The following is a 129,991-nucleotide window of genomic DNA, read 5'->3' on the forward strand; positions in this document are numbered from 1 at the left end:
TCTTTAAAAAATAGATTTTTATGATTGTAAACAAACAAGAAATAGTTTTAGATTTTCTTCAAGAAAATCTATTTTCTTTTAAAAAAAAAAATCATTTTCTTTAAATCTCAAACAAACAGGCCCCGAAACATTTGTGCAGATTTCTTAGCCAAGCTTGAAGCCTCTTCAGATTCCGATCACGCATCTCCTCTAAAAGGGTTATTTAATATTCTCCGGAGCGGCACGGCTGAAACGTTCTTCCTTAGAGAATAGTCATGTTTCTTTTCTCCTTTTGCTTTTCTTTTAATAAAGTAGTAAAAATGGGTACTAAAATAGGAAAATGTTAAACTGTGTCCCGGGCTATGTAGCATGGGTACTCCTAAAATGGTGAAGTACCCGTATCGGGTACGTATCAGTATCGCAGTACCGGATACTCCATGGTACTCGTGTGGTACGGACCGATTCCGTATCCATTTTTATTTGGTTGATTTATGATGATGAATATGGAAAAAAACATATTGGTTGTTGAAAAATCTCTTAAAATATTATAATTTTTTATTATATTTTAATTATCTCTCATTTTTTATGAAAATAGTTGAGACAGTGGACAAAAAAAAATTAAATCTTCAAAGCATGATGATAATAATTCACTTAAAAATAAATTTTTTAATATTTTATATTAACGTACCCATACCTTAAATTTTCTAAAAATGTTGTACCGCGTACCGGTACCGTATCCGTACATGGGCAACATAAGTCCTGAGACACTAGTTAAACAAATAAATAAAGAAATTTTTTCATCAAATTTGTGCATTCAATATATTAAAAGTGAAAAAATTATCATATCAACATTAATTTTATCTTTTATTTTTATTTTTAATATGCTTAATAATATACGTTAAAAAATGAAACCGTAGACACAAAAATGAAATGTGCGGCTGTAATGCAAGTGGAGGAGATTTACACAGATCTCATCCTGTCCTCTTTAACGATACCAAATGAACTAGTGAAGATAGTTAATAAGTGTAACAAAAATTCTTTTAAATAAAATGGTACTACTATGATATTATGTCTGGTCACTGCTGTGACAATGTCTTTTGAAACGTAAATAAGCTTTGTCAGAAACCTCTGACACCTCTTTACTGCTTTTTTCCTTCTCTCTCTCTCTCTCTCTCTACTCACTTCTCTGCTGTTTCTCACTTCTGAGCTAAGCTCAACCTTTTCAGCTCAGACCTCCTTTTTCTTGATCAAATATTTCTAGGAAAATAAAAAGCTCATTTTACTGTTCACAATGGAAGCTAAACCTCTTCAAATTGTTCCCTCTTCACACAACACCACAACTGGTTTCATTCCACTCTCTTCACTTTTTACTCATCACATGTTTTTGTTCAAACTTTTTTTTTATGAACTATAGGTTTTGTGTATTTTTTATATAGGAGGTGGACCCCAGAAGAAGATTGATGAAGGTGAAAATGTTGTTGTAGTTAAGGAAGAGAAAGAAGAAAGCCCTTTGATCACACAAGTTCAAAGGCGTGAACTTGACCATCAAGTTTTCATCTTTAATCACTTTGCTTATAACCTTCCTCTTCCTTATTACCTTTTGCAATTTCCAAGTAATATGTCAGGTTTGTAAAAATTTAAATTATATTCTCAATTGTTTATGCTTTTTCAGTTTTTCAGAGAGTATGTTTTGAGATTGCATTCATAAGTTTATATACTCCCTCCCCGTCTCAAAAAGATTGTTTTTAAGGTTGTTTCACACATATTAAGAAATGTAACCATGTTGTTAAAAAAAAATTATCCCTATTAGGGGTACAATTGGAAAGTATTACGTTGAAAAGTGAGAATGACAATTATTTTGAGACAAAAATTATTTTGGGACGGAGGGAGTATAAGTTATTAAACATAAGGAGTAAAGGTGGGATGAATAGATCAACTAGTTTGAGCTGAGGGTTAAAGGAATTAAGGGTTCAGGGTTCAAGTCCTGGAGGAAGGTGAAAAATTCTAACATTAACAATTAATTACTAACTTTGGCCATTTAGTGAATTTGAACTTGTTGGGGGAGTTCTAGAGAGCGTCGGGAGAAACAATGGGCTAAATGGCTAATGCTCCAGACCACAAGAGAGAGACATCACCTCTCTTATATATCCAACATTCTTCCCATTCATAGTCGATGTGAGACTTAACCACTCACTTGATTTGTGTTAAAATAACATAGCTCCTTAATCTATAACTTGTATGATTAAGATTATTTTATTTGATAGTGACCATTCATTCAATTGTGTTTTATGATTAAGTTACAAGTATTTTTTCAACTGATATGATCTGATAGATCACATGATATGCCTCTTTTTTGCGTTTGTTTTATTGTATTAAGCTTGTTAGTTTTGACTAAATGAATATACAAAATATGTATATATGACATAAATACATATTTAACCTTAAATTAGCCAATAAATGAATATAGATGTTTATATGTGTATAGGTACATTTTAACCTTAAAAGTTTGGTTATTAGAGGGAGAGGTAAAATCTTGATTGATTCTTTTCTTGGAATGATTTTCATATTTCTTTTGGTATTCATTATGGGCTAATTTTGTTTTGCATTGTCCGCGGAAAATGCCCAAAAAATTTACTAGTAAATTTAATTAGTGTAATAGCTCATTTCAAATATTTTGATGCTGAAAACGTCTCTTGTTTATGAAATTGTAACATGTAAGATAATAGAGGTTCTTTTTTCCCTTTTTTGGGTTCATTTCTTTCTATTGCAGAGTTCGGCCGTCTAGGTTCTCATCATGTGACTATGGTGGATACAGAACCACATAGGTGTAAAAGAACCGATGGAAAGAAATGGAGGTGTGGTAAGAACACAGTACCTAATCAGAAGTACTGCGAACGCCACATGCATAGGGGTCGAAATCGTTCAAGAAAGCTTGTGGAAACATCTCAAATTAACTCTCCAAATTTGAGAACAAAGCCTAGTATTGGTGACAAGTCACATGCAAAACTAGTCCCTAACATTGAATCTGCTGTTTCAAATCCAAACCCTTTTGTCATTCAACACAGTGACACATTCTCATACACCCCATCGAGGAGCTTCTGTATTGTAAATACAACTTCTGCTTGTGATCGTTCGAGAAAAGTCATAGGTTCTGATGTCTCTGTGGTGACTGCTCCTTGCTCCGTTCTTGCCTCTGCAGTTGCACCTAAGATAACCACTTTCAGCAGCATGATGGCATCACATACTTCAGATGACCGAAGTCGTCTTAATGCATGCAAGCAAGATGAGCAGATTAAGATGTCTATCAACGACAACATGAGTATTAAAAGTGGTACGAAAGGAAGCAATTCATGTGAAATTAATAGCATCTCTACTGGAATAGGCATCTCCCCAAAGAGTGTTCTTCAAGGTAAATATTGGTGGCATTGCAACAAATTTCGTTTTTTTTTCTTTTCCTTCATGGGATTAGATGATTGCATAGGTGTGTTATATTGTACACAACATGTGAGTTTGTGTATCATAGACAAGCCGTCCGTAAATAGGCTGGTCTTGCATTGGGGTAGCCAAGGGTGATGTCATTTGAGGGTCAAGGAGAGAGTCGGCAGTGATTACGAAAATTGGATGATTGTCGGCTTAATGGTCGGCCTTCCATGTTCAGTTCTTGAAATCACCAAATAAAGGACTAAACATGGATGAAATTATGATGGGAAAGTTTAATCCTTCCAATCCCTAGACTAGTATATCCCATTTCAGAAGAAAAAAACTTACCTGTCTCTTATTATAAGCTCCTTTTATCATTTTCATATATATTAAGAAAAGTAAGAAGTATATTTAATGTGTTTATTTTGTGCATCTCTTATTTGCATGTCAAAATTGTTTTCAAAAGGGAGCTTATAGTTAGAGACAGATAATATTAGTTTGTGTCTCTTATTTATTTGCATGCGAATATTATATCATTAACTATGAGGGTAAACTTTTTGCTGTCATTCCAGTTTCTGGTTGCAATTATTCATACCTCAATGACAGAAACAGTATACCAATAGAAACTGAACCGGGCAGATGCCGAAGAACAGATGGTAAGAATTGGCGATGCAAGAGTGCGGTTCTTCCTGGTCAGAAATATTGTGCAACACATATGCATAGAGGTGCGAAAAGGCGTTGTATAAACCATGAACCTCCTCCTCCTCCTGCTGCTGCCGCTGTTGTCGATACTACTACAACTACTACTATTGGTTCTTCTGTTACCATTGCTTTGGTGCCTTATCCTTCAGTCAAAACCTCAACAGACATTCAGAAAGCGTATTGTCAAATCCCAAACACAAAGCTTTCAATGTCGGTTCCAGACAGTGCACCTTTTGTCGAATGCAACGAGAAAAATGGTGGCAACAGTGACACGGAAACTAGTACCACCATCACCGACACCATCAATGACTATCTTTCTTTCTAAGTAGTTGTTTAATTTCTTGAAACATGTTTCTGTGTTTATATATGAACATGTTAACCTATCAGAAAACTGAGATCAGTTTTGTGTCTAGTGAACAATGGTCTTTGTCTATGTCTTCATTATGAATAGATTAATTAAATTTAAATTTTCTATATTGCAGCTTGTTTTCACATGTTTTTTTTTTTTTTTTTTAACAATGTAAAGTGTTGCTGTGTTTTTGGTTTTTTTTTCTTCCTTCTTAGATTTAACTAATCCTCTTAACAATATATAGATTTTTATAGCCTATAGGCCATGCATGTGAAATAATCATGGATTCATAGTACTTAATTAAGAGATAAATTATTGGCATTTAGTCAAACATAACAGCATTTTTGTCTTTGATCAATTTAACTCTCAAATTAACAATTGGAATTAATCTTTTATCTTTATAAGTAATAGGAGGTTGGAGACCACCTTTAGAAGTGTATAACTTTCATTGAGTATATGAAATGTAATTTTAACAAAAGGCAAAACATTTTTAGCTTAGAAGTGAAAGTTGAAAATCTTACCATACCACAAGTTACATAGTTTAAATATCTTAGATCCATAGTACAAAACGACAGAGAAATAAATAAGAGATGTAAACAATCAAATTCAAGCAGGAACATAAGACATTATATGTGATACGAAAGTACCCCTCTAGTTGAAGGAATATTTTATCGGACAATTGTAAGACTGACGCGACGATGTTGTCCAATAATGACATTTCTAATAACAAATGATTGGTTCTATGTTGAGACTAATGAAAGTCAGTAACTTAACAAGTTACTGCAATACTATCCTTTAGTTAGTTAGTATTCAGTTAGTGATTAGTTTGTAGTTGGTTAGTAGTTTGTTACACATTCATAACTGAATGTTAGTTAGCTATTAGTTGGTTCATCTTGTATATATAGTTAACTCATTCTCATTGTAAAAACTAAGTGTGTAATAATAAAATTTTTCTGGTTCATGCTCACAATGAGCTTAACCGTTTCCTTCATCTTCTTGTTCAAGCTTCTTCTAGTGTTACAATGGTGTATCAATCACAGTTTTCACATGGTATCAGACCTCAAATTGAGGTATGCCATTGTTAATCATTGATTCAGGTTACACACTCCTTCAATTTCGTTTCTTTCGCTGCAATTTTTCCCAATTCTGCTTCTTGTTTCTGTTTTCCCCAAATTCAAGTTTGTACCCTTGAATTTCTCATTCTTTTTCCTCGATCTTGCATTGTTTTTCCATCATGTCTGTGGATAGCAATGTTGGTGCCTTCAATGGCGCAAGTTCATCCAATTCTCAGAATAAGGGTTATCAAAATGATACTCTTAACCCTTATTTCTTGCATCCGAATGAAAATCCTAATCTTGCTCTGGTTACACCTCTTCTCTCTGGCCCCAATTATCATTCCTGGTCTCGTGCTATGACTATGGCGCTTCGATCCAAGAACAAAATGCACTTCATCAATGGAACGCTTCCAAGACCAGATGATGATGATCGTGATTCTTTGGCATGGGATAGGTGCAACACTATGCTTTTATCTTGGCTCAATAATTCTGTTAGCCCAGAAATTTCTCAGAGTATTCTATGGTTGGATTCAGCTTCAGAGATATGGCAAGAACTCAAAGAAAGATTCTATCAAGGTGATGTTTTTCGTATCTCTGATTTACAAGATGAAATTTCATCTCTTAAGCAAGGTGATAGTACTATTTCTACTTACTATACCTCATTGAAAAAATTATGGCAAGAACTTGATAATTTTCGTCCAATTCCTGATTCACATTGTGTTCATAACTGTGTTCATGGATGTGCTGCTATTGCTAAGATGAAATCCTATAAAGAGAGTGACCAAGTGATTAGATTTTTGAAAGGTTTAAATGAGCAATATCATGTTGTCCGTTCCCAAATTATGTTGATGGATCCACTTCCAACTATAGGTAAAGTTTACTCCTTGCTTGTTCAACAAGAGAGGCAGTTAGCTACCCCTGTAGATGAATCTAAGTTGCTAGCAGTTTCTGGTAATAATCACTATGCTGGTAGGGGTCATTCCACTCGTGGTAGAGGCACTAGGGGTGGTAGATCTTATGGTAATGGTGGACGTGGTAAAGGGAACAAACTCTGCTCACACGGTGGTCAAACTAATCACGTTGTTGACAATTGTTGGATAAAGTATGGATATCCACCTCATATGCAGCATCTCCAACATGATAGGGCTATCAACAACTGTGCTAATGTTGATGATGATGATGATGATGAAACTCCAACTGCCAATTGTGAAGATGGTAATAATGATCATAAAACTGGTAAATTCTCCTTTACTGCAGCTCAGCACAAGGCATTACTAGCACTTCTTCAAGGCTCCACTTCAATGCCTTCTCATAGCATAAACCATGTAACCACCAATACAGGTATCTTATGCACCATTCCCTTATCCAATAACTCTGATCAATTTATCTTAGATACTGGTGCAACAGACCACATTTGCTTTGATCTTAAATATTTTCAATGTTTGAAACAAATTCCTCCTATAAACCTCAAACTACCAAATGGAACCCTTGTGAATACTTGCCTTGCTGGTACAATCATGTTTGATCATCAGTTATACTTAACTGATGTGCTTTATTTTCCAAATTTTACTTTCAATCTTATATCTGTCCCAAAATTAACCAAAAATTTGCACTGTTCTTTGATGTTTAATGATAATAAATGTGTGATACAGGAGAGTTCATCAAGGAGGATGATTGGTGTAGCTGATTTGCTTAATGGCCTCTATATTCTCACAACACCCAAAGTTAGTCTAGGTCATATTCCAAATACTTCATGTATCAATAATATCAATAAAATCACTGATGTACATAGTTTAGAGTCACACAAGAATAGTGATTGTAATGTGTGGCACAAAAGGTTTGGTCATGCTTCAAATGACAAATTGATTGAATTGAATAAAAAATTTCCTTTTGTTAAAATTTCCAATTCTTCTGTTCCCTGTGATGCTTGTTTCTTTGCAAAACAAAAGAGGCTTCCCTTTACACTAAGCTCCACTAAATCTGCTTCTAACTTTGACCTAGTTCACATGGATATATGGGGACCATTAGCTATCCCTTCCATGCTTGGATTCAAATATTTTCTTACTGTTGTTGATGATAGAAGCAGATTTACATGGATTTATCTAATGAAAGTGAAATCAGAAGCCTCAACTCACATTAAATCTTTCTATGCTATGGTGAAAACTCAATTTAACTGCAATATCAAATGTATCAGAACAGACAATGGGACTGAATTTTTGCTTAAAGATTTTTACAATGAAAATGGAATCATTCATCAATGTTCTTGTGTTGCTACTCCACAGCAAAATGGCATTGTGGAGAGAAAACATCAACACATTTTAGGCACTGCTAGAGCCCTTTTGTTTCAATCTCATTTACCTAAAATTTTTTGGGCTCATGCAGTTGGTCATTCTGTACATATCATAAATAGATTACCTACTCCTTTTTTATCTCAGAAATCTCCTTATCAAATGCTTTATAACTGTTTACCTGATATTAATAATCTTAAAGTTTTTGGTTGTCTAGCTTATGCTACTACTCTTCAAACTAATAGACATAAACTAGATTCTAGATCAAGGAAATGTGTCTCTCTTGGCCTCAAAACCGGTGTCAAAGGACACATTCTCTTTGATTTACAATCTAGAGAGGTTTTCATTTCTAGGGATGTAGTGTTCTTTGAACACATCTTTCCTTTTTATACTAAAAATCAACACCAAATTGATCAAACTAATTCTGCTACACAGTCACCTATTCTTTATGATGACTTAGATATGCTATTCACTAATCATTCTACTCATCATTCATCTTCACCTTCACTTCCTCTCTTACAAACAGCTACTCCACATTCACCAACATCCATTCCATCTACTCATAGTCCAGATGATCATTCATCTCCACCTTCACCAACCCATGATCATCATTCACCCTGTGATCCTGTCATTGAGACAGATGTCATGATACCTACTTCTACAAATACTCCTCTCACTACCAGTTCCAATAGTTTACCCATCATAGCACCACCTTCCATTAACCCTGTCAGAAAGTCAGATAGAGTCAAACACCCTCCATCATATCTTCAAGATTACCACACCAAAATCCTGGGGAATATAAGTCATTCTGCATCTGATTCTACACATCCATCATCTTCCCAATGTAAGTTTCCTATATCTTCATTTATATCATATGATCATCTATCTCCTGCACACAAACACTATGCACTTAACATATCCACCCTCACTGAACCATCATCATATGAGGAGGCAATGTGTGATGAGAATTGGAAAAGTGCTGTTAATGTTGAACTAACTGCTTTATTGAAGAATAATACCTGGGATATGGTCAAATTACCACCTCATAAGAAAGCTATTGGATGTAAGTGGGTGTTCAAATTGAAACTACATGCTGATGGAACTGTTGAGAGACATAAAGCTAGACTAGTAGCAAAAGGGTTCACTCAAACTGAAGGTATTGATTACATAGATACATTCAGCCCAGTTGTCAAAATGACCACTGTAAGAACCTTCATGGCTATAGCTGCTTCTCAAAATTGGCCTCTATTTCAACTTGATGTTAATACAGCTTTCTTACATGGAGATCTTAATGAGGAAGTTTACATGAAACCTCCTCCTGGGTTGCCCCTTGCTCATCCTGACTTAGTATGCAAGTTACAAAGATCTCTTTATGGATTAAAACAAGCAAGCAGACAGTGGAATGTTAAACTCACTGAGACATTGCTTTCATCAGGTTATATCCAATCCAAAGCTGACTATTCTCTCTTCACTAAGAACACATCAACTGGATTCACTGCTATACTTGTATATGTTGATGATTTGGTCTTAGGGGGAACAGACATCGATGAAATTCATCAGTTGAAAGCTCTTCTAGATACAAAATTCAGCATTAAGGATTTGGGTTCTCTCAAATACTTTTTAGGATTTGAAGTTGCAAGATCCAAAACAGGTATTTCACTATGTCAGAGAAAATATACCTTGGATCTTCTTCAAGATTCTGGCCTACTTGGTACCAAACCAACCCCCACTCCTATGCAACCTCACCTTCAATTGCAAAAATCTTCTGGTAATGCTATCTCTGATCCCACTACATACAGAAGATTAATTGGAAGATTGTTGTACCTGACACACTCTAGGCCTGAGATATCCTATGCTGTAAGCAAACTTAGTCAGTTCCTTGATTCACCTACAGATGCTCATATGCTAGCTGGTCTACATGTTCTCAAATATTTGAAGAACAACCCTGGTCAAGGTTTATTCTTCAGTTCATCATCATCACTTGCTCTCAAAGGTTATTCTGACTCTGATTGGGGTGCATGCCCTGATACGAGAAGATCAACTACTGGTTTTTGTTTCTTTCTTGGCACTTCTATCATTAGCTGGAAAAGCAAAAAGCAAACTGTTGTATCAAGGTCTAGCTCTGAAGCAGAGTATAGAGCATTAGCTCAAGCAGCTTGTGAAGGACAATGGCTTCTATATCTACTGCAGGACTTTCAAATACCTCATGATTCTCCAATTATACTATATTGTGACAACAAATCAGCTCTTCACATTGCTGCCAACCCAGTCTTTCATGAAAGGACTAAACATATAGAAATTGACTGTCATGTGGTTCGAGACAAAGTCCAAGCCAACATTATTCACTTGCTACCTGTATCATCAAAAGAGCAGATAGCAGACATTTTCACTAAATCACTACATCCAGGTCCATTCCACACACTTCTAAGCAAGCTTGGAACCATTGACATTCATTCCAGCTTGAGGGGGACTGTTGAGACTAATGAAAGTCAGTAACTTAACAAGTTACTGCAATACTATCCTTTAGTTAGTTAGTATTCAGTTAGTGATTAGTTTGTAGTTGGTTAGTAGTTTGTTACACATTCATAACTGAATGTTAGTTAGCTATTAGTTGGTTCATCTTGTATATATAGTTAACTCATTCTCATTGTAAAAACTAAGTGTGTAATAATAAAATTTTTCTGGTTCATGCTCACAATGAGCTTAACCGTTTCCTTCATCTTCTTGTTCAAGCTTCTTCTAGTGTTAGAAACATGTTTCATGGAAAAATTCCAACTAGTCTATCAACTTGCTCTAACATGAAAGTGTTGAATTTGAACCATAACGATATAACAGGAAGCATTCCTTATCATATTGGTGAGATTGTTAATCTTGATTTAATTGATTTGAGTCATAACTTAATAAGTGGCAAAGTACCTTATCAACTTGGGAATGTGAAATACACAACAGTCAATGGACCTATTCCAAGTTCATTGTTGAGGAAGATTACCTTGTCCTATAATTCTCTAGAGGGTGAGATTCCTAGTCTTCAAGATTCTGTCACGCCGAATGCATTTATTGGAAATGAGTTTTTATGCAACCAAGGCTATTCTGATACTACTTGTTACTCCTCACCTACAAAAGGTAGACTTAGGACTCATATTTATAGCCTTGTTCACCCCTCTCATATTTAGGACTCATAATTATTGTTCCATACCCAAAGCACATACATGGAAGCTCATTCAGAATATTTTAATTTTTTGTATAGGAACTGGTGTCTATGGTAGTGTCTACAAAGCAAAACTACCTAGTGGTAGAGTAGTGGCATTGAAGAAACTCCACAATTTAGAAGCTAATGAAGCATTGATTCGAAGGATTTTTAAGAATGAGGTGAGAATGTTGACAAAGATAAGACACAGAAGTATTTTGAAGCTATATGGTTTTTGTTTGCACAATAGATGCATGCTTTTGGTTTTGGAATACATGGAAAAGGGAAGTTTGGATTGTGTTCTACACAATGATGTTGAAGCAGTGGAGTTGGATTGGAGTGAGAGGGTTGACATTGTCAAAGGAATTGCACATAGGTTATCATACCTTCATTATGATTTGTAAGCCAGCAATCATTCATAGAGATGTGACAACCAAAAATGTTCTGTTGAACTCAGAAATGGAAGCTTATCTTTCTGACTTCGGCATAGCGAGACTTCAAAATTCTAGTTCGTTGAATCAAACAGTACTTGCAGGAACTTATGGATATCTTGCACCAGGTAAGCTTTTTTCTATTCAAGTTGTTCGAAATTCTGCCTTAATTGTAGGCCTCCCCCTATCGACTTTATTTCGGATTTTAGCCTCCGACACCTTTAATTAATGCGTTGGGTTAAGCGGGTCAGCTTAGTCTCGCATTGCTTAAAACTACGACCAAAGTCATGCATAAATGACTTTAGCAGTACAAATTGTACAATTTGATTTTATAGCGTTCAGTTAGGCCTGACCTAAGTTCTAAGACTCATTGCTTCGAATTCCATAAATCTGAATTAAAACAATGTTTTTCTAACGTGATTCATTTTTCTTGCAGAACTTGCTTACACAAATAGTGTGACTGAGAAATATGATGTGTACAGCTTTGGAGTGGTTGCTCTTGAAATTATAATGGGAAAACATCCAGTAGAACTTGTTTCATCATTAAGATTTGCTTTTACTATTACTTCATAGATTATACAATTTTTTTGTTTCTGAAAATTTTGAATTTTTACTATTTACATTAGCAGCTTGAGAGCCAATTAACAAGTCTACAACTAAGATACAGCTGAGAATAACTAACTATACCTAACAGTCATTAATTGTAACAATTAAAAGCTTTCCATTAGGTCATTTTTTGGATAATATGATATCACTCAAACAACTGTTCCAATTGATAAAAGCTATCAATTTAAAGCAATATACATAGATAACATCAACATGAGTTTATTAAAGTAGGGAGAGAATAACATAGGTTAGACAGAATGAAAACTTGAAGTAACAGATAAAAGAGAAATGGAATTGGAATGTTGTATTCAATATATATACATCTTTTTACAATCAATTGCTCAATTGACCAGGGAAAAATAAATTGATTTGTGTCACTAACTATACAAATGTTTATGATTCTCTCTTAACTCTAGTGTTGTATAAATGATCATATACTCCTGCCTGCCTAAAAGAATCACTCATATCACATCAACAGAGGAGTTGGTGCTCATGACTCAAGAGGATGCTATGCTGCTTCTACCTTGGCTTCTTCCGACCATTTTGAGACGGTCACCAAACCAGTTCCATCTCCAGTGAAGATCAGTCCACCAGGACCTTTCTCGATTGATCTGACTTCTTGTCTAGCAAATAATCTACCCCTCTCTGAAAAACTTTAAATTGCAAAAGCAGACAACGTCAGGTCAGAAGCAAAATTAAGTTTGCACAAATTAACAAAACAATAAAATGGTTGCAAGTTTACTTACGATGGTAGTTCATACAGACGAACTGAATTGTCTCGGCAAGAGCAAAACAGTATAGTCTTATCTTCTGCATCAGTCATCGCATTAAGTGCAACAATGCCCTGTAATCAAAATAAATAGCAGCTTATGTGACCATGACAAAACAAATACCAGCTCGTTTCCTAGAAATGAAAGAGAGAAACAAATGATATTTGACGAAAATAAAAAATTTATGCACTTACGTTTTCCACATTGTGCGAATATGCCACTTGCAAAGTTTTCTCTTGACTTTCAGCCCAGACCTTAATAGTGCAGTCCAATGAACTTGATAGCAAGAAGTTGCCCCAACAAATAAGGGATGTGACTGTGTCAGTATGCCCATTGAGTGTCATTTTACACTCAAATGTGTCAAGATCCCAAACCTGCATGAAACAATAATAAATTACTATCTCAATCAATAATATGTAGCTAACATAGGGGAACAGTAGACCGCCAAAGATATACAATGACGAAAACAGATAAAGACATTGGCATTTCTATTACAGGATTACAGCATTACACAAGAGAAAGACAAATAATATTTAGCAACGTCAAGAACTAGACATCAGACAACTCTATTAGTTTATATATAGGTTCTTAAAAAATACAAAAATTTGAAAGAAAAAGAAAACAGTGAAAATACCTTAATACTGTGGTCCATGGATCCCGAGAAAAGCCTCTTGTTGGGGCATCCGACAGTAAGGCAAACAACAGATTTAGAGTGGCCAAGTAGTGATGCAACCAGTTTAAAAGGGGAATTGGCTTCAGAGCTGCCCTTCCATGCAGAAATTACACCATCCTGCGGTTAAAGTAATGAAATTATAGATAAATTGATCGATTATAGAAAAGAACTGTTACAAAAGTAAGAGAACAAAAAAAGCATTCCGTTACTAAATACAGATTATAAAGTTTGATTTATTCATTCAGATAACAACCATTAAAAAATGCGTCAGTAGTTACCTCTGCACCAGCTAAAAGTGTATCTTTGCCAATAGTCATGGCAAGGACTCGCCCATTAGGCACTTCAAGAGTATACCCTGAACCATTCTGAATATTCCATGCCTTCACAAAAACCACAATTACATAATCAGCTTAAATGTATTGCTCCAATATAAAAGACAAGAATGCCCAATGAAAAAAATCTAGTCTTGGACTAAAATAAGAACAACAGCGCTTACCTTGACAATATTTGATAGACCAACAAAAATCCAAGGGCCCTCGCTGATTAAAGAGTTGACTTCATCACCAAGATTGGTCACATTAGCACACTCAGCAGTATGGCAGTCCCATATCCGAACTGTGCCATCAGTACTTCCAGAGAAAAGTTTGTTCGTCCCAACTGGAAGTGTAATTCCTGTGACAAGTTTCTTGTGTCCTTCAAGATTTGTTACTGCTGATAACCGATCACCAGAAAACCAAGAATGCATATCCCGACATTTATCACCATGCACACAGTTTCCGTTGATCCAATATTTGCATAATTCTGTCGATAAAATTGCTGACGAACTCTGAGAAACTTCGACAACTGCTGTCGATAAAATAGGTGACGAACTATCAGCAGTTTCGACAACTTCTGTCGATAAAGAATGTGATGAACTCTGAGAAACTTCTTCGACAACTTCTGTCGATAAAGAATGTGATGAACTCTGAGAAACTTCTTCGACAACTTCTGTCGATGAAGTATGTGATGAAGTCTGAGAAACTTCTCCGACAACACGTGTCGATATGGTAGGCGATGAAGTCTGAGAAGGCTCAACAAGTGGTGTCTTAGAAATACAATCTCCACTATTCCTAATCCAAACCGTGGCTGCACGCTTAGTAAGTGAATTTTCTTCAGACTCAGACTCAGAACATCGCTTCCTTCCTCCATTACAATTGACGGTCTTGGTGACTATAGGAGGTTTGCTGTGAAGAAACCTACAAGGGTTTCGATTGCATCTCCCATTCAACCAGTAATAACATGTTGTGGGGATAATTCGTCGATCAATTCTTGTCCATTTAGTGACCATGATTATACACTGCATAGAATATATCATATATTATTATCATCAATCAATCAATAACATTCCAATACCAAAAAATGAAACCCTAAAATAAAAACCCTAAAATTGCACCTACAAGTAACGGAGAGAGTGAAGAAGAGAAAACCCTAATCGCGTTACCTAAGTGAACGAACACACACAGAGAGAGAGAAGAGTGAAGAAGAGAAAACCCTAATTGTGTTACCTGAGTGAACGAACAGAGAGAGAGGCGATCCAGGCGCGAAGTGGAGAGGCGCGAAGCGAAGTGGAGAGTGAAGAATTGAGGAACAGAGTGAGAGAGTGTGAATCAATTTTAGAGTGAACAATGAAATGAATACTCAGTAAACATATATATAGGTCAACAATCACAACGGTAACATTACGCTAACTTTTTCTTTTTCTTTTTCTTTTACATTTTCTAATAAAAAAATCAATATTCACTACTATGGGTAATAAAATTTCAAAAAATGTCATTTTCCTTCATTTTCAAAAAAATATTTTACTTAATTTTTTTTTTTTGACATTTTCTACTAAATATTTTACTTTATTTTTTGATTAATTACTAAATATTTTTTGGTATACTTAATTAAAGCATAATTTAATTTTTATCATAATTTATTTCAATAAAATAAAATTCCAATTTTTCAAATTCAATATTTTTGTCGTTCATTTATTCTGTAGATTTTTTAACTTGGCATAAATATATCAACGTAGATTTTATTTTTATTTCTACCTTATTTATAATGTTGTTCAATTTATATATCTCATTTTAGCTTGTTCAAAAAAAAATGTTGTTCAATTTAATTTTATAATAATTTATTACAATAAATTTATTGCTTTCTAATATCTTTTGAATTTTCAATATATTTTATTTATTACTTTTTACATAGCATATATATCTCAAGTTCTTAACAAACTAACTATATTATGCCATTTTCCTTTTAATTTTTTGTTATATCTTTTTTTTTTTACTAATGTTATATCTTATATTCAAAACCATACTTTTAAAATTTCTTAAATTATTTTATCTTTTAATGTTATATTACAAAAAAATAAAAATAAAGTATATTGACAATAAAAACTTTTTATACACAATTTAGATATCAAACTTTTTTTTTTCTTTACACAATTTGATATTAATTTTAAATACTCTTGATTGAAAATTTAATTTTGAATTTAATATAAAATTGAGAATTTTACTTTTAATTTAGAAAATTAAATGTTGCATAATTTAATTAAACAAATGAAGAAAATGCAAATAATATACCACAACTTTCTAATGTTTTCGAATATTAGATAAATAACACAAAATTTGTTTTATCTTATTATTATTATTATTATTGGTGGGCTTTCCATTTTTTAGGCATTTATTATTATTATTATTATTATTTTTGAAGGATTATTTTTATTATTATTCAGGGAAGAAGATGGGGGTATCCTTGGCAAATTAAAGTTCAAATTCCCATAGGAGGGAACCTATGGAAACCAAAAAATAAATAAATTGTGTGGTTAAATAATGTGAAGCAATCACCCACCTTCTATGAAAGGTTGCAGAGGACCCGTTCAATCATGTGCTCGAAAAGTTGGATAGATAGCAAATAACACCAAAATCTACATAAAGTACATACATATGCTAAAGAACCTACCATACACACTCAAAAATGAAAAAGCACAGTGAAGCTCTCGATATGAGCACCACTTAGCTACCTACCATGCACATTGCACATCATAGGCTCCCTCACCCAATTCAAAACAGAGTTTGACATTTAAAATAAATTGCATTCTGATAAGCAATCTTCCCTTCAAACACACATTTGTTACCACCTATCCATAAGGACCAAATTACAGATAATCACACAATGTGCATAAAATGATCAACCGCCATTGCAGCGAATGCGCCTTCAAAGCCCAGCCACCAGCGCGAACGCCAAACGGACAGGAGAATAGTACATAATTGCAACTCTAAATATTAGACACGCATAAAATGCTATCTCCGTTAATAATTCCTTTTGCATACAAATGTTCCTTCGTCGCGAATAACAAACTTCGATGGGGCTGAACACTTCCGGAGCTTCTTATAAGCATTACAGTGTCCCTCATCACCTTGGTCCTGAACCAGCAACTCTTGCAACAAATAATATGCTGATTTAACAGAAAAACCAGCAGATATGTATCATACTTCTAGACCCATTTATCAACTGATCTGGGGCTCGCAGACACGATAATGTGTGTACCTCAGCAGAAACAATCTTGTGATCTGCCTCAGCCATTCCTTTTACTAATTTTTTAATGATAGCAAGTCTTAGCTAGTCATTCGAGTTTCTCGGTAAAGTCCTTGGCAAATACCAATGAGGGTTGGGTCTAAAAGAAGAAGCTAGATTTTCACATGGCAAATCAAAGTTCGAATTTCCACTGGAAGAGGGAATCTATGGAAACAAAAAAATAAATAAATTGCACGGTTAAATAATGTGAGGATTGAAACTGTTTTGGAAAGCTAAGTCATTGCTTGGAAAGGTATCATGTTCTAATGATAGTACTATGAAATTTTCAGATACAGTATTGACAATCCAACGCATGAACTCTACAATCCTATTAAACCAGTGGAAAATGTAAGCAGTTGTCATGAGGAGGCTCCAACCAACGGAATAGTCGAGGAAGTTCCATAACATTTGGCATCAGATTTGAATGCAGAATATTCAAGTATCAAATCTGAGTCACCTGGGAGATATTGTGATACCAAGAATGTCACTGGTGATAATAGTGAACAATTTTCTTTGACAAAAAGCTTAATCCTAAATGTCCTTGTCAGATCACTGAAATCTAATTTGGCTGGTCCAGAAGCGCCGTCAAACCAATTAGACGAACCGACAAGAGAAGGAAAAGATAATGAAAGATGAGCAAAGGTGAGGTTTTTAAGTTTTGCGCATATTTTTCCTCAAGTTAGTTTGTTAACATTATCTGTATCACATAATGTGGTCATATGTCAACTCTTGCGGCCAATTTCATGTTGTTCGTTGATCACCTGTTCAAGTCACTCTTATCATAGTCTCCAATAGTCCCTTTGCATAAACTATCGTCAATGTTTAGTCACAGAAACCAATCAACACTTAAGTTGGTTGTTTCAAGCAAATGACAACACTGACCCAATATGTTGCATCTTTGTTTGAATGTGGTTGCGAAATTTCAATGTAGAACTAATACTAGTTGTCTACACTTCAAAATCCTCTCCCAATTTAATGTATAACAGGGCTTGGTTTTTCCAACTAGTTGTCTGATTCTCTCCCCTTTTTCATCTTGTTTGTATCAAACAAGTCGCTTCATATAAGCAGCCCTTAAAATAAATCCAACATAAATCACATTTCTTTTGACAAAAATAAGGAACAAGATCGAGAAATCTAATACGATATTATATATTTTCTTTACACAGCCCATAATGCTCGGTGAAATTGCTTGAGTTGAGAGCTATGACACAAGAATGTTATCAAAACTCAGGGCATAGGGCTGCAAACTGTTTACGTTAAATGGCCTAAGATTTTTGTCAATAGTGGAGTGGCACCGCCATGGCGGCATTATTTGTCAAAAAATTCAACAAAGCCATTTTTCCATGGCCTCGACTCAATAACACTGCAGAAAACAACTAAGTGCAACAAAAATAGTAGCTAAATTTCAAGAAAAGGCAAGCATTCTAAGTTACAACTTATTGACAAAACAGGAACATAAACCATGATCTTCTATATCAAATTCGGTGTGCATATAAAATCACCCATGTTAAGTTAAATAGAATATTTTTACTTCTTTGTTTGTAACAGTACATTTATGAGATTCATCGTTTCAAAATAATTTGTCGTGCATAGATAGAAACTAACAAACCATATAATGGAGAGATCATACATTAGAGAGCAATGTGAATATTTGACCTGCATTGATGACATTTCTCTCCCTTGGTTGGATCATATATAAGCTCCCCACCTCATCATATTCATCCGGAGGTCGGTCCATGGCGGCATCATGGAGCAAAGTTGGTGAATGCTTTACACCAATAACATGGTTAGCAAAACTATAATCCATGCATTAGTTATCTATCTAATCCACCAGGGATAGTATATAGTTTCTTGTATATCATCACATAAGTTATGGCTTTGGATTATATTCCCTGAACTTTAACAATCAGCAAGTATAGAATGAAATTTTCCAGTAAGCATAAAGATTAATAGGACATGAGAAATGGAAGGATTAAAAGATTGAAAACATATTTCATAGGCTTCTGTAGAGATTTAATATTTTCTTTCTTGAAAGATTGCAATAATGACAGTGCTTTCATGCTATACACAAGAAGTATTATGAAGTGATACTTTTTTAAGCTACACATTATCTCTGTTTTTGTCTTGTTGGTGAAATTAGACCCTTTTGGACTAATGATAATATGACAATGTTAAAAAGAACTAATAATATATATTATGTTAATATCAGAAGTAGTAACTTATATGAAAATAGTTTATGTAGTGATCATATTCTGTTAAAAAAGCAAATAGATTTTCAACATGCACATGGAAACACAAATAACTTGTTAATTTAAGCGCTTATGGCATAATAAGTACTTATTGGATAAATATTTAATTTTTATCTTCACACAAAATATCAACACATTTTTGGTGGGGTAACATCTATTATAGAAGGAAGAGGATAGAGCCTATAGGTATAGAGGGTGACTAAGAAAAGGTCAATTCCCTTAAGGATTTGGATTTAAATGGCCTATCTTCACACATACATGATAATGTTAGGATATTATGATTCCATTCTCACTCATCAACTTACTATATATACCTTGGTTGCCAAGTCTCTAATTGCATAAACTAAAACCATTTGAGACAAAACTTTCTAAGTTTCAATATGAAAATGCAGAAAGCTTGGTTCTATGAGGAGTATGGTCCTAAGGAAGTCCTTAAGCTAGGGGACTTACCTATTCCATCTCCTCTTCATAACCAACTACTTGTCCAAGTTCATGCTGCTGCTTTGAATCCCATCGATTCAAAGAGGCGCTTGCGTCCTATTTTTCCGTCTGAGTTTCCTGTGAGTGTGAAACTCTAATTTTCTCATAAGAAGTGATTACTCATAACTCAAATTATATTAAATCACATAAATTTAGTTATCCATTTTATAAGTTCCATGAGAGATCATTTATAAATTTTTCCAAAAGACCAAGGAACTAGTGTACATTATAGGTTAATTTCAATCATGTGACAGTTAACGAAAATATGAAGTTGTGAGCACAATTTATATCTTAGATATACTTTTTACACATTAATGAAGATTTCTTAGATGTGTAAGCAATCAATTAAATACTTTTGTTCTGCAAGAATGAGTTAGGAATTCTTCATTTTAAGACTCATATCAAGTTGCTTGTTGCATAAGTAATCTTTTTTCATAAAAGTATTGTCTTCTGTTTCTCTAGTAACTTCGACGGCCGATGCATGTTGTAAACATACATGAATTTATTTATGCAGGTGGTTCCTGGATGTGATATGGCTGGTGTGGTGATAGGAAAAGGCATTAATGTCAAAAAATTTGAGATTGGTGATGAAGTCTATGGTAACATACAAGATTTCAATAACACTGACGAAAATCCAAAGCAACTTGGCACATTGGCACAGTTCATTGTTGTGGAAGAGAAGTTAGTTGCAAGGAAACCAAAATGTCTTTCATTCGAGGAAGCTGCAAGTTTGCCATTGGCAGTTCAAACAGCAATAGAAGGATTCAAAACTGGTGATTTTAAGAAAGGTGAGACAATGTTCGTGGTCGGCGGAGCAGGTGGTGTTGGAACTTTGGTTCTTCAATTGGCCAAACTTTTGTTTGGAGCTTCCTATGTTGTGTCTTCATGTAGCACACCTAAAGTGAAATTTGTGAAGCTATTTGGTGCTGATGAAGTGGTGGATTATACCAAGACTAAATATGAAGACATTCACGAGAAATTTGATTTTCTTTATGATACAGTTGGTAAAGTTTTTTCTTTTCTTATTCATGATTATGAAACACCGACACATACATGAACACCAGACACGACAGACGTTGACATGTTGATATTAGTAATAATTTAAAAATAAATGAGATAATTAAATGTAATTACATGTGGCGGTGTCGTAAACATACATGAATCAGTGTTGAACACTAGACACACCTTCAATCAAAAGTGTTGGTACCACATGACATGAGCCCTGCCTGCTTATAAAAAGTGATTGTGGTAGTTTTTGTTTTATGTACACATTTTAATACATGATTTAAAAATATTCAGGTGATTGCAAGAAATCTATTGTGGTAGCAAAGAAAGATGGAGCAATAGTTGACATAACATGGCCACCATCACATCCAAGAGCAGTTTATTCAAGTTTGAGTGTATCTGGTGAAATCTTGGAAAATCTGAGACCATATTTGGAAAGAGGAGAATTAAAAGCAGTGATTGATCCAAAAGGTGAATATGATTTTGAGAATGTGATTGAAGCTTTTGGTTATATAGAAACTGGAAGAGCTTGGGGAAAAGTAGTTGTGTCATGCTTCCCTAATAATAATATGGAGAATCATCACTCTTCCAATATTTTATCTGAGATTGATAACAATATACAACATGTCAGTGGTAATTTGGCAAAAGATCTTTATTGTCTCAAGTAATTCATTCATATTATATAGTAAATCACTAGATGTTGAATATGTTGGCCACTAGGCATATGTTGTCATAAATTGTGTGAAATTTATAAATAATGTAATTTTATGCTTTCTGCTCTTGTAAAAAAATAAATAAATGTAATCACTAGTATGTTTTATGTAACCACTATGTGTTATTGAAATTAATTATTATGATTTACATACTTTAATTCTGTATTCTGAAAAGTGAAAAAAAATAGAAATGAGAAAATGGCTTCGCCCGGGTTCGAACCGGAGACCTTCAGTGTGTTAGACTGACGTGATAACCAACTACACCACGAAACCTGTTGTGATATTGTTTTGATTTTATCAAATAAATTATGCAATTAGCCTAAATAGGAATTCAGTATTATTTAGTATTTACACAATCACATACATGTTGATAAGCGACCGCTTAGGATCGTCTTGAAAACAGGTAAAAGAGGAACTTGACCCTAACCGCGACCTGCCGGTAGAACCAAAATTATCAAGATATAGAGGAACTTGACCCTAACCGCGACCTGCCGGTAGAACCAAAGTTATCAAGATATAGAGGAACTTGACCCTAACCGCGACCTGCCGGTAGAACCAAAGTTATCAAAGAAAGTGTGACCCTAACCGCGACCTGCCGGTAGAACCAGCACTATAAAGTTCTTATCTCAAGAACAATGTTGTTATCACAAGAACAAAGAAAAAGTTCTCACAAGAGAAACTCTCAAATTAGATTATATTCCAAGTTCCTTTGAAAAGTACATGATAGTCCTATTTATAGCATATCCTTACATAGTAGGATTTATTGTCCACTACCATACATTCACCATAGGACTTAGAAAATTCCCACTAACATGCTTATAAATTCCCACTAGCCACTATAATGACTTAGTGCACCACTAGGAAGCATCTAGAGAGCCTAGGGAGCAACTAAAGGTCATCTAAAAACTCTCCTAATACCAAAAACGAAAATTACAATAAAAATAAAGAAAATTGGACTTAATTATTTTTTTATTTAGTCCAATATTATTAGACCACTATTCAGCCCAAGGATGCTTCTTATCATATGAATTGGGCTTCAAGTTGGGCTCAAGCATCTTCATCCAAATATTTTTTTATGCATTTTTTTATAAGTTTCCTTCCACATGTTTAGGGAACTCATGATCGTATCATTCTCTCCCTCTTCAAGAGGATTTGTCCTCAAATCCAAACCTGCATAAATAACTAAAAGATTAGTAACAAAAATTCTCTCTTTTGAATATTTCTTTTCTTTTTGCAAGTTGAATTTTTCTTCTTCAATCTTCTCAAAGTTGACATCTTTTTCAACCTCCTCATTTATTTTTCTCTCATAAATTTCCTTCGCTTCACATTCATTTTTCTTTTCTTCTTTTCTCTCAATATTTTCTTTCTCCTCCACTTCTATAACATCATTATATTTTCTCTCACAATTTTCCATCTTCTCTACTTCCTTTTCTTTACTTCTCTCAAAAGTAAGATTTCTATGTTCTTCACTAACTTCTCCTTGAGATAAAGACTCTAGAGTACAAGAAGTAAAATAAACATTATTAAAAGGAATGATGACATTTTCGGTAGCCACAAAAACGCTATTAATTTCTTTTTCGATAATCTCTTCTTTTTCTTTCTCACTCTTAGGAATGGTGACATTTTCGATAGCCACAAAAATGTTCTCAATTTCTTTTTCAATAATTTCTTCTCCCTTCACTTCACTTTCAAGTTTCTCCTTGCTCTCTTGTTTTCTTTTCTCTCTACCAATCTCTTTATTTTGGAAGTTACCCCAAAATACATCAAAATTTGCAATATGTTTTTTCGTTTGTCCCTCACTTTTCATTCTTCTATTTTCTATCTCCTTTTCTCCGTTTCTTTTTTTATAATTTTTTCTATAATTCCTCTCTATGCGATCAAACTTTTCATGAAGCTTTTGAAATTCTTGAAATAATAACTTCTCCAAATGTTTCATGGAGACATGCTTTTCTTCCTCCATATTTTTTTTTTCAACTCTTTTTTTTTTTTAACAAGATAAAAAAAATGATAGATCAAACCTGATTTCAAGAGCCGAAGCTCTGATACCAACTGATAAGCGACCGCTTAGGATCGTCTTGAAAACAGGTAAAAGAGGAACTTGACCCTAACCGCGACCTGCCGGTAGAACCAAAATTATCAAGATATAGAGGAACTTGACCCTAACCGCGACCTGCCGGTAGAACCAAAGTTATCAAGATATAGAGGAACTTGACCCTAACCGCGACCTGCCGGTAGAACCAAAGTTATCAAAGAAAGTGTGACCCTAACCGCGACCTGCCGGTAGAACCAGCACTATAAAGTTCTTATCTCAAGAACAATGTTGTTATCACAAGAACAAAGAAAAAGTTCTCACAAGAGAAACTCTCAAATTAGATTATATTCCAAGTTCCTTTGAAAAGTACATGATAGTCCTATTTATAGCATATCCTTACATAGTAGGATTTATTGTCCACTACCATACATTCACCATAGGACTTAGAAAATTCCCACTAACATGCTTATAAATTCCCACTAGCCACTATAATGACTTAGTGCACCACTAGGAAGCATCTAGAGAGCCTAGGGAGCAACTAAAGGTCATCTAAAAACTCTCCTAATACCAAAAACGAAAATTACAATAAAAATAAAGAAAATTGGACTTAATTATTTTTTTATTTAGTCCAATATTATTAGACCACTATTCAGCCCAAGGATGCTTCTTATCATATGAATTGGGCTTCAAGTTGGGCTCAAGCATCTTCATCCAAATATTTTTTTATGCATTTTTTTATAAGTTTCCTTCCACATGTTTAGGGAACTCATGATCGTATCACATGTAAACAAGCCTGTCTAACTAATTTTTTAAAACTATTCTAAATAATAATATCTAACTATAAGGATATAATATAACAGAAAGAATTCCCTCTCAACTTGGGAATGTGAGATACACAAGAGTGTTGGATCTTAGTTTTAATCAACTCATTGGAACTATTTGAAGTTCATTAGTATTATTAAGGAAGATTAACTTGTCTTATAATTCTCTAAATAGTCTTTCAAGATTCTGTCGCGCGGACCAATTCAGATATTCTGATACTCATGAAGATTTTCATTTTACTTATAGCTTTTCATTGCACTTTGTATGTGTTCCTATGCTGGTGGAAGGCTTTTCGTTTCATGTCTAAGACAAAAGATACAAAGAATGGTGACTTTTTCCAATATGGAACTATGCATGTGGAGACATAATTGAAACAACAGAGGATTTTAACATCAAATATTGCATAGGAATTGGTGGTTATGGTAGTGTCTACAAAGCAAAGCTACATAGTGGTAGATAGTTGCATTGAAGAAACTCCACAAAGATAAGGCATACAAGTATTTTGAAGCTATTTTGAAGCACTGGTAAGCATGCATCTATGCAAACAGAATTTTGAACAATTTGATTTTGTAGCGTCATATAGGGATGACCTATTCTAAGATCCGTTAATTTAAATTCCATAAATCCGTTAATTTAATTGAAGGGATATACAACGTCCAACATGTAACAATTTTCGACACCGATACAACACCCATCGGTAAAATATCATTCAATGACTTTCATTTTCTCAAATTATTATCAATATCTTCGGTGCGTTTGTGTTTGCTTTTAACTATTGCTTCATATATTATAACTAGTCTTATATTACCTACAATGAGAATAAGGGAAATGAATTGTATTGATTGATTTGATTAAAATTAAAATACATGGTCTTGAATTTATACAATTATTTTGTTGATGAAATTTTTGAATTTTTACTATTTACATTAGCAGCTTGAGAGATAATTAACCAGTCTGCAACTGAGATACAGCTAGCAATAACTAACTACCTGACAGTCATTAATTGTAACAATTAAAACCTTCCAATTAGTCATTGTTTAGATAATGTGGTATCCCTCAAACAACTGCTCCAATTGATAAAAGCTTTCAATTAAAAGCAAATATACAGAGATAACTTTCACTACACTCTTTGTTAAAGCAGGAGAGAATAACATAGGTTAGAAAGAATGAAAACTTGAAGTAGCATATAAAAGAGAAGTTGAATTGGAATGTTGTATTCAATATATATACATCTTTTTACAATCAATTAATCAATGACCATGGAATAATAAATTGACTTGTGTCACTAACTATACAAATGTTTATGATTCTCTCTTAACTCTAGTGTTGTATAAATGATCATATACTCCTGCCTGCCTAAAAGAATCACTCATATCACATCAACAGAGGAGTTGGTGCTCATGACTCAAGAGGATGCTATGCTGCTTCTACCTTGGCTTCTTCCGACCATTTTGAGACGGTCACCAAACCAGTTCCATCTCCAGTGAAGATCAGTCCACCAGGACCTTTCTCGATTGATCTGACTTCTTGTCTAGCAAATAATCTACCCCTCTCTGAAAAACTTTAAATTGCAAAAGCAGACAACGTCAGGTGAGAAGCAAAATTAAGTTTGCACAAATTAACAAAACAATAAAATGGTTGCAAGTTTACTTACGATGGTAGTTCATACAGACGAACTGAATTGTCTTGGCAAGAGCAAAACAGTATAGTCTTATCTTCTGCATCAGTCATCGCATTAAGTGCAACAATGCCCTGTAATCAAAATAAATAGCAGCTTATGTGACCATGACAAAACAAATACCAGCTCGTTTCCTAGAAATGAAAGAGAGAAACAAATGATATTTGACAAAAATAAAAAATTTATGCACTTACGTTTTCCACATTGTGCGAATATGCCACTTGCAAAGTTTTCTCTTGACTTTCAGCCCAGACCTTAATAGTGCGGTCCAATGAACTTGATAGTAAGAAGTTGCCCCAACAAATAAGGGATGTCACTGTGTCAGTATGCCCATTGAGTGTCATTTTACACTCAAATGTGTCAAGATCCCAAACCTGCATGAAACAATAATAAATTACTATCTCAATCAATAATATGTAGCTAACATAGGGGAACAGTAGACCGCCAAAGATATACAATGACGAAAACGAGATAAAGACATTGGCATTTCTATTACAGGATTACAGCATTACACAAGAGAAAGACAAATAATATTTAGCAAAATCTAGATCAGTATCAAGAACTAGACATCAGACAACTCTATTAGTATATATAGGTTCTTAAAAAATACAAAAATTTGAAAGAAAAAGAAAACAGTGAAACCTCCAAGATAACAATAAAAATACCTTAATACTGTGGTCCATGGATCCCGAGAAAAGCCTCTTGTTGGGGCATCCGACAGTAAGGCAAACAACAGATTTAGAGTGGCCAAGTAGTGATGCAACCAGTTTAAAAGGGGAATTGGCTTCAGAGCTTCCCTTCCATGCAGAAATTACACCATCCTGCGGTTAAAGTAATGAAATTATAGATAAATTGATCGATTATAGAAAAGAACTGTTACAAAAGTAAGAGAACAAAAAAAGCATTCCGTTACTAAATACAGATTATAAAGTTTGATTTATTCATTCAGATAACAACCATTAAAAAATGTGTCAGTAGTTACCTCTGCACCAGCTAAAAGTGTATCTTTGCCAACAGTCATGGCAAGGACTCGCCCATTAGGCACTTCAAGAGTATACCCTGAACCATTCTGAATATTCCATGCCTTCACAAAAACCACAATTACATAATCAGCTTAAATGTATTGCTCCAATATAAAAGACAAGAATGCACAATGAAAAAAATCTAGTCTTGGACTAAAATAAGAACAAAAACCCTTACCTTGACAATATTTGATAGACCAACAAAAATCCAAGGGCCCTGGCTGATTAAAGAGTTGACTTCATCACCAAGATTGGTCACATTAGCACACTCAGCAGTATGACAGTCCCATATCCGAACTGTGCCATCAGTACTTCCAGAGAAAAGTTTGTTGGTCCCAACTGGAAGTGTAATTCCTGTGACAAGTTTCTTGTGTCCTTCAAGATTTGTTACTGCTGATAACCGATCACCAGAAAACCAAGAATGCATATCCCGACATTTATCACCGTGCACACAGTTTCCGTTGATCCAATATTTGCATAATTCTGTCGATAAAGTAGCTGACGAACTCTGAGAAACTTCGACAGATGAACTCTGAGAAACTTCGACAACTGCTGTCGATAAAATAGGTGACGAACTCTCAGCAGTTTCGACAACTTCTGTCGATGAAGTATGTGATGAAGTCTGAGAAACTTCTCCGACAACTTGTGTCGATATGGTAGGCGATGAAGTCTGAGAAGGCTCAACAAGTGGTGTCTTAGAAATACAATCTCCAGTATTCCTAATCCAAACCGTGGCTGCACGCTTAGTAAGTGAATTTTCTTCAGACTCAGACTCAGAACATCGCTTCCTTCCTCCATTACAATTGACGGTCTTGGTGACTATAGGAGGTTTGCTGTGAAGAAACCTACAAGGGTTTCGATTGCATCTCCCATTCAACCAGTAATAACATGTTGTGGGGATAATTCGTCGATCAATTCTTGTCCATTTAGTGACCATGATTATACACTGCATAGAATATATCATATATTATTATCATCAATCAATCAATAACATTCCAATACCAAAAAATGAAACCCTAAAATAAAAACCCTAAAATTGCACCTACAAGTAACGGAGAGAGTGAAGAAGAGAAAACCCTAATCGCGTTACCTAAGTGAACGAACACACACAGAGAGAGGAGAGTGAAGAAGAGAAAACCCTAATTGCGTTACCTGAGTGAACGAACAGAGAGAGAGAGGCGATGGAGGCGCGAAGTGGAGAGGCGCGAAGCGAAGTGGAGAGTGAAGAATTGAGGAACAGAGTGAGAGAGTGTGAATCAATTTTAGAGTGAACATTGAAATGAATACTCGTAAACATATATATAGGTCAACAATCACAACGGTAACATTACGCTAACTTTTTCTTTTTCTTTTACATTTTCTAATAAAAAAATCAATATTCACTACTATGGGTAATAAAATTTCAAAAAATGTCATTTTCCTTCATTTTCAAAAAAATATTTTACTTAATTTTTTTTTTTGACATTTTCTACTAAATATTTTACTTTATTTTTTGATTAATTACTAAATATTTTTTGGTATACTTAATTAAAGCATAATTTAATTTTTATCATAATTTATTTCAATAAAATAAAATTCCAATTTTTCAAATTCAATATTTTTGTCGTTTATTTATTCTGTAGATTTTTTAACTTGGCATAAATATATTAACGTAGATTTTATTTTTATTTCTACCTTATTTATAATGTTGTTCAATTTATATATCTCATTTTAGCTTGTTCAAAAAAAAAAATGTTGTTCAATTTAATTTTATAATAATTTATTACAATAAATTTATTGCTTTCTAATATCTTTTGAATTTTCAATATATTTTATTTATTACTTTTTACATAGCATATATATCTCAAGTTCTTAACAAACTAACTATATTATGCCATTTTCCTTTTAATTTTTTGTTATATCTTTTTTTTTACTAATGTTATATCTTATATTCAAAACCAAACTTTTAAAATTTCTTAAATTATTTTATCTTTTAATGTTATATTACAAAAAAACAAAAATAAAGTATATTGACAATAAAAACTTTTTATACACAATTTAGATATCAAACTTTTTTTTTTCTTTACACAATTTGATATTAATTTTAAATACTCTTGATTGAAAATTTAATTTTGAATTTAATATAAAATTGAGAATTTTACTTTTAATTTAGAAAATTAAATGTTGCATAATTTAATTAAACAAATGAAGAAAATGCAAATAATATACCACAACTTTCTAATGTTTTCGAATATTAGATAAATAACACAAAATTTGTTTTATCTTATTATTATTATTATTATTGGTGGGCTTTCCATTTTTTAGGCATTTATTATTATTATTATTATTATTTTTGAAGGATTATTTTTATTATTATTCAGGGAAGAAGATGGGGGTATCCTTGGCAAATTAAAGTTCAAATTCCCATAGGAGGGAACCTATGGAAACCAAAAAATAAATAAATTGTGTGGTTAAATAATGTGAAGCAATCACCCACCTTCTATGAAAGGTTGCAGAGGACCCGTTCAATCATGTGCTCGAAAAGTTGGATAGATAGCAAATAACACCAAAATCTACATAAAGTACATACATATGCTAAAGAACCTACCATACACACTCAAAAATGAAAAAGCACAGTGAAGCTCTCGATATGAGCACCACTTAGCTACCTACCATGCACATTGCACATCATAGGCTCCCTCACCCAATTCAAAACAGAGTTTGACATTTAAAATAAATTGCATTCTGATAAGCAATCTTCCCTTCAAACACACATTTGTTACCACCTATCCATAAGGACCAAATTACAGATAATCACACAATGTGCATAAAATGATCAACCGCCATTGCAGCGAATGCGCCTTCAAAGCCCAGCCACCAGCGCGAACGCCAAACGGACAGGAGAATAGTACATAATTGCAACTCTAAATATTAGACACGCATAAAATGCTATCTCCGTTAATAATTCCTTTTGCATACAAATGTTCCTTCGTCGCGAATAACAAACTTCGATGGGGCTGAACACTTCCGGAGCTTCTTATAAGCATTACAGTGTCCCTCATCACCTTGGTCCTGAACCAGCAACTCTTGCAACAAATAATATGCTGATTTAACAGAAAAACCAGCAGATATGTATCATACTTCTAGACCCATTTATCAACTGATCTGGGGCTCGCAGACACGATAATGTGTGTACCTCAGCAGAAACAATCTTGTGATCTGCCTCAGCCATTCCTTTTACTAATTTTTTAATGATAGCAAGTCTTAGCTAGTCATTCGAGTTTCTCGGTAAAGTCCTTGGCAAATACCAATGAGGGTTGGGTCTAAAAGAAGAAGCTAGATTTTCACATGGCAAATCAAAGTTCGAATTTCCACTGGAAGAGGGAATCTATGGAAACAAAAAAATAAATAAATTGCACGGTTAAATAATGTGAGGATTGAAACTGTTTTGGAAAGCTAAGTCATTGCTTGGAAAGGTATCATGTTCTAATGATAGTACTATGAAATTTTCAGATACAGTATTGACAATCCAACGCATGAACTCTACAATCCTATTAAACCAGTGGAAAATGTAAGCAGTTGTCATGAGGAGGCTCCAACCAACGGAATAGTCGAGGAAGTTCCATAACATTTGGCATCAGATTTGAATGCAGAATATTCAAGTATCAAATCTGAGTCACCTGGGAGATATTGTGATACCAAGAATGTCACTGGTGATAATAGTGAACAATTTTCTTTGACAAAAAGCTTAATCCTAAATGTCCTTGTCAGATCACTGAAATCTAATTTGGCTGGTCCAGAAGCGCCGTCAAACCAATTAGACGAACCGACAAGAGAAGGAAAAGATAATGAAAGATGAGCAAAGGTGAGGTTTTTAAGTTTTGCGCATATTTTTCCTCAAGTTAGTTTGTTAACATTATCTGTATCACATAATGTGGTCATATGTCAACTCTTGCGGCCAATTTCATGTTGTTCGTTGATCACCTGTTCAAGTCACTCTTATCATAGTCTCCAATAGTCCCTTTGCATAAACTATCGTCAATGTTTAGTCACAGAAACCAATCAACACTTAAGTTGGTTGTTTCAAGCAAATGACAACACTGACCCAATATGTTGCATCTTTGTTTGAATGTGGTTGCGAAATTTCAATGTAGAACTAATACTAGTTGTCTACACTTCAAAATCCTCTCCCAATTTAATGTATAACAGGGCTTGGTTTTTCCAACTAGTTGTCTGATTCTCTCCCCTTTTTCATCTTGTTTGTATCAAACAAGTCGCTTCATATAAGCAGCCCTTAAAATAAATCCAACATAAATCACATTTCTTTTGACAAAAATAAGGAACAAGATCGAGAAATCTAATACGATATTATATATTTTCTTTACACAGCCCATAATGCTCGGTGAAATTGCTTGAGTTGAGAGCTATGACACAAGAATGTTATCAAAACTCAGGGCATAGGGCTGCAAACTGTTTACGTTAAATGGCCTAAGATTTTTGTCAATAGTGGAGTGGCACCGCCATGGCGGCATTATTTGTCAAAAAATTCAACAAAGCCATTTTTCCATGGCCTCGACTCAATAACACTGCAGAAAACAACTAAGTGCAACAAAAATAGTAGCTAAATTTCAAGAAAAGGCAAGCATTCTAAGTTACAACTTATTGACAAAACAGGAACATAAACCATGATCTTCTATATCAAATTCGGTGTGCATATAAAATCACCCATGTTAAGTTAAATAGAATATTTTTACTTCTTTGTTTGTAACAGTACATTTATGAGATTCATCGTTTCAAAATAATTTGTCGTGCATAGATAGAAACTAACAAACCATATAATGGAGAGATCATACATTAGAGAGCAATGTGAATATTTGACCTGCATTGATGACATTTCTCTCCCTTGGTTGGATCATATATAAGCTCCCCACCCTCATCATATTCATCCGGAGGTCGGGTCATTATTCTGTAAACGCATCAAACATAAAGTTAGTTCTACGAACCGCATGTCTTCCAAAGCTCCAACAATACAAAAACTCGAAATAAATAAATACGTTTAGTCCTTATGGATAGAGATTCATTGCAATGGCGATTGATCATTTTATGCACCTTGTGTGATTATCTGTAATTTGGTCCTTATGGATAGAGAAGGTAAACGATTATTGTCCTCCATACAATTGAAGGTATCTCATATTTATAAAAAAGACTATTATTGTCCTGATATAACTATTTGCTGCTGAAGTCGATCATTTAGTTAAAACATATGGTGTATATATGACAATATTATGTACCCACTTGAACTCTCTTTTTGGTGATAAAATTCACTCGAAGTTAATAATTATTTGTACACTAAATCACCTTCATTTTATTTTTTTTGGTAGTAGAGATTTCAATAATAATTCATTTGTCCCTATTTATATTTTATATGGACTAAGGTACCGTTTGACCCATCTTTTTTCTCTCTTCTTTTGAGCTTATGCAATTTTTATGTATTATTATAAGTTTTTCAAGGTAGTTTATAATAAAATAGCTTATAAAAATACAATTTTGACAAGTATGAACTTATAAAATAACATAAAACCTAATTTATATTGCGTAAGCTGTTTGCATAAGCTCAAAAGAAGAGGAAAAAAAGCTAGGTCAAACGGTACCTAATTCAATGACTAATAGTATACATTTTTTATATAATTTTTTTTTAATAGAGACTATTCTTACAAATTGCAATATTATGAAGGATTACCATTAAAATATAACACAATTAAACTTGAAAGAATGTAATTTCGTAGGAACTAAATAAGTTATTTTATTTAATGAATAACATAGATTTTTACATATATATCCTTTAGAAACTTTTCATAATAAATGTTTTGGACGAAATAAATGTATGATTTGACTAAAATATTAATGAGTGATAAGCATGAGTTAAGAATTTTGTTAACAGTGGAAGAGTTTTTCAGAGATCACTATTTAAACTTTGATTACTCAAATACATATAGATGTAGATATAAATTGAAACACTTTTACATTCAACTTCTTTTTTTGACGGGTTTTAAGTTGAAAGCTAAATCTCAACCCACTTTACTCAAACTACTCCAATCTTCTTGCTCCTTGTTCCTTCTAAACTTTTTGTTTTCTTTTTTCTCTTTGAGTTTTGTGTTTTGTCTTTTTACTTCTATTAATTAATTAAAGTTGGGATCTTCAGTCCACAACTTCAAAAAAAAATTCATCTACGAAATTCATACTACTTCACATGCTCAAACACGTATACTTCACTGACATTCTTGCTTAACATTCTTGCTTAATGCTCTCAATCCCTCTCTTGATTATATTTTAGCATTCAACATGAAAGTTAATGGTTTTTTTTTCTTACTTGAAAAAAAATAGAAGAAAAAAGTTAATGGTAATCTTTCAAGGCAAGCAGTGAGCGCTAATTCTTACATTGATGTATTAAATAGTTAGATACCATAAAAAGTCATCACATCCATAACCTCATGATTTTATGTTCACTACACTTACTAAAGATCCCATTGAGAATAACTTATTTTCAAATGGATCGCAGTTGCCAATTACATTCCTAATATTAATTTTTTGATCTAAAAGAGTGTATGTTCCTCCCATGTACTCTATATGATGCAATCTACCACTTAATATATACAATACACAATACTTAAAATAGTAATTACACCTCATAAGTAAAGAAATATGCCATTCTTTACAGCACTTACTAATTCAAAGTTTAATTAAAAGATGAAGTTTATAATAACGTACTCGAAATGCTCGGCCAAGGGCATAATGCCTAAAAAGTTGAAAAGAAAGCTCCAAATACATTTAGCAATCATAATGAATAAATAAACTTACAATACATGACTATGAAATAATATATATACAAAAATTAATACCCCTTCTTCTCGCCTCAATGTAGAAAAATTAATACCTGTGCCTTCACCAGTGCTCGGTATTGGCTGTCCAGTGCCTCCCTGCACCATGACTTCTGCCCCATCCAGTTCTCCCGCCATGGTCTCCTGCATCCCTACCACCGACGTGATAGCCACCTCTACCACCACCTATACCATAATTATCACGTCTTATCCTTGGCTTTGCTCTTTCAACTGCCAGCCAATGATTTCCAATGGCAGTTTGATCAAGTTTTAGTGCTTTATTATAGCCAACAGTATCCTTGAAGTCCAAATGAGCAAACCTGCAAATTTTGCAATGAGAGATTGGAATGCAATAGACACTGATTCTTGCATACAATATATTTTAGGGATTTCCTGCAACCACTTATCAATCATCACTTGCACAGGATTATATAGATATATTGTATATTATCCATCTGGATACATTTTCTCTAGATAACTTACAAATTGTGGCCTACCTACCACAGACCAAGCAACGACAGGCCTCATGCATAGCATTGAGCCAATTTTATCTTTTAAAAGGCATGAACAGAATAGTTGTGTGACTAGTAATCTAAATTAGTTCTAGTTAGCTGTGGTTTATTATTCACCATCTAACAGCATGAGAAAGTCTTTTTAGTGTCCCCTATATATAGATATAAAAATGTTACATTTCCGCTCAAGTTGCAGGTTTTGTGTTAAATATAACCTCTGGGGAAACCTTGACATATACAAAAGGGAAAATGTTAATGATAAAAAGAGAACACTAAACAAAATGGCATTATAAAGCAGAAATCATTCCTCGGCTTATATGATGAGCTGATACAACCAGAAAATATTTGGTATAAACAATATAAAATCATTTTAATAAACAAGAAAATAATGTAATTAAGCAGGTGTTGCAAATAAATGAAAGTGTAATCCAGTTAGAAGATAAAAAGAAAATGGCACCGGAAAAGTGAAGTTTGAGTTAAGATATCTAAATATTCAATAGTACATCACAAATCTAAATATTCAATAGTACATCACAAATTCTGTCAGAACAATGCCATACCCCTTAACAGTACCAGAATCAGGAAATTTTGGTATTGAGATCCTTGTAATCTCTCCGCAAGAACAGAAATGCTTATACAGGCTAGCTTTTATCTGAAAGGCCAAAGTAGGCAATATTTACAGACCAATAACATGCAAATATGCAATGGAGAGAGATCAAGGCAATCTATTGCAGGAACAGATGCAACCAAATGAGGAAAAAAAAATAATTACCTTCTCTTCTGCAACGGATGTATCAAATCCAATCACAAATACAGTTAGAGGCTGAAAACTTTCGGCCTTCTGGAATGAGATGCTCGAGCTGCTTAAATTGTAACACAAGAACAAAGCTTTAAAATGTTAAACAAGCATTATTCTTAAGATTGACTAATATTGTATTTATTGCATGAGAGAGAGAGAGAGAGAGAGAGAGAGAGAGAGGACAATGCATATATAGGGGGGTGTACGCAGGAGGGTTGGGTTTGGCCGAATTTAGCCAAACCCATTACCCGACCCGATCAAAGTTAAGTGGGTTGGGTTCAATGTAAAACTGGTATTTTTTATGTTAAACCCAAACCAAACCAACCCGGTGGTGAGTGGGTTGGGGTGGGTCAACGGGGTCATTAAATATAAGTTTTTTAAACAATTCTCAAAAAAATATATAGTTATGACATGTAAGTTTGCACTCAATAAATTTGCTCTTTGCTCTTCCATGAAATCTGATTTCCTCCCTTGATTATGCAGCAACCAGAAGTAGACCTAGCACACACATCTTCTACCCAATTGGAATCTATATACCCAACATATCAGCGTGACCCCTATCAATGAAAACAAGCCCCTTTCAAGGTGACCTTTTCAATGTGGGACATGTGTCTTTTCCAATAAACCTCCTCATGCCTAGCACTATTTGGCTTGGTGTGTGAATAATAAGGTTGGAGGCCCCGTATATAAAATCCGATACCACCGTAGGATTGAATAATATTGTATTTCTTGTATAAAAGAGGGGAGAAAATACAGAGTCACAGACACACACACACACACACATTCACATGCGGCTTAACCTATTCAATCCCTAACATCAGGGAATGGAATCAATTAAAAAGGGGATAGTATATAAACAATACTAAAATATCTCAACAATTATAAAAGCTCTTTTTTAAAACTTGTCCAAAAGCAAAGTAAACAAAAAGTGTATATAACAAATTACCCTCTGTTCGGGAAACATTCACCCTCTTCTGAAGCTGTACCAACTTTGATGGGACGGTTCATTAATCTTGTGTTATCCAACTCAAGAGCCTGTAATGAGAAAAGAAAATTGATTATTAGCTTAATTTGTCTTTTGTATTATGGGAGATAAAAACTATATAAGAGAACCTAGAGATATCAAATGTCAACCCTCTGTCACATTAAAATTAACCGCTATTTGAAAATCATGGGGTTGAATGAGAACAGGCTTGCTTGCCGTTGTATTGTGCACATATATGAAGGATATCTTTAGGATAAATATTTGAGGTAGGTGTACAATTCATGTCTTGACAGAACTGATACGGAGGAATATCCCCTTTTCCTTTGCATAGTTATGCACTACCAATTTAAATATATATACTTGAACAAAACCATGTTCTGATATCGTACCTTTAGCTACACCAATCATAACAAAGCACCAACCACAGTTAAAATACTAGGAATGAGATGGACATTACAATAAAATCAACATATTCAAATTTTGCTCGTACTATATAGGAAAAGTATAGCTTCAAAAGGTACGACTAACTCTGCTAGTAGCAGTTCTAAAATGATCTGTACAAACTACACAAGGTCAAAAGGCTTGCCTTTTCTGCTGCTTCTGCGGTTGCAAACTCAACATCCACATGGAGTCGGACATCAACAACTTCTCCGCAATCTTTGAAAATATTTTCACTGAAAACATTTGAAATTAAAAAATTAAAACAGATAATAATCAATAAGAACCAGAAAGAAAATTAATACATACATTTCAGCCCGTTCCACATCGAATGACAAATTTCTAACACATATTGTTTTTGATGCATCATTTTTCGCTTTTCCGATAGATGGGGTTTCAGGCTGCAAAATTCAAAGAATAACCATTATATCACTGATTTGATAATTTACATTGCAATAAAAGAGAGGATATTGGTCATTACAACTTTACTCTCAGCAGGGGCAGCATCAAACATCTCTATATCTTTAACCTCCTCCTTTGCACAAGTCAACTATACAATAAAGAAGTTAACTTGTCAGCAGCATTGATAAGTAGATAATTATACAGATAAAAAACTGATAAAACCATGTGAATATGCGAGAGAGAGAGAGAGAGAGAGAGAGAGAGAGAGAGAGAGAGAGAGAGAGAGAGAGAGAGAGATTCGCCCATTCGTGTGCAGAAAATGATGCAACAAACTAATATGAAAGAGAAAAAATTACTTTGTCTTCCGCAAGGGATGTATCAAAACACTTCACAGGTACAGTTTGAGACTGAATTTTTTCATCCTTATGGAATAAGCTGCTCCAGGACCAGCTGCTTAAATTATTAAGGAAAGAGAAATAGGAAGATGTTGATCAATAGAAGATAATAAAGGCTCTTCTGCTTATGCTTGAAAAAACGCCTTAAAAATCAAAAGATGTGTATAAAAGATTTTACAATTAACTCTGTTTCCCTTGAAACTCAAACACACACTACGAGCAAAAAAGAGAGAATAAATCATTACCTTCTATTAGGGGAATATTTACCCCTTTCCTGAGCTAAACCAACAAACATAAGACGATTAAAAAATACTTTCTTGTTCAACGCAAGAGCCTACAAGTAGAAACGCAAATCAATTCTTAGTTCAATAAGTCTTTGAGTAGAAGAATCCAACAAGTGTAAGCATAGATGATGTAAGAGGCACAGCAACCACACACACAGAGATATTAAGAACTAAGGGCAGACAAACCATGCGTTTACAATAGAAAGTTTGTTCAAAGGGCTATGCGTTAAAATCCAATAAGGCCTAAAACTACCCCTCGAGGAATGATTGACTTTATCATATGTTTTAATGCTCAAGGGGTATCTGATGAAAAAATTATACAACACAATACCCACAATAAACAACTGGTTAGATCATAATATAGTGTAGTAGCATATGCTATCAAGCCAACCAGAAAGCCTAATATTTAAATTTTGAAGACTAACTTTGCCACGACAACTGCTATATTGGCCGCTACACTGAACTGCTCAGCTAATGTGTGTCTTGTAGCAGCCTAAATAAATCCTTACATAACTTAATTAAAAAATAGAAAAAGTTATTTTAAGAAATGTTCCCTATACTTTTAAAAAAGTCTCACATTGGCTGGGAATCAAAGCTAAGGATAGTTTATACTCACTCCTCTACCCAACGTGGTGCTTTTTACGAAGGGCAAAACCGTGAGGGCTTTACACAAGACCCAAAGCGGAGAATACCTCAAAAATCCTGCGTTGTGGACTTGAGGTTGGAACAATGGCGAGCTAGGTAGGGGTCAAACCTATGCCAAACTCAAGGGCTGACAGACCCTTTAGCCTCGACTGGTGGGCTATTGTTCCAATACACAAAAAAGTCCCACATTGCTTGGAAATTTAGAAGTAACACCCACACTCCTCTATCCAACGAGACAACTTTTGCAAAGGACAAACTTGTGACGGCTTTACACAAGACCCAAAACAAACAATACCTCAAAAATGTGGTGCCATCAACTTAAGGTCGGAACAGGAACCAAATGAAGTCAGTAAATTCCATCGAAAATTCTAGGAAAGAAAAAAGTATTGGAATAAAATGAAACAGCCAAAATTTTACCCCGAGTATATATGAAAAGTATATGGCATTATTGCTTTTTGGCAGTTCAAAAATGACTTGTACGGCCACAAGTTTTACCTTTTGTGCTGCTTCTGCTGTGGCAAACTGAACATGTCCATAGCCTTTAAACTTTCCTTCGCGATCTGTATGGAGACGAACATCAACGATTTCTCCACAATCTTTGAAAAGATTTTCCCTGAACAATAATAAAATGAGAATACTGACACATAAAATAATTCATTATTGTCAAAAAAAATAATTCATTAGCACCAGCACAAAAAAACATATTAAATACAGACATATTAGCTCGTTCCACGGAGTATGACAAGTTTCTGACATATATGGTCTTTGATGCACCATTTGTTTCATTTGGTGTAGCTGGACTTTTAGGCTGCAAAATTCCAGAAAATAACGCAACTGATTAGCAAATTGAAATTGCAGGAAGAAAGGATATTGGTCATTTCAAACACTTGTTTCTATGGAAGCAGCATCAAACATATCCAACAAATACAATATTTACTGATAAAAACACTAATTTACCAATGAAAATATGAAATAAGGAGATCTTCATGCAATCTTGTGCAGGAATATATGCAACAACTAAATATGATCGAGAAAAAATCACCTTGTTTTCTACAAGGGATGCGTCAAAACCCTTTACAGTGTGAGATTGAAGATTTCCAACCTTATGGAATGAGCTGCTCAAGTTGCTAAAATCATTAACAGGGAAATCAGAAATGTGGCATAAGGCAAGATATTTAAAAGAATCATTTAACATGTTTGGGGCTAGTTTGCTTATGATTTTCAAAATTTCCTTTTTAATTTCAAACCAAATGCACTGTATCCAAGGAAGGATCAGACCTGCACAGGCCTATTGTAGGGAGTTTTCCCATACATTTGTAATGGTCTAATAGATAGATTTCACGAAAAGCATGTTTCATAATTAAAATAACATGTTCCTAAATTTTAAAACAAATATTTAAATTTATTGGTTAAAAAAAGTAAGAACATTATCTTCTTAAAAGGAGTTTTTAGTGCTTAAACAGCTAGATCATTATAAAATGATTGTTTAACTCAAATTTAATCAACAACCATATGCAATTCAAATGAATTACCTTTTATAGGGGGGATAATCACTCTTTTCTACAGCTATACTAACTTTGATGTGACGATTCAATAATTCTGTATTATCCAATTTAAGGGCCTGTGATTATTAAAAAAAAAAAAAAAAAGTGACTCTTAACTCAATACGTCTTTGCAGAGAGCAAGGGTACAGAAAATATACCCATAGATAAGAACCATATCTCAACACAAGCAATATGTGAAGTATAAAAGAAAATCTAGGGATATCAATGTCAACACCCCACAAAAACTAAATGTTATGCAAAGACTAAGAGAACACATGGTGGTTATTGTATTATGGACAAATATAGAGGATATCGCAGTGATAAATGGCCAAGCATAACAAGAAGTATAAAAGTTGCAACCAATGAACCTGTTAAAATATAGTATTTATGTATATAAAAAAGTTAACATGAAGTTATGCGACAATACTTGTTGATTGGACGAGTCCACTATAGTACCACATTATTAAAATTAAAATGCATTACATTACTTAGTAATACAAGTAAGAATAACATTTACAAGGCGTGCAACAATGTCTTTTAATAAGATCAAATTATTCAAATTTTACCCTAAGCTTATAGGAAAAAGTATATGGCATTGTTGCTTCGAAAGGTAAAACTATCTTTGAATTGTTTTTTGCTGTAAAATGATTTGCACAGCCACAGACTACATAAGGGCAAACACTTACTTTTTGTGCTGCTTCTGCTGTTCCAAACTCAACATGTCCAAAGCCTCTAAACCTCCCTTCGGGATCTATGCTGAATCGAACATCAACAACTTCACCGCAATCTTTGAAAATATCTTCCCTGAATAATTTTGAAATTAGAAAATAATCCAAAACATAATCGACAAGAAGTTGTGTGAAAAATAATACATACATATCAGTCCGTTCCACACTATATGACAGGTTTCTAACAAATATTGTCTTCGATTCAGCATATTTTCCAGTTAGTGTGACTGGGGTTTCATGCTGCAAAAAATACAGGAAATAACATTGCATAACTGATATGGTGATTTACATTGCAGGAAGAAAAAAATGGTTGATTACAACTTTCGTTTCAATGGAGGCAGCATCAAACATTTCTACATCCTTAACTTCTTCCATGTCTTCTATGCCTCAATAAACATTTAAAAAAAAAAATTAAAAAAAAGGAACTTTTCAGCAGTCATGGGAAAAAGTATTATGAAATGCTTACCCTTTCCTGAGGTGTTTTGGAAATTTTTTCCTCGTTGTACTCTGGACTCTCTAAATCTTCAGGCTGCAATGAAAAGAAAGGCATGAAGATAGTAAAATAAAATGATAAAATAGCAGGTAAATGCTGGTTAAGTTGAGGATATTCTTTTTTTGACTAAAACCAACTTCCATCTTTATCTTTTGTGCCCCTTCATCTCTTAGTTCAGAGCCATCACCCATACAAATAACAAAGACAAAAACCAACTTCACCAATCCTCAGCAAATAATGGATCCGTTTTGAATTTCCAGATTACTATTCATGGCAAATCAATACACCAAACCGTCTACCATCATATAACCCCCCCCCCCCCCCCCCCCCCCCCCCACACACACACACACACACACAACCACCTAAAACTGAATGAGTCTTTGATAACAGAGCACCCGACAAATTAAAATACATCTTCTATTTTCTTCTAACCGAATTATACATGACCACAGAAAATCATAATTTTTCAACAATTAACCCATTTTCTTTATACATATATTAGAGCACAAGAATTAACAACCAACAGTAGTCAATAACTCAATACTTACATTATCCTCACCAAAGCTTCTGGGAGAGTCAGAATCTGCGCTACCATCATCCAATGATTCCAAAGTAGCACAACCAGTAGCAGATTCATTTTCCGCTTCAAGTTTCTGAACACAAGGCAAACAAAAATCATAACCAGAATCAATAAAACAGTAGTACAAATATCCATCTAAAAATTATAAATGCGTAAACTGAGAAGCTAATTACTCATCCAAAAAACATACATTATCATGTTCAGAATAATCTGGATTAATTTCTTCCTCATTCTCTTGCTTTACAACAACATCATCTCTCTTCTGCTTCTTTGTAATCACTTCCTCCTGATCTTCATCCTCACACTCTCTTTTGCCTATAGAAAATTTTATTTTATTTTTAATTTAAACAAAAACAGTACATAAACTAAAACCTTGGGCAATAAATCAAAAACCTAATCCAAATTGACAAATGAAAGCAAATAAAATAGGGAAAAATTAAAATTACGAATTTTTGGTGGTGGAATTGCATTATCACAGACCTACAAAAAAAATGGGGAAACAAGTTTAGATTAATTATACCAAGTAAGAACAAAATCAAAGATCAAAGAATTGACAATGAAAATTGAAATTGGTTAAAGGATAATTGAAAACGCACTTCGGATTCAGATTCATTGGCCATATTTGAGGTGAATCGAATGAGAGAATTGGGATTGATCTAGCCGTTAGGGTTAGGGATTTCTTCTAATTCCGAGCAACTCGCGCCAATGCTATACGGTGCGTTTTTCTTCTCAGTTCACTGATTTTGCAAGTTGTCAAATTGGAGATTCGTACAAAGATTTTAAAAGAACTAATGTAATAACTAATTAAATTATAAAATTTATAATTAATTAATAATAATTAATGTTTATGTGAGTTTAAGTGAATTAGATTCGAAGATTAGCTATGGATTTGTATTATTTATATATTATTATGTGTTCTCTCTGTTTGACGACTCGTTAAATAGACTTGAATCTCTAATTTTGTGGGCTCTCTTTTAACTCTAAGGTTTTAAAAATATAGAGAATGAAAAAATATGGAGGGAAAAGATGAGAGATAAATAGAAATGTGCATTAACATTTCCTTTCTAAAAATATAGATCATCCTTATCAATTATGAAATCAAAAATTTAAACTTGAAATTATATGAGCATGTGACATTATGAAATCAATTATGGACAATGTTTTATCCATTCTAATGTGATACAAACAACGCTTAAGTCTCTCACGCGCGAGCATATAAAGATATGTTTAACCACTAGAATGCGACTAAAACATTGTTCTCTAAAAATCAACCAACCAACAAATATTTTTTACCCGAGAACTACGTGGGCTTTGAATTTCCCATCGTCGCACCCAGGAATACGTTGGAGCAAGATTCAACATCTTGTCAAGCCCAATAATAAAAAACTAACTTTGTCCCCTTTTGTATATACACGAATAAAAAAGTAATATCTATAACAATATATAAAAATGATAGGTGAGTTTGGGATGAACTTTTCAATATACTTATTTTACCCTTGACTTATTTTCACAACTTCCATTAACTAATGGGTTATTTTAAATTAAAAAAAAATCAAATCATAAATATGTGAATAAGTGGCAAATGGGTTGGTTGCCTATACATGACGGTTACCAATTTAATACTATGTCTATAATCTATAATATATATAAAGAGGATGCAAATATTTTTTGTGTTTATTTTTTATAATACCAACAATACCCTTATATTTTTTAGCAATAAAAATCTTTTATTAACAAATTCATCATAACATAAGAAATGTCTTTTTTTGGACATAAGTCAGACACAGGCAGGCGCGGAACGCGCCTGTCTGGCCCGCTAGTGTAAATAAAAGCAAGACATTAATAAAAAGCACGCAAACAAGTTAAAAAAACATTTTCTTAACCCTAAGCTAATAAGGAGGTTTCCGTTGAGTACAACGGATGTGAGTGATGGTAATACTTTTTCCCTTGTATAACCGGCTCCCGAACCCGACATTGATTGTGATGACCATGTCTTAGCCCTTTTTAGGTTTTATCGATATTTTCCTTTTTCTTCTAAAATAAATAAAGTTTGGTGGCGATTATGTGTTTCATTTCACACGTAATCACGCTCTGGCGTTTTTCGCGGCACGACACCTAACTATTCTCCACCTTGACTTAAGCAAACGAGTAACCAAGGAATTTGGGTTTTGAATAATATTTCATCCTTGTTGTGCCACATTTTGCCTTAGGACAAGCAAGCCGCTCCCATGACAACCATCAAATAACTCTACTAGCTATTATTTCCACCACTACCCCACTATAAGGTATTGATTATTTTTTCTATATCGTATATGAACAAAGAAGAAAGAATAAACATACTCGTGACATAAGTCAAAATAACTTGAAGTACCGACTTTATGATAACCTATTTACCACCCTTTGAGAAAGCTCTGCCACTCCACCCACGGATTCATTCTCTGCCAGATGCAATTTAAGAGAAAATGGCCTTCTTACTTCACCCTATAAATAGGTACTTGTACCAGCTAACACGTGACACACATCCAATATACGATAGAGATCTTTCCGAGCACTAGAGACATTTTTATTTTAGGTGTATTTAAACTGCACTAGTTGTGTTGTGTGCGATAAGAGGGCTTGCAATTTTTTTGTGAACAAATTGTAATTGAGAATATTTGCATTATTTTTGTTCTTATAAAAATTTAAAATTAAGCATAGAGTTTGAAAGGTTTACATTAATTTTTATTGTAAAAAAAATTATTATGAATTGTTTTTATTTATGGTGTAGAAAATTTCTTTAGTTGCTTTCCCACCAAATTTATCACACTGTGTCACTATATATTAATCACACATGCTATCCAACCACCACTAGCATCGGGAGAAGTCTCCATTTTCCTCCTCTCTTATACATGTTTAGGAATAGGATTTTGGTGGAATATATAGCTCAACTGATTAAGTTAATTGACCTAAAAATTAGGGAGTTAGAGCTCCAAAAATCAAGTCCAGAAAAAAAAAAAAAACTAACATAACATTATAATATACTAACAATTTGTCATTCAAATTAAAAAGACATCTTAAACCGCTACGCTGCTTAATTAAATATACGGTTGACACACCATCACTTGATGCTTGAATTTTGTTTAATATACTCCAAATTATATATATGAAACTTTTATACACAAAAATATTTATTTATGATAGAATTGATGGACTAATGTGAATAAATAAATAAATAATTTTATTTATTTATCCTAAACTTTATTTATTATTTAATTAAGTCTAATTTATATAAATAATTGTTAAAGTCATTAAATTACAACATATACAGCATATAATTATATATTATTGTTTGTGGAAAATATACTTCAGCGTACAATATTTGATAGCAACAGTTTTGTCTAAAACATGGATGGTCCAAACTTTCCTAGGAGCATGATATTATAGAATTTTCAAAGCCACACTTCTTTATAGTATTATCACAATTCATATTTCATACCCTCTAAACAAAAACACAGAAGAAAAAAATGGATGTTTTGTACACCATGTTGAATTTCATATCCTTATCTTTTCTAGCTCTTTTCCTAGCCATGTCCTTCATCATGATGACAATTTTCAAAGGAAAATCTATAGGAAACCCAAAATATGCACCTGTTAAAGGCACAATGTTTAACCTACTTTTCAACTACAAGAAACTCCATGATTACCAAACTCAAAGAGCCAATACTCATCCAACTTTTAGGCTTCTTGCCCCAAATTGTAGTAACTTGTACACAATAGATGTGAGAAATATTATATATATATTGAAAACCAATTTTGATAAATATTCCAAAGGTAAGAATAATCAAGATATTATGATTGATCTTTTTGGTGAGGGAATTTTTGTTGTTGATGGTGATAAATGGAAGCAGCAGAGGAAAGTTGCTAGCTATGAATTTTCTACAAGAGTTCTTAGAGATTTTAGTTGCTTTGTGTTTAGAAAGAATGCTGCCAAATTGGTCAAAGTTATATCAAAATTTTCTCAAGATGGAGTTGTTTTTGATATGCAAGTGAGTATTTATTTATATTTCCCTAACAATTTTTTTTTTTTTTGAAGTTATGCAAAATATGTCCAAAAACACATTTAAACTTTAATTTTTTTATTTTTTTTTATACAAAGGGGCCGAAGCCCAAAATAAGAGAATTTCAGGGTAGGGGTGTTTGTACCCCAGATAATTTCCCTCCCTTGTCTTATGCTTAGGATATTTTCTCTTTAGGTCCCCATGGTTCTTTTTCACTCTCTGGATTTTACTTTTTTGCCCTTCAATAAAAACTTCGGTTTCTACGAATCGAATTTTTTTTGCCTTGAAAACAAAATTCGGTTTCTGTTAACCGAAATTTTCCTGAATTTGAACTAGAAAAAACTTCGGTTTCTGCGAACCGAAGTTTTTATCAAGGGCAAAATTGGAATATTGGGGGTATAAAAGATACATGGGGGGCCCGGAGAGAAAATATCTATGCTTAGGTTTTGAGGTTTAATAAATTTTTGCTGTTTCAACCCATGAATATTTGAACACAATTTAAATCGTTACTAGATGTTGTATATGGTTTTTTTTTTTAACTAAACAAACTTACTGCAATTCATTACTTATCAAAAGTTCAATACATGAAGGAATCATCTCAAATTTATGGAAACTAGTCCAAGAATTGGCCGCCCTAGCTAAAGTGTGAGCAACCGAATTCACTTGTCTCCTAATAAACTTAACTTCAAAGTTCACACATGATAACATAACAAGAATAATTTCATTAACGATTGAAAGAAATTCTGAGTTGCCTCGCCGTTTGGTACGAATAGCATCAACCAACACTTGAGAGTCACTTTCAAATTGGACGCTTTCAAAACCTCTACTCTTAGCTTCATTCATAGCTTGCAATAATGTTCATGCTTCACCCTCCTCTCTTGATAAAGTCAGTTGCTGCCACTGCGTAATTCCAGCCATAAACTCACCAGAATTATTATGAAAACAAGCACCCATCGCGGTCCTACCTGCACCGACAAAAAATGCTGCATCTACATTGCACTTTAATCATCCTATACGAGGCCCTTCCCACCGATTGGTGCTGACAAGCGGAACATCATGATCATCGTTACTTCGCAACTTATGGACTGCAAACCACTCGTTCCAATGATCAAACGCCGCCCGACCAATTTGGTTTGGAATTTTAACATTATCATTCCAAATTTTATCATTCCGGTTATGCCATATACTCCATAACAGCGTAGCCACTCTACCTATAGTAGCGTAATCTTCATTCCGACACAAGGCAAACACTCTATCTGCCGCACTACCTTGCTGACAAGGTGCGGAACCCAAGACAGATGACAGTCCAGCTGCTTGCCAACTGGATTGAGCAGAAACGCAGGTGAAAAAAGCGTGTACATCATCTTCTACCTCATCTTCACATAATGGACAATGAACATCACAATCAACATAACGTTCTAATAACCGACGCCTCGTTGGAATACATCCCCTACATAATCGCCATAGAAGATGACGCGCTTTATGCGGAGCATGCGCTTTCCATATTTCTTTCCAATTACCTTCCACGTGGTATTTATCATTACGAAAAATACACTTCATAGCAAGCTTGTACCCGGATTTGACAGAATAACAACCATTTCGTTCCTCCTCCCAAACCAATTTATCCACATCAACCGACCCAATGAGAGGTGCGCAATAATCCTCTCTGCCACCTGGACTGGGAATAACATGCGAATTTTAGTCACATTCCAAGCTTTATAATTATCTATCATTAGGTCCCTAACAAATAAGTTATACGTTCCTTCAGCTTGAGGCGAAGGGATCCAGCGTTCTTCATTCCCACGTAACCAAGGATCGGACATGACGTGTATCTTGTCATCACCACCAATCCTCCACCTACACCCAAGTAACAGAACCTGTCTAGCTTTCCAAATACTACGCCATGCAAAACTAGGATTATAGCCCAATGACGCCTCAAACAAAGTAGATCTTGGAAAATACCTTGCTTTAATAAGTCTAGCCACCAACGTATCTGGATTTTGTAAGATGTTCCACGCTTGTTTCGCTACCATAGCCATATTAAAGGCTTCAAAATTATGAAAGTTGTGAAAGTTAGTAATATAGATGGGGTTTTGAATACCTCCATTAAGTATAAAAGTTAGTCATACATATGGGGTTTTAATCCTCCATTAAGTATGAAAGTTAGTAATATAGATGGGGTGTTGAATACCTCCATGGAAATTAGTATTATTAATCAAAAATTATCTTTTGTGATATTATGGGGATTTTAGACCTCCACACAAAACTTAAATAATATTCACACTTATTATAAAGTTCTTGACAAGTTGTGAGTTTTCTATAATAAGTGGGTAAAGTAGTAGTAATAAAAATAATAATAATAATAATAGCCACTCTAGTTATAAATCACTTGACAAATTGCCAGTTCTCTATAACGGGGCGAATAATAATTATAATTATCATAAGATTAAAGTAATAAGGATAGATGATATATACCTAGTGGTGGTAAATCACTTCCGATAGAAACGATCGTGCTGATAACGTGTTGAGAAAATCAAATATTTAAGTATCCTTTAAGGACTAATATAATGATATAAATTACTAATGTAGTTATAATACTATAAATATATATTATACTAATGAAGAGAATGGAGAGAATGGAGAAGTTTTATGAGATTACTTGTTGCTCTCAAGGGTGTCATTTACATGATCCAAAGGGTGGTATTTATACTACTAAAATTATGAATACATTAACTTAGATTTACTATTGCAAGTTGACATTTACATTGATAATTTTACATTACTATTTTAAGTTGACATTATAGATAAATATTTCAACATTAATAGTAACCAATGTCTTTCAAGATAATTTTGTTGATTTTCCAATTTATTATAACACTCCCCCTTTGAAATATCTATCATGGTGCTTTATTGAAGCTTGGTCGAGGAGATTGTGATGGGAACATGTGCTGCCTCGTTAAAAACCTTATTAGGAAAAACCCATTGGGATAAAAATCTCAATAAGGGAAAAAGAGTACAACATTATGCTCCCCCTTAACCAAGCCTAGGTAATTCTTCTTCAAAGGTCTCGAAGGTGACGCATTCCAATACTTCGTACGTGTTTCTTGAAGACTGATGTAGAAAGTGCCTTTGTAAAGAGATCGGCCACATTTTCACTCGAACGAATGTATTGAATATCAACCTCTTTGTTTCTTTCTAGCTCTTGTGTGGATGAGAAGAATTTTGGAGGGATGTGTTTGGTTCTATCACTTTTGACGTAACCTTCTTTCATCTGAGTAACACATGCAGCATTGTCTTCATACAAAATTGTTGGATTCTTATCAGTTGGTAAACCAGACGTTCCTTGGATATGTTGAGTTACTGATCTCAACCATCTACATTCTTTGCTAGCTTCATGGAGGGCAATTACTTCAGCATGATTTGAAGAAGTTGCTACAAGTGTTTGCTTTTGAGATCTCCATGATATTGCGGTGTCACCATATGTAAACACATATCCAGTCTGTGATTTAGCATTATGTGGATCTGACAAATATCCTGCATCTGCATAACCAAGTAAAACTGGTTTTGTATTGTTAGAATAAAACAAACCAAAATCAGAAGTACCTCGGAGATATCGAAAAATATGTTTTATTCCTTTCCAATGTCTCTTTGTAGGACATGAACTGAATCTTGCTAGTAAATTCACTGCAAAGGCTATATCAGGCCTTGTACAGTTGGCAAGGTACATGAGTGCCCCAATGGCACTGAGGTATGGTACTTCAGAGCCAAGATCTGTTTCATTTTCTTCCTTAGGTCTAAACGGATCCTTTTCAACATTTAATGTTCTGCCCATCATTGGGGTACTCAAAGGGTTGACTTTGTCCATGTTGAATCTTTTCAATACCCTTTCTGTATAGTTTGATTGATGTACCAATATACCATTTTTAGTATATTCAATTTGCAAACCAAGGCAGAATTTGGTTTTCCCCAAATCTTTCATTTCAAATTCTTTCTTTAAGTAATCTCTTGCTTCTTTAATTTCTTTATTGGTACCAATGATATTTAAATCATCAACATAGACAGCGATTATTACAAAACCATATATTGTTTTTCTTATAAAAACACAAGGGCAAATAGGATTATTTACATAGCCTTCTTTAAATAAATATTCACTCAGTCTATTATACCACATGCGTCCTGACTGCTTTAACCCGTATAATGACCTCTGCAACTTTATTGCATACGTCTCTCTGAGTTTTGAGTTTTCAGGCATCTTAAATCCTTCCGGGATTTTCATATATATGTTACTATCAAGTGATCCATACAAGTAAGCAGTAACAACATCCATGAGATACATGTCCAATTTGTTAAACACTGATAAACCAATTAAATAACGAAAAGTAATGGCATCCATAACAAGAGAATATGTTACCTCATAATCAATTCCTGGTCTTTGGGAAAAACCTTGTGCAACAAGACGAGCCTTGTATCTTACAATCTCATTTTTCTCATTTCGTTTTCTTACAAAGACCCACTTATACCCAACAGGTTTCACACCTTCAGGTATATCCACAATGGGTCCAAATACTTTTCGATTTTTAAGAGAGTTTAACTCAGTATTTATCGCATCTTTCCAATTTTTCCAATCATGTCTATTTTGACATTCATTCACAGTTTTGGGTTCAGGATCATCATTTTCATTTATGATTTCACATGCAATTGAGAACGAAAATATTTCATCAATGTTCATACCTTTTCGGCTCCACAGATTTCCTGTATTAACATAATTTATTGAAATCTCGAGATCATTCTTGTTATCAACTTCATTATTAATGATCTCATTGTCATCATTTTGTGCTTCTTCGAGAGCACAATTTTCAATCATGGATTTGTTGTTATCTAGTGTCTTTTTAGGATCACTTTCAATCATATTCACCTTTTCTGTTTCTTTTCTTTTTCGGGGATTTTTGTCTTTGGATCCCATAGGTCGGCCACGCTTCAAGCGTGCCTTGGATGTACTTGCTACATCATTTGTTTTTGAAATATCAATTCTAGCTGGGACATTTATAGCTGGTACATGTGACTTTGTCACTCTTTTCAAATCAGTGAATGAATCTGGCAGTTGGTTTGCTAAATCTTGTAAGTGTACTATTTTCTTTACATTTTCTTCCCATGATTTATTATATGGGTCCAAATGTAATAAAGATGGTACATACCATGTTATTTCATTTTCTATGTGTTTATTTTCTCCCCCTAGTGTTGGAAATTTTGTTTCATCAAAATGACAATCAGCAAATCTTGCCTGAAAAACATCACCTGTTAAAGGTTCAAGGTATCTAATAATAGACGGTGATTCATACCCTACATATATTCCCAATCTCCTTTGAGGTCCCATTTTTGTTCTTTGTGGTGGAGCTATTGGGACATATACTGCACAACCAAAAAATTTTAAATGGGAAATATTTGGTTCCTTACCAATTGCAAGCTGATAAGGGGTGTGTTTATGATCAGCACTCGGCCTTAGACGGATGAGTGCTGCAACATGTAAAATTGCATGACCCCAAACAGTAACTGGTAGCTTAGTTCTCATTATTAATGGTCTAGCTATATATTGAAGACGTTTTATTAACGACTCAGCTAAGCCATTTTGTGTATGCACATGAGGAACATGGTGTTCAACAGTGATTCCAACCGACATGCAATAATTATTGAATGATTCTGATGTAAATTCACCAGCATTGTCAAGTCTAATTTTCTTTATAGTATAATCAGGAAATTGTGCTCTTAATTTAATTATTTGTGCAAGAAATTTTGCAAATGCCATATCACGACTTGACAATAAACAAACATACGACCATCTACTAGATACATCAATTAATACCATAAAATATCTGAATGGTCCAGACGGTGGATGGATAGGTCCACATATATCACCTTGAATCCTTTCAAGAAATGCAGGTGATTCTATATGAATTTTGCCTGGTGAATGTTTTGTTATTAGTTTTCCAAGAGAACAGGCTTCACATGGTTTATCCTCTTTTGTAAACTTTAAACCTTTCAAAGGATGACCATGAGTACTTTCAATTATTTTTCGTATCATTGTTGAACCAGGGTGACCTAAACGGTAATGCCATAAAATCATAGTTTTGGGGTCTTCTTTTACTACCAAATTACATTCAATTTTATGTATATATGTATAATGTAATCCCGAAGGCAATTTTGGTAGCTTTTCTAAGGTTTTCTTCTTTCCAGAAACATTAGTAGTAATATTAATATATTTCATATTGCCTTCAGTTACAGTTTCAGTGTCAAACCCTTGACGATATATGTCATTAAAACTCAACAAATTTCTCTTTGATTTAGGAGAATATAAAGCATCATTAATGACAAATTTTGTTCCATTTGGTAACATGAACATAGCATTACATGTCCCTTCTATTAAATCAGCAGGTTCTGAGATAGTATTTATCACACCTTTAGTAGAATTTAAATCATTGAAATATTTCTTACTTTTGAGGATCGTGTGGGTAGTTCCACTGTCCGGGATGCAAATGTCTTTGACATGTTCCATGTCTGACCTTCTTAAAATAAAATCAAGATTAAAGATAGGAAAACAATAAATCAATATAATACATTCAACATTATTATTCAATAACCAAATATTACACACTGCACACCACATAAGTCATACATATTATTAAATAATTCAAGCACACCACACAAGTCACACATATTATTAAGTAATACAAGCACACCACACATTATTCAAATACATATTTAATTAGTTACTTAATTCATATTCATTTCATTTTCTTCTTCAACAAAATCAGCAGCCTCAAGGTAGGTAGTATCATTATTGGGTTCAACTTCATTAAAATTTACTTCCTTTCCCTTTTCTTCAACAGATGCCCTGTATTTTTTACACAGGTGCTCTGGTGTCCTACACGTCTTAGACCAATGCCCATTCTTTCCACATCTAAAACAGATATCATCACGGTTCCTTGAAGGACCTTCTTGGATATATTTACCTTTACCTTGATGATTCTTATTATTTTGGTCATATTTAGGAGGCCTATAATTATTCACATATCCTCGTCCATGACCTCTACCACGAAAGTGGTTTCGACCGTGATTTCTGCCTCGACCATCAAAATGAGCTTTACCCCCTCGTCCTTTATGACGATTATGGCCACCACGCCCACGATTAAATGTTGTTGCATTTATTTCGGGGTATGCTATTGTTCCTGTGGGACGTGTCTGGTGGTTTTTTATCAAGAGCTCATTGTTTTGTTCTGCCACCAAAAGAGCTGCGACCAAATCAGAGTACTCAGTAAATCCCCTCATTCTATATTGTTGTTGCAACAATACTTGGGATGCATGGAAAGTTGAAAATGTTTTTTCCAATTTCTGTTCTTCAGTTATAGCCACACCGCAAAATTCTAATTGTGCAATAATTTGGTGCATGGCAGAGTTATATGCAACAACACTTTTATAATCTTGGAACCTTAATTTGTTCCACTGATCCATTAATGAAGGTAACAGGACTTTCCTCTGATGTCCAAATCTTGCCTTAAGTTTGTCCCATAGTATTTTGGGATCCTTGGCATTTGAATATTCTGTTTGTAATCCATCATCAAGGTGGTGTTTAATTATCCGATTTACTTTCGATTTTTTCATTGCTAATTCCTGTGAGTCAGCTGTTTGCACCCCTGCATTATCTCCTTCTAGAATTTTATCGAGCCCCTCACATGCAAGGTACTCAGTTAAGTTGTTGTTCCATGTTATGTAATTATCTCCGGTTATGTTTAGAATTTTGAAATGATGCTCAACGTTTGACATGTTTATATCTAAAATACAAAAGAACACAATCAATTTTTAATGTATAAACTATGACAAAAAAATAAATTATTTTATTCAATAGCTATGATTACAAAAACCATGATTCTATCAGCTAATAAACTAGGCTAATACTAGTAATGGTAAAACAACAAATATTGTTACTATTATAAAAGGTTCTCCTAATTCTTCATATTTGGTGATCCAGAAGATGAAAAACATAAAGACAAGTAGAGTGATAAGCATAAGAAAAAATTTAAACATTTTGGAAATATGAGTAAAAGTTTGAGAATGGTATGAAAACTTATGAGTGAAGGTGAAGTATTTATAGGGTGAATTTTATGAAGTGTCCGTTACGTTACCATTGGGTTTGTGGCCGTTGGGAGATAGTGGAAAAATGTAAGCTTTTACTGTTCATGGCCGTTATGTGGCCGTTAGGGGATATGAGAAAAGTGTTAAATTTTATTGTTTGTTACCGTTGGGAATGAGTAAAAATATTCTAAGTGTGTTAAAAATCATCTAGCTCTTAAGATGCACAAATGGAGAGAACAACATGTAAAGTTATATGATAATAACTTTAAATAATATCAAATTTCAAAATCTTAATTATAAGTCTCTCGTGAAATAATATTATTGACTGAGATTTTAGTCTTCCATTAAGAATTAAAGTTAACAATATTATAGATGTGAATTTTAGTCTTCCATTTAATATGAAGATTAGCATTATAGATGGGGTTTTTGGACACCTCCATTAAGTATAAAAGTTAGTCATACATGTGGGGTTTTAATCCTCCACTAAGTATGAAAGTTAGTAATATAGATGGGGTTTTGAATACCTCCATTAAGTATAAAAGTTACTCATACATATGGGGTTTTAATCCTCCATTAAGTATGAAAGTTAGTAATATAGATGAGGTTTTGAATACCTCCATTAAGTATAAAAGTTAGTCATAGATATGAGGTTTTAATCCTCCATTAAGTATGAAAGTTAGTAATATAGATGGGGTTTTGAATACCTCCATTAAGTATAAAAGTTAGTCATACATATGGGGTTTTAATCCTCCATTAAGTATGAAAGTTAGTAATATAGATGGGGTTTTGAACACCTCCATGGAAATTAGTATTATTAATCAAAAATTATCTTTTGTGATATTATGGGGATTTTAGACCTCCACACAAAACTTAAATAATATTCACACTTATTATAAAGTTCTTGACAAGTTGTGAGTTTTCTATAATAAGTGGGTAAAGTAGTAGTAATAAAAATAATAATAATAATAATAGCCACTCTAGTTATAAATCACTTGACAAATTGCCAGTTCTCTATAACGGGGCGAATAATAATTATAATTATCATAAGATTAAAGTAATAAGGATAGATGATATATACCTAGTGGTGGTAAATCACTTCCGATAGAAACGATCGTGCTGATAACGTGTTGAGAAAATCAAATATTTAAGTATCCTTTAAGGACTAATATAATGATATAAATTACTAATGTAGTTATAATACTATAAATATATATTATACTAATGAAGAGAATGGAGAGAATGGAGAAGTTTTATGAGATTACTTGTTGCTCTCAAGGGTGTCATTTACATGATCCAAAGGGTGGTATTTATACTACTAAAATTATGAATACATTAACTTAGATTTACTATTGCAAGTTGACATTTACATTGATAATTTTACATTACTATTTTAAGTTGACATTATAGATAGATATTTCAACATTAATAGTAACCAATGTCTTTCAAGATAATTTTGTTGATTTTCCAATTTATTATAACACCTAACAATTTTTTTTTTTTTTTTGAAGTTATGCAAAATATGTCCAAAAACACATTTAAACTTTAATTTTTTTATTTTTTTTTATACAAAGGGGCCGAAGCCCAAAATAAGAGAATTTCAGGGTAGGGGTGTTTGTACCCCAGATAATTTCCCTCCCTTGTCTTACGCTTATGCTTAGGATATTTTCTCTTTAGGTCCCCCATGGTTCTTTTTCACCCTCTGGATTTTACTTTTTTTCCCTTCAATAAAAACTTCGGTTTCTACGAATCGAATTTTTTTTGCCTTGAAAACAAAATTCGGTTTCTGTTAACCGAAATTTTCCTGAATTTGAACTAGAAAAAACTTCGGTTTCTGCGAACCGAAGTTTTTATCAAGGGCAAAATTGGAATATTGGGGGTATAAAAGATACATGGGGGGCCCGGAGAGAAAATATCTATGCTTAGGTTTTGAGGTTTAATAAATTTTTGCTGTTTCAACCCATGAATATTTGAACACAATTTAAATCGTTACTAGATGTTGTATATGGTTTTTTTTTTTAACTAAACAAACTTACTGCAATTCATTACTTATCAAAAGTTCAATACATGAAGGAATCATCTCAAATTTATGGAAACTAGTCCAAGAATTGGCCGCCCTAGCTAAAGTGTGAGCAACCGAATTCACTTGTCTCCTAATAAACTTAACTTCAAAGTTCACACATGATAACATAACAAGAATAATTTCATTAACGATTGAAAGAAATTCTGAGTTGCCTCGCCGTTTGGTACGAATAGCATCAACCAACACTTGAGAGTCACTTTCAAATTGGACGCTTTCAAAACCTCTAATCTTAGCTTCATTCATAGCTTGCAATAATGTCCATGCTTCACCCTCCTCTGTTGATAAAGTCAGTTGCTGCCACTGCGTAATTCCAGCCATAAACTCACCAGAATTATTATGAAAACAAGCACCCATCACGGTCCTACCTGCACCGACAAAAAATGCTGCATCTACATTGCACTTTAACCATCCTATACGAGGCCCTTCCCACCGATTAGTGCTGACAAGCGGAACATCATGATCATCGTTACTTCGCAACTTATGGACTGCAAACCACTCGTTCCAATGATCAAACGCCGCCCGACCAATTTGGTTTGGACTTTTAACATTATCATTCCAAATTTTATCATTCCGGTTATGCCATATACTCCATAACAGCGTAGCCACTCTACCTATAGTAGCGTAATCTTCATTCCGACACAAGGCAAACACTCTATCTGCCGCACTACCTTGCTGACAAGGTGCGGAACCCAAGACAGATGACAGTCCAGCTGCTTGCCAACTGGATTGAGCAGAAACGCAGGTGAAAAAAGCGTGTACATCATCTTCTACCTCATCTTCACATAATGGACAATGAACATCACAATCAACATAACGTACTAATAACCGACGCCTCGTTGGAATACATCCCCTACATAATCGCCATAGAAGATGACGCGCTTTATGCGGAGCATGCGCTTTCCATATTTCTTTCCAATTACCTTCCACGTGGTATTTATCATTACGAAAAATACACTTCATAGCAAGCTTGTACCCGGATTTGACAGAATAACAACCATTTCGTTCCTCCTCCCAAACCAATTTATCCACATCAACCGACCCAATGAGAGGTGTCGCAATAATCCTCTCTGCCACCTGGACTGGGAATAACATGCGAATTTTAGTCACATTCCAAGCTTTATAATTATCTATCATCAGGTCCCTAACAAATAAGTTATACGTTCCTTCAGCTTGAGGCGAAGGGATCCAGCGTTCTTCATTCCCACGTAACCAAGGATCGGACATGACGTGTATCTTGTCATCACCACCAATCCTCCACCTACACCCAAGTAACAGAACCTGTCTAGCTTTCCAAATACTACGCCATGCAAAACTAGGATTATAGCCCAATGACGCCTCAAACAAAGTAGATCTTGGAAAATACCTTGCTTTAATAAGTCTAGCCACCAACGTATCTGGATTTTGTAAGATGTTCCACGCTTGTTTCGCTACCATAGCCATATTAAAGGCTTCAAAATTACGAAAGCCCAACCCCCCTTTATCTTTGGGGCAAGCAAGTCTCTCCCATGCTAACCAATGAATACCTTTACTATTACCATTACCACCTCCCCACCAAAAGGCATTTATCATTTTTTCAATATCATCAATAAAAGAAGAAGGGAGGATAAACATACTCATAACATAAGCTGGGATGGCTTGAAGCACTGACTTTATCATAATCTCTTTGCCAGCTTTCGATACGGCTCGTCCTCTCCATGAATTTATCCTCTTCCAAATACGATCTTTAATATAAGAAAAAATTGCCTTCTTACTTCTACCTACCATAGACGGTAGGCTGAGATAAATACCTGTGCCCAATACATGTCGCACCCCAAGTATACCGGCTAAATCCGCTTGTTCCGCCTGTGACATATTGCGACTAATGAACACTTCAGACTTAGATAGATTAATTTCCTGACCCGAGGCCTGTTCATAAGTATGTAGAATACTCCAAAGTTGGGTCACCTCAGCAACATTAGCTCTGCAAAATAAGAAACAATCATCTGCAAACAAGAGATGAGACACTTCAGGGGCGCCTCGACAAATTCGCACACCATGAATGTCTCCTTTTCTAACAGCTTGATGTATTAAAGTTGTCAGTCCTTCCGCCACAAGAATAAATAAATAAGGGGACAATGAGTCTCCTTGCCGTAAACCTCTTCCCGGAGTAATAGGACCAACTTTGTCAAAATTCATAAGCACTGAATAGTTAACAGAACTCACACACATCATCATCCATTGTATCCACTTCTCTCAAAAGCCCATTTTGACTAACATACCACGAAGGAAACCCCAGTTCACCTTGTCATAAGCCTTACTAATATCAATTTTTAATGCTAACTCACCTCTATATCCTCTAGTCTTTCTCTTCATAGCATGTATAACTTCAATAGCAATAAGGGCATTATCAAGGATCGACCGGCCTTCGACAAAAGCTGATTGCTCCTGGGAAACACATTTGTCCAGGCAAAACTTCAGCCTATTGGCAAGCACTTTAGAAACTATCTTGTAGAGGACATTACACAGAGAGATAGGTCTCAAATCTTTCATCGAAGTAGGATTATCACATTTAGGGATGAGACAAATATTGGTTTCATTAAGGCTAGAAGGAAAATACCCCCTATATAACCAGGAAGATGCAGCTACAAAAATATCGTCCCCACAATGTTCCCAGAACCTTTGGTAGAATGCTGGGTTGAAACCATCAGGACCTGGTGATTTATCAGGGTGCATTTGAAATAAAGCTTGTTGTAATTCAATTTTGGTCAGGGGTGCCATAAGTAAATGGTTATCCTCCTCTGTCACCCTTTGTTGGATATGGTTAAGCACAGGTTCATGAATACCACTTATATTTTTGAAATGAGCATTAAAATAATTCTTAGCTACCTCGCACAAATCCTCTTGAGTATGAACTGCAGTACCTGCTTCATCAACAAGTTTGGTAATTTTCTTCTTCTTACTGCGAGCTGAAGCTGACATGTGAAAAAATCGAGTATTCAAGTCACCTTCTTGAAGCCAATGCATCTTGGCTCGCTGTTTCCAGTACCCTTCCTCCTGAACCAGTAAAGTAACATGCCTATCAGAGTATTCCTGAAACCTCCGACTCTCTGCTTCCCCCTGATTATCCCTCAACGCCTCCATCTCACGGACACATTCTTCAATCTCCTGTTTAAACTTTACTCTTTTCCTTTTTCCCCACCTTTGTAACTTGTTAGCACAACGAGCAACACGATCAACTATCGCAATATTGTCATTCGCACCGCGGCCATCAATCACCGTCTCTTCCAAATCCGGTTCCTTCAACCATTTATTCTCAAACCGAAAAGAACCATTGAAACGGGCTGTTATAGTAGGAGAGCATTGAAGTAAAATTGGACTATGATCCGAATGTGAGGGCAAGAGGTTAGATAGTCTCACGTCGGAAAAAAGATGCAGCCAACTCGTACTAGCCATAGCTCTATCCAACCGTTCTTCAATAACATGAGGTGTACCTCGACTTTTGATCCAAGTAAATGGGTGTCCTGCAAGAGGAATATCGATTAAATTGCAGTCATTGATCGCTTGTCTAAACCCCATACACAACCAATTGGGGTGTGGGTGAATGCCCTTTTTATCCTCCTGTGAAAGTAGATCATTAAAATCACCAATTATACACCAGGGAACAGGGGACATATTAACTAACTCTCGCAAGAGATTCCATGCATGTCTCCGTCTACTACGCTCCGGATATCCATAATAGCATGTTAACCTCCACTCCCCCTTCTGTTCATCCTCCACTAACATATTAATAAAATTTCTTGTATAGTTCAAAACTCTACATTTACTATTATCCTTCCAGAACACCGCCAGGCCTCCACTCTGCCCCTCCACATCAATAGCCAGACAAGAATCGTAACCTAACGTGACCCGAATAGGTTCAAGGTGTCTAGCATGAGATAATGTCTGAGATGTTGTCTGAGATGTTGTATATGGTTATTTCAACAAAATCACAATTACTTTAAAAATGTCTATCTTGAGTAAATTTAGATATCGAGCTCAAATAATTAAGAGAGTTCTCCCTAAGACGAATTATTTGAAGGAAGTCGAGTTTAATTTATGGCAGAAACAATTCTTGCTCATACTTTAATTACCCCGTGGCCGAATTTAAGGGTTAATAAAAAAAAATAGTTGCTAATCTTCTAATTCAAATCATGATGTATATACAATTTTTTTCTTATCTTAGGACTTACAAATGAGATGTGCTATGGATTCAATATTCAATGTTGGGTTTGGAACAGAATTGAATTGCTTAGAAGGATCAAGTAAAGAGGGAACTGAATTCATGAAGGCATTTGATGAATCAAATGCTTTAATTTATTGGCGTTTTGTTGATCCAATTTGGAGCATTAAGAGGTATCTTAACATTGGTGGTGAAGCTAAGCTTAAGCGCAATATCAAATTGATGGATGAATTTGTCAATAGAGTAATAAAGACCAAAAAGGAACGGTTGGAACTTCAACAAGATTCTGTGAGTTGATCAATTCATTCTATTCTCACCTCATTGTTGTTACTTATTTATTTTCTTTTGAAAGTAATTTAGTGGTTAGAAATTTCACTCAGTTATATAAATGAGATGTCTGCAATTTGAACCCCAACTTTTGTAGTATGATGCAATGTTTTTACCAACTAAAGTAACTTACGGGGACCTTATTATTATTTTTATTAATCATATTCAAATCATTCTTGGACACGTACTAAATAAAGACACGTCTGATTAAATTTGTCAAAGTTTGGGACACTTCACCACCTAATTCTATTGTCCCATGAAAAAAAAAATATCTATTGTCCCCACCAAACTCTTTTCATTTTCATATAAATAAAAAAAAAATCGAGTTCTACTAAAATAAAATCTAAAAAAAATAAAATTATGAATATTGCATATAATTTTCTATGAGAGATATCGTGCTGATAAGATGTTATGAAATTATTCTAAATCTTAACAAGATATAGAAGAATAGAGGAAGAATAGAGATGAATGAGTTAAAGGAAGAATAGAATATAATAGAACTCTTATATTTCTTACGGAAAAACTAACATGTATCCTTAGAATTCATTTTTTAAACTTGATCACAAGTTACATTTATATTGTAACTGTTGGAACAAAGCTTACATTGGTGTGTGAATTGAAAATAAAATTGAGTCTCATATCGGGTACTAGAGCATATTAGTATGTTGTAGCATACTAGTGTGTATTTTGAGGAAATAAATAAGTGTAACTTAATAGCATTATTGTGATTTATTTATCCATCAATTTGTAACCGAAAATATTAAACCATGGACATGTACAGTAAACTCATAAAACCATGTTCCTTAAGATTGTGATATGAGAGTTTTTGCATTGAACGAAAAAAAAAATCCATATCTCATCTTAAGAAAAGAGCACAAGAAAGGCCATTGCACTATATACTATAGCTATGCTCCATTGGTGGCTGCTAACAATGTGTTTCCTTCACTGCACTCTATTGCCGATCCAGCTACGGTACTTGGCTATTATCATGCGTGTTTGACTGTAGGCAATGTACTGGCAGTGAGGTTAGTTGCATATTTAGATTATCTTATATTCATGTTACATTATCTAAATATACAAAAAGTCATGTTAAATTCCTTGCTAAAGACATTGAAATATTAATTTGATTACTTGTGAACATGATATAGAAGTAAAACTGTTTGTTGATGAAACGAGAATTTTCCTCACTTGGTTCTTATAGTTTTAACTATTTTACAAGTATCCATGTTTCTGAAAGTATGTTATGCAGACATTAAAAATCAGAATTGTGAAGAACCTTTGAAAGTATGAAATCATTTTCATCGCATTAAAATATTTATCTGTCATCCATAGTAAAGTAATAATTGGTTTCTTTCTTTGATTATGCAAAATTAGATTTGCATCATGTTTTGTTCCTAATTGTTTATAGAAAAAACAATTTCTATTCTATGTGTTATATGTGATACTAATAATATTATTATTAGTGTTAATTGGTTTGAGAGCGGTCAAAGTATCACTGGTTCCTTCAAATAAAGAATGGTTTTATTACCATTATCCCTTTGATTTGAGAATGGTCTTAGTACCATATTGGAATGACCTCAGTGTCATTATATTGATTGATATTGTAGTATCATCAATACATGTGGTATTGTAGTACCACATGTGGTATCGTAGTACCGTTGATTCATAGATAATAGAAAACATTTAATTTTTATCAAGCCAGAGTTTTTTGCTCTGTATGGACAGAGCCCACCAAAATTGGCACCAGGGGGAATCGAACCTGGGACCTTGAGAGGAACATACTCCAAGGACCCAAGCCAATACCACTGAACCAACCGCAACTGGGTTCTAAATAACATAATAATAATGGGTATTATAGACCTCTAAAAAAAATAGTTCAAAGATGGACCTTTCTTTTTTTAGTAAAAAATTACTTTTATAATAATAAAAACAAATTTTATTAAAACTTACTAAAAATAATGGATCATCACATCAATGAATATTTTTCTCAATAGAATTCTTGTGATGCTTAGGAATTAGGATATGATAATTATACATATGAACCATGTATACAATTAAGGATAAGAATGATTGTTCTGTTTTTCAGAATGTTAAAGAAGACATACTATCAAGGTTTTTGATGGAGAGCAAGAAGGAGCAATCAACAATAACTGATAAGTCTTTGAGAGACATAATTCTTACCTTTATAATAGCTGGCAAAGATACTACTGCAAACACTCTTTCATGGTTCTTCTACATGTTATGTAAGAACCCTCTTGTAGAGGACAAGATTGTGCAAGAAATTAAAGATGTCACTAGTAGTAATGAAAGTGAACTCAGCAATATAGATGAGTTTGTTTCCAATTTAACAGATGTTATCCTTGATAAGATGCATTATCTTCATGCAGCATTGACTGAGACATTGAGATTGTACCCTGTGATCCCTGTGGTATGTACCTTCTATAAATTTTCTCAAAACCATCTTAAAGTTTTATATTAGGGTTTGTTATAATTTCTATAAATTTACTTATCCAGTTTGTGATCATGTTTTGATTCTTTCTTTGGGCAATAGTAGTAAAATTAATGTTTTAGGACTCTCATGAGGAAATTCACCTAAAAAGCGAGACTTAAAAATTAAGGGGTTATTTCACCTGACAAACTAGTTTTTTTTTTTTCTTCGTATAGGCTTTATCGTTGGATTATGATGCGACCATACACGTGAATTAAAATCACACCGTAATTGCGGTGCGATGTGGTTGCAGAGTCTATCACATCATCAATAATGCGGCCACAATTTAAAACTTTGGCCCTACTTAGACAAACATTACTTATTATTTTTATTTTTTTAAACAGTCAAAATCAGTAATTAGTTGTTAATGTTACATTGGGAACATTACTTGTTATGTTTGGATGATATTATTGTATCTTTAATATAATACTATTTTCGAAGAATGGAAGAATTACAGATGCACCTGATGTTCTTCCCGATGGTCACAAAATAGAAAAGGGTGATGGAGTGTACTACTTGTCCTATGCTATGGGTCGAATGTCATCCATTTGGGGGGAAGATGCTGAGGAATTTCGTCCTGAAAGATGGATTAACAATGGAATTTTCCAACCAGAATCGCCATTCAAATTTATAGCATTCCATGTAACTTTTACCTTTGGTTCTTCTTTTTATTTTTTATTTTTTATGATTTATTATGGTATGTAAGTTTCCAACTGTTTGATTGTAGGCTGGACCTCGTATGTGCTTAGGGAAGGATTTTGCATACAGACAAATGAAAATAGTAGCAATGGCTATTCTTCATTTCTTCAAATTTAAATTGGCAAATGGGACACAAAATGTGACTTATAAGGTCATGTTTACCCTTCACTTGGACAAGGGTCTCCCTCTCAATGCATTTCCAAGGTTATAAAACTAATGAGTGATTGTTGACATGTGAATTAAAGCAAATCACTATATGTAGTAAATTTCTAGTGTTTTAGATTTTCAATTTTATCAAAGATATGATATGTTTTAGCTACATGGATCATTGATTCTGCCATGTAAATATAGAAAATTGATCTTTAGGCCCTTGAAATGCTTACCGGTCTTTCAAAAATCCAAATATACTTTTTATTTCAATGCAATTTTGATTGAAAGCTACCATCCAAAATTTCCTATAATTTCGGAATCTACGAAACAAAAATTAGAGGATTCGGAATCTACGTTCCGAAATGGTCTATATGACCAAAACGGAGGCTCGACCATGCCTACAACTACCCATACGAACCAATACAAGCATGAATATTCAGAAAACTACATATTTGCACACATCAGTTCAGTTTAAAACGTAAATTCCGAAATAGGTTCAAATCCTCTCTATTATGAAATTATGCGTGTTTGGAACCTATATTCCCAAATGACCTAGGGAGTAATTTCGTAAGTTTCTGGAGCCTAGAGTAATATAAGGGGCTAGAAGAGTAATTTTCGTTAATACTCCCTCCGGACACAATTATAAGCAAAAAATCACTTTTTAGGTTCATTGAAAAAGTAATGTATCCAGTCAATAATATAGATCGGATACATTATTTTTTCAATGGATTTAAAAAGTGTTTTTTTTCTTCTTATAATTGTGTCCGGAGGGAGTATATTACTACGGTTAGGCCCACTGAGCAGAATTTGGACTTTAATGAGCCCTTGGTGCAGAATATTGCTCTTCTGACCCCCTATGTTGCCTAAAGCTCCATATTCTGACCAAATTACTCCTAGTTAGTTTTGAAAGTTACGTTTCGAATTGGCTTTTTTTAAATAAAAAAATTGATATTTTGGAAGTTATAATCCGAAATTAACTAATTTCGAAACGTAAGTTCCGAAATGACTTTCTTTTCACCAACAAACTACTACATAATTATGTTGTCTATTGTAAGTAGATTTTCCTATGGCCATGAATTTCACCACATAAATGTTTCATACTCTTCTTTGCCAAATTTAATGGTCAATGGTCTATGATTATCTCAAGTCTCAACCATTTTCTTGTTTCGGTGAGATAATCCTATTTAATAGAGGTCATTTTGAAAAATTACCAGAAACTTAATCCCTTCCAATTACTTAAACCTATTTAATTATATATTACACATCATGGCTTGTTGCAAAATTACTCCAACAATATTTAATAGAGGTTATTTTGTCTAGAGCATGGATGGTCCAAATTTCCTTGGAGCATGCTATAGTTTTCTTTTAAACAGTCAAAATCAATAATTACTCAGAATAGTTATATATAGAACTTAAAATAATCTACTTTTTCTATGATCAAAATTCATAGCAACAAAAAAAAAATGGATGTTTTGTACACTCTGTTGACTTTCATAGCCTTCTCTTTTCTAGCAATTTTCATAGCCATATGTTTCATCATGATGCCAATTTTCAAAGGAAAATCCATAGGAAATCCAAAATATGCACCTGTGAAAGGCACAGTGTTCAACCAACTTTTCTACTTCAACAAACTCCATGATTATCATACTCAAATGGCCAAAACTCATTCAACTTTTAGGTTTCTTGCTCCAAATCATAGTGAGTTATATACCATAGATGTTAGAAATATTGAACATGTATTGAAAACCAATTTTGATAAATACTCTAAAGGTAAGTATAATCAAGATATTATAACTGATCTTTTTGGTGAGGGGATTTTTGCTGTTGATGGTGATAAGTGGAAGCAGCAGAGGAAAGTTGCTAGCTATGAATTTTCTACAAGAGTTCTTAGAGATTTTAGTTGTTCTGTTTTTAGAGAGAATGCAGCCAAATTGGTCAAAGTTATAGCAGAATTTTCTCATGAGGGTCTGATTTTTGATATGCAAGTGAGTAGTTATATATAATTTCCTAATTTTTTTTTTCTGTTGACTTTTTCTATCTAACGAAAGTCGAATTCGACAACTTGATATACATATTCTGGCCGGTCCTGGGCACATAGGCCTTGGGTCCAACAGCTTAGGGACCATGTATATAGGGGTTCAACTTTTTTATAGTACGAGTGTTTCTTTTCGCGTGCCCTGAAATTTAAAAAATACCCTCTTCCCACCATAATTAGTGAGTGTTGAAGGGGCGAACATCTAAAAAAATACAGTTTGTTAGTTAAGTAACGAACTGAGCTCACACTTTAAAGCGAATTTATAAAAATATTTTCATAAGGGGTGAAGGAAAACCCACTTGGGTTGGTCCAGTTGTATTGATTTGGGACCTTGAAGTGTGTTCCTCCTTAAGGTCTCAGATTCGATTGTCTTTGATGAAATGTTCGCTACTTAAGTAACGAACTATGTTTTTTTTTTCTCCAGATTTTACGCCCTTTGAGTTCACTACTTAGGTGGGGAACTGTGTTTTTCAAATTTTTGCTCTCTACAACACTCGCTAGTTATCTTGCGAGGGGGTATTTTTGGAATTTCAAGGGGCGCGTGAGTAATTCAGGGGACGCGAAAAGAAACACCCATATAGTATGCCTATTGCATTATAAAATAAGTATACTGAATTTAGTTAGTCTGATCGATCCGCGAACAACAACATGCATGTGTTCGAGATTCTAAAAACCGAAATTATATATATTATTTTTGTCAAAGATATACATATATCCATTAACCATCATGATTTATATACAATTTTCTTTTTATCTTAGGACTTACAAATGAGATGTGCTTTGGACTCAATATTCAAAGTTGGGTTTGGAACAGAATTGAATTGCTTAGAGGGATCAAGCAAAGAGGGAACTGAATTCATGAAGGCCTTTGATGAATCAAATGCTCTAATTTATTGGCGCTATGCTGATCCAATTTGGAGTCTAAAGAGGTTTCTTAACATTGGTGGTGAGGCTAAGCTTAAGCGCAATGTGAAATTAATAGATGAATTTGTGAATGGAGTCATAAACACCAAAAAGGAACAGTTGGCACTTCACCAAGATTATGTGAGTTCATCCATTCCTTCTGTTTCCCCTTTAGTATAGTTTATTTTTCATTTGAATAAACATTATATAGTAACTCAATACAAAAGGTACAAATAAGACTTGGGTTGTATTCTTTTTTTTTTTTTTTGTTTTAGTTTGCACCACCAATATCCGGCCCACCAGACCGCCTAATCTGGTTCGGGGGGTCAGTTCTAGCATCAAGTGGTTCTAGCCCCCTCCCGATCGCAGTTGCGGGGTATCGAAATGTGGTCATCCCTACCAAGTCCAGCGTCAATCACCATTGAAACAACTAATGATTGGTTGACTTGGGTTGTATTTATCATGTTAATGATAATCAATCTTTTAAATTGTAGTTGCAGTGGTATCTTGATTTTTTATTTTTGCAAAGAATTGAAGTCAATTGTGATTGCTATGTTTTTCAGAATGTTAAAGAAGATATACTATCAAGGTTTTTAATGGAAGGAAAGAAGGGCCAAAGCCAAACAACTATAAGTGATAAGTATTTGAGGGATATAATTCTTAACTTTATGATAGCTGGCAAAGATACCACTGCAAACACTCTTTCATGGTTCTTCTACATGTTATGTAAGAACCCTCTCGTAGAAGACAAGATTGTGGAAGAAATAAAAGATGTCACTTGTAGCCATGAAAGTGAACTCAACAACATAGATGAGTTTGTTGCCAATTTAACAGATGCTATCCTTGATAAGATGCATTATCTTCATGCAGCATTGACTGAGACATTGAGATTGTACCCTGTAGTTCCTGTGGTATGTACCTTCTATAAATTTGTTCATAACCATCTTGAAATTTGATCACATGTTACTTATCAAGTTTGTGTTCATGATTTGATTCTTTCTTTGTGCCGTAGTGATAACATTAGTGTGTTAGGTGAGACTTATAAAGTTATAAATTAAAGGGTTCTTTCACCTAACAAACTAATTTTTTCCGGATAGGCTCTATTATCGGCCTTATGCTCCTAAGTCCTAACAATGGTATATAGTTTCATTGAGAATGTTGAATTCTCAAAAAGAACTATACTCATGAAGAATTTTGACCAATTGAGGGTTCTGACCAAATAAAGTTGAGTGTAGTTTCATTGAATAAAGTGTCGCGGAGTGAAAGTCACCGAAAACATCGGCTCTTGAAATATAGATGTATTGTTAGGAGTTTGGTATTGGGGAGTCGCTCCTAAATAGTGTAAGTCAAGAGACTCTTAATCTGTTAGTCTTTTGAGTTGAACTTTATCTTTAAACTTATATGTTCCTAACATAATCAACGCAGTTTGGTCATTGTAGAAATATAATTTCCTACTAACTAGAGTCCCACTAAGTAGGAATGTGAGAGAAGCTAATTGTAATTATAAGGTGCAAATTACATGGAATGCTACAAATCTTAACCATTCAAGACTAAATTGGCCATGATTATCTCATTTCACACATATATAGACTTCTTTATCTTTATTGTATCTTTAATATACTACTATTTTCAAGGATGGAAGAAATGCAGATGCACCTGATGTTCTTCCTGATGGGTACAAAGTGGAAAAGGGTGACGGAGTGTACTACTTGGCCTATGCTATGGGTCGAATGTCATCCATTTGGGGGGAAGATGCTGAGGAATTCCGTCCTGAACGATGGATTAACAACGGAATTTTCCAACCCGAATCGCCATTCAAATTTGTAGCATTCCATGTAATTTGCACCTTTATTTTCCTTTGAATTTGCTTTATATTTGTTATGATACATTATGGTGTATAAGTTTCCAACTGTTTGATTGTAGGCTGGACCTCGTATGTGCTTAGGGAAGGATTTTGCATACAGACAAATGAAAATAGTAGCAATGGCTATTCTTCATTTCTTCAAATTTAAATTGGCAAATGGGACACAAAATGTGACTTATAAGGTCATGTTTACCCTTCACTTGGACAAGGGTCTCCCTCTCGATGCATTTCCAAGGTCATGATCACTCATGAGTGAGGTGACATGGAAAGCATAGCAGCTCATTATGCAGAGTATTTCTAGTGTTTTAGATTTTTATGGAGGGAGAGAAAATTAAATGTGGAGAAATGTGAAATTCGAACCCGATCACTTTAATAATATCCTCAATAGCTACCATTTGAGCTATACTTATGAAACTGCAATTTTTCTATTATAATTTAGAAACGAGAGGTATTATTTTAAAATGTATGAAATATTAGGTACAGTGGGGGGCCACAATTTTAAAGCCCTTGTGATATTAAAGGTTTGCACCAACTGGCAATGGCAACTGCACACCCTTCCAACTGTCCTGCAAAATGCCACACTTTTATGCTACTACTAGTTAACCCATTTCGCCGTCTGGTAGTAACAACCGTCTTTTTGATCGGTGTAACAGCCCGGACCCCTTTTCTACGTATTTAGTAGGCAATCTCGGTTGTCACCTCACGATCTTCTCCACCCCCTCTCTAGTGGAGTTTTTGCCTTCCGTGGGAATCGAACCACGTACCATGGGATTCAAATACGTGTTCAATCAATTCCCACCACCAATTGGGCTACTTGACAAAAAGAATGTATAATTTATTTGATGTGCTTACTTTAAAATTTAAATATACTTAATTAATTGTTGCTTTCACAAATTTTATTTTTCTTTTGGTGTAGCTTTCACAAATTTTAGTCTAATTGAATCGAACCATCCTAACATGATCTTCATTAATTAGTTTGGTCTGTGACTTAAATTTCTTATAAAAAAATTACAAAAATTGAACCAACAATTTTTTATTTGTTCAACTTTATTTCCTGTGCAAAAAGTCGAACTAAATCAACTTCACACGCATGTGTCTATATAGTTTGGTATTCAAAATTAGTTGCAATTATAAATATTTAAATTGAAAGAAACAATTACATAGAACATATTTATATACCAGTTAGAATTTATCCCGTGTAAAATAGTTTTTTTTAAAAATTTATTAGTAAAAGCTTGTCTCACATATGATAATTATTTTGCGTTTTTTATCAACGATAATTTATCCAGTATATGATAGTTAAAATTTATATATCGGTTAGAAGTTATCCCGTGTAAAATAGTTTTTTTTTTAAACAAAAAATTATTAGTAAGAACTTGTGTCACATATGATAATCATTTTGAATCTTTTATCAGTGATAATTTATTCGGTACATGATAGTTAAAATTTATATATCAGTTAGAATATACATCGTGTAAAATAGTTTTTTTTTGAAATTTTTATTAGTAAGAACTTGTGTCACATATGATAATCATTTTGAATCTTTTATCAGTGATAATTTATCCAGTATATGATAGTTAAAATTTATATATCAGTTAGAATTTACCTCGTGTAAAATAGTTTTTTTTTAAAAAAAAATTTTATTAGTAAGAACTTGTGTCACATAGGATAATTATTTTGAATTTTTTATCAGTGATAATTTATCCAGTATATGATAGTTAAAGTTTATATATCAGTTAGAATTTACGCCGTGTAAGATAGTTTTTTTCGAAATTTTTATTAGTAAGAACTTGTGTCACATATGATAATTATTTTGAATTTTTTATCAGTGATAATTTGTCCTGTATATGATAGTTAAAATTTATATATCAGATAGAATTTACCCCATGTAAAATAGTTTTTTTGAAATTTTTATTAGTTAGAACTTGTCTCACATATGATAATTATTTTGAAATTTTTATCGGTGATAATTTGTCCCGTATTTAAAATTTATATATCAGTTAAAATTTATCCCGTGTAAAATAGTTTTTTTTGAAATTTATATTAGTAAGAACTTGTCTCACGTATGATAATTATTTTAAAACTTTTATCGGTGATAATTTGTTCCATATATTATAGTTAAAATTTATATCAGTTAAAATTTACATTAGTAAGAATGGCCAATTTTTAAAAAATATTTTACATACTGATTTTTTTACTGACTATATTTGTAAATAAAAAAATATTTTACATGTAATTTGAAAAAGAATTATGAAAGGTTTTTTTGCATAAAGCGTGATCTTGATGTAATTTGTCTGTGATGAAGTTCTTCATGTTGTTATTGTTTGTTAGATAGAAAAAAAATATTTTTAAATTTTTCTGCAAGCAACTTAATCAAACTTTTAGAAAAAAATGTAGTTTAACATGAGTAGAGAAAGAAAGAATGGAAACAAAGAAAGAAGATGTGAGGAGAGAGGAAATGAAATGAAAATTTGCGTAGAAGATATAATAGAATTTTGAATAAGTGAATAGAGGAAAAAAAAATTGAATTTGAAATTTGATGTCATAGATTGGGAACCAAAATTGGAAGAAGGAAAAAGAGTCTCAATTGGTAGTGGGAATGGATTGAACATGTACTTGAACCCCAGGGTACATGGTTCGATTCCCACGGAAGGCAAAAACTCTACTAGTGAAGGGGTAGAGAAGATCGTGAGGTGGCAGCCGGGATTGCCTACTAAATACGTAGAAAAGGGGCCCGGGCTGTTACAAACAACCCGGAGCTGCCACCTCACGATCTTCTCCACCCCCCTCTCTAGTGAAGTTTTTGTCTTCCGTGGGAATCGAACCATGTACCCTGGGGTTCAAGTACATGTTCAATCCATTCCCACTAACAGCCCGGGCCCCTTTTCTAGGTATTTAGTAGGCAATCTCGGCTGTCACCTCACGATCTTCTCCACCCCCCTCTCTAGTGGAGTTTTTGTCTTCCGTGGGAATCGAACCATGTACCCTGGGGTTCAAATACGTGTTCAATCCATTCCCACTACCAATTGAGCTACGTAGCCCAATTGGTAGTGGGAATGGATTGAACACGTATTTGAACCCCAGGGTACGTGGTTCGATTCCCACTGAAGGCAAAAACTCCACTAGAGAGGGGGGTGGAGAAGATCGTGAGGTGATAGCCGGGATTGCCTACTAAATACGTAGAAAAGGGGCCCGGGCTGTTACAAGTTATGTCACCGTCATATGGTTTATTTGTAACTTGAAGGGTCTTTTTCATGTGGTTGACTTACCAATTGCCCTTACTTTAGACACATGGCAGCATCTTAAGTAAGAGCAATTGAGAGTTTTTCAGAACAATCAATTTTTTTTTTGGTACATAGAACGATCAACTTTTTTATATAAATTAAATAGATTTTATTCTTGTCTGCGAGGGACCAAAAATTTAATAGTTTGCACCCCTTAGCAGCCGGGGCGGCACTGATTAGGTAGCTATTGCTGTCCAAAATTCATGGAGACATATGTCTAATCTGCAATGCATTATTATAAATTTGATTCTAGGATCAAAGCATATCTAAACAAAAACATTTAATTCTGCCAGAACATAAACATTTTACTATCCATGGATATTTTATCAAATCCTTATCTTTTTACAGCTTTGTCTGCATCTTTAATTATTTTGTTGGTTCAATTTCTATTGAGAAAATTGATCAAAAGCAATAATAGCATGAAGAAGAAGTCTCATCCTATTGCTGGAACTGTATTTAATCAGTTGATGAATTTCAACAGACTTCATCATTATATGACTGATCTTGCAAGAAAGTACAAGACATACAGGTTGCTTAACTTCTTCAGAAATGAAGTTTATACTGCAGATCCATGTAATGTTGAGTATATACTCAAAACCAATTTTGGCAATTATGGAAAGGTATATCTATACTTTATTAAATGGCTATAGTATATTTTGGTGATAATTGTCATTGGCTTTTACTTTTGGAGTGAATATTGTTTTTGTTGGATTAACTCGAAGTTTTAACTCCAAATATCAAATGTCTCTGAGTTGTATTTTAGAGTGTATTCGGATAGAGTAATTAAAAAGCATTTAAAAATTTAAGGAATTCAAATGAATCTCTTTGAATTATCTTTCATTTATAAATTTGTGTCCGGATAAATTAATAGAAAATTTCATTGTAGTTTGGGCTACTTTTAAAAATTTGAAAAGTTTTGGGTCAAATTTAAATTTGAAAAATGGATTAATTTGCATTTTTTACAAAATTAAACACCAATTTGAAGGAGAAAGGGGGGCCTTTTGCAATTTTTGAAAATTTTAGGGGTCTATTTGCAATTTTTAAAGCTCATAGGGGTCAGTTTGAAAATTTTGACACATTTGAGAGGAAGAAATTTCAAATTCCTAATTTTTAGGTTTTATTTGAAATTCCTTAAATTTGACATGCATAAAATATATACTTTATAAATCCTATTTTAAAAATACTTCAAATTAACCATCCAAACAAGATAAGTTTAGATAGAAGAATTTAAATTCCCTAAAAATATTACTTTATCTCAAAATATTTCCTCATCCAAATTCCAAACACACTCTTAGAGAATGAATGGATATTTTAGATGTATATATTGGTAATGTCGATTCTATTGATAAGGGTCTTTTTTATTTGTTCAATGAATTGCCACATACATCATCCGGTCACTATTATAAGGAAGAAAAAAAATTATTATAAGAAGAAAAAAAACAACTTTCATAGTCATTAATAAAGTTGGTTAACTATTTGGCCAAAATAAGTTGGTTAAGTGCAATTAATTTTTTAGATTTCATGTAAAAAATAAAGCAAATTTACTAAAATGTCTTTTTTTTTTTTATATATTTAGTGGAAAATCTCATTCAACTACTTGCATTAAAAAAAAAAGCAAACACCTTCTACAAAATGTTATTGTTAAGAATATAAATAGTTAGTTAATCAACTAGAGTTAGTTGATAGGTTACCAAGTTGGTTAGAAGATTAGAAAGTTAGTTAGTGAGTTAGTTACTCCAAATATGTTCTATAAATAAGCTACTTCATTGTAATTTTTACTCATTCTTTTATCAATCTATATTCATTCAATACGAATTTCTATGAGTATCTTCCTCATGAATACTCTTATGCACTCTATCTTGCTGACATCTATGATCTTTATCTATTCGATTCCATGATTCATAACAGTTATCAAAACCATACAAACCAGTTTTGTAGGGTTGAATTAGCTCAACTCTCAATTCTAAGATAGTATTAGAGCCTCCTTCACAATCTGCTGGGCCGCCTGCCATCAGATTCTGATCTTGTCTTTCACCATTTAAATCTGCTTCCCAAGCCTGATAGTAATCTAAATTTTGATTCTAATTAAAAATTTCTATGTAGGGGTTGTACAATTACCACAATTTGAATGATTTACTAGGAGATGGAATTTTCACAGTTGATGGCGAGAAATGGCGTGAACAAAGGAAGATATCAAGTCATGTATTCTCCACCAAGATGTTAAGGGACTTCAGTACTTTAATATTCAGAACAAATGCAGCAAAAGTTGCAAATATAGTGTCTGAAGCTGCAAATTCTAATACTAAGATAGAAATCCAAGTGAGTAAAATATATTCCTACCAAGATATCCAACCCTTTTTATAAGAGACAATTTACCTTTTCAAATTTATTTAATAAAGAATGAGATTACTCCCTCCGTCCCAAAAAGAATGACCCAGTTGACCGAAACACGCATGTCAATGCATAACTTTGGCGACTAATATCTTTAATTGTATAATAGTAAAAATTATAAAAAATTGATATTTTAAAAATACTCATCGAGACGAATCTAACAACATCTTATATGTTAATATTTATTTTTATTTATTAGTAGAAAAATATGGTCAAAACAATATATATGAATAGTGCATATATTCAAAATGGGTCATTCTTTTTGGGACGGAGGGAGTAGGATCCACTGCAGTTGGATTCCGTGCAGTTTCCTGCATTCAGCCTAAATTATTGTGTTTATTTTTTTAATAAAATAATGTCTTCTCTCTCTCCATTGAAAAAAATCACTTTTCTCTCACAAAAAATACAACTGCAGACAACTATAGAGGATTTCAACTTTAGGAAATCCAATTCCTAAATAATGTATCTGGTCTATATACATTATTATTTATTCAATGAATCTTAAAAGGTGAACTTTTTCCTATACAAAGGACCGATGGAAATACTATTTGTTCCAACCTCCAGTCTACTGCGCTGACTCACATGTCGATTAACCTCTTGGCCTCAAGGGGCTAAAATATAGTTTACGAACACTTACGCTCATCAAACCACTGAGGCGCCTTTTAACTAAGGACCAAACTGTGAGGGCTTATACACAAGACTCATAACAGACAATGGCTTATAAAAACAGCCCGGCGGACTTGGGGTCGGAACACTATCACATATGTTGCCTTCTTTTATCTGATAATATTATCTAATAATTTTTCTAGGATCTTTTCATGAAATCAACACTGGATTCAATTTTCAAAGTTGCATTTGGAACTGAACTTGACAGCATGTGTGGAACAAATGAAGAAGGGAAGAATTTCGCCATTGCTTTCGATTCTGCAAACGCTTTAACGCTTTATCGTTATGTTGACGTCTTCTGGAAGATAAAGAAGTTTCTCAATCTTGGATCAGAGGCCACATTAAGAAAGAATGCTCAAATTGTACATGAATTTCTCATTAAGCTAATAACCACTAAAATTGAAGAAATGAGGAATTCAAAGGGTGATTCTGTTGTAAGTCTACTTTATACAACTATGCAAGTTGATTTCTGGTTATATCCGTAATATATTAATATGGGTAAATAGGGTTTTACCCCCTGCAAAATGGGCGAATTTTGCATTACCTCCGTGCAAAAACTTTTTTTGTGATTACCCCCTGTAATATAAAGATTCATTCAATTACCCCCTAATTCGCCAACTAGACATGGAATCTTTTTTTTTTATGATGTGGCATGCATATGTGGATTTTCTTAGAATTTTTATTTATTTTTATTATTATAATTATTTCAAATCATTGTTATTAAAATAAATAAAAAATAAAAAAATCTTCATCTCAAATCCCACAATTTTTTTTCCAAAAAACAACCTTCATATAAAATCTCAGGAAGCAACTTTCATCTCAAATCCCTAAATCGAAATAAAATAAAATCATCATCTCCACAATTCCTCCAATTCAAACTCTTCCTCCACCTCCTCCATAACCACCACCACCAACAACAACCCTAACATAATCAACTCCTTCATCCATCTCCTTCCTAGTCTCTACCTCTCACGTGTTCATTCCTTTGATCTTGGTGAAGGATATGGGTTGGGTTAGCAATTAAAAGTTCAAGAAAAATAACAATACATGTTCTCCAAACATCATTAATTCTGATTTAATTTTAATTTTTTGTTGTTTGTTCTTCCCATGAGAGTTGTGAAGATTGTTGATGTTTCTTGCTGTTTGTTTTTCCCCTTTTTTGTTTTTTATTTTTTATTTTTTTTAAATGACATAGCTCAATATGTGGCAAAATAAAAATTAAATAAATAAAAACAGTAAAAAAAGAGCCATGTGTAAAAAAAAAGCCACGTATGGTTGCCATGTCAGCAAAATTAAGATTTCAAATCCATGTTGTCAAGGTAAAACAAAGAATCTTAATATTACGAGGGGGAATCACAACTTTTTATTTTACAGGGGGTAATGCAAAATTCTCCTATTTTGCTGGGGGTAAAACCTTATTTACCCTATTAATATTTGCGCACGTATTTTTCACTTTTACTTGTACTATGCAGAGAAAAAGTGGAGATATTCTCTCAAGGTTTCTGGAAGTGAAGGATTTTGATACAACATACTTAAGAGATATAATTCTAAACTTTCTTTTTGCCGGGAAAGACACGACGGCTGCAACACTTTCTTGGTTCATGTATATGCTATGCAAGTATCCTGCAGTACAAGAAAAAGCTGCAGAAGAAGTGAGAAAAGCAACAAACACAAAAAGAATTAGTAGCTGCACTGAGTTTGTGTCAAGTGTAACAGATGAAGCTATGGAAAAGATGAATTATCTCCATGCAACACTCACAGAAACTCTCCGACTTTATCCTTCAGTTCCTGTGGTAAGGCTAACATTGAAGGTGACATGAACTAATGATTTTCAATCCTCAGTCATGAACTAATGATTTTTGTTGATATATGTTGCACCGAGACTTCAGATTAAATGTGTGTCTGATTTCTAATACGTGTCAATATCACATAGTGACGCAGTACGGAAGCGCTAGGTTAGCAAAACGCTAAACCTAATGGATAAAGACAAGCCGCAAACACAAACTTGTCAAAATAGGGTTTCGGAGTCCACCGAAAGAGTAATTTGAAATCCACCAAATTTGAGAAAAATCTCTGAATTTTTATTAAATCAAAAGGCTGCCTTCAAGGCTACAATAATTTAGCTTAAATAGGAGTGAAAAATAAAATTAACAAATCTCCTAAAAGATGGTAAAAATAAAAACAACAAACCTAACTAAATAAAAATTACAAATCTTCCTAAAATATAAAAATAACTAACCTAGGTGAAATATAAAAATAAGAAATCAACCTAAAATATAATAAAACTAAATCTAACTAAAATAATAATAATATAGAGAAGAAATCCTCCTACATCAGTCTCCTCTACCTCAAAAGAACTCGACCCCGAGTTCTCGTCTTGATAAAGAGCTTCCTTTGCAGGTTGACTCCTCCAATGAACAAGAGACCACCCTCCTGGATCCCATCGAATGAAGTGAGAGGACCTGTCTCGTGTCAACACATCCAAATGACCATCGGGGTTCCATTGCTCAAAGATAGCACACAGAATTGGAAATTTATCACAAAAGGGTATTTGACCCAACTCAGTTAACATGCTTGAGCTAGTGCCTAAACCATAAGATTTAAGGTAAAACCCGAATTGAACCCGATCTACAAGCAAATCCTTGAGTTCAATGTGACGGCTGTGATGCGGCGGTTTTGCTGAGATGGAAGTCGCCGCCTGCATCCTAGTGTCAGGAGGTTCTAGTGGCGGTGAGGTTGTTGTCGGATTTCGCACAAATACATTTGGCTTAGACGGAGCCGCCACAGGTAGGTCGACATCAAGTTGTGGATCACCAGACTTGCACAAGACAATTTGTTTTATCCTAGTTGGAGTCTCTTCACCTCCCTCTTCGGACACAACTTCCTCATTCTCAGAACTCGAGTCATCAGTAGATGGGTTGTTGCAGTTGTTGGCGCCGTTTCTGTTGTTGTTATTGTTTCTATTGCTGTTGTAGTGTCGGTTGTTGTTGGATAACGTTGTCACCTGTGTTGTCAGAGCGGTGATGGTCGCGATTAAAGCCGTCATGGCACCGTAAAACTCTGTTTTCGTCACCGGTTGATCTCCCATCTGATCACGTTAGGAAAAGAACAGGAGAAACCTGCTACCAACTGACGCAGTACGGAAGCGCTAGGTTAGCAAAACGCTAAACCTAATGGATAAAGACAAGCCGCAAACACAAACTTGTCAAAATAAGGTTTCGGAGTCCACCGAAAAAGAGTAATTTGGAATCCACCAAATTTGAGAAAAATCTCTGAATTTTTATTAAATCAAAAGGTTGCCTTCAAGGCTACAATAATTTAGCTTAAACAGGAGTGAAAAATAAAATTAACAAATCTCCTAAAAGATTGTAAAAATAAAAACAACAAACCTAACTAAATAAAAATTACAAATCTTCCTAAAATATAAAAATAACCAACCTAGGTGAAATATAAAAATAAGAAATCAACCTAAAATATAATAAAACTAAATCTAACTAAAATAATAATATACAGAAGAAATCTTCCTACATCACATACATACGCATGTAGTTACATTCAACTACTTTTGTTTTGTTTTTCAAAATTATTATAATGTCTGTGTCAATGTCATATCTAGTGTTAGTGCTTCATAGGATATATATCCCTCCACCTTGGATCCTTTATAACCTCTTTAGCCAAACATCTTAGGTTAAACTAACAGCTGAGATGTAATACTCGGTTTTTTCTACACCACCCATTGATAATTTGGGGGTATTTACCCCACAACCAATGAGAACAAGTCATATGCATGTGAAGTAAAAGTTGCTGGCAAGTTAGTTATGGGTAGCACATGTAAATCTACTTATGTGGCCCGTTCTCATTGGTAATTGAGTAAATACCCCCAAATTATCAAGGGGTAGTATAGGTCTCACCGCAATACTCTCGTCCATTAGAATTATCCAACGGTGGAGGTTTGACTGCAGAGGATCCAAGTTGCATATCCCCCATAGTATTATTAAGATTCTTTTCATGCAGGATGCAAAAATTTGCTCTTCTGATGATACATTGCCAGATGGATATAGTGTAAAAAAAGGAGACATGGTGTCTTACCAACCTTATGCAATGGGGAGGATGAAATTCATATGGGGTGATGATGCTGAGGAATTTAAACCAGAAAGATGGCTTGATGAGAATGGCATTTTTCTACCAAAAAACCCTTTCAAGTTTACTGCTTTTCAGGTTAGTACAGTTTTAATGTGGACATGTGTAATGTAACATTTATTAATGGCATTTAAGGTAACGATTAATGAAAACAAATCACATAAGTAGATTTGCATGTAGTACTCGCAATTAACTTTTAACCAACTTTTACTTCACATGCATATGATATGTTCTCATTATTAAGGGATAGTGTAGATAAAACCGACATTATTTATTCAAAGCGAAATATATATCATATGCACGTGAAGTAAATATTGTAGATAAATCCGACATTATTTATTCAAACTTGGTAAATATGCCAACTTGTGGATAAAATGTATGCAGTTTCCTTTGGAAAAGCATGCTTATAAATATTGAATTTTGATTGAAATGCAGGCAGGTCCTCGGATATGCCTAGGAAAGGACTTTGCTTATAGACAGATGAAGATATTCTCAGCTGTTTTATTAGGTTGTTTTCGATTCAAATTGAATGATGAAAAGAAAAATGTGACTTATAAGACAATGATAACTCTTCACATTGATGGAGGTCTTGAAATCAAAGCCTTACATAGGGATTAGAAGATGATTCTTTACAAAAATATCAAACTCTATATGCTTATTTTACATAAAATATCAAAGCCTTAGCATGAAGTTCTTCAATAAAATATGCTTATTTTACATGTGATGTGATGATGATGGATAATTATATTCATCGACATAAGGTTTCGTTTGGTGGCAAGAATAAGAGATATTGGTATCATATGTTGCTTTACTAAGTGTGTGATAAAACTGTTGATATTTTACCTGTAAGAGTTTCATATTAAATGGAAAAAGTGAAATTTGAAGGTTTTGGATTAAAATGTTGTATAAATTCATTTATGTGATTGTTTAAGGTTCAATGTGATGATCATCAGACCTCTTTGTTGTGAAATAACAGAGCTGAAGAAGAAAAATAACACAATCACAATATAAAAATATAACATGCAAACTCTCGGTTAAAAAATTATAATGCGAAAACTCCAAAAACACGAAAAAAATCATGACCGTCATCTAAACCCTAACCAGAGAATTATTACTATGTAAAAAAATTTACAACACATTGACTTTTCTCACTTTGACTCAATGCCCTAGTACAATCACACTCTCGCAAAGCAAATATTTCCTATGTAAAGTCTTACTGACATGTGCATCTAAAAACAAATAACCTAGGCTCAATATATAGTTTTAGTCTCCCCTTGCTTCACCACACTAAACAATGTGAGACTTCTTTAATACATATTTTTTAACCTCCTTTATTTAAGAGACCCAATGTGGAACTTAAAAATATATATTAAAATAACAATGGTGGCGGTCAACACCGAGAACTACCTATCAACGCCGAAGCTTCGCCATCCTCTGTTGTGCTAGGGTCCTGAGCTCCACCTTGAGCCGTCACGGGTGGTGGTTGATAGAAATTTAGCAAGTGTACTAAATCGCCGTCAAGTAGTATAATAAATCGTTCTTTCCGCAGGGATTGTTGTAATTCAAATGGAAATTGAAGGCATACTTAAGAAAATTGATATAATAGTAACAAAGGGGGGAGTTTTGCTTGGTTCAAAGTTTTGATCATAAACTTAAGAAATGACTTAAAATTCAAATTGATAAAGAAAAGCGATTGATCCTTATGGTTCATCTAATTACTATTTCTCTTGGTAATTTCATGTATGGGAACAAATTACTCAATTTAGTTTCATGATTAGATTAAACATAATTGATTATGCCCAATGTCTTGGTAACACAATCCTCTCCCTTGATCATCAATTCCTAATGTCTTAGGTAATCTATGATCAATTGAGGAATAAAAACTTTAATCCTTAAAATCTCAATTAACAATCCAAAATATCTTAAGTGAAAGTCAATTGATCAATTATTCCTAGATCGATGATTCATTCCTATTTTCATAGTAAAACAAATAATTGAAATCATCATATAATTGGCCAAATCATATAAAGCATTAAGCATAAGGAATAATCAATAGAAACTAACTTCGTAATTCATTCATCATATCAAATGACAATCACATTGTTCAAGATCAAAAGTAATTAGAATCCCCTAAAGATCAATCATAAAGATTTAGCCAAACATGTTCAAATAAGAAATTACATTAACATGAGTGAAAGAAATCATCATTACAAGAAGGGATTAGATGTGTTTCCACCCTTGAATCCTTGCTTGAATGCCTCTTTGATCCTCTGAAATAGCCGTCAAAAATCAGTTCTTGATCCAATATTTCGTAACCCTAAAATGAGAAACTGTTTCCAATTTATAGTGCAGTTTTCGTGCCAAGCCAGGCTTGGTTCTGCCCAAGCTGGGCGCAACAGGCAGTGGCTCAGACAGAAAAATAAGATTTTTCTGAGCCAGGCTTGGTTTTCCTGAGCCAGGCTTCGTTGACAGCAATAACACCAAATTTGATTCCTTTCTTCCAATCCGAGAAACATTAAAACTCAATGTAATTCCTTGTATTATTGAACCCACTTGGGTTGGTGCATTGGTATTGGCTTGGGACCTAAGAGTGTGCTCCTCTTGAGGTCTGAGGTTCGATTCTCTCTGGTGCCAATTTGGGTGGGCTAATTTAGCTTATTCAAAAAAAAATTCCTTGTATTATTGTACTAAAATATGGTAAAAACTACTTGTTTGCTTGCATTTGCTTAAAAGAACATAGAAATGACATGAAGTCATCAGTGGTCATTGATTTTCGTTGAACATCACTTCTCTTTTTATTATTTATTTATTAAAATTATTAATATACAAGTATTTAAATATTTTTAAGTTTTCAAAGAAAAATAAAAACTGATTTAGGGTGGTGTAGAAAGAAATTATTTTGGGCTTAGTAAAAAAATTGTTTGGGCCTAGTTAAAATATTGTTTTGGATTGATTATACACAAATTTAATTATAAGAAAAATCATATTTTTGAAATAATTAATAAATCTATTTTTTTAATCAATTAATTAGTATATTTTGATTTATTTTTAAAATTCATATAGATATTTTAATAGACCGATATCGGGAGGATATCCATCCATTTAAAATATCATAATGGTTAAATTTGATGGATCATATTTTAATAGATGGATTGGATATTTTAAAGAAAATTTTAGTGGATTCTAATACATCCAAATTCATCCATTTTGTCACCCCTAATCAGAATCCAAAATTGTGGATCGTAGCTTAAGTGCTAGAGAATAGGCTAATTTCATTTACTCATGACTTAAAACCGAATGATCTTACAAACTAACAAACATAGAAGTGAAAGATCTTTTCAACTAAATGATTTTGTGTTCCTTATATTGAAATCTTACCAGCAACATTCCATGTGTGCTCACAATGTTCATAGGTTGTTCCAAAAATCTATGGTCTGTTTGAAGTCATTGATATGGTTGGTAAATTAGCATATAAGCCAAAACTTCCAATTGGAGCTGAGAACTAAAATGTCTTTCATGTATCACCTATGAAGCACAGACACAGACACCGGACACGACACAGACACTGACACGTCGACACTGATAAAAATTTGAAAAGTGACATAATTTAGTGTAGTCATAAATGTCGGTGTCGGACACGGAGACCGACACGTGTCTGACACGCAGGGGCGGATCCAGTGTGGTGTGAGGGGGTGCACCTGCACACCCTGGATTTTCAAAACTTGCACTAAGTTTCCTGTACTTTAATATTCTGACCACCCTGAAATATTTGTTTTGCACCTTACACCCATAAATTTTGCACTTAAGCCCCAAAATTCCTCCCATCAATTGACGCTGGCCAGCTTTTTGGCAGAGATCATTGACTACTTTCAATAGTTTTCTGACGCACAACTTTTTATGTACTACTTAGTATTACTTCAATTTACAGTAACTTACAGAGTATAATAGTATTTTTTTAAATCTAAACCAATGTTCAAAATCCAAACCAAGGGATAGAAACGGTGGGGTTTAGCATGCACAAATTGTACAATTTGTGCATGAATGCACAACTTTATGCAATTAAATGTGGACCATTGATATAATATAAATATATTCTAATGGTTGAGATTCATTTTGGTTTTTTACTTGTAACTTTTTTGGTGACTTATTGTAGAGAGGAAAAAAAAATTGCGGCCCCACCAATCATTATTAAAATAACATAAAATTCTGTTTTTTTTGCCCAAATATTTTTATGAGGCCATAGTTTATGTTTGTTTTTAATCTCAATTAAATTTCTATATACTCCCTCCGTCCCGAAATATAAGGGAAAATGGGTCAACAAAAGTTGATGTATTTAGCCCAAATTTTTAACCAAATACATCAACTTTTGTTGACCAATTTTCCCTTATATTTCGGGACGGAGGGAGTATTATTGTACAGTTTTTCAATATATTCTACGTCGATGAGGGCAACTAAATTTTAAAAAATCATCTATAAGATTGTTTATAATATTTATCTTATGTTAAAAATTCTAAATTTTTATCGAAAGTTATCTTTAGTATAAATTCTACATTTACAAAAATTTCGGGTTCTATTTGTTTTTTTTTTGTTTTTTTTTTTTGCGTTTTTGTGGTAGAGAAGCTATCTTTTTTAATGGGCTGCAGTATAAATACATGTCTCCATTTCACCTCCATTTCTTTAATTTCTGCTGTAGTAACTGATGTACTAATTTGAGAATTTGAATCAAACAAGTGTTCATTTGTGTGGTATCTGTTCATGTTTATTTGTTTGCTACAGTGTCTCTCAATCAACTTTAGAGAAGAAGATGAATTGCTATATATTAAGTTTGTTTTTAATCTCAATTATATTTCTATATATTATTTGAACAAAAAAAAAATATTCTATATCTTATTGTACCGTTATGAGGGCAACTAAATTTTAAAAAATCATCTATAAGATTGTTTATAATATTTGGTTGAAATTAGAGTGAAGTGGAATGATATGATGAAAAATATGGTTGTGATTAGTTGACAGTATAAATGCATATTAATTTTTCTATAATTTATTTTATTATTACTAGCGGGCTAGAGTCTGTCTGTGTCTAACTTATGTCTACAAAAAAAAATTTCTCTAATTTATTTTATTATTACCAGCAGGCTAGAGCCTGCTTATGTCTAACTTATGTCCAAAAAAAGACATACCTTATGTTATGGTGAGTTTGTTAATAAAAAAATTTTGCTATTAAAAAATGACGTGTCTTATGTTATGATGAATTTGTTAATAAAAGATTTTTATTGCTAAAAGGAATAAGGATATTGTTGGTATTTTGAAAAATCGACACAAAAAATAGTTGTATCCTCTTTATATTAACTTATAAGGCTTAAATATCACATTAGTCCCTGTATGTTCCCGATTTTTTGGTTATAGTACCAATATGTTGTTTTTTTAAAACAGCCCCTACATGTCCAATTCCTTTTGGTTTTCGTCCATCCCCTCTCAAAAATGCTGATGTGGCAAATGAATGACCAAAATAAAAAAAAAATTATTATTGAAGGACCAAAACCAAAAAATAAAGTTTAAAATCCCTAAAATTAAAAAAAAATGTTTTTACTTTAACGTTTTTTAATTTTAAAAATAAATAAAAAAACAATTTTTTTTATGTAACACAAGTTATATTATTAACAACTTTTTAGTGCCTTAATGGTCACTTGTTATTAGTTTGTGCAATATTAAGTCTCTATTTGAATTAACTTATTTTTTAGCATGTCCTAAACCAATTTTAGCATACTGTGAACAAGTTTTTACACTATAGGCTTATGGATTTTAAATTTTAGCACTCTTATATATATATATATTTTAAATTTTTTTTCTATTTTAAAAAAAAATTGATTTTTTTTAAAGTAAAAAATGTTAAAAAATTGTTTTTTTTTTTTTTAAAAAAATTATTCTAGGGATTATTTTTTTTGGTTTTGGTCTTTCATTAAATATTTTTTTTTGTTTTGGTCCTTCATTTGTCATGTCAGCATGTCATATGTCATGGCGTTAGCCACATCAGCATTTTTGAGAGGGGATGAACGGAAACCAAAAGGAATTGGACATGCAAGGACTGTTTTTTTTTAAAAAAACATACAGGGACTAAAATCAAAAAAACGAGAACATACAGGGACCAATGTGATATTTAAGCCTAAATATAAATATAGATTACTATTATTATTTTATTAATGTTAGTTGTACTTGGTGCTTGGTTGAAGATGGGGTGGACTGGAGTTACTGTAAAAACACAAAAAACAAAATAGATGGGCTGGGGGGTGTGGATTCTATAATAGACGTATATAACTTAATCTATTAAAATATCATTTCACAAATTTATAAAAAAAATAATTATAACAGATAGTAACCGGATTTACGATCAATTGAAGGTGAAAAGTGAATTTGTGCATGTGCACAAAATGATGTTTTTGTGCAGGCTAAATCCCACCGATAGAAACACTTGATAATCATATCACCTTGTGCGTAAAATCTTCAACCAGTATGCTATGTGGTAGTTTTTAATAATGTATCCATATTAACATTGGTATTGTGTGTATGCAAATTTAATAAAATATTATGTTTTAAAAAAAATAATTTAAAAATTTATGCATTTAATATCTCAAAAATTTTAAAAATTATCTTTCCAACATTAAATTGGAAGACAAATTATTCAACTACATGCATCGACATAAATATTTTTGAAGACTAAAGTGTGTTATTATTTTAAAAAAAAATTAAAATTTTAAAAGACCAAAAAGTTTGCACCCACTGACCCAGGGTCCTGGATCCGCCACTGCTGACACGGACACGCCTAATCTGAGGAATGTCGATGCTTCCTAGATCACTACTCAAATTGTGACCAAATCCTACTACTACACCTTCAACACCTTCCAGCCATGTCCGCATCAAATGTTCTATAACTGATTTTGGCCCGAGAAATGGTCAAATGTGGGCGTATAGCTACAACTAAGGTCATGGTTCAGTGGACGGATACACCCCCGTAACTTGCTACTTGTGAGTTAAGTTATGATCTCCACAAAAAGTTTGCCAATTTCCATCCTTGCGGTAAAGAGTGTTCTTCAAGGAGAGGGTATTGTGACAACATATTCTAGGCTCTTTTTTTAATAATAAACTTTGTTTATTTTCAATTTCTATTTTTGACCAATTGAGGGTTCTGACCAAATAAAGTTGAGTGTAGTGTCATTGAATAAAGTGTCGTGGAGTGAAAGTCACCGAAAACATCGGCTCTTGAAATATAGATGTATTGTTAGGAGTTTGGTATTGGGGAGTCGCTCCTAAATAGTGTAAGTCAAGAGACTCTTAATCTGTTAGTCTTTTGAGTTGAACTTTATCTTTAAACTTATATGTTCCTAACATAATCAACGCAGTTTGGTCATTGTAGAAATATAATTTCCTACTAACTAGAGTCCCACTAAGTAGGAATGTGAGAGAAGCTAATTGTAATTATAAGGTGCAAATTACATGGAATGCTACAAATCTTAACCATTCAAGACTAAATTGGCCATGATTATCTCATTTCACACATATATAGACTTCTTTATCTTTATTGTATCTTTAATATACTACTATTTTCAAGGATGGAAGAAATGCAGATGCACCTGATGTTCTTCCTGATGGGTACAAAGTGGAAAAGGGTGACGGAGTGTACTACTTGGCCTATGCTATGGGTCGAATGTCATCCATTTGGGGGGAAGATGCTGAGGAATTCCGTCCTGAACGATGGATTAACAACGGAATTTTCCAACCCGAATCGCCATTCAAATTTGTAGCATTCCATGTAATTTGCACCTTTATTTTCCTTTGAATTTGCTTTATATTTGTTATGATACATTATGGTGTATAAGTTTCCAACTGTTTGATTGTAGGCTGGACCTCGTATGTGCTTAGGGAAGGATTTTGCATACAGACAAATGAAAATAGTAGCAATGGCTATTCTTCATTTCTTCAAATTTAAATTGGCAAATGGGACACAAAATGTGACTTATAAGGTCATGTTTACCCTTCACTTGGACAAGGGTCTCCCTCTCGATGCATTTCCAAGGTCATGATCACTCATGAGTGAGGTGACATGGAAAGCATAGCAGCTCATTATGCAGAGTATTTCTAGTGTTTTAGATTTTTATGGAGGGAGAGAAAATTAAATGTGGAGAAATGTGAAATTCGAACCCGATCACTTTAATAATATCCTCAATAGCTACCATTTGAGCTATACTTATGAAACTGCAATTTTTCTATTATAATTTAGAAACGAGAGGTATTATTTTAAAATGTATGAAATATTAGGTACAGTGGGGGGCCACAATTTTAAAGCCCTTGTGATATTAAAGGTTTGCACCAACTGGCAATGGCAACTGCACACCCTTCCAACTGTCCTGCAAAATGCCACACTTTTATGCTACTACTAGTTAACCCATTTCGCCGTTTGGTAGTAACAACCGTCTTTTTGATCGATGTAACAGCTCGGATCCATTTTCTACGTATTTAGTAGGCAATCTCGGTTGTCACCTCACGATCTTCTCCACCCCCTCTCTAGTGGAGTTTTTGCCTTCCGTGGGAATCGAACCACGTACCATGGGATTCAAATACGTGTTCAATCAATTCCCACCACCAATTGGGCTACTTGACAAAAAGAATGTATAATTTATTTGATGTGCTTACTTTAAAATTTAAATATACTTAATTAATTGTTGCTTTCACAAATTTTATTTTTCTTTTGGTGTAGCTTTCACAAATTTTAGTCTAATTGAATCGAACCATCCTAACATGATCTTCATTAATTAGTTTGGTTTGTGACTTAAATTTCTTATAAAAAAATTACAAAAATTGAACCAACAATTTTTTATTTGTTCAACTTTATTTCCTGTGCAAAAAGTCGAACTAAATCAACTTCACACGCATGTGTCTATATAGTTTGGTATTCAAAATTAGTTGCAATTATAAATATTTAAATTGAAAGAAACAATTACATAGAACATATTTATATACCAGTTAGAATTTATCCCGTGTAAAATAGTTTTTTTTAAAAATTTATTAGTAAAAGCTTGTCTCACATATGATAATTATTTTGCGTTTTTTATCAATGATAATTTATCCAGTATATGATAGTTAAAATTTATATATCGGTTAGAAGTTATCCCGTGTAAAATAGTTTTTTTTTTTAAACAAAAAATTATTAGTAAGAACTTGTGTCACATATGATAATCATTTTGAATCTTTTATCAGTGATAATTTATTCGGTACATGATAGTTAAAATTTATATATCAGTTAGAATATACATCGTGTAAAATAGTTTTTTTTTGAAATTTTTATTAGTAAGAACTTGTGTCACATATGATAATCATTTTGAATCTTTTATCAGTGATAATTTATCCAGTATATGATAGTTAAAATTTATATATCAGTTAGAATTTACCTCGTGTAAAATAGTTTTTTTTAAAAAAAAAAATTTATTAGTAAGAACTTGTGTCACATAGGATAATTATTTTGAATTTTTTATCAGTGATAATTTATCCAGTATATGATAGTTAAAGTTTATATATCAGTTAGAATTTATGCCGTGTAAGATAGTTTTTTTCGAAATTTTTATTAGTAAGAACTTGTGTCACATATGATAATTATTTTGAATTTTTTATCAGTGATAATTTGTCCTGTATATGATAGTTAAAATTTATATATCAGATAGAATTTACCCCATGTAAAATAGTTTTTTTGAAATTTTTATTAGTTAGAACTTGTCTCACATATGATAATTATTTTGAAATTTTTATCGGTGATAATTTGTCCCGTATTTAAAATTTATATATCAGTTAAAATTTATCCCGTGTAAAATAGTTTTTTTTGAAATTTATATTAGTAAGAACTTGTCTCACGTATGATAATTATTTTAAAACTTTTATCGGTGATAATTTGTTCCATATATTATAGTTAAAATTTATATCAGTTAAAATTTACATTAGTAAGAATCGCCAATTTTTAAAAAATATTTTACATACTGATTTTTTTACTGACTATATTTGTAAATAAAAAAATATTTTACATGTAATTTGAAAAAGAATTATGAAAGGTTTTTTTGCATAAAGCGTGATCTTGATGTAATTTGTCTGTGATGAAGTTCTTCATGTTGTTATTGTTTGTTAGATAGAAAAAAAATATTTTTAAATTTTTCTGCAAGCAACTTAATCAAACTTTTAGAAAAAAATGTAGTTTAACATGAGTAGAGAAAGAAAGAATGGAAACAAAGAAAGAAGATGTGAGGAGAGAGGAAATGAAATGAAAATTTGCGTAGAAGATATAATAGAATTTTGAATAAGTGAATAGAGGAAAAAAAAATTGAATTTGAAATTTGATGTCATAGATTGGGAACCAAAATTGGAAGAAGGAAAAAGAGTCTCAATTGGTAGTGGGAATGGATTGAACATGTACTTGAACCCCAGGGTACATGGTTCGATTCCCACGGAAGGCAAAAACTCTACTAGTGAGGGGGTAGAGAAGATCGTGAGGTGGCAGTCGGGATTGCCTACTAAATACGTAGAAAAGGGGCCCGGGCTGTTACAAAAAACCCGGAGCTGCCACCTCACGATCTTCTCCACCCCCCTCTCTAGTGAAGTTTTTGTCTTCCGTGGGAATCGAACCATGTACCCTAGGGTTCAAGTACATGTTCAATCCATTCCCACTAACAGCCCGGGCCCCTTTTCTAGGTATTTAGTAGGCAATCTCGGCTGTCACCTCACGATCTTCTCCACCCCCCTCTCTAGTGGAGTTTTTGTCTTCCGTGGGAATCAAACCATGTACCCTGGGGTTCAAATACGTGTTCAATCCATTCCCACTACCAATTGAGCTACGTAGCCCAATTGGTAGTGGGAATGGATTGAACACGTATTTGAACCCCAGGGTACGTGGTTCGATTCCCACTGAAGGCAAAAACTCCACTAGAGAGGGGGGTGGAGAAGATCGTGAGGTGATAGCCGGGATTGCCTACTAAATACCTAGAAAAGGGGCCCGGGCTATTACAAGTTATGTCACCGTCATATGGTTTATTTGTAACTTGAAGGGTCTTTTTCATGTGGTTGACTTAGATGGCTTGGTTCAATCTCAATGATACCTTTCCTTTTCACTCACAAAATGTCATATGACTTAGATGGCTTTGTTAGTTGTATACTTTTAGTTTAGTAATCAAATTTTGGGACACCAATTGCCCTTACTTTAGACACATGGCAGCATCTTAAGTAAGAGCAATTGAGAGTTTTTCAGAACAATCAATTTTTTTTTTGGTACATAGAACGATCAACTTTCTTATATAAATTAAATAGATTTTATTCTTGTCTGCGAGGGACCAAAAATTTAATAGTTTGCACCCCCTTAGCAGCCGGGGCGGCACTGATTAGGTAGCTATTGTTGTCCAAAATTCATGGAGACATATGTCTAATCTGCAATGCATTATTATAAATTTGATTCTAGGATCAAAGCATATCTAAACAAAAACATTTAATTCTGCCAGAACATAAACATTTTACTATCCATGGATATTTTATCAAATCCTTATCTTTTTACAGCTTTGTCTGCATCTTTAATTATTTTGTTGGTTCAATTTCTATTGAGAAAATTGATCAAAAGCAATAATAGCATGAAGAAGAAGTATCATCCTATTGCTGGAACTGTGTTTAATCAGTTGATGAATTTCAACAGACTTCATCATTATATGACTGATCTTGCAAGAAAGTACAAGACATACAGGTTGCTTAACTTCTTCAGAAATGAAGTTTATACTGCAGATCCATGTAATGTTGAGTATATACTCAAAACCAATTTTGGCAATTATGGAAAGGTATATCTATACTTTATTAAATGGCTATAGTATATTTTGGTGATAATTGTCATTGGCTTTTACTTTTGGAGTGGATATTGTTTTTGTTGGATTAACTCGAAGTTTTAACTCCAAATATCAAATGTCTCTGAGTTGTATTTTAGAGTGTATTCGGATAGAGTAATTAAAAAACACTTAAAAATTTAAGGAATTCAAATGAATCTCTTTGAATTATCTTTCATTTATAGATTTGTGTCTGGATAAATTAATAGAAAATTTCATTGTAGTTTGGGCTACTTTTAAAAATTTGAAAAGTTTTGGGTCAAATTTAAATTTGAAAACATGGATTAATCTGCAATTTTTACAAAATTAAACACCAATTTGAAGGAAAAGGGGGGCCTTTTGCAATTTTTGAAAATTTTGGGGGTCTATTTGCAATTTTTTAAAGCTCATAGGGGTCAGTTTGAAAATTTTGACACATTTGAGAGGAAGAAATTTCAGATTCCTAATTTTTAGGTTTTATTTGAAATTCCTTAAATTTGACATGTACAAAATATATATTTTATAAATCCTATTTTAAAAATTCTTCAAATTAACCATCCAAACAAGATAAGTTTAGATAGAAGAATTTAAATTCCCTAAAAATATTACTTTATCTCAAAATATTTCGTCATCCAAATTCCAAACACACTCTTAGAGAATGAATGGATATTTTAGATGTATATATTGGTAATGTCGATTCTATTGATAAGGGTCTTTTTTATTTGTTCAATGAATTGCCACATATATCATCCGGTTAGAGGTGGGAACAGGCCAGGCCGGCCTACATGGCCTTAAGGCCTAGCCTACATAGGCTCAGGCCAGGCCAGCCTATTTCTTTAAATAGAGCAGGCCAATGCTTTTTTATAAGCCTATTTAGCTAAAAAGGCCAGGCCGCAGGCCATTAAAAAAGCCTTTGAGGCCTACTAGGCCGGCCTATTTAAGTTAACATGAATAATATTTTTATTACGATTATTATTTATATATTAAAATTTATACTTTGATTAAATTATAAATCTATTAACTTTTTAAGTAATTTAAGTTTATTAATCTACATTAGTTTTTAACATATATAAATGTATTATTATAAACTAGAATTGAAATATGATGACATATATAGTCAAATTCTCTAAAATATCAAATGGAACATTATTTTATTAGTTCATAAGTATATTTCAAAATAAATATAATTATTTATTTAAATATGTTCATATGAAATAGACTTTTAAACAGGCTAACAGGCCACATCAGACTTTCAAAAGGCCAGGCTCAGGCCTAGAATTTAAGCCTATGATAGGCCACAGGCCAGGCTCAGACCTTCGATTTTTTGACAGGCCAGGCTCAGGCTTGGCAAAGCCTAGCTCGGCCTAGCCTATTCCCACCTCTACATCCGGTCACTATTATAAGATAGAAAAAAAACTATAGGAATAAAAAAAACCACTTTCATAGTCATTAATAAAGTTGGTTAACTACTTGGCCAAAATAAGTTGGTTAAGTGCAATTAATTTTCTAGATTTCATGTAAAAAATAAAGCAAATTTACTAAAATGTCTTTTTTTTTATATATTTAGTGAAAAATCTCATTCAACTACTTGCATTAAAAAAAAAAAAAAAACAAACACCTTCTACAAAATGTTATTGTTAAGAATATAGATAGTTAGTTAATCAACTAGAATTAGTTGATAGGTTACCAAGTTAGTTAGGAGGTTAGAAAATTAGTTAGGGAATTAGTTACTCCAAATAGATTTTATAAATAAGCTACTCCATTATAATTTTTACTCATTCTTTTATCAATCTATATTCATTCAATATGAATTTCTATGAGTATCTTCCTCATGAATACTCTTATGCACTCTATTTTGCTGATATCTATGATCTTTATCCCTTCGATTCCATGATTCATAATAGTTATCAAAACCTTGAAATAAAGTAGAAGCAATCTCCACCTTACAAACCAGTTTTGTAGGGTTGAGTTAGCTCAACTCTCAATTCTAAAATAGTATTAGAGCCTTCTTCACAATCTGCTGGCCCACCTGCCATCAGATTCTGATCGGGTCTTTCACCATTTAAATCTGCTTCCCAAGCCCGATAGTAATCTAAATTTTGATTCTAATTAAAAATTTCTATGTAGGGGTTGTACAATTACCACAATTTGAATGATTTACTAGGAGATGGAATTTTCACAGTTGATGGCGAGAAATGGCGTGAACAAAGGAAGATATCAAGTCATGTATTCTCCACCAAGATGTTAAGGGACTTCAGTACTTTAATATTCAGAACAAATGCAGCAAAAGTTGCAAATATAGTGTCTGAAGCTGCAAATTCTAACACTAAGATAGAAATCCAAGTGAGTAAAATATATTCCTACCAAGATACTCCTTCCTATCCTTTTTATAAGAGACAATTTACCTTTTTAAATTTATTGAATAAATAATGTATCTGGTCTATATATATTATTATTTATTCAATGAATCTTAAAAGGTGAACTTTTTCCTATACAAAGGACCGGTGGAAATACTATTTGTTCCAACCTCAAGTCTACTGCACGGCTAACTCACATGTCGATTAACCTCTTGGCCTCAAGGGGCTAAAATATAGTTTACGAACACTTACGCTCATCAAACCACTGAGGCGCCTTTTAACTAAGGACAAAACTGTGAGGGCATATACACAAGACTCATAGCAGACAATGGCTTATAAAAACAGCCCGGCGGACTTGGGGTCGGAACACTATCACATATGTTGCCTCCTTTTATCTGATAATATTATCTAATAATTTATCTAGGATCTTTTCATGAAATCAACACTGGATTCCATTTTCAAAGTTGCATTTGGAACTGAACTTGACAGCATGTGTGGAACAAATGAAGAAGGGAAGAATTTCGCCATTGCTTTCGATTCTGCAAACGCTTTAACGCTTTATCGTTATGTTGACGTCTTCTGGAGGATAAAGAAGTTTCTCAATCTTGGATCAGAGGCCACATTAAGAAAGAATGCTCAAATTGTACATGAATTTCTCAATAAGCTAATAACCACTAAAATTGAAGAAATGAGGAATTCAAAGGGTGATTCTGTTGTAAGTCTACTTTATACAACTATGCAAGTTGATTTCTGGTTATATCCATAATATATTAATATTTGCGCATGTATTTTTCACTTTTACTTGTACTATGCAGAGAAAAAGTGGAGATATTCTCTCAAGGTTTCTGGAAGTGAAGGATTTTGATACAACATACTTAAGAGATATAATTCTAAACTTTCTTATTGCCGGGAAAGACACGACGGCTGCAACACTTTCTTGGTTCATGTATATGCTATGCAAGTATCCTGCAGTACAAGAAAAAGCTGCAGAAGAAGTGAGAAAAGCAACAAACACAAAAACAATTAGTAGCTGCACTGAGTTTGTGTTAAGTGTAACAGATGAAGCTATGGAAAAGATGAATTATCTCCATGCAACACTCACAGAAACTCTCAGACTTTATCCTGCAGTTCCTGTGGTAAGGCTAACATTGAAGGTGACATGAACTAATGATTTTCAATCCTCAGTCATGAACTAATGATTTTTGTTGATATATGTTGCACCGACACTTCAGATTAAAGGTGTGCCTGATTTCTAATACGTGTCAATATCACATACTTACGCATGTAGTTACATTCAACTACTTTTGTTTTGTTTTTCTAAATTATTATAATGTCTGTGTCAGTGTCAATGTCATATCTAGTGTTAGTGCTTCATAGGATATATCCCTCCACCTTGGATCCTTTATAACCTCTTTAGCCAACCATCTTAGGTTAAACTAACAGTTGAGATGTAATACTCGGTTTTTTCTACACCACCCATTGATAATTTGGGGGTATTTACCCCACAACCAATGAGAACAAGTCATTTGCATGTGAAGTAAAAGTTGGTGGCAAGTTAGTTATGGGTACCACATGTAAATCTACTTATGTGGCCCGTTCTCATTGGTAATTGAGTAAATACCCCCAAATTATCAAGGGATAGTATAGGTCTCACCGCAATACTCTCGTCCATTAGAATTATCCAACGGTGGAGGTTTGACTGCAGAGGATCCAAGTTGCATATCCCCCATAGTATTATTAAGATTCTTTTCATGCAGGATGCAAAAATTTGCTCTTCTGATGATACATTGCCAGATGGATATAGTGTAAAAAAAGGAGACATGGTGTCTTACCAACCTTATGCAATGGGGAGGATGAAATTCATATGGGGTGATGATGCTGAGGAATTTAAACCAGAAAGATGGCTTGATGAGAATGGCATTTTTCTACCAAAGAACCCTTTCAAGTTTACTGCTTTTCAGGTTAGTACAGTTTTAATGTGGACATGTAATGTAACATTTATTAATGGCATTTAAGGTAAGGATCAATAAAAAGAAATCACATAAGTAGATTTGCATGTAGTACCCGCAATTAACTTTTAACCAACTTTTACTTCACATGCATATGATATGTTCTCGTTATTAAGAGATAGTGTAGATAAAACCGACATTATTTATTCAAAGCGACATATGTATCATATGCATGTGAAGTAAATATTGTAGATAAAACCGACATTATTTATTCAAACTTGGTGAATATGCCAACTTGTGGATAAAATGTATGCAGTTTCCTTTGGAAAAGCATGCTTATAAATATTGAATTTTGATTGAAATGCAGGCAGGTCCTCGGATATGCCTAGGAAAGGACTTTGCTTATAGACAGATGAAGATATTCTCAGCTGTTTTATTAGGTTGTTTTCGATTCAAATTGAATGATGAAAAGAAAAATGTGACTTATAAGACAATGATAACTCTTCACATTGATGGAGGTCTTGAAATCAAAGCCTTACATAGGGATTAGAAGATGATTCTTTACAAAAATATCAAACTCTATATATTAGCATGAAGTTCTTCAAGAAAATATGCTTATTTTACATGTGATGTGATGATGATGGATAATTATATTCATCGAAATATGCTTATTAATAAGAGATATTTGTATCATATGTTGCTTTACTAAGTGTGTGATAAAACTGTTGATATTTTACCTGTAAGTAAGAGTTTCATATTAAATGGAAAAAGTGAAATTTGAAGGTTTTAGATTAAAATGTTGTATAAATTCATTTATGTGATTGTTTAAGGTCCAATGTGATGAATATCAGACCCCTTTGTCGTGAAATAACAGAGCTGAAGAAGAAAAATAACACAATCACAATACAAAAATATAACATGTAAACTCCCAGTCAAAAAAATATAATGCGAAAACTCCAAAAACACGAAAAAAATCACGACCGTCGTCTAAACCCCAACCAGAGAATTATTACTATGTAAAAAAATTTACAACACATTGTGTTTTCTCACTTTGACTCAATGCCCTAGTACAATCACACTCTCGCAAAGCAAATATTTACTACGTAAAGTATTACTGACATGTGCATCTAAAAACAAATAACCTAGGCTCAATATATAGTTTTAGTCTCCCCCTTGCTTCACCACACTAAGCAATGTGAGACTTCTTTAATACATATTTTTTAACCTCCTTTATTTAAGAGACCCAATGTGAAACTTAAAAATATATATTAAAATAACAATGGTGGCGGTCAACGCCGAGAACTACCTATCAACGCCGAAGCTTCGCCATCCTCTGTTGTGCTAGGGTCCTGAGCTCCGCCTTGAGCCGTCACAGGTGGTGGTCATTGATTTTCGTTGAACATCACTTCTCTTTTTATTATTTATTTATTAAAATTATTAATATACAAGTATTTAAATATTTTTAAGTTTTCAAAGAAAAATAAAAACTGATTTAGGGTGGTGTAGAAAGAAATTATTTTGGGCTTAGTAAAAAAATTGTTTGGGCCTAGTTAAAAATAATGTTTTGGATTGATTATACACAAATTTAATTATAAGATAAAATCATATTTTTGAAATAATTAATAAATCTATTTTTTTAATCAATTAATTAGTATATTTTGATTTATTTTTAAAATTCATATAGATATTTTAATAGATCGATATTGGGTGGACATCCATCCATTTAAAATATCATAATGGATAAATTTGATGGATCATATCTTTAATAGATGGATTGGATATTTTAAAGAAAATTTTAGTGGATTCTAAGAAAATTGCTTTTTTCACCCCCCATGTTCCTCTTAAACCCCCCAAAAATCCCAAAATAACCTTGAATTTGGGGGGTTTAGGAAGCTATGGATCTTAGGATCCGAAATATATTATGTTTGGTTCGTGGGATCCGAAACAAGCCAATTATAGATGGGAACACGTTTGGGGGGGGTGGGGGGGGCGAAAATTGTGCTTATACGTTGGTTTGGAGTCTACAATCCAAAACCAATTATGTTTGGATTCTGCGAACCGAAATGGTCACGAAAATCACAGGTTTGGATCCTGCGAACCGAAATGGTCACGAAAATCACAGGTTTGGATCCTGCGAACCGAAATGGTCACTAAAATTACAGCTTTGGAGTGTACAGTCCAAAATCAAGTTTTCTGCAGAATTTTTTTACAGTTTTACAGGCCAACATTATGCATGTTCGGAATTTGCTCTTTTGCACTAAATTAAAAGTTAAAAATAACCATTGTCATTACATACGATAACTTCAAACATAATCAAATAAATCACAACTTCAAACTCTAAAACGTAAATTACAACTTCAAACTTAAAAACAATTCAAGCAAAATGAGTTCGTCTTCATTTGGCTCCATCTTCATTTGTCTCTCACAACTACAGGATCATCTTCATTTATTTCCATCTTCATGTCACCTTTTTCATTCTTCATGAGTTCGTCAAACTCAACCATCCGGTCCATAAATGTATCCTCCCAAGTCTCAGCCTCTGGCACCCTATGATTTTTCCATTCCTTACAAGTTGGAGGCAGTGGACACCCAACCTTCAATTTAACATATACAAAATGGTTTGGAACCATACCAACACACATAATGCGTGCAGATGGATCCAACGGTGGACGACCGCGCAGTGGAAAATAGGTTTCACAATAACCAATCTCGTGTTTAGTTAATAAAACTACAACGCGGTTGTAGGCCGTTGCAAGGATATGCCCCATATCTGATTTCACAATCACCATAGTAAATCCAGCTTTTATAGCCTCTTTTTTGCACCATTCGATCATCTCATCTCGGACCTTATACTTTTCACACTTAAAAAAAATAATTGGCAGTGTTAACCAAAATATTTGCGGGTTCAACTACATTAGGTTATGCAATGTCGGGTTCATCGATGTTCGGTTTCATTTCAAACGGAGGTTCGGCCATCACAAACGCTACCTATCAGAATAAATTTCAAAATTTTTAAAAGCTGTCCAGTTTGGCATGTGGGATCCGAAATGGGTTCGGATTGTATGAGCCAAACGCGACTGCGATCATAAAACCATGAAAATTGAAAAAAATAACGGTTTAAAGTGCTTATTACCTCTTGTATGACTCCGATTGAGTATTGCGCCCCTCTTTGAGTGAATAAACGTTGCTTTCAAGTCTCTGATACGCCAAAAAAATCGCCCTAGCTCCAAAGCTCCCAATTGAGTGTCCAAGTGGTTATGAAAGTGCAACTTCTGAAATATAGGCTATATAGACTCTATTCGGATCCTACACACCGAATATGAGCGTTTCCGGTTGGTAGAATCCGAAATGATGCAAAATTTTAAAAATCAAAGCATTTCGGATTGTACAGTCCAAAATCAAGTTTTCCTGGGCAAATCATCAATGATGTACAAGTCAGGCATAGCCAGCCAATGGCTTGTTTAAACTGGTTTCGGATTGTATGGTCCATATCAAACAAGTTTCGGCTTCCATACTCCAAAACTGTTAAAAATAAGGATGTTCGGATTGTACAGTCCAAACCCAGGTTTTCCAGGGCAAAACATCACGTATAAGGCAGGCATAACCAGCCAATTGCTTGTTTAAACTGATTTCGGATTGTATGGACCATAACAAACAAATTTCGGATTCTAGAGTCCAAACGCATTTATAGGGTCAAAATGGTCACTTTGGGGGGCCTTGGAGGAAACAATGGGGGGGGGGGAAAGCAATTTTCGGATTCTAATGAATTAATGGATTATTCTGATTCACTCATTAGCATCCAAATTCAAATACATCCAATTCATTCATTTTGTCATCCCTAATCAGAATCCACAATTGTGGATCGTAGCTTAAGTGCTAGAGAATAGGCTAATTTCATTTACTCATGACTTAAAACCGAATGATCTAACAAACTAACAAACATAGAAGTGAAAGATCTTTTCAACTAAATGATTTTGTGTTCCTTATATTGAAATCTTACCAGCAACATTCCATGCGTGCTCACAATGTTCATAGGTTGATCCAAAAATTTATGGTCTGTTTGAAGTCATTGATATGGTTGGTAAAGTAGCATATAAGCCAAAACTTCCAATTGGAGCTGAGAACTAAAATGTCTTTCATGTATCACCTATGAAGCACGAACACAGACACAGACACCGGACACGACACGGACACTGACACGGACACTGACACGTCGCCACCGATAAAAATTTGGAAAAGTGACATAATTTAGTGTAGTCATAAGTGTCGGTGTCGGACACCGACACCGACACGTGTCCGACACGGACACCGACACGTGTCCAACACGGACACGCCTAATCTGAGGAGTGTCGGTGCTTCCTAGATTACAACTCAAATTGTGACCAAATCCTACTACTACACCTTCAACACCTTCCAGCCATGAATGCTCCGTCCGCATCAAATGTTCTATAACTGATTTTGGCCCGAGAAATGGTCAAATGTGGGCGTATAGCTACAACTAAGGTCATGGTTCAGTGGAAGGATACACCCCCGTAACTTGCTACTTGTGAGTTATGTTATGATCTCCACAAAAAGTTTGCCAATTTCCATCCTTGCGGTAAAGAGTGTTCTTCAAGGAGAGGGTATTGTGACAACATATTCTAGGCTCTTTTTTTAATAATAAACTTTGTTTATTTTCAATTTCTATTTTTGTCTTTTAGCTACATTAATCTAACGTTCCTTAATATACAAATCTCTTATCCTTTATTTTACCATAACAGAGAGAGAAAGAGAAATAGGTAAGTTTGAGATAGAGAGAGAAATATTAAAAGTTACGATTTTGCAAAATAAGAAAGAAATTGATGATGAAGAAGACAATCTGAAGGTGAATCGATTGAGAAGAAGGCGATTCAAACTAAGATTTATGCTGCATCCAGATTTGATTTGTTTACATTTGTTGCATTAGGGTTTGCTTTCTTCGTGCTGCTAAGTAGTTTAGGGTTTGTTATCTACTTATCTTCAACCATTGAAGTCTTCAACCATTTCCTTGTACTAGCTAAATCATTCTTCAACTTCAAATTTTTCTTTTTGTGCCTCTCAATCTTCAAATCTCTTTCATTAACAATATCATCATCAAATCACTTGAAAAAATCACACCCTTTATCATTGCAATTTATATAGTTTCTAGATCCCCAATTTTTCCCCTAAAAAAATTCAAGTTTGTAATATCAATTACACCGTGAAAGACACTCTTTTCACATAGAAATTTTGTCTTTACCTGTCTTCTCAAAACAAAATCGACATATCCAAAAGAATGAACATGTTCTTCTATTGTGTTGTTACTCCTGCATTGCAGTGAACGACCTTGGCTCCTTGAATTCTGGGCAGTGCTCGACGACATGGTGATGATACAGCGCAACCAACTAAAAGTTAGGAAAGAAGAGAGACATGAATCGTGAGATGTGAAGATGAATATGAAGAGAGAAACCCTAATTTTATTCCCAAATCACAAACTTCTAATCTATATCTATCTATCTATATATACATAAAAGATCATAAACTTTGAAACCCTAATTGTAAACCCTAATCCATTGGTCAATCAATGCTTAACACATTTGTCTCATGTCCAATTGTATCTTGCCAACATAGGTTTGTCTTCATCCAATTATATCTTGCCACTACTTGCTTCACAAAGTCAACTATCACATGCAACCTTCCTTCTATTACTTGCTTCATGTGACATGTGTATAGAAGTGAAAAAACAAGTGGCATCATGCATGTATGCCTTCACAAAGTCAACTATCACATGCAACCTTCCTTCTATTACTTGCTTCATGTGACATGTGTATAGAAGTGAAAAAACAAGTGGCATCATGCATGTATGTCAATGAACAAGTGTTTTCCATAGATGAATCCATCAACCCTATATAAACCAACTCCTCCTAAAATTTCAAACCCACCATTTGCACTTTATCTCCTTCAACTCACACACTCCCTCTTCTTATTCCATTGAATTCTACTTTTTCTCTCCTCTCTATTCATTCACCTTCTTTCTCTTATCTCTCTCACATCTCTCCATCTCTCCACCTCACTCACATTTCTAATCTCACTCTTACCCACACACACCACACACATCAATTTCTTCCCTCTTTACTAGCCTACATAACATTAACAATATAATTATGGTTATTATTGATACTCATACCTAGATTCTTCTATATCTATCTATAAATACTTAAAACAAGCAACTAACATGAGAATTTCAAAAGAAAAGATTAGACTTTGCATTTACTATGTCAAGAATTAAGAGTATATCAACTCTAAGGACTATGATTATTATTGACATTCATACCTAGATTTTTCTATTTCTATTTCTAAATTCCTAAAACAAGCAACTAACATGAGAATTTCGAAAGAAAGGATTAGACTTTGCATCAACTATGTAGAGAATTAAGAGTATATCAACTCTAAGGACTATAATAGAAGTGTAGCAACAAATACATCCCAAAAAAGGTAAGAATATTGATTTACTCATAGACCTCCATATAAAAATTAAAACTTACATCTAAATTTTCTATGAACTTCAAGTAAAATGTGAGTCAGCTCATGTTTGGTTAGAATGAAATTTGGATATATCATATATGTAATATTGGAGGCAGAAATTGAAAATTATACTATATTTTGAGTTACAATACATGAAAGCATAGATAATGAATAGAACAGAGAAAAACAACCACAGATTTATTCATTCATCACCATTTCCTCGTATTATTTTTTTTCTTTCTTCTCAACACAAATTGATGAGATTAAAAACAATAAAAATTGTAAATCTGAAGGTTTTTTACATTAAACAAATTCATTCGCTTGGTCTATTAATTGAGACACAATCAGAGCAAGAAAGGGGTTTTTTTTACACACACAGAGAAGAGAAATTACAAACAGAAAAAAAACTAATTTAACAGTGCACCTTGCCTCTGCCTCCACCAACACCCTTAACCTGAAATTCAAAAAAGAAAAAGAATCAGAAGAGGGATAGATCTAAAAAGAAAGAAAAAAAAGGAAGATAATTACCTTTTTTTAACACTGTTCGTTGTGTTTTTTGCACCTTTAATGTTGATTTGTGTTTAAATCGCAAAAAATAAGGTTTCTACGTAAATTTTGGGATTTTTTTGGGTGGTTATGATTCCGGCGCGGTGGTTCCTGTTGGAAGGTGGCGACGGCTCGTCGGCGACTAGCCGAAATCTGAGAATCACGGCGGTCGGTCACCGGAAAACGAACAACATGAAGAACTCCGGTTGGAGTTCATCCTTGAGAGAGAGAAGAGAGCAGGAGAGAAGAGAAGAGAGAGAAATTTTTTTTCCAAATGATTTTTTTCTGAAGGGTGTGGGTATTTATACTCATGCAGATCCACTGCGCGCTCGTGCATGATAATATCACCATCATCACCCCTGATCTTCCATCAAACAACCCAAATCTTTCAGCCTTTGATCAAATCAGGAACGTCTGATTGATCAGACGGTCCTGATCAAATCCCCTGGTTTTTTGTTTGTGGGCGCAGATGGGCCCTGTTGGGTTGGACTTTCTGTTGTGCCTGCTACCTGCACCCTGTTATTCCAGTTTGCACCCCCTTTACGTTTTAATTTAATTAGTTAAATTAATTGATTTAATTTGTTTATTTTGTGTATATATTTTTATTTAAAACCCAAAGATATGAAAATGCCAAAAAACATAAAATATATAAAAATATTAATTTTCTTTTCTTTACATCAATTTGTTTCAAATAATTTTATTTTCGTTATGCTCTATGATTTGAACCCTTTTGAAAAATAAGATTTGAACACTTTAAGTAGTGCACATATATAAATTATAACTCTCTCTATGATTAGAACCTAAGACTTATGAATCTCTCTGTACTTCTTGATCATATTATCAATGATTATATGAATGATTTTTAATTTCATCATCTTAACGTACTACTCATGAGAAAATTAAATTACTGATGCTCTTCGGCAAAAAATAAATTTTATACATGTCACGGGTCTTGAAAGCTCCACTATAAAATTTGGTGTGAAGCTTTGATTAATTTGTTTTATTATGGCGCTCCCCAATTAGCCTCCAATCAAATATTCAGAGCATCCTAACACTAATAAGCTTTAACAAATGAGTGAAATGTGATAGTTAAAATTAGGAATTGATAGTGTAAAAATTATAATTCATGATATTGAAAAATATTATAAAGCACGGGGAGATGTGTCGCGGCGCGAAAAATACTCGTCGAGTGTGAACACTCGAAAAGAAACAAAGTCGCCACCGAATTTTATTTATCCAAAAAAGGGAAAAGAAAATATCGAGAAAACCTTGGGGGTAGAGAAAAAGGGTTCGGGAGTTGGTTATGCGAGAGGAAGGTATTAGCACCCTTCACATCCGTTGTACTCAACGGGAACCTTTTAGGGGGAAATGTTTGTTTGCTTTAATGTGTTTTTTAATGTTTGCTTGATTACTCGTTTCTTGCTTCATCGATAGCAAAAGTTTGTTTTTATTATTATTTATGTTATTATGGATGCGGGGGAAAAAGGTTTTGTTTTTTATTATTGTGCCCGACAAGATGTTGAATCCTGCTCCTACGTATTCCCAGGTGCAATGGGAAAATCAGGGTTTCGTAGTTCAGGGTAAAAATGTTTGTGGGTTGGTTGTTTTTAGACGCATGACGTCTAAGTCACATTCTCGTATTTAAACGCTGCTTGTATGCTCGCACTTTGGAGGCTTAAGCGTGGTTTGTGTTACGGAGAAAGGACGAAAACGTTACCCGTTTTATGAAAAGAGTTTTACTTTTACTGCGCGCGAGGGCAGAGAAAAGGTTTGAGTGTGTTGAGTTATTTTTAGGAGTTTTAATGAAAACGTCCAAGAATGAGGATAATCCGAGTCACGAGCCATACGTCAGGGCCTCGAATTATCCGGGGAAGAAAGCCATATGTCAGACTAACCCCTTTTCACTCTAATTATGCTTAAGTTCGTTTATTTGATTTAAGAAAATCAAAAGGAAAGATGAAGCGGATGATGAAGTGTTTTAATGTTTTTTAGCGTTGGGGAATGAGAATGATTCAAGTCACGAGCCATACGTCAGGGTCTCGAATCATTCAGAGAAAGAAAGTCATACGTCAGACTAACCCTTTTTCATTCCAATTATGATTTGATTTGATAAGTTTAAGCAAGATAAACAAAAAACAAGCCAAGCAGACATAATATAACAATAAACATATGCATGGACTGAAGCTTTTGTCAACCGGTCAATTTTGCTTAATCGTGATTGTTTAGAAAAAGAATAAGAAAATAAGAATGAGAATAATTCGAGTCACGAGCCATACGTCAGGGTCTCGAATTATTCGGGGAAGAGAGCCATACGTCAGACTAACCCTTTTTCATTCCATTTATTTTAATTGTGGGGTTGTTTCAAGTAAAGAAGTGTTTTTGAGAAACAAACTTCATATGAAAGTATCAAATCAAGTAAATAATCCAATCATTAAATATGAAATTATTAAAATAAGCTTGAGAGGTTTTGATTAATTAATCACTTAACTAATAATCACTTATTTAAGTGTTTAACCATTTAAGCACTTAGTAACTTAAGCACTTTTAATCAAACAACTTAAATGGTTACTCACTTAATCAAGTGTTTAATTAATTGACTAATTAATCAACAACTCAAATAATCATTTCCAAATGATAAGTACTTATTTAAATAAGCACTTATGTGAATAAGCTCTTATTTGAATAAGCACTTATATAAATAAGCACTAAAAATAAGCAAAAACGTAACTAGGGGTGCAAAAATGGGTTCTGGGGGTGAAGCAATAGCAATCTGCAACACCAGGCCCAGCCCAGACTAATTTTCGTCCAAAAAATATAAACAGGAGAGGATCCAGTGTGGCATGAGAACAGTGGCGCACAGTAGACGTCATGGATCTGAGCCTTTGATTAAATCAGACAGCTGTGGTTTAAAACTCACATAACAGATCTCGGTCCTTGGATTAATCTAACAGACGCGTTTTAAAATGGAGGGAGCCATTGACGTGTCGCCACGTCATCGTCTTCAACCTCCTTCACCTTCTTCACGATGAAGAACAGCAAAAGGGAAGCCATGAAAGAGCTTTGAAGCTCACGGCCAACAACAACAACTTGGCCAAAACTTCATCAAAAATCACAAACTTATATACCGTTTCGACCAAAATATTGCGTAGATCATGATTACAAACTTAGATTTTTGAAAAGGTGTTTGTATCTCAAAAAAAGTTCGAAACTTTAAAACCCAAAAAAACTTTAAAATTCACATTTCTACGAATTAAACAAAATAAAGGGTTGGAAAAGCTTCAGTAGGTGTTCATGAGTAAAAAACGTTAGAAACCTACTTGTTTTGAGGCTTGTTTAGGTGGTTTAACACCTACTCTTTTCTTTGCTATTTTTGAACTTTTGTTGAGCTTTTCTTGATGGTTTTTCTTCGTTTTTTCGATGGTTATTATCTACTGAAAGTGTTTGGATGCTTTTGGGTGAAGAAAAGTGAAGGTTAGAGGGTGTTTGAGTCAATTTCGGATTTTGGAAAAGTGATGAAAAAAAAAAAGAGTTTTTTGGTTATTTTTCTGTCTCTGTTCCTCCTTCTAAAATCGCCTCCTCTTGTTCTGAACTCTGCTCTCAATTTATAGAGAGTATTGATCAATTCTTGTAACCATTGGGTTAATTGGTTAATTGGATTTGTTGATGTTTTGGCAGAAAAATTGGATTAGCAAAGATCAAAGGAGAATGAAATGACATGAACTTTTGCTTGCCTACATTGTTGGTGAAGACCAAAGCTAAAAATGGAAAAAGTTGAAAACAAAAATCCTGAAAACCAGGGGAGGGAGGCGCAGCACTGTGTTGCTGTTGCTGCTTTTCTTTTTTTTGATTTTTGATTATAATAATAATAATAATAATAATAATAATAATAATAATAGTAATAATAATAATAATAATAATAATAATAATAATAATAATAATAATAATAAAAAATAAGTGAAAAATAAAAAAATAATTGTAAAAAGAGGGTAGGACAAAATTAGGGTATGACAGCTGCCCCTATTTAATTATCTTGGACCCATGAGTATGAATGACATTTGTCTTCATAATCTTGAGATGCAAGGTAATTAAATACAAATGTCCTAATTTTGCTCCACGGAGAAAAATGAATTTGATGATGATAAAGAATGAGATCCACTTCCCTGGAAAAGTCGGATACTCAAGGTAGAGAAGATTTTGATTTTATTCAGCCGCCCACACTGAAGGTCAATCCCTTGATCCGTGATTCGATCTTATTCAGCCGCCCACACTGAAGGTCAATCCTTGGTTTGATCTTATTTAGCCGCCCACACTGAAGGTCGATCCACTTCTGATCTTATTCAGCCGCCCACACTGAAGGTCAATCCTTGGTTTGATCTTATTCAGCCGCCCACACTGAAGGTCAATCTTCTTTGGATTTTATCCAGGCGCCAACACTGGAGGTCCATCTTCTCTTGATCTTATTCAGCCGCCCACACTGAAGGTCAATCCTTGGTTTGATCTTATTCAGCCGCCCACACTGAAGGTCAATCTTCTTTGGATTTTATCCAGCCGCCCACACTGAAGGTCCATCTTCTTTTGATCTTATTCAGCCGCCTACACTGAAGGTCGATCCTCTTTTGATCTTATTCAGCCGCCCACACTGAAGGTCAATCCACTTTTGATCTTATTCAGCCGCCCACACTGAAGGTCGATCCTTACTGACGAGTAAATGTTTTCTAGGAGATTCTGTTGTGAATGTACTTTTAAGATGTCCTGTCTAAGGATTCTTCAAAAGATTCGCTAAGGTGAAAGCTGAACATCTTTCAATTCAGACTTGCTGGGGAAAAGGTGACTTCACCTTGCTGAAGGTTGTACTATGCGGGGAGAAACCTTTGAATCTGCTTTTATGCATGCATGCTTTGGATTATGCAATGATTGTTTATGCATGTTTTAATGCCTAAAGATGCAAAGTTAATGCAAATGAATTTGTTGATTCATGATATGCATGATGTGTCTTTGTATTGTTGGGCATATTGTTGATGCATGAATACATGAAGTGGAATGCGTGACTAGTGCATGTGATGATCATTGGGACGAGTAGAAATTGGATTTTTTACGAACGGGTGCTAATGATAATTGGGCTTAAATATTGCCAATGGTGATTAGGCTGCAAAGTGGGTGCTAATGACAATTGGGCTTAAACAGGTGCCAATGGTGATTAGGCTGCAAAGTGGGTGCTAATGACAATTGGGCTTAAACATGTGCCAATGGTGATTAGGCTGCAAAGTGGGTGCTAATGACAATTGGGCTTAAACATTGCCAACGGTGATTAGGCTGCAAAGTGGGTGCTAATGACAATTGGGCTTAAACATGTGCCAATGGTGATTAGGCTGCAAAGTGAGTGCTAATGACAATTGGGCTTAAACATGTGCCAATGGTGATTAGGCTGTGAATTGGGTGCTAATAACGATTGGGCTTTGCTTGAGGATATTTGATTTGTTGTCTAGTCTCGAGGTTATTGAGTTTGTGGTATGGGGCATACCAAATGAATGAAATGACATGATTAATGCGTGATGTTGATTTGCTAGAATGAAATAACATGATCAATGCATGATGATGATTGATGTGATGATTTGCATGTTACTATGAATGCCCCTGTAGTGGGTGAGAATTGGTTTTAGAACCGGTGAATGTTCAAGGCTTTTTGTGGAAAGGTGGCCTGATGTTGTGTCAACATAATCCCGACGCCCATTTCGGACTCAACAGTTGTGGATGTATGCTAGATTTGGCTTGGCCGCCTTGAAGGTATGAGGAGGAGTTGCCCCTGTGTAACCTGTCTTGCCCTAGTCAATTGCGTCTTTGAAGTGATTAGCCAACTCACTGATATTGGTGCCCCTTTTCTAGGAGGTATGCTCTTTGATCAAACTGGCGTTTGGAAGTGCAACCCTGATTGCCCCATTCTTGAAATGTTTTGGCCGTACCAACGAGATCTTCAGGTGCCCCTAGTCACAAGGGTTCACTCTTGATTGTCAGGATCCCAAGGTGGTTTGCCCCTAATTAGGAACATCTTGAACCAGTTCGTTAGGTTTTGAACACCTGGGTTTTGATGCAGCTTGCCATGATGTGATCTTGGGTCACTTTCCCCACATTGAATACCCTTCCTAGGGAACGTGCCTCTTGGTTAAATGAAGTCCCGAGATAGTTGCCCCAGATTGGACCGAACTTCTTGCTGATCACTTGGTGACCGTTCATAGCTGAAACTTCCCTATTGTTAAGTGTTGATTTGCAGATAAACCTGTTTATGCAAAATAGTAATCCTAATGCAATATCTATGCTAGTTTTGAAATCAAAATTGAGTTGAAATTGATGTATAATGGATGAATATTTGTGTAAGAGGTGTGAGAATATGATATCAACACTGATGATTTACAAAAAGATCTTGGGAGTCAGGTTAACGCAACCTTGCTACCGCGTGCTTTCAAAATAAACCTTCCTTTAATTAGGTCTTTTAAGGGTTGTAACGTGGACTGGTTCACGGTTTTTGAATAAAAGGATATAAGGCTCAAAATTTAATTTTAACCCAACTCATTCTCCTTGATGTTCTTCAGTCTTACGTTCAATTAATTCAACTTATGCTCTCAAGTTCCAAGAGATTTTGGAAATGCGATGGTGAGGATATGATGGCTTAGAGGTCAATGATGTCTTTTGACGTGACAGTCACTTCCTTCTTGTTTTGGTCACTTGATTTAGACTTCATTGGTGACGTTATTTTCGATTCTCTTTTTTGTTTATGATCCCTAATTTTTGCCTGGACCTTTTTTGAGTTTTTAGTCCACCGGGATACCCTAACTTTTGCCTAAGCCATTTAGAGTTTTGACTTGGCGGGCTTCTTTTTTTTTTTTTTTATGGAGAATTGTGATTGCCTTGATAAAGGTCGATGAAAACAAGTTCCCTATTTGACTCTCTTATTATTACTTGACATCGTGTGATGTGTTCAAGGTAGAAAATGTGATTGATCCTCGAATGAGATATTCTTCTCTTGAAACTCGAACGCATGGTCGAATTAACTGAACACTACCCTGCCCCGGGTTAAAAATGCGGGTTTTTTCGTATAAAAAAAAAACACCAACTTCTAGGCTCAACAGGGGTGACTACGGATTATCTTCCTTATTTCTCCGGTGTTTGAGGATTGAAACAATGCCTTACATCATCAGCAAAGTTTTATCCGAAAGCATATTGTAGCAATTTTGGTTATTTCGTTTTTCATCATCCTCCCTCCAATCTTTGTTCAAACAGATTTGATAATGAAAGAAATGAAATGAGTGAAATATATATTTTTGCTTTTGTGGAGAAGAGAGAAAAGTGAATGGACATGAAAAGATGAATTCGAAACATGCATACACATTTTATTATGATTACTATTGCGAATAAACAAGTTTAAGCACAAATCAAACTTTACAAATAGGAAAATTACAAAAATGAAAACAGTCTAAAGATAATCAGTCCTTGAGCTTGATTCTTGTTTGACTAGTCGATAACCTTTAAACTCTTAGACGGCCTTTGCAGATGAACCAGCGTAATCCGGCAATGGACTATCTTTCACATCTGGGCTGTCTTGCTTGAAGGTCAACAATTGTTTATCAATAAGCTCTTGCACTTTCTTTTTGAATTCTCGGCAGTTGTCAGTGGAATGACCTTTGGTACCGGCATGGAATTCACATTTAGCCTTAACATCATACCAAGCTGGGAACGGCGGGGTCATCGGTTTCAGAGCCCTAGGAGTTACCATTCCGGTGTGCACTAGATATGGAAGAAGCTGACTATATGACACAGGAATTAGATCGAAGACCTTTCTAGCTTGCTTCAGAGTCCGCTGCGGTGTGGGATTCATAGGCACTTGCATTGTCTTCGGAAAAGAGTACCGTTGAGGTTGCTGGGAGTAGGGGGTATGCACAGGCATTGATGAGCAAAATTGAACTTTGCTGACATTGCTTAGCTTGTCCATTATTTCCCTGAGCTTCTGATGGGTTTCCCCAATATGGGCATTAGCAAAGTTTGCCCCAGGATCAACACTTGGCATCCCTGAACTCTGGTAAACATTCTTTACATTTTCTTGACTCTTTTGAGGTACAACAACCTTTGGTAAAACTTGATGAGCTCTTGGCTGACTAGCAAAGAATTCAGTATTAGTACCCATTGGCGCTTGGATGACTTGAGCAGCGATAGGCCCATCATTAGACAAAGGCATGTATCTTGAAGAAGTGCACCCAACTGGTAAACCGACCGGAGGCCATATCACATTTGACGAAGAAAGATCCATCGATGAGTTTGCCCTTACTGTTGCAGCATTCAGTTCCAACACATGCTGTGGAAGCAAGTTGAGATTGGTTAACACCTCCAAGACACAGTCTAGTTTGACGGTCATTTGATCGATATCACTCCTTAGGGCGTCAAGTTGTTCTTGCCAATTTTTCATGATTTGCCTTGAGACTTTTCGAGTCCAATAACGGCGCCGGGAATATGACTGGTTATAGAACAAATGGAATGAGATGCAATTTATGAATGAAAATGCATGCAAAATTCTTTATTTCTTTTTTTTAGCCATTTTAGTTTAAGGGAATCGTAGACACATAGTTATCATAAGTGTTTCGGGATATAAGAAAAATTCAAACTTTTACTTCCCATGATTTAAAAATCTTATGCTTATGTAACTAGTGTCTATTTAGTTCCTTGAAAACCAAAATGTATATGTATGACTATTGTCATGAATGCATGGATGAAAATATTATGTCATGTAGTAGATCGGGCGAACCAGAACATATTAGGTGTAAATTTGGAAGGCCAACGGCTCAGAGTTACCTGCAACCCATCCCATTCTCACATGTTTGTTCTAGGTTTAACACGGGTTCTAGAATCATAGATAAATCTCATCTACAAAGGTTCCTAGTAACACGTTTTGGGTTCTAGGTTAATTAAAAAGGTTCCTAGAGTCACGGACCCCACAAGAAAACATCGGTCCTGCGAGCCATACGTCAGGAGAACCGACATCGTCATGAGAATCTACTCTAGGTGGGGTATCATGCCAACCTTACGAGCCATACGTCAGGAAGGTCAACAATGATCCACCGTTATGTCCTAAGTTTTCCTCAAGTCTGGGTGTAGGACTTTTCACTCAGTAACCGGTAACAATATAATATTAAAAGCAGTAAAGAAAAAGCAAATATGTAAATAACATACACATTAAGGCAAACAAGCGAAAACCCCACTAAATTAGGCTTAACTCTCAAAAGGTTTAGTTTCCCCAGCAGAGTCGCCAGCTGTCGCGGCGCGAAAAATACTCGTCGAGTGTGAACACTCGAAAAAAACAAAGTCGCCACCGAATTTTATTTATCCCAAAAAAGGGAAAGGAAAATATCGAGAAAACCTTGGGGGTAGAGAAAAAGGGTTCGGGAGTTGGTTATGCGAGAGGAAGGTATTAGCACCCCTCACATCCGTTGTACTCAACGGGAACCTTTTAGAGGGAAATGTTTGTTTGATTTAATGTGTTTTTTAATGTTTGCTTGATTACTCGTTTCTTGCTTCATCGATAGCAAAAGTTTGTTTTTATTATTATTTATGTTATTATGGATGCGGGGGAAAAAGGTTTTGTTTTTTATTATTGTGCCCGACAAGATGTTGAATCCTGCTCCTACGTATTCCCAGGTGCAATGGGAAAATCAGGGTTTCGTAGTTCAGGGTAAAAATGTTTGTGGGTTGGTTGTTTTTAGACGCATGACGTCTAAGTCACATTCTCGTATTTAAACGCTGCTTGTATGCTCTCACTTTGGAGGCTTAAGCGTGGTTTGTGTTACGGAGAAAGGACGAAAACGTTACCCGTTTTATGAAAAGAGTTTTACTTTTACTGCGCGCGAGGGCAGAGAAAAGGTTTGAGTGTGTTGAGTTATTTTTAGGAGTTTTAATGAAAACGTCCAAGAATGAGGATAATCCGAGTCACGAGCCATACGTCAGGGCCTCGAATTATCCGGGGAAGAAAGCCATACGTCAGACTAACCCCTTTTCACTCTAATTATGCTTAAGTTCGTTTATTTGATTTAAGAAAATCAAAAGGAAAGATGAAGCGGATGATGAAGTGTTTTAATGTTTTTTAGCGTTGGGGAATGAGAATGATTCAAGTCACGAGCCATACGTCAGGGTCTCGAATCATTCAGAGAAAGAAAGCCATACGTCAGACTAACCCTTTTTCATTCCAATTATGATTTGATTTGATAAGTTTAAGCAAGATAAACAAAAAACAAGCCAAGCAAACATAATATAACAATAAACATATGCATGGACTGAAGCTTTTGTCAACCGGTCAATTTTGCTTAATCGTGATTGTTTAGAAAAAGAATAAGAAAATAAGAATGAGAATAATTCGAGTCACGAGCCATACGTCAGGGTCTCGAATTATTCGGGGAAGAGAGCCATACGTCAGACTAACCCTTTTTCATTCCATTTATTTTAATTGTGGGGTTTTTTCAAGTAAAGAAGTGTTTTTGAGAAACAAACTTCATATGAAAGTATCAAATCAAGTAAATAATCCAATCATTAAATATGAACTTATTAAAATAAGCTTGAGAGGTTTTGATTAATTAATCACTTAACTAATAATCACTTATTTAAGTGTTTAACCATTTAAGCACTTAGTAACTTAAGCACTTTTAATCAAACAACTTAAATGGTTACTCACTTAATCAAGTGTTTAATTAATTGACTAATTAATCAACAACTCAAATAATCATTTCCAAATGATAAGTACTTATTTAAATAAGCACTTATGTGAATAAGCTCTTATTTGAATAAGCACTTATATAAATAAGCACTAAAAATAAGCAAAAACGTAACTAGGGGTGCAAAAATGGGTTCTGGGGGTGAAGCAATAGCAATCTGCAACACCAGGCCCAGCCCAGACTAATTTTCGTCCAAAAAATATAAACAGGAGAGGATCCAGTGTGGCATGAGAACAGTGGCGCACAGTAGACGTCATGGATCTGAGCCTTTGATTAAATCAGACAGCTGTGGTTTAAAACTCACATAACAGATCTCGGTCCTTGGATTAATCTAACAGACGCGTTTTAAAATGGAGGGAGCCATTGACGTGTCGCCACGTCATCGTCTTCAACCTCCTTCACCTTCTTCACGATGAAGAACAGCAAAAGGGAAGCCATGAAAGAGCTTTGAAGCTCACGGCCAACAACAACAACTTGGCCAAAACTTCATCAAAAATCACAAACTTATATACCGTTTCGACCAAAATATTGCGTAGATCATGATTACAAACTTAGATTTTTGAAAAGGTGTTTGTATCTCAAAAAAAGTTCGAAACTTTAAAACCCAAAAAAACTTTAAAATTCACATTTCTACGAATTAAACAAAATAAAGGGATGGAAAAACTTCAGTAGGTGTTCATGAGTAAAAAACGTTAGAAACCTACTTGTTTTGAGGCTTGTTTAGGTGGTTTAACACCTACTCTTTTCTTTGCTATTTTTGAACTTTTGTTGAGCTTTTCTTGATGGTTTTTCTTCGTTTTTTCGATGGTTATTATCTACTGAAAGTGTTTGGATGCTTTTGGGTGAAGAAAAGTGAAGGTTAGAGGGTGTTTGAGTCAATTTCGGATTTTGGAAAAGTGATGAAAAAAAAAAGAGTTTTTTGGTTATTTTTCTGTCTCTGTTCCTCCTTCTAAAATCGCCTCCTCTTGTTCTGAACTCTGCTCTCAATTTATAGAGAGTATTGATCAATTCTTGTAACCATTGGGTTAATTGGTTAATTGGATTTGTTGATGTTTTGGCAGAAAAATTGGATTAGCAAAGATCAAAGGAGAATGAAATGACATGAACTTTTGCTTGCCTACATTGTTGGTGAAGACCAAAGCTAAAAATGGAAAAAGTTGAAAACAAAAATCCTGAAAACCAGGGGAGGGAGGCGCAGCACTGTGTTGCTGTTGCTGCTTTTCTTTTTTTTGATTTTTGATTATAATAATAATAATAATAATAATAATAATAATAATAATAATAATAATAATAATAATAAAAAATAAGTGAAAAATAAAAAAATAATTGTAAAAAGAGGGTAGGACAAAATTAGGGTATGACAAGATGACTATTTTCACCGTTCATAGTCATTTTATAATCACAATTACAAATTACTACTGATAAAAAAATTATAATTCGACGGGAGATGATAATTTTTATCACTAACAAAAAACATTTAAATTACTATTACATGTTTTTTTTAATAATACTATTACAAGTCATTACCGCTAAAAATTTATAATTTATCGAGGAGATGACAATTTTGATCGCTGATAAAACTTTGAAGATCACTATTACAAGTTACTGCTGATTAAAAATTATCATTCACGGGAAATTGACAATTTTGATACCGGATAAAAGTTTTAAAATCACTATTACAAATTATTACTGATAAAAAGTTATAGTTCATTGGGAGATGACAATTTTTAGCAATTATAAAAGTTTTAAAATAACTATTATAAATTAGAAGTAACTTATGCTTTAATAATAGGTTATGCCTCTTTAAGGTAATCGTGAAAGCTACGGGTTTAATAGAGATGCTTGAAGTATATATGGGGTGGGGAGATTAACTATCATATCTCTAATCCTCTTGATTGTGGCGCATGATAGTTCCAACTTATGTAATTATCTTAATGAAGTTTTCTTTTTAATCCGTTGATATTTGTCCTTTATAACTGATCTAACTTGTTGATCAGAATAAAGATGGCTGGTCCGTTGAGCAATTCGTCCACCGGAGGGGGGGGTTGTACCTGCAGGTGCTCCGATGCTCAAGTCAACAAAGAGTACAAGAGATACAGAAAGAGAAGAGAGAGAAAGTATAGAGTAGAATGAGATTGAATACTGATGGATAAATTTCGCAAGTGCACGAAAACCACGTAGTAATAAAAATATCGATCCACAGGGATTGTGTGATCAAACTAGTCGCATTGTGTTCATAGACATTATACAGAAAATACACATAAATTGGGGGTATGTTGAGTAATGAATGCTAGAAAATGTGCTTGATAATATGGAAAAGTGAGGTAGAATCATCGGAATCATCTAGTCTATAGCTAACCGCATGCAACCTACAATGTATAAGAACTACTCAAGTATTCACAACTAGATCGACAAAATAGTGAATCGCAATCTCTTGTCAAAATCCACTCTATTCGTTGTCGATACTCCCCCGATCTCTCGGGCGGAAGCTACCTACCACGAATGATGTTAACGCGCGTCAATCGTTCGCTACACTCTATGCTTCAATCTCTCGACCGGAGACACTCGAGTGCTCAATACAATTCAGTTCAGACATTAAATCAATACTCTCGCACGTGACTTAACTCAAAATCATTACAACACTAATGAAGGATTGTAAAGCATTAGAAACAGACTTGAATTGAATGAATACTATAAAGAGAGTATGATCTTACACAATTGCAGGTTACATTCAACTGAACTACATTCTAAATTATCCTAGATTCTACCTCCGAGGGAGTTTAGCTCCTCATCGTTCTTCGTACGCTTCCTCGCTTCATCGCCACGGCTTGTGAATCCATGATCTGATGCGCTTGGAGCTCTCCGCTGGAGTGTTGAATCACGATCTTCAAGTTCCAAACCAGAATGTAGTGAAAAGATGCAGAATTTTCCAACCCCAAAACAGAATTATGCAGAAAATATATATACAGAACGCAACCACGCCGCGCGCCAGATCCATCACGCCGCGCGTGGTTGCAAATCCATCAACTACGCCGCGCGTCGTAACAGAATCACGCGGCGCGTGATCAAGTCAGAGGCAATCTTCTTCTTCAATCAAGACTTTACGCCGCGCGTGGTCCAAAGCTACGCCGCGCGTGGGCAAGTCAGAGAGCAATCCAGTTCCTGCACAAAAGGTTCACGCCGCGCGTGGTCAGTTATCACGCCGCGCGTGATCAGAGTAAAAATCTTGGCTCTCTGTGAGCTCCATCACGCGGCGCGTGATGGGCTACGCCCCCAGCGTAGTAAAAATCCTCCATTTCCTGCAGTTTTTCCTGTTTTCTTGCAAATCAAGTAATCAAGCTAATGGTTAGATTTCTCTCATATTTATTGCTAAAAACCTACTAAAATGTATCTAATGTTGCTAAAATAGGCATGGAATAGAGAGTGTGACGATTTGTCATCACAACCCCAAACTTAAACCTTTCCTTGTCCTCAAGGAAACAACTTTTACCTCAAGCTTTCGTGTCAAGACCCTGGAATTTTCCTTAAATTCTCTCGAATCATACATACGTGAGACTCACCTGATGATCAATGATCCACCTGCAAACAATGCTCAATTGCACAACCGTTCCCGCAAGGCATTTTCAAGTAGTTCACACTTTTCGACCAAAGTTCTATGATTTCATCACACTACTCACATGCACTCTTCAGTTTGGGTAATTCACTCAAATCAACACATCAATGCAAATCAACAATAATTTTGCAAGTAGTCTAAGAATTCATTCGGTTCACTTTGCGCACACACATTAGAGGTCTTTTAGGGTTATAACGTGGCTTGGCTAGGGTGGATGGTGACATTTTGGGATAAGTAGTAGAAAAACTTGGAGTTAGATCCCCCTATAAGTCAAAGAACATATCCATAAACCAAACCCCTTTTTCCTATGAACTATAGTGGACTAGAGAACGTTTTCAATCATCAAACAAAGTTTTGCAAGTCTTTGAACTCAAGGCTATCACTTCTTTTCTCAAATTTTTCTTTTATTTTTCACATTCATTCATCTCTTTTTTTTTTCACTTTTGTTTTTCTTTTTCTGCCTTGCAAATTTTGAAATTTTTCTCAATTTTTCAAATCAAAACTTTTTGTACGTTCTCTAGTACCCTCACCCCAAACTTTATTTGTTGCTAATTCCAAAGAGCAACCCCAAACTTAGTAGTGAGCAATGCGCATCAACCACTAATTAGGTGCCTAACCTCCAAGAAAGTCATTCCTTTTTTCATCAAAAATTTCTTAAGGTTTTGCAAAAATACATTTTCTTTTTCAGCTCAAAATGGTTAAGCAAAGGATAAGTATAAGTAAGGGTGGATAGAAAGGCTCAAAGGTACCAAGAAACATGCCTCGTGTGTGCTACAAAAGTACCAATCAAAGACAAAGACGACACGCAAAATCGAGAGACAATACACGAGTGGATATCACACATAGAAGAAAAAGGAGTGTTTGGCTCAATACCTCTCGGTTGGGTCGAACCAAAGAACCGGTCAAAAAGTGTGCGTTCCCTTCCTTTGCCTCTTGATCACATGAGTGCAACAAGCTATTGCACTGCAAGTTTCATATATCACACACGGAGAAAATCAAGTAATTGATACTCAAGTGACTAGAAAGAACATGCCAAGATATTGAAACAAATTCTAAAAGTAAAAACTGTTCCACAATTAAACAAGAGAAGATTCAAATTTAGAGTACACAATTAAAATATCCAGCCAATATCCAAGCAACATCAAATATTATTACAAACCAAGCAAATAAAAGACAATGAGTAAAGATAGAGATAGAGTAGTAGAGTAGGAGCAGCAGCAGCAGCAGCACATCATGAAATACCGAGATAGATGGGTGGATCTGAGGCCTAAAACCAAACACCAGACTGTATACCTTAATACCTGCAAGAACCCTCATGAGATTGAATTAATGAAATGAAAGTTACTGGATTCACTTGCACTGATTTTAGGCTTCACATCGCACTTAAGGACTTAAGTGAAATTGATAGATCTGAAGCCTAAAACCAAGCAGATGAATCTGAACCTTGATGAATGGTGAGTCTTTTAGCTGGAATTTGAGGGTTTAAATAATCAGAACAGAGTCACCTGATCACGCCGCGCGTGACTTACCCCACGCCGCGCGTGATTTATTTCAAAATTTCTCTCTGGCCCCAAAATCCAACGGTCATGTTGACCAAATTCAAACGGTTAAGTTGACTTGATCACGCCGCGCGTAGTTCCCCTTACGCGGCGCGTGATAACTTTTGCAAAACCACTTTCCTCTCTGCCTTGGTTACGCGGCGCGTGAAAGATACCATGCCGCGCGGGATCACTAGTCAGAGAGCTCACCTATCCACTTCCATCATCACGCCGCGCGTAGGAGGCCTTCACGCCGCGCGTGATCTCTACTCCAGTGGCACCTCTTTCCTTTACTTACACGACGCCGCGCGTGACTACACCACGCCCCCAGCGTAGTACACTTCGTCAGCGCTCTGTTTGCTGCTAAAAACTGCGTACCTACCTACATATTGCAAAACAAAATAACTAATCATTAGAAACCGTTGGGTTGCCTCCCAACCAGCGCTTGTTTAACGTCCCGATGCTTGACGTTCCATGCCCCTAAGGGTCTTGGAAGAAAAGAGCCACGTTGTGCCGAACGAGCTCTCCACCACGATAAACTTTCAATCTTTGACCATTCACCTTAAAACTCTGATTCTCCTCCCCCGATTTGAAGATTTCCACAGCCCCATGTGGAAACACCTCCTTAACTACAAAAGGACCAGACCACTTGGACTTGAGTTTTCCGGGGAATAACTTGAATCGAGAGTTAAATAGAAGCACCAACTGTCCTTCGTGAAACTTTTTTGGAACTAATTGCGCATCATGATAGCGTTTAGTCCTTGCCTTGTATAGCACCGCATTTTCATATGCCCTTTCGCGCCATTCCTCTAACTCATTGAGCTTCAACAACCGAGCTCTACCGGCGAGTGTGGCATCCATGTTCAGTTGCTTAACAGCCCAGTATGCCTTGTGCTCAAGTTCCACGGGTAAATGACATGCTTTTCCATAAACCAACTGATACGGGGAAAAACCGAGGTGGGTTTTAAACGCAGTACGGTATGCCCATAACGCGTCGTCGAGTTTGAGTGACCAATCCTTCCTAGAGGAGGAAACCGTCTTCTCAAGAATCTGTTTCAATTGGCGATTGGACACTTCAACTTGTCCGGAAGTTTGAGGATGATAGGGAGTAGCAACCTTGTGCTTAACATTATACTTCCTCAACAAATTTTCAAGATGCTGATTAATGAAGTGCTTCCCACCATCGCTGATTAAGATCCTCGGCACCCCGAATCTTGTAAATATGTTCTTTTTGAGAAACCGCACCACAGTGGCTGAGTCATTGGCTTGGCAGGCTGTAGCTTCGACCCACTTTGTAACATAATCCACACAAACCAAAATGTGCACATTAGATTGGGACGAAGGAAATGGTCCCATGAAATCGATCCCCCATACATCAAATGGTTCCACTTCAGTTAGGCCATGCTGCGGCATCTCATCTCTTTTAGAAACACCCCCCGATCGTTGACATGCATCACAAGCCTTTACAAACTCCATACAATCTTGAAATATCGTTGGCCAAAAGAACCCACACTGTAAAACCTTCGCAGCCGTTCTTGGGCCACTATGATGCCCGCCACAAGGCGAGTTATGACAATGCCACATGATACCTCGGATCTCACTATCGGCCACACATCGACGAATCATGCCATCATTACTCATCTTGAACAAAAATGGATCATCCCAGAAATAATGTCGCGAATCCGCGAAGAGCTTCTTCTTTTGTTGCGCCGTCATTTCTTCCGGAATGAATCCACTAGCCTTGAGGTTGGCAATGTCACCGAACCATGGAAACTCAGATACGCCAAGCAATTTTTCATCCGGGAATTCACACTTAATAGCTTCTTCCTTATTAGTAATATCCGGATTGCTCAGCCTTGAGAGGTGGTCAGCCACCACATTCTCTACCCCCTTCTTGTCTCGGATTTCCAAATCAAACTCCTGTAAAAGCAACATCCATCGCAACAACCGCGGCTTGGAATCGCCCTTTGTTAACAAATACTTCAAAGCTGAATGATCTGTAAAAACAATCACTTTTGACCCAATTAGATAGGAACGAAACTTTTCCAAAGCGAATACCACCGCTAGCAATTCCTTCTCTGTTGTGGTGTAGTTAATTTGATTCTCATTAAGGACCTTGCTAGAGTAGTATATCACATGGAAAAGTTTGTTATGGTGTTGGCCTAGGACTGCACCAACCGCGTAATCGCTTGCATCGCACATCAATTCAAAAGGGAGATCCCATTGTGGCGCAACGATCACGGGGGCAGTCACCAACTTAGTTTTAAGACAATTAAACGCAGTCACACAAGCCTCATCAAAAAGAAACACCGTATCCTTGACTAGTAAGGATGATAAGGGTTTTGCAATTTTTGAAAAATCCTTAATGAACCGCCGGTAGAACCCGGCATGTCCGAGAAAACTCCTTACCCCCTTTACATTCAACGGTGGAGGTAGCTCTTTGATTACCTCAATTTTGGTTTGGTCTACTTCAATCCCCCTTGAGGAGATTTTGTGACCGAGAACAATCCCTTCTCTTACCATGAAGTGACATTTTTCCCAATTTAAAACCAAATTGGTACTTATACATCTTTTCAGCACATCATTCAAATTAGAAAGGCAAAAATCGAAGGACTTACCGAAAACCGAAAAGTCATCCATAAATACCTCCATGGTGTCCTCCATCATATCGGCGAAGATGGCAAGCATACATCTTTGAAATGTCGCTGGGGCATTACATAATCCAAATGGCATTCTTCGATATGCGAACACCCCAAAGGGACAAGTAAATGCCGTTTTCTCTTGATCTTCCGGATCGACGGTGATCTGATTGTAACCTGAGTAGCCATCAAGAAAACAGTAGAACTCTTGCCCCGCTAACCGTTCCAACATCTGATCCATGAATGGCAAGGGAAAGTGATCCTTCCTAGTAGCGGTGTTGAGTCGACGGTAGTCAATGCACATACGCCATCCCGTAACAGTCCGAGATGGAATAAACTCATTCTTATCGTTTTTCACCACCGTCATTCCCCCCTTTTTCGGCACCACATGCACCGGAGATACCCAAGCACTATCGGAGATTGGGTATATCATGCCGGCCTCCAACAGTTTTAGCACCTCTTTCTTCACAACCTCCTTCATGGTAGGATTGAGTCTTCGTTGCGGTTGCACCACTGGTTTAAACTCCGCTTCCAACTTGATTTTATGCATGCAAAAAGTGGGACTTATTCCTTTCAGATCGGAGATAGTCCATCCCATTGCGGCTTTGTTGGACTTCAAAACTCTCAACAGTTTCTCTTCTTCCAAATGAGTGAGTTTGCTGCTAATGATGGCTGGAAATGAAGCATCATCACTTAAGAACACATACTTCAGATGTGAAGGGAGTTGCTTCAGTTCGGGAACTTTCCTCTCTTCTTCCATTTGGTCCTTGTCCCTTACTTCAAGGAGGTTTTCAAACTTAGGACTTTCATCTATCCGACTAGCATTCAAATTGCTAAGACACAACTCAATTTCTCGCTCCCCTTCCTCTTCCACATTATCCAATGAGTTAACTAACACTTTTTCAAGAGTGGAGGAGGAGTGTTGAACCTTAAAGATATCTTCAATGACCTCATCAACCACTTCAATTCTGAAACATTGAGTGTCATCGTCGTGTTGTTTCATAGCTTCAAACACATTAAAGAGGATTTGTTCACCGTCAGTCCGGAACATTAGTTCTCCCAACTCCACATCGATAAGGGCGCGTCCGGTAGCTAAGAATGGTCTTCCTAACAGCAAAGGTTCCCAATTCTTGTCTTCTTCCATGTCTAAGACAACAAAGTCAGCTGGAAAAACAAATCCGCCAACTCGCACCAGAACATCATGTAAGATACCTTCCGGATACACGATAGATCTATCCGCCAAAGAGAGACTCATCTTTGTCGGCTTTGCTACAGCTCCCGGTATCTTCTTCATCATTGATAACGGCATCAAATTTACACTAGCACCCAGGTCACACAAAGCCTTTCCAATAGTAAGATCACCAATAGAACAAGGAATTGTAAAGCTCCCCGGATCTTTCTTTTTCTGAGGTAGCTTCCGTTGAATGAGGGCGCTGCACTCTTCCGTCATACTTACCATTTCATCATCCAATGGTTTCCTTTTCTTTGTGAGCAACTCCTTCAAAAACTTTGCATAACTCGGCATTTGCTCCAAAGCCTCAACTAAAGGTATAGCCATCTCAAGCTTGTTCAACACCTTCATGAACTTCTTGAACTCCTTATCCCGCTCAAGATTCTTCACTTTCTTTCTCCTAGGAAAAGGCATCCTAGCATATGGCGATTCGTCAATCCCTTTACCTTTCTCAACCTTCTTACTCTCTTTTTCTTTTATCTCCCTCTGTTTTTCAACTTCTTCTTTCTCATCCTCACTAATCTCAACTTCCTTAGACACATTTTCCTTTTCTACTTCTCCCTCATATCTCTCATTTTCAACCACAACTTCTTGCTTATTTTCAACTTCTCCCTCAATGACCTTCTTTTTCAAGGGTTTCTCCACAGCTGGCCTTTCCGGAATCTCCCTACTCCTCAACGTGATTCCATTGCAAGTTTCATTTTTCGGATTATCATGAGTGTTTCCACCGAAACCTCCTTGGTTTTGCAACATAGAAAACTGTCTTGACAGCTGACCCATTTGCACCTCAAGATTCTTTATAGAAGCTTCATGATTCTTGTTAGAGGTTGCTTGACTCGATTTCATCGCTTCAAAGTTGCTTTGAGTCATGAGCATGAACTGATTTAGAGTCTCTTCCATCCTTGATGGAGGCCTTTGCTGCTGTTGCGGTGCACCTTGACTTTGCATACCGTTCCCCCATCCGGACCCGTTGTTGTTGTTGTTGTACGGCTTCCGAAAATTGGCTAAGTAGCGAGCCTCCTCTGAACCCTCCGGGAAGCATCCGCCATTAGGGTGGTCCTGCAAACAAAAATCACAGCGCACATTGTCAATTTTACCTATTGGAGAAGATTGAACTTGTGGATTGGACAGCAGCTTCATCATTGCTTCCATTTGGCTAGTCATGAGCTTTTGCTGTGCCAATAGTGCTGATTGAGTATCCAATTCCAACACTCCGCCTTTCTTTTTGGCTCCCCTATCATTAGTAGCTCTATACTCGTTTTGAGCCATGCTTTCCACCAATTCTCTTGCTTCAGTTTCGTCACGGTTCTTCAACGAACCACCGGCTGATGCGTCAAGTATCATTCGCGTTTGAGCCCTCAAACCTTGGGTAAACATTTGCATCTGATTGTGGCCATCGAAACCGTGATTCGGGCACCTTTTAAGACAGACTTTGAACCTTTCCCAAGCATCATACAACGTCTCACCATCCGCTTGTTCGAAGTTGCTAATTTCAGCCCTTCTTTCTAGAAACTTATGAATAGGGAAGTAACGATCTAAGAACTTCCGCTCCAGCTGTCTCCAAGTCTCAATCGTTCCGGCTGGTATCGTGTCTAACCAATCTTTAGCACGGCCGGTGAGAGAATGCTTGAATAACCTCAGTCTTTTGTCCGATTCGCTCACCCCCGGTGGATCGGTATAGTCGCATGCTTCATAGAAGTGAGACAAGTGTAAATTCGGACATTGAGCTTCCGAACCTGAATACGGATTCTCTTTTAAGGCGGAAAGGACCGTGTTCTTGATGTCGAATGAAACGGGATTCGCCGGCTGAAAGCCTTGGTTTGCCAACGCGTCATTGTCTCTCCTTCCATAATCACCAAGGGTACGCCTTGGCGGTTGAGGAACCGGTGGAACCTGTTCTTCCTCCATTGTTGCTGAATTCTGTCCTTGACAGTCCGGTGTATCCCTTAGCAAAGCTGTTCCCCTTAAAGCTTGGGCTTCCCTTGTTGCCTTTCGAATTGCGCGAGCTATCTTTTCAATCTCTGGATCAAATTGCAGCTCTTGAGGACCTGTTCTCCGCATGCACAAAGAAACACACAAGTAGAACGCTCCGGGAGAAAAATATAAAACAGAAAATAATCACACAAACACAGAAAATATGAACACTATTGCCTAGTTGAATCAATCACAATCCCCGGCAACGGCGCCAAAAACTTGATGGATAAATTTCGCAAGTGCACGAAAACCACGTAGTAATAAAAATATCGATCCACAGGGATTGTGTGATCAAACTAGTCGCATTGTGTTCATAGACATTATACAGAAAATACACATAAATTGGGGGTATGTTGAGTAATGAATGCTAGAAAATGTGCTTGATAATATGGAAAAGTGAGGTAGAATCATCGGAATCATCTAGTCTATAGCTAACCGCATGCAACCTACAATGTATAAGAACTACTCAAGTATTCACAACTAGATCGACAAAATAGTGAATCGCAATCTCTTGTCAAAATCCACTCTATTCGTTGTCGATACTCCCCCGATCTCTCGGGCGGAAGCTACCTACCACGAATGATGTTAACGCGCGTCAATCGTTCGCTACACTCTATGCCTCAATCTCTCGACCGGAGACACTCGAGTGCTCAATACAATTCAGTTCAGACATTAAATCAATACTCTCGCACGTGACTTAACTCAAAATCATTACAACACTAATGAAGGATTGTAAAGCATTAGAAACAGACTTGAATTGAATGAATACTATAAAGAGAGTATGATCTTACACAATTGCAGGTTACATTCAACTGAACTACATTCTAAATTATCCTAGATTCTACCTCCGAGGGAGTTTAGCTCCTCATCGTTCTTCGTACGCTTCCTCGCTTCATCGCCACGGCTTGTGAATCCATGATCTGATGCGCTTGGAGCTCTCCGCTGGAGTGTTGAATCACGATCTTCAAGTTCCAAACCAGAATGTAGTGAAAAGATGCAGAATTTTCCAACCCCAAAACAGAATTATGCAGAAAATATATATACAGAACGCAACCACGCCGCGCGCCAGATCCATCACGCCGCGCGTGGTTGCAAATCCATCAACTACGCCGCGCGTGGTAACAGAATCACGCGGCGCGTGATCAAGTCAGAGGCAATCTTCTTCTTCAATCAAGACTTTACGCCGCGCGTGGTCCAAAGCTACGCCGCGCGTGGGCAAGTCAGAGAGCAATCCAGTTCCTGCACAAAAGGTTCACGCCGCGCGTGGTCAGTTATCACGCCGCGCGTGATCAGAGTAAAAATCTTGGCTCTCTGTGAGCTCCATCACGCGGCGCGTGATGGGCTACGCCCCCAGCGTAGTAAAAATCCTCCATTTCCTGCAGTTTTTCCTGTTTTCTTGCAAATCAAGTAATCAAGCTAATGGTTAGATTTCTCTCATATTTATTGCTAAAAACCTACTAAAATGTATCTAATGTTGCTAAAATAGGCATGGAATAGAGAGTGTGACGATTTGTCATCAAATACCTGGCACTCCTGTATAGGAGAGCTTATATAGTTGTCCCCGGCGCTAGGCCAAAGGTTGGTTTAATGGGCCGGAATAACCGGCCCAATAGACTCAACTGCCAAGATAGTCCATGTATCGTAGGGGAGGCGGTTATTCGCCCTATCTTGGTTGGAGCCGTTCCACTATAAGTGGGTAATGGAAAAGCTCCCCGACGAAGTCGTGGCTGGATGGATGAGCATGTGTTTAACGTGTCGCATAGCCGTTACGTCGTGGAGGACACGTCATAGGCTGACGTGTCGAGGAAGCTTCCCCTTACTGGGTTGTGCCCCAAATTCCGTGCAAGAGGACAATTGGGCCAGCTCTTGGTCCAGTCCAGAACAATAACCATATTAATTGTGCAAAAAAAAGGTAAAAATTAAATTTTATATATGTAACGGGTCTTAATCTCTGCGTCATATAAGTTTCATGATACTTCGATGTTTGAGCATATTCACATAGATTCTTAATTTTTATGCCTTCCTGATACAAAGGTTTGTAATTTCTGCATGCCGCTTATCTAAATTTTTAGTTTTCGCGCCATAATTATCAACAATGGTTCGTACTTTTTTTGTGCTAACCTATCATAATTTGTACACTTTATTATAGGGTAAATGATCATTTACCCCCTACAAAATAAGGAAATTTTCGTTTACCCCCCTGCACATATTTTTTTTTTGTTTATCCCCCTGCAAAAAATAGATTTTCTCATTTCGCCCCCGAGTGTACAATAGGACAAGTGACTGTGCAAATTTGCTGACGTGGCTTGTACACTTGAAAAAAAAAAATTATATTTATTTTTAAATTCCACGTCAGATAATATTTTTTCAAAAAAAAATTAAATCTTTTTTTTCCTACAAAATAAAAAAAAAACGAATTTTCTTTTTTTTTTCAAAATTATAAAAAAAAATTCCTACAAATAACTTTTTTTTTTCGTACAAAATTATTGAGTAGTTTTTTCCTAAATAAAAAAAAATGAATTTTCTTATTTTATTTCCCAAAATAAAGATTTATTTTCAAATCTTTTTTAATTAAAAAAAAAACATAATCTTTGCCGTAATCGTTTTATTCCACCGACGTGATCGTATTCATCGTCGTCTTCTTCAATCGCATAAATCGTCTTCTACTTCATTATTGTCTTCTGCTTCTTTCTATTTTTCTAGTTCTAGGGCAAATGGTTTTGATAGAAGAGGAAAACACGGATAAAATTTCTTTTTCTATTTTTTTTAATTCAAAGAGAATAACAAAAAATAAAGTTTTGTTTTTTGAAATAAATCTTTAAAATTTTTATTTCGGAGTAAATCTTTATTTTGGGAGGAATTTTTTTTTGTTGGAAATTTTTTTAAAATCATTTTTATGAAAAAAAATTAATTTTTTTTTTGTAGGAATTTTTTTAAAAAAATTTTGGGAAAAAAAAAACAGAAAATTAATTTTTTTATTTTGTAGGAAAAAATTATTTTTTATTTTTTTTAAAATATTATCTAACGTGAAATTTAAAACATAAATATAAATGATTTTTTCCACATGTACAAGCCACGTCAACAGGTTTGCACAGTCACTTGTCCTGCTGTACACTCAGGGGGCGAAATGAGGGAATCTATTTTTGCAGGGGGTAAACAGAAAAAAAATCTGTGCATGGGGGTAAACGAAAATTTGCTTATTTTGCAGGGGGTAAATGACCATTTACCCCTTTATTATACTACATGATATATCCATATTGCACCATATTCTTTACATCCATGATTGATACATAAATGATGCTCCCCCGAAGTAATTTCCGTATGCTTATGACTAGCTTCCTCGGCTCATAGCATCCATGATTGATATATAAATGATACCCCCTGTTCTGGTAAAAACTCAAAGGGGTTTATATTATTGATTAAATGATGTGGTTACACTTGAATCAATCCCAACAACCCTGGGAGTTTTATATGTCAGAATTCGATCAGAACATAGGGGTTTGTATTATTCAAGATTGATAACTGATACAAGTATGTCGGAGAAGAAATTGAATCTCTTTACAAGAATGAAAATATGGTGGTTTCTCATGATGAGAGTGAGTCTATGTAGAATCAGTGAAAAGTTCTCCTGTTCTCTTGAAGAAGATCCTATTTATAGGCAAAACATCTCCCTCTTGTTGCTTGATAACCGCCTTGCTTGGAGAGGAATTCATGGGTAGTGGGCGGTTACTTTCCTTCTTCTCCAAGCTTCTTCCTTCTTCTCCAAACTTCTTCCTTCTTCTCCAAGTTTCTTCCTTCCTTTCCAAGTCATGGTGGATCACGCTTATCATGTGTTTTTCATGGTTGTTTTCACACTTCTCCTTTAGATGCTCCCATTGGGCTTTTTCGTATTGGGCCTTAACAAATCACACCCTGGTCCATGGCCCGGTACACAGCCCCCCAAGCACGAGGCTTCAAGAAGGCGAAGTGCTTTTGAATGAAGTCACTTGGCAATTATTATGCCTCGATGTTGTTCTATGTCGCCCATTTGTTGCTGACTCATATTCTTTGTTTGCTTGTCGCCTTTTCCTTCCTTTTGTTGTTGATATTTCTTAGCTAATTTGTACGCCCTTCTATGACTTTTGTAACTATTTGTATGCCCCTTCGTGGCTTGAACAAATTTACCCTTATTTGGGTTTCTATTAATTCCTTTATTTGCAATGATCTTCTTTCTTCATAATTTTGCGGATGAATTTGCATTACGCTGTGAGGTAACGCCTTTTGTCGTTCTCGCCTAGGAAACTTTGTCCTTGCACCTGCGACATCTTCGACTTTCTATAATAATTGTAAATCAATAAAAATAACTTTATACCTGTTGTCTTTTGGCGTTATAATGAATCGCCTTGCTTTGGTTGTGTATAAGCTTCTTCTGGCGGTATTGATAATCTCGCCTTTCTTTGCTGTATCTTTTTATGACGTACCCAACTCGTAAGACTTACAGGTAACGCCAAGGCCTTGCAACCTCGTATAATTTTTCTTTTTGTGACGCACCCAACTCGTAAGACTTACAGGTAACGCCAAGGCCTTTCAACCTTGTTTAATTTTTCTTTTTCTGACGTACCCAACTCGTAAGACTTACAGGTAACGCCAAGACCTTTCAACCTTGTTTAATTTTGCTTTTTCTGACGTACCCAACTCGTAAGACTTACAGGTAACGCCAAGGCCTTGCAACCTTGTTTAATTTTGCTTTTTCTGACGTACCCAACTCGTAAGACTTACAGGTAACGCCAAGGCCTTGCAACCTTGTTTAATTTTGCTTTTTCTGACGTACCCAACTCGTAAGACTTACAGGTAACGCCAAGGCCTTTCAACCTTGCTTTTTCTGACGTACCCAACTCGTAAGACTTACAGGTAACGCCAAGGCCTTGCAACCTTGTTTAATTTTGCTTTTTCTGACGTACCCAACTCGTAAGACTTACAGGTAACGCCAAGGCCTTGCAACCTTGTTTAATTTTGCTTTTTCTGACGTACCCAACTCGTAAGACTTACAGGTAACGCCAAGGCCTTGCAACCTTGTTTAATTTTGCTTTTTCTGACGTACCCAACTCGTAAGACTTACAGGTAACGCCAAGGCCTTGCAACCTTGTTTAATTTTGCTTTTTCTGACGTACCCAACTCGTAAGACTTACAGGTAACGCCAAGGCCTTGCAACCTTGTTTAATTTTGCTTTTTCTGACGTACCCAACTCGTAAGACTTACAGGTAACGCCAAGGCCTTGCAACCTTGTTTAATTTTGCTTTTTCTGACGTACCCAACTCGTAAGACTTACAGGTAACGCCAAGGCCTTTCAACCTTGCTTTTTCTGACGTACCCAACTCGTAAGACTTACAGGTAACGCCAAGGCCTTTCAACCTTGTTTTATTTTCTTTTTCTGACGTACCCAACTCGTAAGACTTACAGGTAACGCCAAGGCCTTGCAACCTTGTTTAATTTTGCTTTTTCTGACGTACCCAACTCGTAAGACTTACAGGTAACGCCAAGGCCTTGCAACCTTGTTTAATTTTGCTTTTTCTGACGTACCCAACTCGTAAGACTTACAGGTAACGCCAAGGCCTTTCAACCTTGCTTTTTCTGACGTACCCAACTCGTAAGACTTACAGGTAACGCCAAGGCCTTTCAACCTTGTTTTATTTTCTTTTTCTGACGTACCCAACTCGTAAGACTTACAGGTAACGCCAAGGCCTTGCATCCTTGTTTAATTTTGCTTTTTCTGACGTACCCAACTCGTAAGACTTACAGGTAACGCCAAGGCCTTGCAACCTTGTTTAATTTTGCTTTTTCTGACGTACCCAACTCGTAAGACTTACAGGTAACGCCAAGGCCTTTCAACCTTGTTTTATTTTCTTT

At 34.8% G+C, this 129,991-nt stretch overlaps 11 protein-coding genes, 1 long non-coding RNA gene, 1 other non-coding gene and 1 pseudogene across 27 annotated transcripts; 8 read left to right on the top strand and 6 right to left on the bottom strand.

Moving 5' to 3' along the window:
- The first annotated feature begins 1,000 nt into the window (after positions 1-1,000).
- On the top strand, positions 1,001-4,575 carry LOC123899091 (growth-regulating factor 9-like). Its single transcript, XM_045950149.1, has 4 exons — positions 1,001-1,322; positions 1,416-1,604; positions 2,750-3,388; positions 3,972-4,575. Exons 1-4 carry the CDS (start codon positions 1,271-1,273, stop codon positions 4,424-4,426), a joined length of 1,335 nt encoding a protein of 444 aa, XP_045806105.1. The 5' UTR covers positions 1,001-1,270; the 3' UTR covers positions 4,427-4,575.
- Positions 4,576-10,546: 5,971 nt separating this feature from the next.
- LOC123896021 lies at positions 10,547-11,984 on the top strand (annotated as a pseudogene).
- A 303-nt stretch (positions 11,985-12,287) lies between these two features.
- On the bottom strand, positions 12,288-18,768 carry LOC123897283 (zinc finger CCCH domain-containing protein 48-like). 2 transcript variants are annotated; one of them, XM_045947864.1, is made up of 7 exons: positions 18,717-18,768; positions 13,957-14,796; positions 13,739-13,840; positions 13,422-13,577; positions 12,982-13,161; positions 12,764-12,861; positions 12,288-12,670 (listed from the first exon to the last, which is right to left on the bottom strand). In XM_045947864.1, the coding sequence occupies exons 1-7, from the start codon at positions 18,729-18,731 to the stop codon at positions 12,526-12,528; spliced, it is 1,536 nt and encodes a 511-aa protein (XP_045803820.1). In that variant the 5' UTR covers positions 18,732-18,768; the 3' UTR covers positions 12,288-12,525. The 2 variants fall into 2 exon arrangements, with proteins under 2 accessions (XP_045803820.1, XP_045803821.1); XM_045947865.1 differs by lacking the exon at positions 18,717-18,768 and adding an exon at positions 15,005-15,125 and having other exon boundaries at positions 12,290-12,670.
- Positions 18,769-19,628: 860 nt separating this feature from the next.
- Positions 19,629-21,605, top strand: LOC123897285 (2-methylene-furan-3-one reductase-like). Its single transcript, XM_045947866.1, has 3 exons — positions 19,629-19,869; positions 20,304-20,793; positions 21,089-21,605. Exons 1-3 carry the CDS (start codon positions 19,690-19,692, stop codon positions 21,460-21,462), a joined length of 1,044 nt encoding a protein of 347 aa, XP_045803822.1. The 5' UTR covers positions 19,629-19,689; the 3' UTR covers positions 21,463-21,605.
- Positions 21,606-21,706: 101 nt separating this feature from the next.
- Positions 21,707-21,780, bottom strand: TRNAV-AAC. Its single transcript has one exon. It is a non-coding gene; the product is annotated as a tRNA-Val (tRNA).
- Positions 21,781-25,561: 3,781 nt separating this feature from the next.
- LOC123897282 (zinc finger CCCH domain-containing protein 48-like) lies at positions 25,562-32,219 on the bottom strand. 3 transcript variants are annotated; one of them, XM_045947862.1, is made up of 8 exons: positions 32,095-32,219; positions 31,920-32,006; positions 27,240-28,007; positions 27,022-27,123; positions 26,705-26,860; positions 26,234-26,413; positions 26,016-26,113; positions 25,562-25,922 (listed from the first exon to the last, which is right to left on the bottom strand). In XM_045947862.1, the coding sequence occupies exons 2-8, from the start codon at positions 31,932-31,934 to the stop codon at positions 25,778-25,780; spliced, it is 1,464 nt and encodes a 487-aa protein (XP_045803818.1). In that variant the 5' UTR covers positions 31,935-32,006; positions 32,095-32,219; the 3' UTR covers positions 25,562-25,777. The 3 variants fall into 3 exon arrangements, with proteins under 3 accessions (XP_045803818.1, XP_045803819.1, XP_045803817.1); XM_045947863.1 differs by having other exon boundaries at positions 31,920-32,111; XM_045947861.1 differs by lacking the exons at positions 31,920-32,006; positions 32,095-32,219 and adding an exon at positions 28,214-28,351.
- A 1,532-nt stretch (positions 32,220-33,751) lies between these two features.
- On the bottom strand, positions 33,752-42,498 carry LOC123897326 (nucleolin 1-like). 12 transcript variants are annotated; one of them, XM_045947926.1, is made up of 21 exons: positions 42,320-42,497; positions 42,170-42,203; positions 41,914-42,038; positions 41,692-41,796; positions 41,117-41,179; positions 40,799-40,890; positions 40,609-40,726; positions 39,911-39,999; positions 39,421-39,493; positions 39,095-39,186; positions 38,874-38,991; positions 37,695-37,783; positions 37,411-37,504; positions 37,134-37,202; positions 36,962-37,053; positions 36,801-36,888; positions 36,176-36,264; positions 35,203-35,290; positions 34,991-35,082; positions 33,975-34,238; positions 33,752-33,836 (listed from the first exon to the last, which is right to left on the bottom strand). In XM_045947926.1, exons 1-20 carry the CDS (start codon positions 42,341-42,343, stop codon positions 33,983-33,985), a joined length of 1,890 nt encoding a protein of 629 aa, XP_045803882.1. In that variant the 5' UTR covers positions 42,344-42,497; the 3' UTR covers positions 33,752-33,836; positions 33,975-33,982. The 12 variants fall into 12 exon arrangements, with proteins under 12 accessions (XP_045803882.1, XP_045803875.1, XP_045803877.1 ...); XM_045947919.1 differs by having other exon boundaries at positions 37,411-37,507; positions 39,421-39,505; XM_045947921.1 differs by having other exon boundaries at positions 39,421-39,505; positions 42,320-42,496.
- Positions 42,499-45,074: 2,576 nt separating this feature from the next.
- On the top strand, positions 45,075-64,099 carry LOC123897294 (cytochrome P450 704C1-like). The gene is made up of 5 exons (XM_045947882.1): positions 45,075-45,748; positions 60,169-60,453; positions 62,579-62,920; positions 63,422-63,622; positions 63,708-64,099. The coding sequence occupies exons 1-5, from the start codon at positions 45,227-45,229 to the stop codon at positions 63,888-63,890; spliced, it is 1,533 nt and encodes a 510-aa protein (XP_045803838.1). The 5' UTR covers positions 45,075-45,226; the 3' UTR covers positions 63,891-64,099.
- Positions 64,100-65,154: 1,055 nt separating this feature from the next.
- Positions 65,155-69,233, top strand: LOC123900158 (cytochrome P450 704C1-like). Its single transcript, XM_045951485.1, has 5 exons — positions 65,155-65,814; positions 66,624-66,908; positions 67,331-67,678; positions 68,402-68,602; positions 68,691-69,233. Exons 1-5 carry the CDS (start codon positions 65,263-65,265, stop codon positions 68,871-68,873), a joined length of 1,569 nt encoding a protein of 522 aa, XP_045807441.1. The 5' UTR covers positions 65,155-65,262; the 3' UTR covers positions 68,874-69,233.
- A 2,809-nt stretch (positions 69,234-72,042) lies between these two features.
- LOC123897736 (cytochrome P450 704C1-like) lies at positions 72,043-80,011 on the top strand. The gene is made up of 6 exons (XM_045948481.1): positions 72,043-72,535; positions 74,019-74,234; positions 75,116-75,406; positions 76,445-76,765; positions 78,987-79,190; positions 79,548-80,011. Exons 1-6 carry the CDS (start codon positions 72,230-72,232, stop codon positions 79,728-79,730), a joined length of 1,521 nt encoding a protein of 506 aa, XP_045804437.1. The 5' UTR covers positions 72,043-72,229; the 3' UTR covers positions 79,731-80,011.
- Positions 80,012-86,703: 6,692 nt separating this feature from the next.
- LOC123897738 (cytochrome P450 704C1-like) lies at positions 86,704-87,480 on the top strand. Its single transcript, XM_045948482.1, has 2 exons — positions 86,704-86,919; positions 87,008-87,480. Exons 1-2 carry the CDS (start codon positions 86,806-86,808, stop codon positions 87,188-87,190), a joined length of 297 nt encoding a protein of 98 aa, XP_045804438.1. The 5' UTR covers positions 86,704-86,805; the 3' UTR covers positions 87,191-87,480.
- A 3,086-nt stretch (positions 87,481-90,566) lies between these two features.
- Positions 90,567-96,091, top strand: LOC123897735 (cytochrome P450 704C1-like). Its single transcript, XM_045948480.1, has 6 exons — positions 90,567-90,967; positions 93,116-93,331; positions 93,770-94,060; positions 94,161-94,481; positions 95,103-95,306; positions 95,662-96,091. The coding sequence occupies exons 1-6, from the start codon at positions 90,662-90,664 to the stop codon at positions 95,842-95,844; spliced, it is 1,521 nt and encodes a 506-aa protein (XP_045804436.1). The 5' UTR covers positions 90,567-90,661; the 3' UTR covers positions 95,845-96,091.
- Positions 96,092-97,705: 1,614 nt separating this feature from the next.
- Positions 97,706-98,083, bottom strand: LOC123896022. Its single transcript, XM_045946475.1, has one exon. The coding sequence runs from the start codon at positions 98,081-98,083 to the stop codon at positions 97,706-97,708; it is 378 nt and encodes a 125-aa protein (XP_045802431.1).
- Positions 98,084-101,995: 3,912 nt separating this feature from the next.
- LOC123899523 lies at positions 101,996-102,483 on the bottom strand. Its single transcript, XR_006805652.1, has 2 exons — positions 102,379-102,483; positions 101,996-102,270 (listed from the first exon to the last, which is right to left on the bottom strand). It is a non-coding gene; the product is annotated as an uncharacterized LOC123899523 (long non-coding RNA).
- Between the last annotated feature and the right edge of the window lie 27,508 nt (positions 102,484-129,991).

The sequence above is a fragment of the Trifolium pratense genome, linkage group LG7, assembly GCF_020283565.1.
Source record: "Trifolium pratense cultivar HEN17-A07 linkage group LG7, ARS_RC_1.1, whole genome shotgun sequence".
NCBI classification, from domain to species: Eukaryota; Viridiplantae; Streptophyta; class Magnoliopsida; order Fabales; family Fabaceae; genus Trifolium; species Trifolium pratense.

Bases quoted from the DNA above. Each gene is read 5' to 3' on its own strand.
- LOC123897736 (XM_045948481.1), top strand. From the start codon at position 72,230: ATGGATATTTTATCAAATCCTTATCTTTTTACAGCTTTGTCTGCATCT. The intron at 75,407-76,444 runs GTAAGTCTACTT...TGTACTATGCAG, and splicing joins ATTCAAAGGGTGATTCTGTT to AGAAAAAGTGGAGATATTCT. The intron at 76,766-78,986 runs GTAAGGCTAACA...CTTTTCATGCAG, and splicing joins TTTATCCTTCAGTTCCTGTG to GATGCAAAAATTTGCTCTTC.
- LOC123897285 (XM_045947866.1), top strand. From the start codon at position 19,690: ATGAAAATGCAGAAAGCTTGGTTCTATGAGGAGTATGGTCCTAAGGAA. The intron at 19,870-20,303 runs GTGAGTGTGAAA...TTATTTATGCAG, and splicing joins TTTTTCCGTCTGAGTTTCCT to GTGGTTCCTGGATGTGATAT. The intron at 20,794-21,088 runs GTAAAGTTTTTT...AAAAATATTCAG, and splicing joins TTTTCTTTATGATACAGTTG to GTGATTGCAAGAAATCTATT.
- LOC123897738 (XM_045948482.1), top strand. From the start codon at position 86,806: ATGGGTCGAATGTCATCCATTTGGGGGGAAGATGCTGAGGAATTCCGT. The intron at 86,920-87,007 runs GTAATTTGCACC...GTTTGATTGTAG, and splicing joins TCAAATTTGTAGCATTCCAT to GCTGGACCTCGTATGTGCTT.
- LOC123900158 (XM_045951485.1), top strand. From the start codon at position 65,263: ATGATCAAAATTCATAGCAACAAAAAAAAAATGGATGTTTTGTACACT. The intron at 65,815-66,623 runs GTGAGTAGTTAT...TTTTTATCTTAG, and splicing joins GTCTGATTTTTGATATGCAA to GACTTACAAATGAGATGTGC. The intron at 66,909-67,330 runs GTGAGTTCATCC...TATGTTTTTCAG, and splicing joins TGGCACTTCACCAAGATTAT to AATGTTAAAGAAGATATACT.
- LOC123897735 (XM_045948480.1), top strand. From the start codon at position 90,662: ATGGATATTTTATCAAATCCTTATCTTTTTACAGCTTTGTCTGCATCT. The intron at 93,332-93,769 runs GTGAGTAAAATA...TAATTTATCTAG, and splicing joins ACACTAAGATAGAAATCCAA to GATCTTTTCATGAAATCAAC. The intron at 94,482-95,102 runs GTAAGGCTAACA...CTTTTCATGCAG, and splicing joins TTTATCCTGCAGTTCCTGTG to GATGCAAAAATTTGCTCTTC.
- LOC123897283 (XM_045947864.1), bottom strand. The intron at 13,841-13,956 runs GTAAGCGCTGTT...GTTTTTGTGAAG, and splicing joins GTCTATCAAATATTGTCAAG to GCATGGAATATTCAGAATGG. The intron at 12,862-12,981 runs GTAAGTGCATAA...TTTTGATTACAG, and splicing joins ATTCGCACAATGTGGAAAAC to GGCATTGTTGCACTTAATGC.
- LOC123899091 (XM_045950149.1), top strand. From the start codon at position 1,271: ATGGAAGCTAAACCTCTTCAAATTGTTCCCTCTTCACACAACACCACA. The intron at 1,323-1,415 runs GTTTCATTCCAC...TTTTTTATATAG, and splicing joins TTCACACAACACCACAACTG to GAGGTGGACCCCAGAAGAAG. The intron at 1,605-2,749 runs GTTTGTAAAAAT...TTTCTATTGCAG, and splicing joins ATTTCCAAGTAATATGTCAG to AGTTCGGCCGTCTAGGTTCT.
- LOC123897294 (XM_045947882.1), top strand. From the start codon at position 45,227: ATGGATGTTTTGTACACCATGTTGAATTTCATATCCTTATCTTTTCTA. The intron at 60,454-62,578 runs GTGAGTTGATCA...TCTGTTTTTCAG, and splicing joins TGGAACTTCAACAAGATTCT to AATGTTAAAGAAGACATACT. The intron at 62,921-63,421 runs GTATGTACCTTC...CTATTTTCGAAG, and splicing joins TGTACCCTGTGATCCCTGTG to AATGGAAGAATTACAGATGC.
- LOC123897326 (XM_045947919.1), bottom strand. From the start codon at position 42,343: ATGGCCAATGAATCTGAATCCGAA. The intron at 40,000-40,608 runs GTAAGTGTTTGC...TAATAATCACAG, and splicing joins CAGCAGAAGCAGCACAAAAA to GCCCTTAAATTGGATAATAC. The intron at 37,508-37,694 runs GTAATGATTTAT...TAATAATTTAAG, and splicing joins AAATATTCCCCTAATAGAAG to CAGCTGGTCCTGGAGCAGCT.
- LOC123896022 (XM_045946475.1), bottom strand. From the start codon at position 98,083: ATGGTGATTGTGAAATCAGATATGGGGCATATCCTTGCAACGGCCTAC.
- LOC123897282 (XM_045947861.1), bottom strand. From the start codon at position 28,336: ATGTTCACTCTAAAATTGATTCACACTCTCTCACTCTGTTCCTCAATT. The intron at 28,008-28,213 runs GTAACGCAATTA...TATTCTATGCAG, and splicing joins CTCTCTGTTCGTTCACTCAG to TGTATAATCATGGTCACTAA. The intron at 26,414-26,704 runs GTATTTTTATTG...TGTTTCATGCAG, and splicing joins CCATGGACCACAGTATTAAG to GTTTGGGATCTTGACACATT.